Source organism: Strix aluco, chromosome Z, assembly GCF_031877795.1.
Source record: "Strix aluco isolate bStrAlu1 chromosome Z, bStrAlu1.hap1, whole genome shotgun sequence".
NCBI classification, from domain to species: Eukaryota; Metazoa; Chordata; class Aves; order Strigiformes; family Strigidae; genus Strix; species Strix aluco.
Window position 1 is genome coordinate 41,739,789 of NC_133971.1, and position 143,175 is coordinate 41,882,963.

Below are 143,175 nucleotides of genomic sequence, written 5' to 3' on the forward strand. Positions count from 1 at the left end.
ACAAGGGGGTTTATTTTCTGCCAAATTACCCTTTAATGTGACAGCTGTCAATGTTGGGGACACTCCAGGCATGGAGACGTCACCACAGACACCCTGGGGACATCCTGGTCCCCTCCCAGTTGTGGGCCATCAAAGTGGGGTGCACCCCGGGGATGGTGATGTCCCCAAGAGCCAGCTTGGGGTCTCCTGTGTCCCCTCAAAGTCATGGGGTGTCAACGTGGGGGACACCCTGAGGATGGGAGCATCACTAAGAGCCACCTTGGGGTCCCTCAAGGTCATGGGGCATCAACGTGGGGGACACCTCATGGATGGGAATGTCCCCAAGAGCCCTCTTGGTGTCCCCATGTCCCCTCCCATGCCCAGGGTGACAATTTGGGGACCTCCAGGAGACCCTGAGTGGTGTGTGGGGGGTGTCCCCATGGCCCCTCCGGCTTGCCCCTGTGTCCCCCATCCTGGTCGATGCCGTGGATGTACAAGTGGAGGCTGTTGGTGACTTTCCTCGTCAACCTGGTGTGGTCCCCTTCCTGGGGGGTGGGGGGGACACACGGGTGAAAACAGGCTCCCCAATCTGAGGGAAGTGGTTGTGGGGGGCATTGGGAAGCCCCCCCTTCCCGGGTGTCCTCGAGAGTTTGGGGGTGCAGGGATAGGGGTGTGGCATCGGTGGGACCCCCCCAAAAATCCTGCAGGGGGTGGTGGGGACAGCAGGACACAGTGTGTGGGGTAACTGGGGGGTGTGGGGGGGTGACAGTGCTGGGACCCCCCAGAGCTCCTGCAGGGGACAGTAGGGATGTGGAGGAGGGGTTTGGGGGTCCCAACGGGGGAACTGGGGATGCACAAGGGGGTTGACATCCCTGGGACCTCCCCCAGACCCCTGGAGGAGACAGTAGGAATGGGGGGGTTGGTTCCAAATGGGAAACTGAGGGTCTTGGGAGAGTTAAGGGGGGTCCTCCCAATTTTGGGGGGTCCTGGGGAGGTTTTGGTGGTCCCAGAGGGGCTTAGGGGTCCCAGGTTGGGGGGACCCCCTGATTTTGGGGCACCTCAGGGGGTTTTGGGGGTCCTAGGGGGAGCTTGAGGGCGTCCCCACTATTTTGGGGGCCTCAAGGGGTTTCTGGGGCTGCCTGTGCCTGCCCTAACACTTCCCTGCAGGGGCTGGATGGGCTGATCACCTTGGTCACCTCTCAGCATCTTCTGCTCTTGGCTACCATGACCATCATCTGATGGGCACTCCATGGGCTTGTGTTGCAAACAGATGGACGTTTTGTGGTTTGGAAGTGCTTTGTTTAAAGTTCATAATGCAATAGCACTTCTGTTCAGCCTTTATTGAGAAGACAGCCTGTGAGGCCCTCTGTTGTATCAAAATAGGCTTTCTAAACAGGCCTTGACATAAGGCTGCAGTACCAGCAAACGGTGACTCGCCATGTCTGAAGGGTGATCAGGTGCCTCCTCTAAATTGTTTTTCAGGGAGTACCATGGCATGGGGGAATCTTAGTTGGAAATTCTCCTTTGGAGAGGTCTGTGCATCCTTCCCTGGGGTGCCTAGTGAAGGAATGGTTGGAGCTCCTCAACTGAGATGTTTCCTTTTTACCATGTGGGTCTTGGATTCTGGCTGTGAAAGCCCTTTCTCCTTGTATGGTGACAAGGGAGAAGGAGTGGCAATCTTCTCCACAGGTACAAAGGGGTCCTTCACAGAGCTGCCAGCCAGGACATATGGCCTTAACGTGCTTGTGACACATTCATGTCTATTGTGCATCTCAGCTGCTTTATTTTCATCTGTTCAAGGTTTCAGTGTAGATCTGGACCACGTGAAGCACCTGCTCTGCTGCGAGACCAAGGTGTTTGAAGTGCGCTTCGACCCACAGAGCGCCAACCTGCCACTGGAAGAGGTGGACGTGCTCCTGCCCATCAAGGTACCTACGGCGTGCTTCCTCACCCCGCTGTGCCCGTGCACCTCTCGGGGCAGGTGGAGAGTCGGTGACAGCAACAGATGTCACTGGGGCTCTCAGCTGGACACTCGGTCCTTCCCTAGGTAGCAGGAGGCCCCACGTTCCATGTCCACCTCCATGCCAGCGTGGCTGTGCCATCCCTCTGTGTCTCCAGGGACAGACTGGAGTTCTCCACTCTCCAGTGTGGGCAGTGCCAGGAAGAAACTGTCCAGCTCCACAGTCAGCTCCAGGTCCCCTGTAACTGGGTCATCACTATAAATGAGCCTGTTAAGAAGGTAAAGCACAGACAATGTGTAACACGTAACTTCTCGGTTGGGCTTTCTTTGCCTCTCTTGCCCTTTCTGCCCCTGTGGCTGCGTGAGCACTTGGGCCACAGCTCATCTGAGGAAGCTTTGGAGGGTACAGAGCAAGGCTGGCTCACCTGGACCTGTGCATTAGCTGGTGCTTCACTTCTCTGCCACCTTCCCCCGTTCCTCCTCTTCTGAGGATGGTGCCTCCCCATCTGCCTGCCCTGCCTGTTTTCCCTCCAGTTCTAGGCCACAGGTGGCCTTGGCTGGTTTGGCTGTGGGTGCCCTCAGCACCATGACGGTGTCTCAGAGCACTGGAGGAACCGAGGGTCTGTCCTCGCAGACCAAGGAGACCTCACACAATTGTTTTTTTGTTCTCAGATGGACAGACATTGGCCAGCGAGGATGTGTCGGAAGGTGCCCCAGAAGTTGAAGGCCCAGCCCTGTGTCTTCAAGGCGCTGCCCTCGGCTGGATCCCTCGCTCCAGGACAGCGATGCAACGTGCGAGTCAGGTTGTCACCCACAGAAGAGGTGAGATCAGCAAGTGTCACCCCCAAGAGGTCTGGCAGGGCAGTGTGGTAACGAGAGCCCAGCACAGGGAAGAGGAGACGCGTCTGCCTCCACAGAGAGCTTTCTGCAAGCACCGTACCCACTGTGCCTCAGTTCCCCCTGCAGCACACTCTTCTGAGAGGGGCTTTGAAATCCCCCTGGGGAGCTTGCTCAGCATCAGGGCACGGTGAGGTGCCTGCCTCTCGGCGCATGGGGGGAAATCTGCCTGTTTGCCCTCGTCTCCCCCTTCCATGGGCCTGTTTAAGGCTGCAACGCCCTGGTGCAGAGCAGCTGGTGCGCTTGCAGGGGATAACCCTGGAAGGGCCAATCTAGGCAAGTCCTGCTGCTGGTACCAGCAGACAAAACAGCCACCAGGCACCTTCCTGGGCACGGCAGGACAGTTGTCTGCAGTGGTGTGCTGCCAGCAGTCCCTGTGGCTCTGGCCCAGCCTGCCTGCACGTTCCCAGGCAGTCTGGGAGTCAGGTGAAATGATGGGGCATTCCCAAAAGCAGTTTGCCTGTGGCCACTGTGACTTGGAAACTGGCAGTGGGTAACAGGATGGACACAAGTGCTTCCGTGCCTGGGAACAGTCCCAGGGATGTTTTAATTGCTGTAGAGGTGTAACCATCTTGTGTCTGGCTTTGACCAGAGCCAAACACTGAGCAGAGAAGACGACCCTTATTTCTAGCCAGTGAGAGCTCATCTGCCTCATTCATAGAGCTGATGTTTGCCTGATGCAGCAGTGCCAGGACTGTGTCTGGGCAACATAACCCTGAGGACCTTTCTCATGAGCATCACACTCCCTCGTGACTAGGTGAAAACATCTGACAGTGCATTTTAGATTCGTCTGACACCCAAATATCCAGTTACACTTCACACCAGGATTCATCCCAGTTACTCAGAGCCAGCATGCAGATGCTGTAGCCCCTGCTGGAAGTAAATATCTGTTTTCTATTCCCCTTAGAGGTACTGGTGACACCCCTGCCCTGGGGCAAGAGTTGAATTTGAGGCCCTGTCACCTGGGACTTCATGGAGGAGCTTTCTGTGCTTCTCTCTTTTCAGAAGTCCTATAGAAGTGAGCTGAAGATTAACATTTGCCAGAGCAGCCAGCACCTCCAACTGCAGGTCTTGGGGTGTGGGCTGGAGCCACAGCTGGAGTTCAGCCCCCCAGTGCTTGAGCTGGGACCGTTGCTGCCGTACAGCTGTGGAGCAGAGGGGACAGTGGTGGTGAAGAACCCATGCGAGTTCCCCATCGAGTTTTACTCGCTGGAGTTCGACCAGCAGTACCTTGCTGAGGAGCAGGTGAGAGGGAAGGTCTGGCCCCCATGTGCACGCTCCCGTAGCTTCACAGTGCTCCAGCATTCCCGGGTTCATGCCAGGGAGATGGAGACAGTCCCCAGGGCAAAGTCTGGTGGCATTTCAGGGTTAGCCAGCTCTGCTGGCAGACTGTGGAGGGGCTTGGATAGTCCGTGTTGTTAGAAACACGTCCTGCATATGGCTTCTCTTCCCTACATGCACAGATCCTGCAGACACTTAAAGACTACGATTGCCGCAACACCTTATTGCTGCCTCTGCGTGCCCCGGGTGAGAAGCTGCCCCCTGAGGTGCTGGAGTACTATCAGGACCAGAAGAGGCTGCAGGATGAGCAGACAAAGTCCAAGACTGGGGAACCAGCAGGCCAGGACAACGGTGAGGGTTTGGCATTGGCTGTCCTGAGTGTGGACACAGCGGGGAGTCCAGCCCGCACGCCCCAAGCTCTCCATGGGAAGCCCAGGCTTTTAGCAGCCACCCATTCCCCAGCTTGGTGGAGGAATTCCAGCATGAAGGTCTGTGGCTTGTAACACGCATCCCCTACCAGCCCTGAGTGCAGCCAAAGCAAGCTCATATCTGCCTGCCATGGACCGGGGAAATAATCATGTTGTCCTCTTGTGTCCCCTAACCACAAAAAATAGGATTGGATGAGTTCTTCAGCCAGCAGGACCAGGTCTAATATCACCAGCTATCTTATATTTGTTCCTTCCCAGCACCAAAAGCACAAACTCAAAATCCCCCCGAGGGCAGAGACAGCCTGGACAGACTTCTCCTTGGGAAACTTTCCATCTTTTGCACGTGGCCGTGCAAAGTGGCAAATGTCAAAGAACAGATTGCCTGGCCATGTCCACCCTCTTCTTCCCTCCCTGTGGCCTTCCTCCTCAGCAAACTTTGAAGATGTCCAGTCTCTGTCAGATCAAGGAAGAAAGTCCTCTGCTGGGATCATTCACACTGTCTCATCCCAGAGCTCATTCATTTTCCCCTCCGTGTTTGATGAAAGCCAGTCCAACAAGTGGACTCTAAATCTGAATGCGGAGAAGGAGGAAGGTGTTGAGAAAAGACAGGGGATGGGTAATGTTGCAGACAGGGCAGGGACAAGTGAGAGGCCAGAGAGGTTCTCCCCAGTTTTGCCAAATGAGCACCTTTTCCCCCAGGAGCTGCTGGGATCAGGATGATGCTGTTCCCTTTCCTAGGCAGGGCAGCGCGCTCTCTGTCCTGCGTGACACTGCAAGCGAGATGGCTTTTGGTGACCTCCTAAGGGCAAAGGTGGGAGCTCTTTGCAAATGCTGTTATGGTGAATTCAGAGCCCAGCTACATCTCCTGGTATAATATTCCTAAAGCATCCAGCTTTTGGATAATGGTTTGATCCGCAAATGGAGCCTCTCCCTTGGGACGGTGTAAAATGCCTGGTTCAGCCTGTCCCCCCTTTACTCAGCAGGACCTGGGACCAAACTCCCATGAGGACCATGTTGACAGGGCACGGGAGATTTGGCCCAGTCCTTTTAGGTATTGCCAAATGCTTGCTCTTTCCTCTTTCTGCCACCCCATTTCCTATACTCTGAACAGGCACCTTGACCACCATCTAGGGCAGACCCTGATCTGCACAAGCCTAAAGGAGGGGCATGGTGAGACCTCGGTGTGGTGTTGGTTTCAGCAGAGTCTTCTCTCCCAGGATCTGAGGGGATGGGGAGGATGATCAGGATCATAGGTAGGCAGGAGGCTGACTTTTCTATCTGGTCCTGCACAGCAGAGCATCGGCAGAGCATCACCAGCAGCAAGGCAGCCACGGGAGAACTGGCCGACAGCCCTGTCTATAGGGCCATCGCCCGCCACTTTGGCATCGATATCTCTGCAGAGGGGCGCGCGCGAGGGATCGTCGTCATCATCCATGGGGCACCCCTGACAGGTAGGTGAGCCGCAGCCCGTGTCTGCAAGGAGTGGGGAAGCAGGAGAGACACATCCTGGTGGGCTGTGGTGCTTGGTTGACCAGTTGAAGCGAAGCGAGGTAAGCCACAGCTCTGCTGGTACATGAAATGGTCCCAGGCCTTCACCAGCTGGGGCAAGTGCTGTGGCTCACCCTGTGTCCACACAGCTAGGCTATCGTTCCCCCACACAGGGTGGCCACGTCCCCGTTGCTTCGTGGGAGCACAGTGCCTAGTGCCCATGTTGCCTCATGGGAGCAGTCCCTCGCCCACGCTGACCCCCAGACCGTGCCCAGACGCTGTCTGAGGCAGCGCTGGCCAGCACAGGCTGGTGAACGCTCTGAGTGGTGGTGGGACAGGGCTCGAAACAATGTTCTGGCCCAGGGTTGAGGTCACCACGAGGGACAAAGTGCTCAGCTGGATGTGAGGTGGAGGTGATCCTCCTGGCTCTAGAGGAGAATGCTTCTAGCCATGCTCAACTACCTCCCTCGTGGTCTCCCCTAAAGGGGCACTTGATTTCCGACTGTCCTTGAAACTTTGAAATCCTGTCTGGGGACTTTCTAGAGCCTGTCCTGAAAATGCTTCACATGCAAGTGTCACCGAGCACTCTTCCTCTCTCTCAAGGAAAGACGGCAGCAGCGGTTGCCCTGTCCAAATATTATGGCGCTGCCTGCTTGTCCATCGACACCGTGGTGAGAGAAACCATCTCGGACAGGAGCAGCTCAGCAGGGCTGTGCGCCCGGGAGCTGTGCATCGGGGCTGCCATCGAGCAGAGCTGCAAGGAGGCAGAGGGTGCCGGTAAGGAGAAACGCTGGACCTAGAGCAGCGCTTCAGAAACCCACCATGACCATCCACTTCTGCTTGCTCCAGAGAGGAAGTCTGACAGCCCTTGGGTCTCCTAGGGAACATGGGTGCAGCATGTAGAAATGCAAAGCCATTTCATAAAGCATCTTGTGTTATTAAAAAAAATAATCTCTGTTTTAAGGGCTCAGACAGGAGCACTTTTACTGCCTCTGGGCTTCTCAGCACATACTCCTTTTCCTAGGAGTGGTGAAGCACACCTGTATTTTTCTCAGGGGTTTTTTATATTTCCTCAAAGCTGAATCCAGCTGGCTCCTCGTGGCCATCAGGCAGAACTGCTGCCCACTTTAACAACAAAGAAGCCCTCTGAAGCTGCTCATTAAGCACTAGACAACTGACTTTGAGTGTGGCTTCAGAAACATGAGAGGAAGGGAAGAATAACCTCCCAGAGTTTCAGATGAGACATGCTGCAGATGAGCTCTTTTCTCCAGAGGCTTTCCTATACACACTGTCAGGTCACACAGCTCGTGCATGTGGTGCTGTTCTCCACCTGAGACCAGAGACTTTTAGAAAATCTGGTTGGGCAGTTGGTGCCCCGTGCTCTGCAGGGTGAGGCCAGACCCTGGTTCTGGTGGGGGAAGTTTTGCATTGCTCCGCTTTGAACCTGGTTGGGTTGGGAGCTGGTGGAAGGAAGAAGGGTCTGGGCCTCAGGTGGGGTTATCCCATGTGGAGGATTTAGCTCCAGTGGAGATGGGGGATGCAACTGGGGCAGGGCTGCATGTTACCATCTCCATGTGAGAATGCAGGATGGGTGCAAGGTACACAAATGATGCTCCTGGAGGGTGGAGCCTTGGCTTGATCCATAGGGGAGCTAGTGTGCAGTGTCACCTGAGTGCACATTTGTGAGGAGGGACGCGGAGCTGTGCCTTAAAAACTCTCTGGCTTTAAAATCCAGTATCAGATGGTGTGCTTTACCATGCTAATAAGAGAAGCAGGGCAGGAGCTGCTTCTGGAGATCGGTGCTGCTAGTGCCCAGCAGGCTGGGGAACAATGGCCGTGTCCCTGCCAGGGCGCAGGGCTGTGCCCGTTGGGGTGGAAGGTGCCTGCTTGCTCCCCACTGAGCGTCTGTCCACTCCACAGGTCACAACGCAGATGCGTCCCTCAGCCTGCAGTTCGGCACCAGGGCCAAGCACAGCCTAGACATGAGACGGTCCAGCTCTGTGGACAAACTCAGCCTGCGGTCCGTCAGGTCCTGAGGCCAGGTGAGCGCTGCAGCGGGCAAGAAGAAGACAGATGGCCCCACACCCCAATCCCAGAAACAGCATCTGATGGATCTGACAGACTCCCGGGTGAAGCACGATCTGCACTGGTTAATGCCTGGGACCTTTCTATTGCCTCTGAGAAGTGAAGGGGCCGCTTCCAGTGGAGGCTCTGTGTCACCCAGAGCCTGGTGCGGGGGTCTATAGTGCAGAGAGCCAGCTGGGCAGGCTGGGCGTGGCTCGGGGTGGGAATGAAACCCTGTGCTCTGGCAGAAAAACTCTACAGCATCTTAACAGATTGTTGGCAAAGTGCAGTCCTGGCTAACGTGACTGCAGCAGTGGGCAAAGCTGCCGGGTGCTGCACTGGGGGCTTGCGAGCTTGGGTCTCTGCTGGCCACGGATGCACCCTCCAGCATGGTCCCCTGCAGCTGCTGGCCTGCAGTTTTGTTCTAGTCTCCTGCTAGTGAGAAACCCCAGCTCCAAGCCCAGCAGTTGGAATTGTTTGGGGGTTTCCAAAGTGGTTGATTTTTCTTGTGGTGTTCAACATTGCAGGGCTCATCAAGTTCTCACCTCTCTCCCCTTCCCTGCGTTCCTGCGCAGCGATGGCTGAGCATCAGTGGCAGCACATCAGGAGAGCTGGGCTTTAGGAGCTGCGTGCTGCCCGAGGACCTGCTGGTGGCCATCCTCTCTGAAAGGCTGCAGGTACGTGGGGTGGGGGCAAATGGTACGTTCTTGCTACAGAGAGACAGGCAGCGAGGTACAATTCAGAGAGGAGGAGGGCTGTGCCTGCTCTTGGAGGAGTCCTGGGCTGCATGCAGGGATCCGTGGGTGAAGCTGCAGGTGCCATAAGTTGGCAGAACGTGGGGAAAGATCAGAGCTTGTCTGAGCTGCTGCACTTGGAACTGTGATGGCTGGTGATCTTTGACATCAGGCTTTAGTGACTAGCTGAGAGCCCAATGCGTGCAACAGCTGACTTTCTCTTCCTTTTCGACTTTATCTGCAGCTGAGTGACTGCTACCAGGGAGTGGTGTTTGATGGCCTGGAGACCCCCTTTGCACGCGACACGGCGTCTGCTCTCCTCTGCCTGCTCAAAGCTGTCAGAAATCGGCCTTACATCTATTTTGTGAACCTGTTCCAGGATTATGCTTCTTTGGAAGCCAGGGAGATGGCCGCAAAAGAGCAGGAAGGTGAGACTCTTCGTCTCCGTAACTCTGAAATCTTCTCTCTCAAGCCCTCAGCCTTACCCGTGTGTATCTGGGTTACCAGCAGAACTTGTAAGAGATGTTTTTATTAATCCTTCCACCTTCTGCCTCGGTGTAGCCAGCACTCAGCTCACAGCTGCTTAAAATTCAACAATGCTGAGGCTGACCTCAGTCTCTAACATTAAAGCCTGGGCACAAGTGCAAGCTGTTGTGGCTCAATAACTAATCACTGGCCAGCTGTCCACAGTGCTGGTGCATGTGAGCCAGGCAAGGCATGGGAACTCACTGGCCAGCGATAGTTTGGGGGCTTATCTGAATTCTGAAGCAGGGATGTGAGCTTGCCAGTATCTCCTGGCAGGATGATAGGCTGGGTCAGGACAGAGTTGTGAATCCTGGCAGCTCACCCAGAGCAGCAAGCTCTGCTTGCAGGCACTGATGGTTTCTCCTTGGTCTGTGCTGAAGGACAGGAGTGGGAGGAAGCTGCCAGGAGGGAGAAAGCACGTCTCTGGGAAATGGAAGAAGACGAGTATGATGCCCTCACCGAGGAGGAGAAAATTCAGTTTGATAACAGTATACTGCAAGTCCAGCGTGAGAGGAAGAAAAGGTCTGTAAGCCTTCTATGGGTGCCTCCCCAGGATAGTGTCCCCAAAGGGTTTCCCTGCTCCGGAGACCTTGGTTGTGCTCAGAGGGGTTACCAAGGCCAAAAGCATTAATTACCAGCAGCACAAGGATTGCCAGTTCCACCTCCCTGGTTCCCAGCAGAGGAGGGACCTTCCTCCGGTGACATGAGAACATCTTCTCTCCGTTTTAGTGGTGAGCCCTTCGGCTTTGATACTGGCTGCAGGGAGCTGGGCTCTGTGCTTCCCTTGCCACAGTGCTTACAAGTGTCTCTAAGTTAATTATGTTCATTCTCATCTTCATCGCCCTTCTTCTCCAAACCAGAGGGGTTGTGGTGTGGGTTGGTGTGAGGCGCAGCTGTGCTGGCTTGGTTTGGATCCCAGTCCTGCTGTAGGTGAGGGAGGCCCTTGCACTGCTGAGCTCCCAGGGTTTTCCTTACTGAGTGACACCAGCCACAAAAGCTGGTGTCTCTTAGGCTCACCTTCAGCTGCAGCAGCAGGTGAGCCTGGGAGAAGCTCTGATCCAGCAAAGCAGCCCTGTTCAAGAGGATACACAGGATAAGCTTAAGCCCCTATTAACCTGTGGTGGTTTGACCTTGGCTAAATGCCAGGTTCCCACCAAACCGCTCTATCACTTCCCCCCCTTCCCCTTTTTTCTCAACAGGGCAAAGAGGGGAAAGAAAATAACCAACCCTTGTGGGTAAAACAAAAGCAGTTTTAATATAAGCAAAGCAAAGCAAAGGTCCGCGCGCGGAAACAAAAAAAAAAAAAGAAAAAACCAACAGATTTATTCACTACTTCCCATTAACAGGCGATGTCGGGCCTTCTCAGGAAGCAGGGCTCCAATACGCGTAGTGGTTGCCTCGGAGGACCAAGGGTGACCCACCCCCTTCCTCCTTTCTCCCAGCTTTATGACTGAGCAGACTGAGCAGACGTCATATGGTCTGGAATATCCCTTTGGTCAGTTCGGGTCAGCTGTCCTGGTTGTGTCCCCTCCCAAGATCTTGCCCACCCCGTCCCACTGGGGAGGGGGAGGGGGGGGGGAAATGTTGGAAGGAGCCTTGGTGCTGTGTAAGCACTACTCAGCAGTAGCCACAACACCAGTGTGCTATCAACACCCTGCCAGCTCCCAACATAAAACACAGCACCATGAGGGCTGCTACAGGGGAACCAATCCTGGCTCAGCCAGACCCGGTACATAACCCCTGCCTGAAACTTGGGGAGGGACTTGCTTAAAGGGAGCCTGTGTTTCTGCACTTCTTTCAACCCCAGCTGAAGTTTGTTTCCCTGGGAGGAGATCACTAGGGCTGCTTCAAACTGTGATTTCCAGGACAGGCAGCACAAGTTTCCCATGGTCCCAGCTGGGCTCCAGCAGGAAACCTGGTTGTTTGGAGCCTGTTTTGCAGGAGGGCAGTTACTGCAGCCTTTGCTTTCTGATTGATATGGCTAGTCTTGCTAAGGAGCAGGCTGTGCCCAGGGAGAAGGGCTAGATAAGCCAAGTATTGGTGCAGGGATAAGCAGGTGTTAGTGATTTGTGAGCTGGTTTAGTGATTTGTGAGCTGGATATTGAGAGCTTCAGGCTCCAGTGTGGAGCAATGGTGGATCAGTCTTTGGCAGCATGCTGGAGGTGTCCAGGTGGACCTTATTGGAGAAGTAGTGCAATTTAGACCTTGTGACAGCAAAGCCTAGATTTGGCTGGCCCTGGAGGTCCCCTCCCACTTCCCTCACTTTGGATGTCCCAGCCTCCCCAGGTTGAGGGAAGTCCACAGAGCTGGTCTAACAGTTGTGCCTGGCCTTAGGGTCAGTGAATGAAGTGTGGGACCAGCTAGGATTGCAGCGAGCCCCGATTTCTGGCAGTGACTCTCGGGGATGTTTTCTGTTTGTCTTGCTGAAGGAAGATGGAGTGGCTGGCTTAAGAGCTTGAGGAAAAGCACCGGTGGGAGCTCGAACGCTTGAGGGAGGAAGAATTGCTGAAGAAGTTGTCTAAGTGAGCCAAGAGAAAGCTTGGAAAAGACAAAGAAAATGCTTCAAGGAAGAAAAGCGAGCCTGGAGTCAGGCAGGTGGGTGGTTGTGTTTATAGAGATGAGTGAAAGCCCTGGGGACCCGCCTGCTGAGCCGTACCATTCCTGGCGAAGCCAGCAGCCACCCGCAGTGCTGGGGGTGAGTACCTGGCCATCAGCAACACACAGGGCTGTGCTGGGAAACAGCAGCCAGTGTTTGATCGTGCTGCTGCTTCACCAGGGGTATTTTCGCATGGGTTTGTTGGGTAGAGCTGTTCTTCTAGGGTCATGCTGCCTTCGAGTTGTGGCTTCACGTAACTCCAAGCCCTAGATAGTTTTAGTTCAGCATTTCTCCCCGTTCTGCATGTGACTTACACCTCTGAGCCATGACCCGCCTGGGATGTGGTGTCTTTTGCTACCTGTCTGGCAGGAGATACCACCAGGCCCTTTAGGTATTCATTAGCAGCCAGACTTCACAAAGTGTCAGCCAGACACAGGGATGGATGCTCAGCACACCAGAAACGTGCCCGGAGGACTGCACAGGAGTAAGGAGGTGTCTTAAGTTCCCTGTTTGGGTTGGGGAAGCTGTTCTCTTTCTGAGCTGGTTTGCAGGACTCCTCATCAGTCTGGCACTGGGGAGTTTAGTTTCAGTTGAGCTCAACTGGGTACCAGCTGCGTTCTGAATTGGGATTTGTAGAGCACCTAGCACAGGTCTCAGATGAGGCGTGGGGTGCTATTGCAAAGATCGCCGCTGTCCTACAGCATTTGAGTTGGTGCTTTGAAATGCTCACAGCTTTTTCCTGCTCCTCCTGCCCAGAATACGAACGCATCCACTAGCAACACCAGCGCATCCACCGGCAACCTGTCCAATGTCACCGAGGGGGGAGAGAAGAAGGGATCTGCAAAGGAGCACCCAGACTCTCTTGCAAGTAACAAGGAAGATAAGAAAAAGCAGAGCAAGGCTCCCCTGACAGAGGCCTGCCCAGTGGAGGTTGTGCAACCTGCAGACCCAGAACAGGGGGAAACCAAAACTGAGGCGCAGAGTGACAGCGAGAAGAACTTGGCCCTGAGGTTTAAGATCTACGAGGCATCACAGAAGGATGTCACACACATTTTGTCATCCTGGGACAGGGCTCAGGGTATCCTGCTGTCCCCTCTGAACCAAGAGGTGATGCAGCACCAAGTACAAGGTCAGCACCAGCATTTATCCAGGCGGAGGAGCCGAAAGGACAGAGAGAAGGAGCGTCTAGAAAAACTGAAGGCTCTTGAGGAGTCCAAGTTATCTGGGCTGGAAGGGGAAGGTGCAGAAGGGTCAGCCAGGGGCCAGGACGTCAGGGTGCCCTGCTTGGACATCCAGGTGCTGAGCTCTGCAGATGTGACTAGGGCGATCCTGGAGAGTGGCAAGCTGCCAGCAGCAGAGCAGGTAAAGCCCTTGTGAGGCTCAGATGCTGAGCCTGCCGTGGTCTGGGCCCTGGTGCATTGTGTCCAACCAGGTGACAACAGCACAGAGCCTTGTCCAGGACACTGATGATGTTCCACGATGGCTTCACAGCAGCCACGTGGCTGGGGAAGTTCTTGCCATCCCTCAGATGGGTGGAAAGAGGGAGGGCTCTCTGTTAGAACATCCTCTCTGTTTGGAGAGTTTCCCAGTCTGGAAATCATTAAAAATGGTCCCAGGGCAGGGCAACTCCTGGTCATTGTTTCCTTCAGCCGAGTCACTCAGAGCTGAGATTTCTCTCTAGGTCCCACTTGTAGGTCCTGGCACTGCTCTGGAGCCTGCCCACCCCACTGGGCATAAAAAAGCACTGTACTCCATCCAAATAAAAAAACCCATTGCCAAAAGCTCAGTGCCTTTCAGGAAGTGTGAGGATGAAGGCGACGGGAGTATAAACAGGGTTTTCTCTTATGCTTTAGATCCTGGATGACCTGGGACTGGGTCCCTCGGGGCCTCCCATTCCACCTACTGCTTTTTACTCTGTGATCCGCTACCCGGAGAAGCGGATGGTCCCTGCAGCAGGAGAAGCCCTCTTCACCTTTGTGGTGCCAGAAGGTGCGACTGCAGAAGAAGGAAAGAAGGAAACCAGAAGTTTCTTGGACGTCCCTGTTGTGCCTGCAGTGAAGGTGCCAGGGCAGGGGCCAGGCTGGATGGGGGCATGGGGGGCAGGTGGGATGGAAAAGGATCACTGTGGAAGGGCAGTGAAGACATGATGGGGCCCCGTGTCTGCAGGCATCCCTCCTGTCTGTTTAAAAGATACAGCTCTGCTTGAGACATAGGGCAGTTCTGTGAGATGAGAGAAAAAAAAAAATCAGCTAAAACCTTCAACTTCCCTTGAGGAGAGGGTCCTGGGCAAGGAGGGGTGTTGTAGGAGAAACAAAGTCCCATAAGGAAGACCGAATCCATGGGCAGAGGTGGTTGGTGGTTTATTCTCCCTCCTGTCTGTTAACAAACCTGCAGCTTTCTCTCCAGGATGGGGGTGTCTCAGGGCAGGTCTCACCTCTCTCCCTTGGTGTGAAGGTGTCAGAGGAGCAGGTCACGCCAAGCAGGGGCCGGTCGGGGAAGGAGAAAGCCGCGGGCAGGCGGGAGGCTGTGAGGGAGAAGAGGAGCTCCAGCCGGGGCAGGAGAGGTCTCCAGGCGCCAGGCACGGGAGCACCCACGCGGCCCCCCGAGGCACACCAAAGCGACACAGACACAGTCCCATTCCCGGGGAAATCCGTCAGGTGAGCTGTGAGGGAGGAGGTGATCCCTCTGCTTCACGTCCATCTTGCCAAACGGGGTCCATCATCCCCAGCTCCACAGGGACCCTCTGCCGGTGCCTCCACGGGATGGCGAGTCCATGAGCCTCCTCCTTCTCTTGTTTGCTCTTTAGCAATGTCTGAAGCCTCCTCTTTAATTGCCGGGCTGAGCAGCTGCCGGTGGATAGTGCCTGCCCACGGTGAGGTGGAACTGAAGGTCCAATTCAGCTCCACGGTGCCGGGGCAGTTTGACCAGACGCTGCATTTTGAGGCCCTGGGGACAAAGCGACTGTACCAGGTGCACTGCAGGGGTACCTGCCTGTATCCCACCATCAGCCAGGACCCATGGTAAGGCTGGGGCGTGGGAGCCTCCCACACTGCTCCCACCTGAACTCAGATCCAGGGCTGCCCCTTGTGCCCCAGTGACCTTCTGGCTTGGGCAGAGCATGCGGCCTGAGCCGCCCAGCATCTCTTCTGTGCTTGGAGCTGGGAACCAGTACTGGTACTTATGGGAGACCTCGGCTGGTCCGAGGGATCAGAATGTAAGTTTGATATTGACCTTGAACAGATAACCACGTACCCTTAAGAGGCTTGAAAGTCCCGAGAAGAGCTGAGTAAACAAGATTAAGGAACTGCCAGACTGGAACTCCCTGACCGCAAGGAGAGGAAGGTTATCGAGGTTGTGGCAGAGAAGAGGTCATCCAGTCATGAACTGTTAGTCTGTAATTAAACCAATCATATATGGACACATACTCTTCATAAAGTTATAAAAAGGCTTGTTAGAATAATAAAGTAGCCATTTTTGCACAATTTGGTGTTTGTCGTGTCCGTCTCAACGGGGGGCACTGGGATGGTTACTGGGACGTACTGCAGGGCACTGGGCCATACTGGGATATATTTGGGAATGCTAGCAGTGTTATTGGGATATACTGGGGGGCACTGGGACATACTGGGATATATTGGGGAGCACTAAGAGGGTCATTGGGACATACTGGGGGCATTAGGAGGGATACTGGGACAGAATGTAGGGCACTGGAACATACTGGAGAGCACTAGGAGAGCCACTGGCACATAGTGGGGGGCACTGGGTGTCGCGGTTGATAGTATTGACACGGTGATGGTTTAGCAGGAAATCTGGATTTATTAATAACTAACAGCAATTTATCATTACAAAATAATTCAGAAATGCTGAAAGAAAGAAAAGCGACTTACTCACAGATTCTGAACTGCCCAGATTCACACTCCCTCGCTTCCCGGTGCCTTCATTGATCCATCGATCCCTGCGCATCCACCAACGGACAGACACCCAGAAACAAGGGTCCGTCCCCGCCATGAGCAGAGACCGAGCGGGTGACAGAGCAGCGAGCTCAGAGAACATTTCCCTCCTCTCGAGGTTAGAGCCAATCCTCCCGAGGCCTCGGCATTCCCCCGCGGGCGATCCCTGAGCCTCGAGCGGGGGGACCTCGCCCCGGCCTGCCCTCAGCTCTGGCAGCAGACGACACCTCCAGGGTTTGGTCCCTGCGAGGCTCCAGCTCAGGGGAGGTGCTGGTCACAGGCTGCTGGGATCCAGGGGAGCTCCAAGGGTCTCCCTGGGGGTCGCAGTTTAGAGGGTCCAAGATAATTGACTTTTGTCAGGTCCCTTCTGATGCCGTCCAGCAGCTGCACAAGAACTTGATGGATGTGCAACTCTGTTCTTGTTCCCATCTGGCCCCACCCCAGGCCCAGGTGTGCCAGGCCCTGAGGAGATGAGGGGCTGTTAGAGACGATTCCCAGCAGGGGGGAGGGCAGGAGCCAGGCTCAGTAACGTTCTCAGTCCTTATCTCCAGAGACGGGGCACAGCTGGGGGAGGTGGGGGGAATCACACCCAGCACCAAGCACCCAACCAGGAGGGGCGGGGAGGGGTGAGAATTGCACCCCCACACCACCTTATCCCAGTTGTTGAGACAGGAGACAGCAACAATCAGTCACAAACGAGCTGCCAGAGCGTCACAGGAGTTCATGGCACTGGCACCAAGTCCAAGTGCGCTCTCTGCCAGCCCTGTGCCCTGTCCCTGCGCCAGCCCCCCACTGCAGAGGATTCCCTAGAACCAACGGGATCGAGCAGCTCCCCACCCCTGCCCCTTCCCCGTTCCCAATGAACACCGCCCCAGCACACCCGCTCCTCTGAGCTCCTCACCCAGCGCAGAGCCCAGCCAGTGCCCCAGGAACAGCACTGCGATGTTTCCAGCAGCGTCACCGCCTTCCCTCTGCAGGACGGGCCTTGGGTGAGCCCCGTCTGATGGCATCGAGGGACTCCTGGCATGGGGCTCTGTCTGGCTTTTGGAAGGACAGAGGGCAAGAGGCTGATCCAGGGTAATTCAGGTGGTGTAACACAGAAGGAAAATAGCCCCCTTCGAACCACATTAACACTTCATGTTTAAAGTCACATGGTTTGTTTGGTTTTTAATTATCCTACCCAGGTCTGAACGCTCAGGCCAGCAAAACCCCTCTGCATCCCGCAGCTTGTTCCCTTCAGACAGCACCAGACCACCTTTCACAGGAATAACTGCTTGCCACGGTTCTCGAGAAGCACTTTTGCTTCGAGGCTCACAACATCACCCTAGAGACTCCTTGTAGCTGATAACAAAGGGGTCACCCCGCCCCGCATACCCGGGGGGGCGGGCAGGGCCGGGCAGCGATCCCTGCTCCAACCATCCGCTGCCCTCCCCGCTCTCTCCTGCAGCGGGGCAAGAAAACCCAACCCCAGCGCCGGGAAAGCGCTGCCCAGAGCGGGAGCAGCAGTTCAGTTCCCCCCCGGCCCCGAACTCACAGACACGCCCGCAACGAACTTCGTACTTCTACCCGCCCCCCCGCGGCACCTCCACTCGCAGCGGGCACGGAGGGCACGGACGGGGCGTGCGGCGGCACCGGCACCGGCTGCCCGAGCGACGGCGGGGCGGGAGGGACGTGCCGGGGGTGGAGAACAAACTTCCCCGAGCCCGCTGAGCCCGGCTCCGAGAGCCTCGGCCGGCGCCTCGACGGCCCCAGCCGTCCCGGCGGGCTGTCGCCACCCTCCCCGTGCCAGAGGGGCCGCGGCACCAGGGACTGATCCCGGGACCGGCAGCGCCATAGGGGGCAGGTCCTGGGGCAGGCAGCGAGGCACCGGGGTTCTGTGCTGGGGCTGGCAACACCGTCCAGGTCCGGTCCTGGGGTCGGCAGCGCGGCACCGGAGTTCGGTCCCGGGACAGGCAGCGCCGTCGGGCTTCAATACCGAGACAGGCACCGCCGTCGAGGTCTGGTCCCAGCAGCGTGGCACCGGGGCGGGTCCAGTCCCGGGGCGGGCTGGGAGGCACCAGGGGCTGGTTCCGGGGCGGGGAGCGCACCACCGGTGTTCCGTGCCGGTGTGGGCAGGTCCGTCGGGGTCCAGTGTGTTATCGATTTACCAATAAGTAGAAGAAATTGTGTTTGATTTAATAGAAATATAAAATCATAAGAAATATTTAGTAAAATTTTTATTTGTTGTGGTTTGTATTAGCAACCGATTGCTGCTTTAGAATCACCTGTACAGTCCCATACCAAGGCCGAGGAGATTGGTCATAATCATTTAGTAGAAACGTTTGGAATCTAGGTAACCAAATACAAACTGATCTGTAAGTTGATTTATAATATATATATATAGGACCAGGAGAATACAAGTAGTTGTCAAAGTCTAGGAATAATAGGAACTGAGGGAAACAACCGTAACAGCTTACAAGTACCTGCCAAGGAAACTGTGTCCTTGGGAATTGTGTTTGTGTATGAAACTGTGTCCTTGGGAATTGTATATGAGCAAGTTCTATATAAGATGGGTGATTTTAGTGCTGGGCGCGCGTTGTTGGTGAGAATACTCCCCTGCACGCCCGGCCGTCAATAAAGAAGTGTCTGCTTATCTGCATCAAATTGGTGTTGATAAGTTCTTTATTCCGGATTTTCGGTAACAGGTGTTGGCGACCCAGATGCGACCTCGCTGAGAGAGACCGGAGGAATCGGGGACCTGATCGGTTCCAGCCGGCACCGAGGATTTCTCGGGGATACCCATCAATCCCCGATCCGTAAGGCTCTTCGCGACGTTCCCTGGATTTTGGTAAGACACTTCTTTTTTTTTGTACTAGGAGTGGGTTAGAGTCCCACCCTGCAAAGTGGGTTAGAGTCCCACCCTTGGAAAGTGGGTTAGAGTCCCACACAGTGGGTTAGAGTCCCACTGTATAAGCCTGCCTGTCAGACGCAGCGAAAGCTGCGCAGGGTTGGGCTAGAGGATCCTCGTGTATTGGAAGCCTAGGCGTCTGCCCGTAAGACATAAGCAAAAGCTATTGCAGGGTTGGACAATTGTGGATTGGGAAACAAGAGAACCTATATGTTATAGCGTTCTCAAAGGAAGTGCCTCTGACAAGAAGTTAGAAGTTTTACATGTGTTATATTGTAAAATTGTTTATTTTTTTGTAGAGTACTGTATAAGAATTTAAGAATTGTATAATATTGTGTTATATACCTTTGTATATAGTAACAGTTGTGGAAAGGTGTGAGTGTGAGTGTGTTTGTAAGTGTGAGACGTGCAATTGAGCACGAAGCAAGTGCGGAGTTCGGATCCGCATTTCTGTTACTCCGCGAGGGGTGCAGCCGGAGAAGAACGAAGCGACAGATTTGAGTGATTGATTGTGTATTGTACTGTAAAGTGATTTATTATGGCATCTAAGATGACTCATTCATTTAAAAGTAAAAGTATGGGTAATCTGGCTGCAAATGACAAAGTTACGAAAACTTCTCCGTTAGGATGTTTGTTAGCACATTGGGGAGATTCGCATGATGATTTGCGAAAGAGTCAGATGATTGAATATTGCAGTCAGTGGTGGCCTCTGTATATTTTGGAAGATCAGGAAAAATGGCCTGTGAATGGGACACTGAATTATAACACCATTCTGCAGTTAATGCTGTTCTGTAGAAGGGAAGGGAAATGGAGTGAAGTGCCATATGTTGATTTATTTTTCTATTTAAGACAGAGGAAAGATTGGCAGAAAGAATGTAAGTTGATTAGTAGGGATAATTTAGTAATGGCTATGACTTCTGACGATAAAAAGGTGAAAAAGTGTTGTTCAACATGTGAGTTGGGAAAAGATTGTTTAAAAAAAAGAATTGCTTCTGTTGAAAAGGATGAAGGGCCAGAATTAGATATATCCCCTCCGCGGAGAGAAAGGCATCGGGGGCGAGAATATAGGGAACAGGTAGAGGAACCAGAGAGTAGTGGAATAGAGGATGTGGAGGAAGGGCCGCCTGAGATTGTAATTCATACTCCTGTCTCCCGAAGAACTCGGCAGCAGGTGCAAACAATAGCTCCTCTACGGCAGGGCGTTGGTAATGATGGGCCAGTGTATGTAAAAGTGCCTTTTTCAGTTATGGATTTGATGGCTTGGAAGCAGGCAGCAGGTATATATAGAGAAGATCCTGAAAGAGTAGGCAGAGTGGTAGATACTATAATCAGAACACAGAATCCGGACTGGAGTGATTCACAGGTGATCTTGGGTAATTTACTGGATGATACAGAAAAGCAGATGGTATTAAAGACTGTCAAAGCACAGGTAGAAGTGGCTGTATTGAGTGGGACAACAGGTGGAACAGCAGAGCAGAATTTTCCATCTGGGGACCCGCAGTGGGATCCAAATAATGTAGAGAAAGACTGAATCGATACCAGAAATGGATTTTGTATGGAGTTAAACATGCCATGCCTAAGTCTCTGAATTGGTCTAAATTATATGAGGTGAGACAAGATAAGAATGAATCTTCCTCAGCGTTTCTGGAGAGATTGAAGGAAGCAGCCCGAAAATATACTGACTTAAGAGTAGAAACAGAGGCGGCTCAGATACAATTGGCTTTGATTTTTATGGGACAATCGGCACCAGATATAAGAAAGAAACTCCAGAAACTTGAAGGAGAGGATTCAAGGATTTTGAATAAAATGCTAGAAGCAGCATGGAATGTATATAACAACAGGGAAAAAGAGGAATAGAAGACCAGAGAAAGTAGATTGTTGGCTGTAATGACAGGGACAGCAGGCAGAGGAAGGGGCAGAGGAAGAGGACGAGGAATTGGTGGAAGGGGAGGATTTATGAACTATGGTAATCAAAACTTTAATACCCCCTTAGGAGTGAATCAGTGTGCCTTTTGTAAACAAGAAGGACATTGGAAGAGAGACTGCCCAAGAAACGGGAATTCTCAGCAAGAAATAGCCAAATTGATGGTTTTAGATGACTGAAGGGGACCGGAGGGGAACCCAGCTGAGCCTCTGGTTGTAATTAAGCTGTGAGATAAAGACGTTAAATTTTTAGTGGATACGGGAGCAACATTCTCAGTATTGAATACTTGTAAAGGAAAATTGGAACAAAACCAGCAAACATAATAGGAGCAACAGGGAAGGAGAAAAATAGGCCATTCCTGCAACCCCTGGGTTTAAAATCTGGAAATAAAATAATTACACATGAATTTTTGTAAGTACCAGAATGTCCGATACCCTTGTTAGGAAGGGATTTGTTATCCAAATTAAATGCACCGATTGTTTTTGAAGAAGGAGAACTTTTCTTGAAAATACCTGAATCAAAAACAGGAGAAATCCTGATGATACAGGAAAAAGTGAAAGAGCAGGAAATTCCACCAGAGGTGGATTCTGCAGTGATTCCTACAGTGTGGGAAACAGATATTCCTGGCAAATCAAAATTGGCAGAGCCTGTGAAAATAGATTTAAAAGAAGGTGCAGGGACAGTAAAATTTAAGCAATATCCAATCAAACCAGAAGTCAGACAGGAGCTGAAGAAATTAATTGATAAATTTTTGGAGTACAAAATTTTAGAAGAGTGTGAATCTGAGTATAATACTCCTATTCTACCAGTTAGAAAACCCTCAGGTGAATATAGATTGGTGCAAGACTTGAGAGCAGTAAATCAAATAGTCAAGGACATATATCCTGTGGTGGCAAATCCTTATACATTGTTAACAGCGTTAAAGGAGACTCATCAGTGGTTTACAGTGCTTGATTTAAAAGATGCTTTCTTTTGTATACCTTTGGAAAAGGAAAGCAGAAAATTGTTTGCTTTTGAGTGGGAAAATCCACAAACAGGACGAAAAATGCAGTTGACATGGACAAGACTACCCCAAGGATTTAAAAATAGCCCAACAATTTTTGGAAATCAGCTGGCAAAAGAGCTTGAAATTTGAAAACAGGATAAACCAAGGCCTGGACATTTACTTTTACAATATGTGGATAACACACTGATTGCCACAGAGGAAAGATTTACCTGCATACAGGTAACAACAGACCTTTTAAATTTTCTGGGACTGAATGGGTACAAGGTATCTCGGAAGAAAGCCCAAATAGCCTGCCAGACTGTGATTTATCTGGGCTTTGAAATTTCAAAAGGGCAGCGACAATTAGGAAAAGATCACAAAGAAACTATTTGTAGTATACCTGAGCCAAAAAATATTCATGAACTCAGAGCGTTTTTGGGAATGGCAGGGTGGTGTCACCTTTGGATCATGAACTACGGTCTGATAGCTAAACCATTGTATGAGGCCCAGAGAAACTTTCCTTTCGTATGGGGCCCACAACAGCAAAAGGCTTTTATGGAATTAAAACACGCCTTAATGTCTGCACCTGCTTTAGGACTTCCGGATTTAACCAAAGATTTTCAGTTGTTTGTCCATGAGAGACAACGTGTGGCGTTGGGTGTGCTGACTCAGCGAATAGGAAGCTGGAAACGACCGGTTGGATACTTCTCCAAACAACTGGACACAGTGAGTAAAGGGTGGCCGAACTGCCTTCGAGCAGTGGCTGCAACAGTGATGCTCATATAAGAAGCTCGGAAATTAACTTTGGGAAGAACAATAACAGTCTATGTCCCACACATGGTGATAACTGGTTTAGAACAAAAGGGGGGACATTGGCTGTCTCCGAGCCAAATGATGAAGTACCAGGTAATACTGACTGAACAAGATGATGTGATTCTAAAAACAACTAATCTGGTAAATCCTGCAGTGTTTTTAAGTTCCATACAGGAAGAAGGACAACTGGAACATGACTGCTTGGCTACTATTGAGTATGTTTATTCCAGTCAAGACGATTTGAAGGACGTACCATTGGAACAACCAGACTGGGAACTGTATACAGACGGTAGCAGCTTTATGGAGCAAGGGGTCCGATACACTGGATATGCGGTAACAACAGACACCACAGTTATAGAAGCAAAGGCATTGACGGGTACAACATCAGCTCAGAAAGCAGAACTTATTGCTTTAATTCGAGCCTTAGAACTAAGTGAAAAGAAGAAAGTAAATATTTGGACAGACTCAAAGTATGCTTTTGGGGTAGTACATGTCCATGGAGCTTTGTGGAAAGAAAGAGGATTATTGTCCTCCCAGGGATCAAATATTAAGCATCAAAATGAAATTTTACAATTATTACAAGCAGTTCAAAAACCAGATCAAGTAGCAATCATGCACTGTAAAGCACATCAAATTGGGAACACAAAAGAAATTGTTGGAAATGATTTGGCTGACCAAATGGCAAAGAAAATAGCGAAGGAACGAGCATTCCAAATGGCGTTAATTCCCTCCAAGACAGTAACCCTTCCTAGAGAAAAGCCAAAATATTCGGTGGAAGATGAGAAACTAGGCCAATTTCTGAATGCCAAGAAAAATTTAGCTGGATGGTGGATAACTCCTCATGGACGAGTAGTAGTTCCACCTTCATTAATGAGAGAAATAATGCAAACCAAACATCAAGAATGTCATTGCAGAGCAGAAGCTCTAGTAACATCTTTAAAAAAACAAGTTATATCAGTGAAGATGATGAGCATGGCTAAATTAATAACTGCAAAATGTGAAGTATGTTTGAAAAACAATCCAGTGATCAAGAAAAGAGTTCAAATGGGCAGGTTAAAATCTGGTACGGAACCTGGAGATTATTGGCAAGTAGATTTTTCAGAATTACCTAGACAAAATGGGTATCGATACATCCTGGTGGGGGCTGATACTTTTACAGGATGGCCAGAAGCTTTTCCCTGTCGCACCACACAAGCAAAAGAAGTAGTAAAGTGGTTACTGTGAGAAATAATTCCAAGATTTGGAGTTCCTATTGGAATTACCTCTGACAGAGGTCCACACTTTGTTGCAGAAGTAGTCCAAAATATTAGCAAAATTTTGGGTATCACTTGGGACTTACATACTTCATGGAGGTCACAATCCAGTGGAAAAGTAGAAAGAATGAATCAAACTTTAAAGAGACAAATAAGCAAAATCTGTCAGGAAACTAATGTAAAATGGCCTCAAGCGCTTCCACTGGCATTGTTACGAATTAGAGTACAACCAAAAAGTGGAACCTCAGTCAGTCCTTATGAATTATTGTATGGGAAACCTTATGAACCCCCAGAACCAAATCCAAATATGCATGTGAAAGGGAAACAAGACGTGTATAACTATTTACTTTCCTTAGGAAAAACTTTGACTGCAATTCGGAGCGCAATACTGTGGAACAGACCATTATCCCTTGAAAACCCTGTGCATGACTTTCAACCAGGAGACTATGTCTATGTGAAGACGTGGACTTCCGAACCTCTGCAAGAACGCTGGAAGGGACCTTTCCAGATACTGTTAACCCCCTTTACGGCTATCAAGATTGCAGAATCAGATGCTTGGATACACTATACCCGGGGGAAGAAGGCGCCCGCTCCATGGAAGATTATTAGCCGTGACCCAAAGACTTTAAAACTGACTCTGAAACATGTCTAATTTTTCATATCAGTTTGTGATTATTCTCCTTGGTTAGCTAAGCAGGTGATACTGGTGGGGACTGATTCGTTGGTGAGAAACAAAAGACAACAAGACACAGAACAATTGATCAACATTCCCAAAGAAATGTCTGAGGAAAATTTGATGTTAGGATTGATTAAGGGATTTGCCAACTTGCAGAATGTTACACAGATTACTGCTTGTTTGCCAATACCAAGAGCAGTAGGTGAATCTATTCCTTGGGGAATTTTAACTACGAATTTGACCAACCTGGAACATAAAAACGAATCCACTTACTGTGAGCAAAGGCCAGTGACTCAATGGAATGAACAGGTGAAAGTTATCAGAAAACAATGGAAATCGGTGGGTGTGGTGGTGCAATTCTTACCCCCCCCCCCCCTCTTTGTTGGGCTGCTTGGTGCTAGGTGCGATTCCACCCACATCCCCCGAGCTATACACCAGTCTGTGGAGATAAGGACTGACAATGTTAACGAGCCTGGCTCCTGCCCCTCCCGATTGCTCGAAAATGGTTAAAATGGCCCATCAACTCCTAAGGGCCTGGCACACCTGTGCCTGGGATGTGGTCAAATGGGAACAATAACAGAGTCACACATTAATCAAATTCTTTTGTAACTGCTGGAAGGCACCAGAAGGCATTTGACAAAAGTCAATTATCTTGGACCCTATAAACTGCGACCACCAGGGAGACCCTTTGAGCTCTCCTGGATTGCAGCGGGCCTGTGACCAGCATCTCCCCTGAGCTGGGACGCCTCTCAGGTACCAAACCCTTCAGGTGTCGTCTGCTCCAGATGGAAGGCCAGGGCGAAGTCCCCTGCTCGAGTCTCAATTATCGCCCGTTGAGGAATGCCAAGGCATTGTGAGTATTTGCTCTAAACTCGAGAGGGAAATTTTCTTTGAGCTAGCTTCTCTTTACTCTGTGTGTGTGTGTGGGGGGGGGGGGGGGGGTACGTACCCTTGTTTCTGTGTGTGTATGTCTGTTCTGTGTTCATTCTACTGAATCCAAACCCCTTTGTTTCTGTATGTCTGTTTTGTTATGTGCATGCATGTATATATATAGGTACCGTTAAGTAAGTTAGTGTGAATCTTGTCATTTTAGAATCTGAATAAGTCGCTTTTCTTTCTTTTAGTATTTCTGAATTATTTTATAATAATAAATTGCTGTTAGTTATTAATAAACCTAGATTTCTTACTAAATATTACCGTGTCAATACTTTCATCCGCGACAGTGGGCAGAGAGGCAGATTGTCTAAAACTCTTGAATCATCAGTTTACACCAATGACTCATCTAGGTTTAGGGCTAGAAGCAGGTCCAGAACAGGGATTGTTAGGATGATGTTCATAAGATGAACAGATTAAAAACAATGTGAGCAGAGACATCATGGAATGGCAGTGTAACAAAACTGGTCAAAGTACACGAACACAGGCACAGTGGAATTCTGTATGGTCGATGTCCATATTTTCTCAGTTTCAGTACATGGCTAGAACTCCCTGGTGTTTTACTTGGGACGGTACTTGGATTAAAGGTGTACTCGCAATTCTTCCTTCAGTAGTAGATAAAGGTACTACACGAATAGAAAAGGAACATGTAGTACCATGGTGGAAGTGTGAAAAGGTGTATGACTGCAGCAATGCAGACTCAATAATTCAAAGAATTCCTCCCTTAGCAGCTGCTCTGAAGTTTGGTTGTTACTGTTGAGGTTTTCATAATAACCTCACGTTGACAAGCATATTCACGCCCAGGAGAGGATACTTTTTCAGTTGTAAGAAATCTACTATTCAGAGTCCAGGACATTTGGTTTGGGCATTAAGTGATGGAACCTGGACAACTCACTTGCCAGTAGATGGTAAGGTGAAACAAGTTACTTTAGGCATGCCGACATTGTGTCCAATTTGGAAGAAATCGCCATTCAAAGGACCCTTAGAAGATTTAAGATTAAAACGAACCAAGAGGTCTGAAACAGATGATGACACATGGAATGAACCATCAACAGGAGTGAAAATTGGCTGGGCCTTAGAGTCCCTTTTGAACCCAATAGCTTCATATAGAAACAGAGAATGGCTCTATCAGTTAACAGGACAAGTAGAAAAATTGGCCAAGGTCACAAGGAAAGGATTTAAAGAATTAAACATTCAATTACAGGCAACTTCCCGAATGACACTTCAGAACAGGATGGCATTAGACATGCTTCTGCTAAAGGAGCATGGAGTGTGTGGATATCTAAAGGATAGCCCAGATCATTGCTGCATTCATATTCCTAATGTGACTCAGGATGTAGAACATGATCTAGATCTCTTAGACAAAATCGAAAAAGAAACAGAAACAATTTGAGAAGATATGTCCGAAGATTGGTTGGAAAAGATTTTTAGTGGATTAGGATGGAACCTGAACTCTTGGCTGAAATCCCTAATCAAGACCTTGTTTTTGCTGTTAATTGTCTTTGTGATGATCATCTTAATTTATGCTCGTCTTAAAAGACAGTTTATTAATAGACTTGCAGCACAGCGAAGGATTATGAGAGAAGTACCACATATGCCACCTGGATACAGTCCACCACCGAAGTATGGAGAAACAAATACTAACCTTAAAATGAAAATGAATAAAATGTGAAAGTATTGAAATAATTTTCAACACTTTCAAAGGGGGGAAATGTTATCGATTTACCAATAAGTAGAAGAAATTGTGTTTGATTTAATAGAAATATAAAATCGGAAGAAATATTTAGTAAAATTTTTATTTGTTGTGGTTTGTATTAGCAACCGATTGCTGCTTTAGAATCACCTGTACAGTCCCATACCAAGGCCGAGGAGATTGGTCATAATCATTTAGTAGAAACGTTTGGAATCTAGGTAACCAAATACAAACTGATCTGTAAGTTGATTTATAATATATATATATAGGACCAGGAGAATACAAGTAGTTGTCAAAGTCTAGGAATAATAGGAACCGAGGGAAACAACCGTAACAGCTTACAAGTACCTGCCAAGGAAACTGTGTCCTTGGGAATTGTGTTTGTGTATGAAACTGTGTCCTTGGGAATTGTATATGAGCAAGTTCTATATAAGATGGGTGATTTTGGTGCTGGGCGCGCGTTGTTGGTGAGACTACTCCCCTGCGCGCCCGGCCGTCAATAAAGAAGTGTCTGCTTATCTGCATCAAATTGGTGTTGGTAAGTTCTTTATTCCGGATTTTCGGTAACAGGTGCTGGGGCAGGTAGCGCGGCACCGGGGTCCAGAACGAGGGCAGGCAGACCAGCACCGGGGGCCGGTGCCGGGGCGGGCAGCGAAGCAGTGCGGGCGGTCCCGGGACGGGCAGTGCCGTACCGGGTTTCGGTCCAGCGGCGGGCAGCGAAGCATCGGGGGCGGTGCCGGGGCAGGCAGGGAGGCACCGGACTTCGGTTCCGGGACGGGCAGCGTCGTCGGGTTCCGGTCCCGGGGCAGGCAGCGCAGCACCGAGGGCGGTCCCGGGGCAGGCAGCGAGGCACCGCGGTCCTGTCCAGGGGCGGGCAGCGCGGCACCGGGGCCTGTCCCGGGGTGGGCAACAAGGCACCGGGGGCCGGTGCCGGGGCGGGCAGCGAAGCAGCGGGGGCGGTCCCGGGACGGGCAGCGCCGTACCGGGTTTCGGTCCAGCGGCGGGCAGCGAGGCACCGGGGGCGGTGCCGGGGATGGCAGGGAGGCACCGGAGTTTGATCCCGGGACGGGCAGCGTCGTCGGGTTCCGGTCCCGGGGCGGGCAGCGCGGCACCGGGGGGCGGTCCCAGGGCGGGAGGCGCGGCACCGGGGTTCGGTCCCAGGGCGGGCAGCGAGGTACCGGCGCCGGTCCCGCGGCGGGCGGGGAGATACCGGGGGTCGGTCCCGGGGCGGGCTGGGAGGCACCAGGGTTCGGTCCCGGGGCGCTCAGCGCCCTACCGGGGGCGGTCCCGAGACGGGCAGAGGCATCGGACGCCGGACACCGGGCGGGCAGTGCGGCACCGGGGGCGGTCCCGGGACGGGCAGCGCCGTGGGGATCCGGTCCCGTGGCGGGCAGCGCGCCACCGGGGTTCGGTCCCGGGGAGGGCAACAAGCCACCGGGGGCCTGTCCCGGGGCGGGCAGCGCCGTCGCGGTCCGGTTCCGGGGCGGGCAGTGAGGCACCGGGTTCCGGTCCCGGGGCGGGCAGCGCGATACCGGGGGCCGGTCCCGGGGCGGGCTGCGAGGCACCGGGGGCCGGTTCCGGGGCAGGGAGCGCTCCACGGGGGTTCCGTGCCGGTGCGGGCACGTCCGTCGGAACCGGTCTCGGGGCGGGTAGCGCGACACCGGGGTCCAGAACCGGGGCGGGCAGAGAGGCACCGGGGGCGTTTCGGGGCGGGCAACAAGGCAGCGGGGTTCGGTCCCGGGACGGGCAGCGAGGTACCGGGGGTCGGTCCTGGGGCGGGCTGGGAGGCAGCGGGGGCGGCCCCGGGGCGAACTGGGAGGCACCGGGGTTCGGTCCCGGGACGCTCAGCGCCTTACTGGGGCCGGTCCCGGGGCGGGCAGCGAGGCACCGCGGTCCTGTCCAGGGGCGGGCAGTGCGCCACCGGGGGCGTCCCGGGACGGGCAGCGCCGTACCGGGTTTCGGTCCAGCGGCGGGAAGCGAGGCACCGGAGGCGGTGCCGGGGCGAGCAGGGAGGCACAGGGGGCAGGTGCCGGACGGGCAGCGTCGTCGGGTTCCGGTCCCGGGGCGGGCAGCGCAGTACCGGGGGGCGGTCCCGGGGCGGGAGGCACGGCAGCGGGGGGCGGTCGCAGGGCGGTCTAGGAGATACCGGGGGTCGGTCCTGGGGCGGGCTGGGAGGCACCGGGGCGGTCCCGGGGCGGGCTGGGAGGCACCAGAGTCCGGTCCCGGGGCGCTCAGCGTCCTACCGGGGGCGGTCCCGAGACGGGCAGAGGCACCGGAGGCCGGACACCGGGCGGGCAGTGAGGCAGCGGGGGCGGTGCCGGGGATGGCAGGGAGGCACCGGAGTTTGATCCCGGGACGGGCAGCGTCGTCGGGTTCCGGTCCCGGGGCGGGCAGCGCGGCACCGGGGGGCGGTCCCGGGGCGGGAGGCACGGCAGCGGGGGGCGGTCCCGTGACAGGCAGTGCCGTGCGGATCCGGTCCCGTGGCGGGCAGCGCGCCACCGGGGTTCGGTCCCGGGGAGGGCAACAAGCCACCGTGGGCCTGTCCCAGGGCGGGCAGCGCCGTCGCGGTCCGGTTCCGGGGCGGGCAGTGAGGCACCGGGTTCCGGTCCCGGGGCGGGCAGCGCGATACCAGGGGACGGTCCCGGGGCGGGCTGCGAGGCACCGGGGGCCGGTTCCGGGACGGGAAGCGCTCCACCGGGTTTCCGTGCCGGTGCGGGCACGTCCGTCGGAAACCGGTCTCGGGGCGTGTAGCGCGACACCGGGGTCCAGAACCGGGGCGGGCAGAGAGGCACCGGGGGCGTTTCGGGGCGGGCAACAAGGCAGCGGGGGCGGTGCCGGGGCGAGCAGGGAGGTACCGGGGGCCGGTGCCGGGACCGGCAGCGCCGTACCGGGTTTCGGTCCAGTGGTGGGCAGCGAGGCACCGGGGGGCGGTCCCAGGGCGGGAGGCGCGGAACCGGGGGACGGTCCCGCGGCGGGCTGGGAGATACCGGGGGTCGGTCCTGGGGCGGGCTGGGAGGCACCGGGGGCGGTCCCAGGGCGGGCTGGGAGGCACCGGGGGCCGGGGCCGGGGCGGGCTGGGAGGCACCAGGGTTCGGTCCCGGGGCGCTCAGCGTCCTACCGGGGGCGGTTCCGAGACGGGCAGAGGCTCCGGAGGCCGGACACCGGGCGGGCAGTGCGGCACCGGGGGCGGTCCCGGGGCGGGCAGCGCGGCACCGGGGCTGGTCCCGGGACAGGCAGCGCCGTGGGGATCCGGTCCCGTAGCGGGCAGCGCGCCACCGGGGTTCGGTCCCGGGGTGGGCAACAAGGCACCGAGGGCCGGTGCCGGGGCGGGCAGCGCCGTACCGGGTTTCAGTCCAGCGGCGGGCAGCGAGGCACCGGGGGCGGTGCCGGGGCGAGCAGGGAGGCACCGGGGGCCGGTGCCGGGACGGGCAGCGTCGTCGGGTTCCGGTCCCGGGGCGGGCAGCGCAGTACCGGGGGGCGGTCCCAGGGCGGGAGGCGCGGCACCGGGGGGCGGTCCCGGGGCAGGCTGTTAGGCACCGGGGGCGGTCCCGGAGCGGCCTGGGAGGCACCGGGGGCGGCCCCGGGGCGGGCAGCGCGGTACCGGAGGCCGGACCCGGGGCAGGCAGCGCGGCAACGGGGGCGGTCCCGGAGCGGGCAGCACCGCCCCGCGGTCGGTCCCGGGGCGGGCAGCGCAGTCGGGGTTAGATACCAGGGCGGGCAGCGCGGCACCGGGGGCCGGGCGCCCCCCCGCCCCGCTCCCCCCTTCAGCAGGTCCTTGTCCACCATCTCGGGCCGCAGCTCCTGCAGACGCATTGGCCGGGGCCGCATCCGGAGCCCGAGGCCACGGACCGTGGCGAGCAAGAGGGCGATAGGGGCGGGGAGGAAAAGCAGGAGTCCTCGTCGGGGCGGGCTGCGGGGGAGCGCGGGGAGAGCGCGGTCAGCGCCCGGCCCCCGCCGGCCTCGCCCGGGGGCTCCGCGCCAGCCCGGGCTGCCGGCACCCGCGGGGCTCCCACCGCGGGCAGGTCCGTGTCCTCCCGCCGCAGAGCAGCAGCGGGTCGCGCCTCCACCCCACGGCCCGGCCCTACCGCATCCCCCAGGCGGCCCCGGGACCCCGCGCCAGGTCTCTGCTCCCAGCGCCGGCAGCGAAATGTTTGTGGTTCCCAGCGGGTGGCCCGGCGGCGCGGGGACCTGCCTCGGCGGCCTCACCCCCCGCGCAAAACCCGCCTGCGCGCCGCGGGAGCATTCTCTCCGGGGGGCGGGAAACACAGACGGCAACAACAACAGCAGCGACAAAAAACTGGCGAGACCTCCCCCGTTCGCCTTCCCCGCTTGCCACAGCCTCCCCCCGCCGCCCCCGCCTAAACAAAGACCCGACCTACACTGCGGCCTGAGCAAACCCGGCGGAGGCGGCGGAGCGCGGGGCCCGCGGGAGCGGTTTGTCCGTCCTGCTGCCGGCCAGAGCCCGAGTGCGCCCCCCCGGAACGGGCACCCACCCCCCTACAGCTGCCTCGCCGCTCCCCCCCTGCGCCCCCGGGGTCCCGCCAGAAAACCTTCCTCATTCAGCTGAAAAAGGAACATCAGGGCCCTTCTCCGGTGCCGAAACGGAGCCCGACACCCCCGGGCGGGGCTAATGAACCCCCGCGCCTCGGCCGCGCCGCGGGCAGAGGGTGCTCGGCGCCGGCTGCCCTCAGCTCCCCGCAGACCCGGGACAATCCCCAGCCGGGGGGGCCGCAGGCTGCTGGCGCCTTCCCCCGCCAGCCCAGCCCTCCCCGCAGAGTTCCCGCACCCCAAACGCTGCTGCTGCTCCCGGCACATCGCGGGGGAATAAAGCAACAGCGGGTCCGTCGCAGGGGCCGTAAATGCCCGGGCGCTGCTTCTCTGCGCCTATTTAACTCGCCAGGTGTCTTTAATTAAACTCGCCGCTGTGTTTCCATCTCCCGCCGCCCCCCCTTTGTTTCAGCTCCGCCTGACAAGAGATGCGAGACACGCCGCGGAGTCCCAGGAAAGCAAACTGAGACTGGTCGGTCCGTCCCTAAATACGGTCCGTTTGAGAAAAGGGAATTCTGCTCTCGAGCAGCTGGAGGAAAGGAGAAGCCCCGTGTTCTTCTCCCCCTAAAAGCCATGATCCTTGTTTCAAATCCTCGGAGCCGATTCTGCAGGACCGTCACTGAGCGAGGGGCGGGGCCGAGCCCCGGGAAATCCGTTTGTCCCGCGCTAAACCCGACCTAAGCCCGGACGGCACCTCGCTGGAGTTTAGTCCTGACGCCCCCCACAGCCGCTGCCACGGCGAGGCAAGCAGGGCTTGGGGGGTTTTTCTGGCCGCGACCAGGCACGGCGCGACCGCCAGCCCAGCCGCGGCACGGCCCGGCACGGCGGGCAGAGCGGGGGGGCCGGGGACACCGCCGGACACCCCGGCCCGCCCCACACCCCCGCCGCCGGCCCGGAGGCGGCTTTCAGGCGTCTCCCCGGCGGGCCCGGGGCGGCCCCGCGGGGGGGAGGTCTCGTAGCCCCGGGAGGCGACGGGCAGAGCGCGGGTCTGCGCCCCCGGCGCCACGGGGTCCCGGCCCGGGGTGCCCCCTGGGGTCGGTCTTCGCTCCCCGCCCGCTGCGGGGGGACGCGGGCCCTCACCGCTCGGGTGCGGCAGCTCCCGGAAGACGAACCCCGGGGGGTGCGGAGGGAAGCGCGGCGGGGGGCGGGGGCCAGGGGCCAGGCCTCGGTAGGTGGGGGAAGCTGCGCTGCGACGCGCGGCAGCTGCGCGGAGTTTCTGGCTCGCCGGTCCTTTTTCCGCGCTGTCAGCGAGTCCGTTCGGGGCGTTCGTGCGCGCTTCGCGGAGGGCTGCGGGTTCGGTTTCTATAAAATCGCTCCCTTTCCGCACGCCCGCGCCTTTCCTCTCTGAACGACACAGCAGGATGCGCCGACGAAGTCAGTCCGCGCGTTGTTCTCCGCGGCGATGGCGGCGATGGCGGCAGCAGTAATTCATGGAGCGGCTCTTGGAGAAAAACCGCGTGCGGGAGGTTTCTCCGCGTTTCTTCTTGTTTTCGGAGCCCGGTGACGGGCGGGCGCGGCGGCTGCGCTGGCGGCCAGGGGAAGGCGGCCCCCCCGCCGCGCCCCCTCGCCCTGCGGCGGAGCCTCCGCGGCCGCGGAGCAGCTCTGAGGAAGCGCCCGCGCGGTTGCGAGGGTCTCTGCGGCGGGGGGGGGGGGGTGGAGGGGGTGGTGCCACGCTTTGGGGGTGCGGGGCTTGGCCGGGGTCCCCCCGAGGGCTGCGCGGAGCCGAGGGCCGGTGGCGGGGGTGCTCTGCGAGAGGGGAGAGTTTTGGGGGGAAAGGTGTGTGTTTTGCTGATCAGGGATATCAATTAAACTCAGACACCAGAGTGAAAAGAGCAGGCGTATTTTACTAGAAATAACTAAATAATATAACAGAATAATACAGAAAACCTACAGTAAGAAAAGACAGAATAGTGCACTTAAACAAATAGGAAAATACAGGGTAATGCATCAAATCATTACTACAAGAGAGAGAGAATAGTGATTAAGAAAGATCCATCACCACTTGCATACGTTACCATCATCCAGATCCGCAGTCGCTGGGCAGCCCCGGTTACAGCGAGGGTTTGGAGAACCTGTCCCTGCAAGTGGGAAATCCTACGCGGTGCGTCCACCCGTAGGTGAGGCTTCCAAAGTCGCTGTGAGCGGGCCCAGCCTTATATACCTAAAAATCAGTAAGCCAGAATAGCTGGCACCTTTGTTTTAAGCGCAAATATCTGGTTTTCATCTCACGTTAGGTTCCCCCCAGAGCCTGGCCAGGGCTTAAGGGAGAAGCTAAGGGAGTTTCCCTGCTTATCTAGTTAATTTATGAGCAAGGTCACAAGGCCAGACAACTGTTTCTGTGGCCTTGTTATCTTGCTCACACATAAAGAAATATAAGGATACATTCAACATAGACATGTTTTATGATGTTTAAGCTACATCTTCTATGCATATTTCACTAATGACTACACACGGAGTTAGCAGTTTCAGTTCAGGGCCTGTTGCTCAGGCTTCAGTATTCCCAGCTTTTACATCAGAATAGTTGGTTTGCTATAACTTAGTATAATTCCTATTAGCACAATGGTTATCAGTTATAAAATGTACAGGATTCATCTATAGGTCAGCTCTGGCTTGGGCTTATTGTCCAAGCCTTAGCACTTCAGCGTGTCATTCCCGGAGCGGGCGGGGCGGGCGCGGAACGCGCAGGGGCTCGGCTCTGCGGCTGGGCGCTTCTGTCACCTCCCGCCACAGCCCGGCCTAAACGGCCCCGGTACGCGCCCACGGTATTTCAGCGAGCGCTCCCAGCACCGTGTTTTGGGGAGGGGAAGGCAGGCGGACACGCCGGCTGTGGGGAATTCCCGATTTCTGCGCGCCCCCCGGTCCCGCGGCCGCGTCTCCCGGCGCACGGGAGAGTGCCCCCGCCTCGGACGCCGCTTTACTCCGCGCTGGGCCCTGCGGAACGGCCCCGCGGGGCGGGCGTTCCTCGGCGGGGAGAGGCGGGAGGGAAGGGGAGGCCGGGCCGGGCGGCCCCGGGCTGGTCCTGTCGGGGCCGAGAGCGGAGCGGGGGGGCTCTCCCGGGACCTCCCCCGCGATGGGGGGGGCTGCGCCTGGTTCCGAGCCCTCTCTCTGACAAGAAACACAGGGATGGTGGGGGTGCTACTCAGCGGCACGTAGGAGAGAGCCCTGAAATCCTGGACGGTAAGACACAGCACGAAGAAAATGAGGAGAATTGGGGCTGTTCTAGCGAGAGGCTGTTGGCCCGCAGGGCTCTTAATCCAAGACTGCGCCCTGGTGCCAGTGCGTGCGGCTGGATGTTTCTCTCTGGGGGTTGCTGTAGCGAAACTAGTTCTGCCTTAAAACACGGTCCGCCGAGGAATTAAAAACGGCGTAAAACTGGCGTAGGAAAAAGGGGCACTGAGAGTAGGGCCGCGGTACGCGGGGCCACCCATCCCGGCTGGTCCCGTCGGGCGGCGCGTCCCCAGCACCGGCGGTTCCTGGGCGCGGGCCCCGGCCCGGGGGTGCCCCCCCGACCCCCCCCTTCCGCGCTGACTGCACCTCCGCAGATGCTGCGTTGCTGGCGGCGCGGGCGCGGAGCCCGGTGGGCCCGGTGCTCCGCAGGACCATGACGGCACTGCCCGCCCCAGGACCGGCCCCCGGTGCCCCGCTGCGGGGCAACTGGCAGATGACCAACTGGCAGATAACTGCAGGCACTGGCTGAGGCCTCGAGGCCCAAGAACTTGGGGGGTGGGGGCTGGGACACACACACCCCCCAGCTCCCCAATAAAGGCTCGTATGAAGCTGTTGGCCCTATTGGGGACACTGAGAACATGGTGGGGGTTGATATACACACACACACATGTCATTTCTGCAGTCTGTGGGCCATCCCTCCAAAACGTGTCGAGTTCATTCAGTCCGTAGCTCCGGGCTCTCTCTGCCAGGACCATCTGTCAGGGCAGGAGGGATGAGGCAGAGCCGGCTCCATCGGTGGAGGGGGTGACGTTGGACAGACACAGCAGAGGAGGGCGTGTGTCTCTGCTGCGTTGGGAGCTCAGAGCAGGGGGATCTGCTGTGGTCCACTCTCACTCTGTGAGTTGAAGATGTTGATCTCGAGGAAGTTGCTGGGCACCTATTGCTGAAACTAGTCCTGACTTCACCAGTTTCTTTGTCATTAACCTGGGTGATTCTCAGTATAATGCCATTACTATTATAGGTATTAACCACAGTGAAAATACGAGCTGAGGTTTGGTGCACAAGGACCGTTGCCAGCTGCCACGGAAAGCATTACCTGGAAAGGTAATAACACACTTAAGGCAAAAAACCAAACCCAACCCTCTCGAAGCCCAGAACCATTTTCAGTTTAAGCTTAACATCAGTTGAAAGCTGCCTCCTACCTCGACCCCCCTTACCCTTCCCCCTTCCCCACCAGCACATTGCCCTGGGACCCTTTAACAAGCTGATGGAGAAGGTCTGTGGTCCCGGCTGGTGTCGAAGCACCACGATGCACCCGCGGCCACACGGTCTTGTGTGGCTGAAGCTGCTCTGCAGGGCACAGCAGAGCCTGCCAGTCTCTGCAGCCTTCCCACACCCTCGGAACAGGAGGGAGGGAAAGACCAGCAATGTCTCGGGTGGTCAGAGGGAGTCAGACTCACCACGTCCAGAGCCCACGCGTTACCCAGAGGACTCACTCCAACAGGACAAGCGCAGGGCAGACGAGCGGACGGTCGGGTAACGTGCGCAGCAGGAATACCCAGGCAGGCTGGCCAAATCTTCCGTCACTTCACCCTGCAACTTTGTTTTGGGTGTAGTTCAGAGGTAATCAGATTATGAATGCTCGTTCTGACTGAAACATTTTGGAGAAAGGTTATGGCATTGGCATTACAGTCAGAATTCGAGTACAAAAATCACAGAAAAGTTGTGCCTTGCCAAGTAACTGCCCAAGGAGGCTCTATACAGTTTTTTAACAGCAACACAGTCAGATCTCGAGTCCCAGCTGAACTCTGTGCCAGCTTTTTCAGTACTACTGAGCTCTCTGACAGAGTACACCACCGTACAGAAGTCTAAGTGGGTTTACACCGTAGCCTCATTTAGAACCTAGAAAAATAACGCTTCCTGACTGGAAGCGCTGGCTGAAACACCCAGCGGGCCCGTCTGGAATCCCTGCGGGAGCCCAAGGGACCACCAGCCCCCCCCTGCCCCTGGCCCAGGCAGCGCTCAGCAGCCCCAGGCACACAGAGCCTCTCAGGCCTCGGCAGGGGTGAAAATCACCCCAGTGTTCAGAAGTCTGACTCACAGTCACAAGGCATATGTGGAAAAATACCATCTCGATTGATCTTCAGTTTATCTCCCCTCGATCTGTCAACGTACAATTCCGGATGAACCCAGGAACCAAGGAAAAACACAGAGTCCTCCTTCCCTGGGAGGCGAATCCAAGGGCCTCCTTCCTTCCATCCCTGCAGCTCAGGAGCCGGCCGAGGGCTCTGGCGGGCCAGGCTGGGGCTCCCTTCCCGGGGCAGGACAGGCCTCCCCGCCCCTGGCCCCGGGCCCCTGCAGGACCCCTCCGAGCCCCCCCCCCCCCCGACCCAGCCGCTGCTGCAGAGCAGTTCCGCGCTGGCTGACATCACCCCCCACCCCCGCCCGCCGCCTCCCGCTTTGGCCGGTCGGGGCCGGGTTCCCGGTGCCCTCTCGAGAACCCCCGGGCTGCCCTCAGGCTGCTCTCTCCCAGCAGCTCGCTGACAGCAGATCAGCCGCCTCGGGAAGCGAACCAGCACTTGCTGTGCTGAGGCTGGAAGGGAGGAAAAACCCCCCTCCTGCCCCCTCCATCCCCGCCCTGAGCTACCCCCTTCACTTGGTAACGCCCCCACTGCCCCCTCTGCCCCGCCAGCGGCTGCGAACAGAGCTCGAGAGGAGCTCAGAACAGCTTCCTTGGGCCAGCGAAAAACTGGGGTCACCTTCTCCCTAAACCACATACTTACCTACCACTTGCTTTTTCCTACTGAAAAAGTGCAGTTCTGCAAAATTTCTTTTATAAAAATAATTTAAAAAATCTTTGTCACTAGGAGATGCTTCCAAATGAAACAGAACTAATGCACCCCCATTCCCCACAGCAAAACATGGCACATTTCTGGGAAGACAAGAAAGGAACGCTGTGCTGCTACAGCTGTCCCTCTGCAGGACAAGGCGGCTCAGGGAGGGGGACCTGGGTTCCCAGTCTCTGCTCCCAGCACAGCAGCTTCAGCTCCCTGACCCCAGCTGCTACGGAGCAAGACAGCTCTTCGCACAGCATCCAACAGAGTCCTGCTCGTCTGTTGGGTCTCATGCCGGCTGCGCCTGCAGGAGGGATGCCTGGAAGAGGCAAAAGGCCTAGCTCAGACAAGCCCCCAGCGCCAGGCCCAGCCGCAGCTCCACGGCTCCGGCTGCACCTTCTACCTCCAGCCCTGACCAATGCTGTGTCCTTGTGCCGCGGGGAGCAGCAGGTTCCCAGAGTCCCCTGAGCCGAGCTCAGATGACCAACAATTCAAGTTTCTACTGGTTACACCAGGCAGTGAAGAATTGCTCTGGAGGGTCTAGCTTAAAAACCTGACAGCTAGCACACGAAAAGGGAGCAAACCCTCATTTTTCCTAACTTTAGAGCGTTTCCCAAGTGAGCAGAGCGTAACTTGATGAGGACTGCCGAGGCCTTGACAATCCTCAAACTCTACCATTTCCTGGCAACACGGGGTGGTGCAGCCACAGCAGCTCTGGCTGTTGCCCTCTGCCTGCTCTGGAGAGCGGGAGATGCCAGCACCGGGAGCAGCACTCCGGGCTTTGCTGTTTTGGGGGAAACAGCTCAGGTCAGAGGCTTTCCTCTGTTCTCAAAGTGACACGTGCTTTGCCAAGGGCCGTGTTCCCCACAGGAATGCCACCCCCAACCTCAAGCTGGGAATATGAAAATATTCTCTTGGCAAGTGAACTCAAACAACAGAAGCAATTCCTAAAGGAGTTCTGTGGCTTATGGAACCTGCTACATTTGAATTACAATACCAAGGTCTGTCAACATAAAGCTAAACCAGATGAAGAGGGGGACCTTAATCTGCTAAGCATCGAGAGCAGACTAGATGTGAAACCCAGACAGCCAGCTCTGCAAAGGGAATTTCTTCCAACCCCTTTCCCACCATGCCCGACCTTTAGGCAAGTCAGAGACTAGACCCAGGTGAATGATGTTGTTTGGCCACGGCCAACAGATGTGTCTGACGGGGCCCTCCCAGCTCCTGCTGCACTCACCTCCTGACAGCCAGACAGAACTCGGGCTGTAGAGTCGTGCAAAGCTGTGCCCATCAGCACGGGCACAGCAGCTTTTGATGAGAGCTTTCCTACTCCTCACCTGGTTCTGCAACTCAGTTCATCAGTGACTGCAGCGAGCCTGAGACTCCTCCTGCGAAGAAAACGCAAGGATTTCTTTTTAGTCTCCAGTCTGGTCAGGACCATGATCTGTACTCAACTTCTACTGGGTCTATACTGGGGGGCCGCTGCCACTGGGATTTGCCATCACTCCTCCGTATGGCTAGACCCTCCTCCCACCAAGTAAGACTCTGTTCTCACCTCTCTAGAAGCAGGGATCTTGTGCTGGTCAGAGAGGGAAAATCCTCATGCATCTGGCAGCGACCGACAACATCTCTTCAGTCTCCTCCGTTCATGCTCCACCTGCACACCGGACAGGAGAAAGGGTCACAGAAAGCTGCCACCAAACAAGGAGCGAAAGGACCTCTGGACATCACAGCAAGGAGATTTCTGCTCAGAGACTGTAACTGCACCAGAGAACAGCGAGGGCAAAAAGCACTCAAAGTAGACTGTGGAAGAGAAAGAGCAAGAGGAAACAGTTCCTGACATGAGAGTGACAAGTGTGTGCATATGGGGACACTGGGGCAAGAGGGGTGGTACTGGCGTGAATGTGCATTTGTGAAGGCAATGGGGTGGGAGAAAATACCAAAGTGTGTGTCCACAGGGGAAAGTGGGAGAGGGAAGGAAACAAGCAGAGGACTCCAAAGTGCTGTCTGTGGAATTGTGTTGTGTTCCAGAGGACCATGAGGCTTTGCAGAGGCAGTGAAAGCTGGTTTTACCTGCTCAAGAGTCCTCCTGAGCTCAGCAATGAGTTGCTTCAGCTCCGTCTTCTCAAGTTCCAGCCTTGCAACTGCTTGCTGCAGACGTTCCAGCTGCTGCGACAGGAGTCTCTTCTCCGAGAGCTGTGAGAGCTGCTCCCCTTCTGCAGCAGCCTGCTGGGTACAGAGAGGGGATTACGTGAGCTGGTGCCACATCAGGGTTGGAAGGGCCAGAATCAACAAGTCGGGGAGAGTGACCGGCCCAAGGCATGGACAGTGCTAAGTCCCTTCTCCTCCTGGTCCACAGGCCAAGACAACACACTCTCTTCCTAGGGGCCCTCCTCCAGATCACCTCGGAGAAATCCACACAAATTTGCCTTCATGCTTTTTGGACCACTGCACAAGTACATCCTGAATGCACAAGGAAGCCATTAACCAGATAAGGCAAGGGGACCAATTCAATTCCTTTCAATACACTGGAAAAGCTGTACCTCAGAAGTCTAAATCTCCGAAAGCATCCTCTAAGCACCATCAGTGCAGCTGCTCTTCAGCCATCATGACACAATACTACTAAGTTTAGTACATTACTCTGGTCAGTTGTGCCCTTTCCTTTCCATGCCAAATGCTAACCACAACATGTTGGCTAGGCTGGCCCAGGTAAGAGAGAACCAATTACCCATCCCCAGCTTCTGCACTTGAGGTAATTTTAACAGCAAGCTCCGTAGTTCCTTCAGTAGCTCTGGGCTTGACAGAAAACATTCTAGCAGGTGAATGGTCTCCGGCCGGAGCTATACAGACAGGCAAACCTGCCGGCTGCAAGCATGGTTTCTCTGGCCAAGCAGGTCATCTATTTGTAGGAATATATATTCCCATATCTTTATGGGAAACCCATTCAGAATCCTTCATAGATGATGAAACCGGCCCGTGTCCCTCTCTGAAACCATTCTCTGCAGGATGGCTATTTCCTCCCTCAGAGTCCCACTGGCCTATCTGCCTTTTTGCCCTTCTCTGAACTTCTGGGATGTTCTTCTGGGGAGGAGCCACCAGAACTGCAGCCAGGATTTAAAGTCCAGACTAAGCATGATCTAGGCAGTGGCACAATGATGTTCTCTCTATTAGGGAGAAAGGGAAGAGACAACAACCCTGACATTTGATTTCCCATTTTTGGGGTTGGGGGTTTTTTTGGACCTCTACTGTGTAGTGTTTTCACGGTACCATCCTCCAGAACCGCACTGTGCCCTCTCAAAGGAGTGATGGTCAGATCACAGACTGTCATTCTGTGTTTCAAATCAGGACTAGCTGACCCCTTGCAGGCAGACATATTTATATGGCTCAGCACTTTTGTTTCTCAAATGTCTCTATTTTTTTCCCACTGTCTGCTCTCAGTGGTAACGTTGAACAGCTTTCTATTATTAGCAAACTTTCGTATTCTCACCCCTTTTTTCTGATCCAGATATTTAGAAATCTAAATATGGATTTGGACACAAATAATAGCCCAAACCATGCAATGTATATAGAGACAAGTTTGAAAATTACTTTGACTTAAGCTTCAAGGGGAGAAATCATCAAAATAGAGGAAAATAAACACCCTGAATCTTAACTGAATTTTATATGACTACAGCATCTTTCCCTACTTATTCAGAAGGATGTAACTGGAAAAGTTAAACTAAAAAACAGCCACTGATGTAAACAATATTCTTCTGCTCTTATGGTGGTCTGTGGTCTCTCCACAAAGTCTGTGATACTGGTCATTTTAATGATCTCTCCTGTCTGGACTGTCTTCTCTTACCCAAGGTGATGACCCTGCTAATTCAGTTTACCTGGCCTGGCACGAAAGCAAGTCTGGGAAACAGGAATGCTGAATGGAAGGGGAAAATGAGGGAAGCTTGGTGAGCATTTGCATATTCTCTACCTTCTCAGATCTCAACTGCACTTGTACAAGACCACCTAAAATCAGATCTCCACTGGAAAAAGTTGCTCCTTAAAATTATTAACAGAAGGCCAAAAAATATGTAAGAAATGGCTCTTCATGGCATCTGCCAGCCTCACCAGGACATCCTTTCTTTGCTTCTCAGTGGTCTCGAGTTTCATTTCCAAAGATGCCACCTCTTGATGTAGAGTCACAGTCTCCTCCTTTAGAGCAGCAGCCTCCTCCTGCAAGGCACTTTGTAGAGAGTTCTTCTTGCGTTCTGCCATCTGTGTCTCTGCAGCAGGAAAGGTGAAGGAGAAGATGACAAGCAAAGCAAAACCAAACTGATTTGCATCCTACAGAGAAAACATCATTTTCTTACCCGCCTGTCTGTGTTTTCCAGGCCCTAAGCCCACAAGGTCTTTCAAAGCACACATAAATAAAGGAAACTTCCAGGCAGAGAATAAAAGAAGAATGAGAGTGGCAAGGTTCAGAAGAATATGAAAACGTGCTTGCTCTTCTGTGAGTTGAAAGGGCAGGGCTAAGGGCATGGCAGCACATCACCCACAGTGTGAGAAGCAGGTAGAACTGACATCAGTGAAACACGGGCAGAGACAGGAGGTGAGAGTCAGATCTAGTGTCCTAAAGGAAAAGGAAGAAGCAGCAAAAGTGAAGACTGACTATGACACAGTTCACTGACCAGGAAGACTTAAGAGACTTTACAGAAAAAAACAGATCTGTCAACGTTGTGCTTGAAGATGTGCTTTGGCATTTGTTCAAAAGAACGAAGCTAGGGGAATATGTTGTGCACTGGCAGAAAAAAGAAGAAAGGAAATATTTGGTGGTACTAGGACAACGGCAAGGAAAAAACCACTGAGCATCACACCAGTACCGAGACCTGAAGCAAGGATGACTACAGATAGACAGGACTAAAACTAAACTAATACACTAAACTAATAGACAGGAGCTAAGGATGGAAAGAACTGACTAGTGGGACAAGCGGGATCCATCCCATGGCAGAATTTCAAGTATATAAGCTTTATCATATGTAACATATGTAGTAAAAACTATGAATGTTCCAGAAAAAAGCAATGATCTAAGGCCTGGAAAACTCTATGAAAAATGATCAGCAGTTCCATCTCAGAGAGGGAACATGAAGAAATATTGAACAGGTAAAGGCTCTACATGAGCAGGCAACAGCCTGTGGGGGAGGCAACGAGCAATGCCCACACCTCCCTGTTCCTGTAGTCTGGGACAAGGAAAACATGACAATGAGATAAAAACCCAATTCTGGTGTGGAGAGTGGGAAAGCAATGACAGAGAAAGGAGAAGGAATGTCTGTCCAGCTATAATATAGAGAGGCCAATAGCCCTGGAGGCTCTGGGATGGCCTGGAGATTAGAGGAAAAGGCAACTAGCTACATGTGAAAACCAGTTTATAGATAAACACAACATGAACATGTTACCAAAGGCTACAGAAGTAAAAAATTGTGTTTTGTATGGCTGTGAAGTCCGACGCCTAATCAGTATCGGCAAGAAAACAGGTAAGAAGGATGCAGAAGCACTAGGTACCAGAGAATGAGGAAAAGCAGCAGAAGAAAGGATGCAATAACACAGGAACTCAACACTGAACTAATGCTTTGTGAATCTGCCATCTAAGAGGAAAAGGAAGTTGATAAAGACAAGGCTTTTTGAGGTTGATGCTTTTAAAGACCATACAGAGAAGGATACTGTGAGGCATCACGCTACATCTACTTAGCAGTGACATGGGACCTGAAAGGCACCACCTCTGCACATTATCACCAGTCACACAGCCAGATGCACTGCCAGACACTGGATCTTTCTCTACAAAAATCTTTCCCTGATAGTTCTATCGATAAGTCTCAGGCTTGTTGTTTTTCTCCTCTTCCCATCTCTGGGCACTGCATTTTTCCCCTGCGTGGTATCAGAGATCCCCACTGGTCAGACAAGATGGGGTCAGTGGGTTGGAAAAGGGAAGTTGTACCTTCCTGGCTTTGAGCCAACTGTTTCTGCAGCTCTTGATTGCAGGCACTGAAGTACTCCTTCTCAGCTTGCCTCTTGCTCAGCTCCAGCTCCGAGTCCTGTATCTTCTTCCTTGCATCCTTCTGGAAGAGTTAAGAAGAGAAGCATCACCTCACAGAGCCACTGCTGGCAGGAGACAAAGAGGTACAAACACACAGGCAGAAACAGCCAAGGTGGGAGGGGGCAGCTGGACAGTAATGGTACATGGGATGGGGATTCTCCTTTCCCCCGTGGCAGCAAGCCAACCTGGCACACAAGAACTTACATCCATTCTGGCTTTGGCACTCTGCTTGTCAGTTCAGTGCAGCAGAAGGACGGGATTTCTGGGTGCACTAGACACAAGTTACCAGATCTTGCTGAGTCTGCTCCAGGTGCTGACGCAGATCTTGTAGGGCTGCGGCCACTCTGTCCACTGTGAGCTCTGCAGGGAGGTCCCTGGCCTGGGAAACAGCTGGCATGAGCCTGTTCTGAAGAGAGAAGCCATTCTGTTGCAAGCTTTAACCGAAAGGGTCTCCAACAAACAAGGCCTCTTTATGCACAGGAGGAGGTGGCAGTGCCTTTGACGTCGTCCTAGAGCTCGTGTTACAGCAAGATGTGTGTCCCGGGCTAACATTATTTTGATGACCACTAATGTCCGCACTGTCTCAAGGAAGGACACACGTGCCCTGTGACTTGGGCCCTATTTCATTCTGATGCTGGTCATTTTTCCACATACAAACACGGACTTGTCTCTGCAGGGATGTCAGGCTTTCAAGACTTCCCAAAACTTGAATCAGCCTAAACTGAAAGGACAGGTCTGTCACATCAGGATTACAAAGAACCACTCCCCCTGTACCTGCTCCCCTATACCCGCCTACAGACCTGTGAACCCAGCCCCACACTTGCCTGAACTCCAAAGGACTAAGTCTCTGCTGTCACAGACCGTGTGCTGGAGAACCAAGTGCAGTTTGTCCAGCTGGGATCGGGCTTCGCGGTGGGCACTGTTGGCCTGCTGACACCCCGTGGCCAATGCCTGTGCTCTGCTCTCTGTGCTACAGAGCCTCAAACGCAGGCCAGACACCTCAGCCTCCAGCATGCATAGAGAGTTCCTCGAGCACCCTTCGCCTGCTTGGGACTCCTCCAGATCCCGCAGTAGCTGCTCCTCCCGAGCTGCCAGGCCAGCCTCCTTCTGCAGCGCTGCCTCCTGCAGCGACTGCACCTGTAACACAGACGCACAGCGCTCAGGGACAGCGCTGCTGCTGAGGCACCAGAGATGGACTAGAGGAAGGGGCGAAGGAGGAATTACTTCAAACCAAAAACCACACTGGAAACAGAATGCACGAGGGCAAGGATTCAAACTGAGCAAAAGAAGCTACAAACAGGTACCTGGAGGCTAAGGGGCCTAAAGGAAGTTTCCCCATCCCCAAAGGAACGGTCAAGGTTTTCGTGCCTTCCATCCTCAGAAATGAAGGCTTCTGTGTGTGTGAGGGTGCGAGTGGCTGGCTGGCAGGGTGAGGTGGCAGATGAAGCATTCCTGCATGGAGAGCGGGGCTGCCAGGGACGCTTGGGATTAGAAGCAAAGGGGAGACAATCGGCATCCTTCATGGGGCACCTCCCCAATGCCAGCTGAATGGCCGAGACGGGAGTGCTCCCACAGACTGCCAATAACCAATGTTGTCTCACCAGACTGCTCAGTGCCTGGCAGAGGCAGAAACACCATCTGGGTGTAACAGAGATACTGAGAAGCTCCAAAGGAGTCTTCTGTTTCTCCTCAGACATTTAATGCCATGAACCATGAGAGAACCGGGGAAAACCCAGGCAGAACACAGCAGATCCAGCCTCAGTGTGCAGTCTCTGGGCAGAACACAGAAGGAGTGTACGTTGTTGGGAGGGAAAACAAGCTGAGGCCTACAAGCTGAAGGTGGTATTCTATGTCCCTGGAGAAGAGGATGCTAGTGCACAGGTCACCTGGTTGTTCAGCTCTTGTATTTCTCTTCTGTGGTCTGAATGGAGCTGCCTGGCCTGGTGAAGAGCAGAAAGAAGCTGAGACACCTTGTTGTGCTGGGCAAGGTTGTTTTCTTCCAGGGTTTTGAGTTCCTTCTCTTCCAGAGACACAGCCTGAAAGTCGGAGCATGCAACTCATTACTACAGGGTATATAACATTTAATAAACTCTTAGGACTTCCACCACCAAGGGGAAAATTGATTCGTCTGCTGAGGTTTGTCTGAACAACCAGGCTGCTTGTTTAGTCCTCAGCCAGGTTGGCAACCACACCCAAGCACGTGCCCACTACACTTTTTTCCACAGAAGAAAGGTGAATTATTGGCTAAATACCCTACTTTTTTTGAGATGGGAATGTGAATAGAAACACAACAAAGTCTTGAAATGAAGACATTAGGGCAGAGGAAAATTTTTCTTTTGACTAATGAGACTCCAAGGGAGAGGTTTTGTCAATAATGAAGAGACATTTTCTTCCCCTAACTTGTATGTCCTGGTAGGAACAGCAGCAACTGACAGCCAGGTGATCTTTGCGGAGTTTCCTAAGACTTGCAGCACCCACATTACTTTCAGCTAGAGAAATGAAGGCTGATACCAGAAGCAGTAATGGAGGTTTGGAGAAAATACTCAGATCCTTACATAAGATGCCAGATCCCTCACGGGGCAAGCAAGAGGGCACAGCCTTTTATTTCTCTTCTTCAATGAAGGTGTATGTTGAAGGCTGGCAAGACTTTACCAGGTGAAGTACCCTACCTACCCTTTCTCTTCTTTCTTGCATTCCTTGGAAAGTCAGTAACATCTGTAACTGTTGAGCCTGGCAGGGACCCTGCTCAAGCCCTTCCAGACACCCGTTGGGATTTTTTGAGGAATGAGGAAAGAGATGGCAATAAGAAACATGCTTATTTCTTGGGTGCCTCAGAGGGGAATCTGGCTTAGTTCAAAATCATGGTTTTAACCAAAGGCATCAGGATGGAAGACTGATACAGATCCCAAATGTTTAAAATTTACCAGACCCAAGACAGAGCTGATGGATGTATCTAGCTCATTATACTGCAGCTCGTTCTGCCTCCTTTGGTGTGTTTCAGGTTTGAAACCCCTGAAAGTTTCATTTAACATCATTAACATGCCAACCTAACAAAACAACACCTCATTTTAAGGAAAGGACTACTCCAAAAGCGACTGTCTTCAGAAAAACTGTAACTGAAGGATTAAAAGAAAATGAAACACCACATCAAGAGAATGAAACATATCTGCATGGATAGTTCAGAACTCTGCTTTTTAGGAAATGCTGCCAGAGCCACTTGGATATGTGAAGATCTGAAAGAGGGAATCCATTAAACAGAATAGAGAGTTTCACAGACTTTCATTTACCTGGCTTTTTCATTCTCTAGGACCTTCAAGGAAGCCTGAAATTCTGTGTTGTGACGCTCCACTTCTCCTCATCGACTCCTTTCCCCCTCCAAAGACTGCAAACACACTTGCAGCATCTTGTTCTGATGTTCTACCTTCTCCCGTTGACTCCTCTTCTCCTCCAGGATCTTCTGGAGGTGCACAGCCTCCAGCACCTTCTGCCTTGACAGTTCCTGTGTCTCACTCAGATCTTGCTGAGCTTTGCGGCCAATCACTTGCTGGGACTCTTTGGAGGCTGCTAGTTGAGATGTCAACTCTTCCACCTCAAGTAAAACACAACAAAGCAGTCAAAGACTACAGCTTGCCACTGTCAGCCATATCAGCCATATCATATACTGTGAGGAAAGGGAAAGAACAACTTTAAATTTCACCCTTTCATGAAAGTACCAGATTCACAATGGATACAGCTGGCTTGTTTAAAAATCTAAGTGGGTCACCATGTTCATCTGAAAAAGCACCTTAAAAAACAAGGCTAGCAGTAACAGGCCAGCAGAAATCCATTCTGATGAGTGCTGGCAAACAGGCAAAAAGAGTAGCCCATCTGTCCAGGGCAGCAGCTGGCCAGTCAGTCTCCTTCAGCCCAGCTGAGATGGAGACCACAGTGTGATGGCAGCCAGAGGGACTTACCCCATCACCTGCTGCTCTGCCAGGGGAGAGACCACCTGTTTGATGAGTGGAGTAGCTATTGCTGTTTTCAGTCACTTGGTTTTGTAGATCATCCCTCTGCTGAAGGAGGACATTAATTTCTTCTTTCATGGTTTTGATTTCTTCCTTGTGCCTCTTCTCCACTGCCTTGATCTTACTCTGAGTTTCCTGCAGCTCTGCTTGCAGTTTTTCTGTGATGTTCTGCAAACACAAATGGAGAGCAAGCTACTGGGTCCTGCCATCAGGTTCAGCTTTCTCTTCTTTCTGTCTCAAAAATCACATTCATTCAGCCACTTCTGCTTTTCTACCCAGCTCTGCTTCCACTGTACGCTTCCTTCCTGTTGCTGATCTCTGGAGCTCATCAGGCTCTGTGATTTCAGTGCCTGCAGCAGTCCCTGCCTCCTCAGTCACAGCACTTAGGCTTTATTTCCTTGTTACTGCCCTTCACTCTGTTAGCTGGTTCTCTCGGCCTCTCTCAGCTTACGTCCAGTTGCCAACGGCCTGTTCCTTCAACCCACCCTACTATTCAGACTTACCTGCCCATCCTCGTGCTGCTCCTTCACCTCCTGCCTGAGCTCTCCAGCTGCTGGTTGGCTTCTCTTAGCTCTCCCTGAGTCCAAAGACTGTCTCTAATAAAGCACTCTTCTCACACTCGTTTTCTTGCAGGACCTGCACACAAACAAAGAGAAGACAGGTTTAAACTTCCCACACAGAATTTGTGTGGCAAGGCTCCAACACCGACGGGCTGACGTGTTCTCAAAGTGCTGTGTTGCTGCTTTCCCAGGCCCTTCTCTGCCCACTTGCAGACACAGCTTCCTAAGTGAGACCAGCAGTATGAACATGGTCCAGCCACAGTCCCCCTGTGATTGAACCTCCAACAAACATCTAACAGGAAAACGTGTGGCACTTCTCAAATGTCTCGCCTTGCTGGTGAGGGTATCCCTCATCTTCTGCTGTGTCCTGTTTGTCTTTCAATAGCAACTTTTACACCTACTTAGCAGCAGAGAAAATGCAGGGCTGCCAGAGGGCTGAAGCGAGGCAGCTCCTTCAGAAAACTCATGCATTTCAAGTGGGGTTTGGTGAAAATTACTTCATTTTTAAGGTATTCATTAGACTTTGGTAAAGTACTGACATGGCAGGGACACACTGTCATCTCTGAGCACTACCCTGGCATTTCAATACCTGTAGACACAGTTGGGGGTACTGCAGTCCCCAGGCAGACTCCGTGAAGAGGACTTTGGGTGGGACACAAGGAGGACTCTCACTGTGTGACAGGGTTGCACAGGAGATCTGGGCACAAAATAGCTTACCAGCAAGTGACTTAAAACAGCCCAGAAGACACCCCTGTTTGACTGCTCAGAAATATTTCAGAGGAGTCTTTAAAATTCTTTTTCTTTTGTCAACAATCTTGCCATGTCCCCCTGTCCCCCCAAAAACAAAAACCCCATCCTCATGGGGATTCAGTGCTACAAATTCAGTTTGGTCTTTAATGAAGTTAAGGTTATAAGCATGTATCAGTAAAGATCAGAAGAGGACTGTTAAGAGAACTGTGAAGATACTCTGAGGTAAGTCTTAAAAAACCCAGCACAACAGCAGCACAAAAATCTCAACTGAAAGGTGATGCTTCTGCCTGGCTTCCTCTGACAGGTCTCACTCCTAGTCCCAAAGAGAACCCTGCTTGCCTTTCACCTCACCAAATTCAATGTAGAAAACATGTAGGGCATGCTCCACACAGCCTGACATCCAGACATCTCCCACGGCTCTAGCCTTGCAAAAAAGCTACACAAATTCTCCTTTCACAGTCTTTACCTCTTGCTTGGCATTTTCAACTCTGGTTCATTCCTCCTCTTGTTGAGCTTGCATGGTAGCAACTTTCTGCTTCATATCAAACAGCTTCTTCTCGTGCTCCCCTTCTGTCTCCACCTTCTCTTTTTCCCATTGCTCCAGTATCTTCTGCAGCTCTGAACGATGCCCTTCCCACTCGCTTGCCTGAGGAGTGGAGGAAAAGACTTCAAGGTGAAGTCCCAGCCACGCTCCTCAAAACAAATGTGAAGCTTCATCCCTCCCACAATCCCCCACCTCAACAGTGCACAACAATAGCTTTGTGCTCTCCATAAATCACATCCTGTCAAGGAACTTAAAAGGCGGGTCAGCAGGTAAAGAATCATAGAATCATTTAGGTTGGAAAGACCTTTAAGATCATTGAGTCCAACCATTATGAAAAGGAGATGTTACCTTCCTCTCTCCGATGGCTGCCTGTTTCCTAGCACCTGTCTCCTCAGGATTTCTCTCTCTTCTTAGAGTCTATTTTCAAAGCTCACATCCCTTTCCATCAGTGAAAAGATGTAGATGGACTGCAGGGCGAGAAAGAGACTGGTACCCTGATGCCCCAGTCACAAGACAGGCCACAAACGGCGGTACCTGGAACAAGGGGCCTGTTCCACATGCGTCAAGCCCAGAGGTAACACCTCTGACGATGGTGACAGGACAGAAAGAAAGGGAGAAAGTTCCCGTGACTGCAGTTGGTAGCAATGTGAGGAGTCTACTTCATGGCAGACAGGAGTCTAGTAAGATCCTACCCCTTTCCTGCCAGGCTTTGGGTGGGGAGCACCCAAACTCCAGCTAAACTCGCCTTAGGCCCACACTGAATCTGTGGCTGCTTCTACTGTCCTGGCAGAATCCTGGGGGTCTTCACATGCCTTCAGGTACGAGGTTTAGGGTTAGGGCTAGGGGTTAGGGGTTGGGGATCAGGGTATAGGCATTAGGGGTAGGGGGTAGGGTTAGGAGGTTACGGGCTGGGTGGCTTGGGGGGATCGGGGGCCTTGGGGGGATGGGGGGCTAGGGGTTGGGGATTAGGGTTAGGGTTTGGGGTTAGGGTTAGAGATAGGGGTTATGGGTTGGGGTTAGGAGGTAGGGGGTGGGGGTAAGGGGATAGGGGATAGGTGTGGTGGGTGGGGGTTAGGGGATAGGGGTTGGGGGTTATGGGTTAGGGATTAGGGTTATGGGTTAGGGGTTGGGGTTAGGTGTTTTGGGGGTTAGGGTTAGAGATAGGGGTTATGGGTTGGGGTTAGGGGTTAGGAGGTAAGGGGCTGCGGGTGGGGGTTAAGGGTAAGGGTTAAGGTTTAGGGGGTTAGGGATTAGGGTTAGGGTTTGCAGTTCGGGTTAGGGGTTTTGGGCTTGGGGGTTAGGGGTAGGAGGTAAGGGGCTGAGTGTGGGGTTTAAGGGTAGGGGTTAGGGTTTAGGGGGATTAGGGGTTGGGGTTCGGCATGGTGGGTGGAGGTTAGGGGTTAGGGGTGGGGATTAGGGGTGGGGGTTAGGGTTTACAGGTTAGGGTTAGGTGGTTAGGGGCTGGGGGCAGGGGTTAGTGGTCTGGGTTAGGGGTCAGGGTTAGGGGTAGGGGGGTTAGTGGCTGGGGGTAGGGGGTCAGGGAGTAGGGATTAGGAGTTGGGGGTTAGGCGTTATGGTAAGGGGATAGGGGATAGGGGTTAGTGTTACGGGTTAGGGGTTACAGGTTAGGGGTTAGGATTATCTGCCTGGCCCAGCAAGGTGTGACCTATGACAGATGGTTTCTCCCATTTCACACACTCAGGCTATTAGTCTTCTAAAGCCAGCCCACAAAGCTTGCTTGAAGAATTCAGAAGCACGTTGTTTCCTACCAGGTCTTGCAGGAGCTGGTTTGTTTCCACTTCATGATCAGTTTGCCGCAGTTTGAGGGTATTGTTATACTGCTGTTCTGTCTGCAAGAGCTGTTGTACCATGTTTTCCCGTTCCTGCCTCATTAGAGATCGCTCTGCTTCCAGCTCACACTGAAGGCACTTCACTTCCCCTGCAAACAGGACAAATGACAAGATTCAGAGTCTAAACAATGGTTCTGACTTCACTGACCTTAAGCCATCTGAACTCCAGTGCAGAAGAGATCTGCCTCCATCTCCTTCACTCCTCAGAAGCACTGCGGACACAGAGCTATTTTTATACCATCTTCCCTAGCAGGGGGATCACCAGAAACAGGAGGCTCTCACCTTGTATCACCTCCTTGGCCTGTGTGACTGTGTGAAGTTGGATTTCAAGCTGACTCCTGGTGATCTCCAGCTGAGATAAGTGCCGCTGAGCTTCAAACAGGCTGGATTCCAGTGTCTCCTTCACTGACCTGTGAGTTGTGAATACAGAGAGAAATGAGTTTGTTGCTCCTGATGCCCACTGAGAGTTATGCCCACAAGATCCCTACCCCTCAGTACGGAAAATGGGTTGCAAGGAAACTTGTATACAGAAAGCATATTTCTCCATTTAAAATAGCAATGCAGGCCCCTCCAGGGGAATGCCCAGGCTTTGCTTATGACCTAGCATAACACAGAAAGCCCAGCTGAATTTGATCTCAATGGCCAAATCTGAAATTGCTGTTGGCTGACACACGGGTAGCTGTGCCCAAAGTCTGGGCCAACAAGCAAAAGCCCGGTCTCTGCTCACAGCTCTCAGCTCATCAGCGCTTCCAAGCTGCTCTGCAGGGGAACAGAACAAGAGTATCTCCCTGGATGACTCGTGACTTTTTGAATGCTGTTCACAGTGTAGCTATAGGTAAGTAACTTTCCAGACTCCTTGTATTTAAAAGGGACTCAAGAAATACATAAGATGATATAGTAAGATCTCCCGCTTGGAGCAGCATTCGTAAGAAATCTGAACTAGATTTTATCTGAACAAGGACCACCTGAAAGGAGAGACGGGCAGCCTTCAGTTTCAACTGTTGAAAGTTCAAGAGACAAACTTGCTGCTTTTCTCTAAGTGTTGCTATTTAAGTAGGCAGTAGCCCAAGTGCCTTGTTGCTCTTTAAAATGGAAGCTGTAGTACTGCAGAGCCAAATTCTTACAACCACAGACTTCAACCAACTGCTGTGTATGACATGCAGGGTTCTGGAACCAGGAGCTGAAGTGACCTCCCTGATCTAACACAGCGCCCTGTGTGCCAGGTTCCTACAACACACAGCAGTGCCTCACTAGTACGGGGATGCCATAAAAACCACAGCAGTAGAATTTCACTACTTGGATGGACAATGGAGGGTGTATCTTCAAGAAGGAGAACAAGCACATATTTCTGATTGTGCCAGTCTCTGGCAGTCCACAGTAAATAGGCTCCATTTTAGGATAAATAGAATCAGTCTCTAAAACAGAACAGAAAAGATAGAGTCCAAAACTGTGACAACAAAAGGCTCTTGAGAACAACATCTGGCAAAAACAGTTGCTGAATTTTTATCTATTGTCAAAGTTCTTCATAACTAATTTACCTTTTTTAAAAAAAATGTATCCCTTTTCAAAAAATTTTTAAAAAGGAGCTGAATATTTAATAGTTTAGTAACAGCCCAATAATTGACCAAACATAACTCAGCTGGATCAAATAAGAGAAGCTGGAGCTCAGAAGAAGCAGCAGCTCTCAAGAAACATACTGAGTCAAAATAGGTGTTTATCAGCCATCCTAATGACATACTTTGGAGTAATACAGTGTAAAAGTCAAGAAACATGAGAAACAATGTCTAAAACATCATTTGTACAACTCTGCAAGTTCAGGAGTCTTCTAAAAAACACCTACAAGGAGGACAAACAACTCAATTTTTTTTTTTTCTGAGCAGAACTTGTCACATATGATCTTAGAAAGGCAGAAGGACAGAATCTTGCTCCTTCCCTGTGTAACTTCTCCACGACATCTGTCTCTAAACAGCAGGTGGTAAGGAGTACAGGACGCAGACATCAGTGATGGGCAAGAATCCTCAAAGACGTGAGGATTCAAAAGAGGTTTCCCAGATGCTGGTGTAACCAGCCCTGGGTCCTGCACCACAGGTAACAAGACTTAGCTTCCAACCAGAAGGCCCTCGAGATCTGCAGCACCAGCCTCTGGCTCCACCCTAGATGGCAGTGTCCTACTCACAACGTCTGCATGGAACAGCCATCAACAGTCCAACTACTTGATAAGGAAAGATCTATGTTCAAATGCATAGAACAAGAAACCAAAACCAGAAGAAGCTTCAGTTTCAGTAAACGTCTGCAGGGTTTAATTATTACTCAATTCAGAGCCAAGCTGCCTTGCTTTGGACTTCACACAGGAATGTGCAAGGGGGCATAAACATGAGCCCAAGGCCCAGGAGATGTTTGCTAGTTTTAGCTGTCAGGAAAACAACATTAAAATCATAGTATACTTTTTTCATTTTGCTCCAGATTCTTTCATTTTCTGCCCGTGGAAGGTGAACACATTTGAAAAGCACACAGGATGCAGTAAATCCTCGTGTAATGATTACCACCTTTATAATTACAGCCATTATATAATGTCCTGCCTAGGGTTTCCTCCCCGCCTTTACCTGGCCTCTGCCAGCTACTCTGAAAGGCCTCGTCTGCCCCGCTGCAGGGCTGCCAGTCGCACCTCTAGGGCAGCCTTCTCATGCTCCAGGAACTCCTTCTCTTTGGACACCGTGGCCAGTGCGTGCCCCTGGCGAGAGGACTCCTGGCACAGCTGCTCAGACCGCTGCGAGCTGACTCTTGCTGGCGGTAAACGTGAAAGCAGGACAAAAGACAGAGTCCTTTCTCTGGAGTTCTGTGCAGAGCCAGCCAGTGCCACTTCTGCATCAGCTGGAGGAGAAAGAGCTCCTGTACTGCGGGCTGAAAGTTTAAGAGCATCTGCTCTATACCACGGTAATACCCTGGGCTGCCAAAAGGCACTGGGACTGTTAACTTGAAAGTGATGAGTATGGCCACGCTGGGCTGCCTGGGACCACACAGCCCCTTCACAGCAAACATAAATACACCAGACTACGTGTTTGCATGCAAAAATATGGCATCTTCCAGAACTGCCACCTTGCAAACTGGAACTCTATCAGAATCTATCCCAGTGCTGGAAATTTTCAGAAAAGTTTGAGCAAAAGCAACTTTGCTCGCTGAAGAAAATGAAAATACACATGGTTTCTCCTTCTGAAAAAAAAGATCAAAGTGCATTGGCTGCAATGAGGTGATGCTGGGCAGGGAAACAGCCCTTGGGGTGATTTATGAAAGTCTGGCTGATGCAGCCAAAGAGATGGTAGACTCTATTCATACAGCAGTTCATGTCAACAACACTGTTTGCTTGTTTCACACAAAGAAGTTGTCTAATATACCTTGCTGGTATTCAAACTTGAAGATTAACCATGATTTTTTAGCTTTTTTCTTCAATATAACACCTCTGATGGGTATTTGCCAAACATACCGTGGACTCCAAGACTGACTATCTAACAGAGAACAGACCATCAGAAACAAACAATTCTCTCAAAGTTATCCCATAATATCCAAGGTTGTACATTATGAAACTGACATTTAAATGATGACAAACTCCCTGGTCTCCTTCAGTGACATGATTCTCCCAAGCTCTTTTTCCAGGGTATCAAAATCAGTTAGTCCAGAGTGAAGAGTCTTGTGTGATCACCTATTTCTCATCTTCCTCAAAGCCTGAAGAGGCTCTAACAGCTCACAGAATCAAAGAACCATTTAGGTTGGAAAAGACCTCTAAGATCATCAAGTCCAACTGTTAACCCAACACTGCCAAGCCACCACTAAGCCATGTCCCTAAGCACCACATCAACATGGCTTTTAAGTATCTCCAGGGATGGTGACTCAACTGCTTCCCTGGGCAGCCCGTTCCAAGGCTTGACAACCCTTTCCATGAAGAAATTTTTCCTAATACCCAACCTAAACCTCCCCTGGTGCAACTTGAGTCCTTTTCCTCTCGTCCTATCGTTTGTTACATGGGAAAAAAGACTGACACCCACCTCGCTACAACCCCTCGGGTAGTTGTAGAGAGCGATGAGGTCTCCCCTCAGCCTCCTCTTCTCCAGACTAAACCCCCCCAGTTCCCTCAGCTGCTCCTCATAAGACTTGTGCTCTAAACCCTCCACCAGCTTCGTTGCCCTTCTCTGGACATGCTCCAGCATCTCAAATTCTTTCTTGTAGTGAGGGGCCCAAACTGAACACAGTATTCAAGGTGTGGCCTCACCAGTGCTGAGCACAGGGGGACAATCCCTGCCCTAGTCCTGCTGGCCACACTAGTTCTGACACAAGCCAGGATGCCATTGGCCTTCTTGGCCACCTGGGCACACTGCCAGCTCATAATCAGCCAGCTGCTGACCAACACCCCCAGGTCCTTCTTCCCCAAGCATATGTCCAGCCACAAAGTTGCATGTATGTCTTAAAATACAATTTCAACAATTTCAAGATCTCATTCCCGTTCTTAGCAGTACAAGACAGCAGACATTGACTTGCAGTTTTGTCCCGCTCTCCAGGCTCGAACAAATGGAGTTTTGAAAGTTGCAGACTTCACAACAAAAAGCATAAATAGAAACATGCAACCCCGTGGTTTTTTGACTCAGAAAAAGGGTGGAGAGCTATGCTGTTTGCTTCTTTTGCCACATGGGAGAGTAGTAGCTTCACTCAGATTCATGGGCAAGACAAATCACCTCTCTGCAGCTTATCAAAAGCCAAAAAAGAGGCCACCACAGACAGGTGGATTGAAGTCATCTGTAGCAGCAGAGGACAACTGAGAGAATTGCAGAACAGCTCTGCCAGCCATCAACACATTTCCAAAAGGCAGTAAACAAAGCTTCTGACCTCCAGCACTACTAAGTGTCTCCTTGACAAAACCACCGCAGAATCCAACAGACTGAGCTTCACTGAGCCGAGCAGCCAAAAGCCCACCCGGAAAGCACCAGGTGTTTGGTCTCACCTGACTGAGCTGCTCTTGGGTTTCTGCCTTCTCCTCTGCCAGTATCCTCAGCTCTACCTGCAGCCCCTCCTGTTGCCGCTCCACTTTCTTCAGCAGCTGCTCCAGGTGGGCTTTCTCTGCACTGAGCTCTTCATTTGTTCTTTCACACAAGCTCAGCTTCTCCTGGTCAGAGTTCCTTACTCTCTCCATCTCAGCCACTTTACCCGACAGAACTTCATTCTCTTGCTCCAGCTGCAGTTACAGAAGCACAGAGGAAATGAAATACAGTAAGATTTACCATGGAGAAGGTTTGGCTTCGACAGAAAAAGGAACATTTCCATATTCAGGCAGTCATACGTCTGAAGGCAAGAAGTCTGAAAAGCAGCAGCAGCTGCAGACGAACACTTGCCAAGATCTTTGGCAACCGCTCACCTGCGACACAAGTTTGTTCAGTCGCACTTTATCCAGTGCAAGAGCTTCATTGACACTGCTCTTCTTCGCTGCTGCAACGTGTAGAACAGCTACTTCAGCACCCAGCTTATTCTGAGCCCCTCTCAACTCTGCCACTGACTGCTCTCCCTGAAGAGACAAAAGAACAACATGAAAGCAAAGACAAGAAAATCCCTGACTTGAAGCAGCGACTCCAGATCCCCTTTGGTGTCTCTGACACACCCCCAGTCCAGCACTCCCAATAAGCACGTGGGGACTAACTACACCAAGGAGCCTGTGTGGTCTGATCACCCTTTTTGCAAGAAGAACAACACCGTCACTGTCTTCTACTGACAGAAATGGCACCTGTGCTGGTCTTGCTACCACAACTCCCTCTCCCACGAGTGCTGCCTAGGAATAAGGTGACCATACCTTCTCCAGTGCCATGGTAAGCTCATGTTTCTCTTGCTTCAGCAGATCCCTCTGAAGGTGCGATTCCTCCAGTGTCTCTCTTGCAACTACCAGCTCACTCTCTAATAAAGAATGTTTTTCTTCAAGTGCAGCTAAGTCCTTCAGCCTATGAGAAGGGGAAAGACAAACAAGTTTTTAATGTAAAAACAGTCTCATTTCCAAAACCAAGATTACATACTATTTCCGAGATATGGCAGTTTGAACGATTTGCAACAGCTTTCTATTTACCCCTAAAGAACACTGTAATTTCCTGCCTAGCGCTGCATCAGTCTTTGTCATTGACCCAAGTGAAACATTCATCATTGAGAAAGTAAAACAAGTTTCCACAAATCACAGGTTTCCAAAAAGTTCAGGTGCTCTTAACGGCTTCCTGCCTGTTAGCTCTCTCTCCTCTTTTTGATACATTAGATACCAGACTTTCCAAAGTTCTTCTTTGCATAAGACAGACTTTTAAAGTCCAGAATTAACATTCTCTCCATTATTCTTGCCTGCAGCAACAAAACGATGAAAGAGCCTGCAATCTATTTGGGGAGATCTGTATGAATTTCCAATCCAATAACCATAAGATGACAGGATGATTCAGGCTGGCAGGGACCCCAGGAGGCCTTCAGCTCAAAGGACCTGGGGTCAGCTATGAGATCAGTCCAGGTTGCTCAAGGCTCGATCCACCTGGGGCTTCCAAATTCCCAGGGATGGAATCTGCACAACCTTTCTGAGCAACCTGTTCTGCTGCAGGATTGCCTTCATGGTTCCATTTTTTGTTCTCTTTAAATCCAGCCGGAACCTCTCTTGTTTCACCTTAGGCCTGTCATCAACTACTCCAGTCAGCTTTGGAATGATTTTTTTCAAGGGCCATAAAGAAAGTACAAGGAGGCACCTCTGCTTGTGTCAGCAGGGAGCCAGACCTGCCCACGTGCTCCCTTCACCATTCTGTGCTACACATGCTGAGCAGACAAAATCCATTCTTTTAGGGGGGCCTCCCACCATCCGGCAGCACCCACCCCTGCCCAGAGGAAGCTTTAATGCTCACAGGAGCTCCTGGCCACGACATGCTCTCTCCATCCTCTGCTGCTGCTCCACCCTCTCCCCCTGGGCTGCATCTTCCCTCAGCTGCAGCTCAGTGTTACTCTGACACAGACACGAGGCTTCTTGCTCCATCTCTTCAAGCTGTTGCTGTAGCTCTGCCCTGGTTTTCTCGAGGTTTGCACAGTCACTGCAGAGACAAGGCTCAGTCAGAAGAATGAACAGGCCTGAAGAGTCACGGATCCCATTTCAGTCACTCTAGGCTGGCGCTGTGAGCAGCACAGTAAGGAAGAACTTGCCCTTCCCCTCACAAGGTCACTGGAGAGGGACAGAGGAAGGCAGGCAGGCTTTTGCCTTCGTTCACCGAGAAGCCGTGGCTAGCAAAGGGCCCCCAGAGAACAGAATTCAGAGAAGCAGCACGTCGAGAGGGAGGCGTCTTGTATTCCAACATCGCTCTGAGTCTCCAAGACAGCCTTAGGATTCACAGTAGAGCAGGAAAAGTAGTGACAGGAGGATGCTGAAGTGCCAAACAGGGGCATACACGGGGAGGGCAGGCGAATTCTTTGCCCATAACACCTCTGAACTGCCAGAACTGGAAGCAGATTGCCTCCAGAATGCAGGAGGAGGAGGGAACACTCACCTTCTGAGTGCTTCTACCAGAGACTGCAGGTGCTGCTGGCCGTCGGGCATTCCTGCTCCAGTTGCTCGAGGCTTTGCTGCTGCTTCCTGCACTTCTCTTCCTGCTGCCTGTGCTGGTGCAGCAGGAAACTGATAAGAGTCCTGCCTGGCAGAGAGCTCTTCTTCTAGGGCCTGCAAGGAATGGGCAGGGAAAAGCACAAACAAGCAATAAGGAGCAGGGAAGATGGCTCCTGAGAGCTGTGAGAGAAGCAAGCAGCGAGACAGCTCACCTGAAGGCAAAAGTTGTGATGAGGGGGTGGAGATCAAAGACAGAAAGCAGCAGAACACAGAGCTGGTGAGACTGGTGAGGCGATATAGTACCAAGAGTGGGATGGCTAGAAAGAAACCGGCTAAGTGAATGGAAAGGATTCAAGATAAGCAAGGCATTAGCAGCTGAGCCTGTGGCCAGTGGTGAAGATAAGGAGAAATTCTCACCTGTGCTGCTCCTCTCCTCCTTGCCAGTGCTTCCTGAACCAATACGAAGGCACGCTCTGTATCAACAGAGCTCAGACAAGAGAGGATGTTGTTAGACTCTGCCTGCTGGGAGCTGTCAGTGACCACGCTGTCACATTCATCTAACACCACCTGAAAGCCCATATCAAGCTGTTACTCTCTGCTCATTCTACTTAATTTTCTTTGTCTATTTCTCCTTTTCCCCCACTTCACCCTAGAAAACCATTAAAAACTCAATTTCTTCAGTCAACAAAGAAGTTTTGTCCCTGCGGTCACAAGTGCTCCAGGGATTTCTGAATACAGCTACTACAAACAAGAAGAAACAACTGTGAAGTGGCTGGAGGCTGCCTGAACGCTCAGTTTCTTGAAGCTCTCATGAATGATTTTAGTCTCCTTCAGCTTCTTAGAGCCACGGAGACGAGGAGCACTGTCAACACTGGGTCAACACTGGAAGTAGCAATGAAAGGAAATATTAATGCTACCCAGGGAAGAAGGAAGTTGATGAATACTGGAAAACAGCAATGAAAAAGCTAATGTTTATTCTGAGCAGTAGCACAAGAAGATAAAAATGACTACATAAGGGGAAAGAACTGACTTTGTGAGAAGCTGTGTAAAAGATCTGATGATTAAACCCCCCTCCCTAGAGTGAGGTTTAGGACTAAGCTAAAGTTAGCCCTAAACAGTTAGATCAGTTGCAATTCTGGGGAAATAATAATGGTCAGTGAATGCAGAGTGAAAGGAGCAGAGTTGGCACGTGCATTGATTCAGTCAGTGACCTTTTATAAAAATCTAAAGAACAACAGAGTCATTGCTCAAGAGGTGGGAGAAGCCTCCAGGCAACACTAGAACACAAATTTCAAGTAGCCAACTCAGAAAACACAGACAGTATAAAACACATATATCTATTCCCCGGGCTAATCGTTTGCCTTCCTCAAGCACTTTTAAATCAAATTACAGGGATGTGGTCCCAACTCTGTACTCACTCACCTCTGTTATATCTTTTATCAGCTTTTGGAGGGAAAGATTCTCTTCTTTGACACTTTTAGTCAATGAAGCTTCATATTCTTTCTCTAACAGACTTGCTTCCTGAGAATAGAATAAGCAAAGAGTGGGCAGGGAAGAGCTGCTCCCCTCTGCAGCGCTCCCAGCCTCAGCAGCATCGTCGTGCTGATAAGCCTCAGCCCTAGTGATTCCAGTATATTCCTTCCCACATCTGTTGAATTCCTTCTTTGCTAAAACTAAGAAGAGAAAGACCAACAGCTGATTTTCACAGGCTGCTATGAAGCTGTCAATTCCAAGGAACTTTGATCCCTGGAGATTTAGTCACAGGCAGAATAGCACTGGTGCAACCCCCGGAACTGTCTGCAGCTCCCCGCCACTGTCTGCACCTGGCACCTGGGCTGACTCACACGTGCCTGATGCTCCCACACATCAGCGTCCTCACCACTCTTTCTCTTGAGGAAACCACACCCCTTCATGCTAAAGCTGGAGAACAAACATTGGGCCATCTCCCAAATAAAGGTAAAACATACTAGAATCTCCACAGTGTCGTTAAGTGTTTTCATGGTCTTCTCCTTCTCCTTGTTCTGCTTCTGAGACTGTACGAGCAAGGCTGAGAGCTCCGTCACCCTGAGAAGAGAAGGTCCACGTGCCATTCCAAAAGCACCGCACACCATCACCCACTAAAGAGCTAAGCAGCTCCCAGAAGCACAGCAGAGAAAGTTCAGCCCAGAAAATACAGCAAAGGCAGCGTTCACCTCTACAGGTTAATATGCCTGATGTTGCAAAATGGCCCTTCCTGCCCCAAAGGACTTCTGCACTCAGTCTTGTAAGGAACTGTCAGTACAGAGGGGCTTAGGATGGCCCTGGGCAAATTCCTCCCAACTCCTTTGCACAGCCCTGGGTAGCAAAAGGGCTGTACAAGAGACACAGCTTTCTTTATGCTGGTCTCAACTTCTCACCAAGAACCAGGTAACAGAAAAAACACTGTAATACACTGTGATCTCTTTTCCAGTCTTGTCTTACAAAAGCTTCTGTCGGTCAGACGTGTTTTTCTATCCTGCTGTTGAAGGCCATAGCTTGGCTAGGGACAGAAACAAGGCTGTGCAGAATGGGTGTGTTTTAAACGTGAACACAGCCCATCTACGAATCCAAGAAGCAGCCACAAAAGGTAATGTTGGTAAAAGCAAAGTTTAAAACACATTTACCTGTCCTGAAGCTCCTTCTTCTCCAGATCCCCCTTGACTTGTAAGTGCATCACTTCCCAAGTCTTCTGGCTTGTTTCCTGTTCCGCTTGCTGCTGTGCCTGATCCTTTAGGACAGGTCTGCCCACACTGACGGGCTCCCAGAGCTGCACGCCAGAGTTCAGGCGGGATCAGTTTACAAGTACAGATCCAGAAAGCCTCATCTGCTCTGCCTTCAGCTCGGACAAATCTCTGCAGAAGGATCAAGAAAGAGATCATACTCACACCACCGTCTTTATCAGCTGACTCACTTCTGAAGCACATTAATGGTGCAGCAGTAAAAGCTGGCAGGAAAGATGACATCTTTGCTGGGGACAAACCATTCATCTGACACTGGGATCAGGACACATCTTGGTAGTTAAGCAATGGGTCTATTTGACAGTTTGAGGAGTGAGGCTATTTTCTCCTCAGAGATAAGAAGTATGGAACAGCCAAAAGGCTTCAAGAATGAACTAGTAGGTCAGGGCATACCCTGCACATTAAGGAAAGCTTACAGCCAAGTAAGGTAAATGGCTGACAGTAACTCACAGTTTGAAACCGCATGCAGTTTCAACAGAAGAATGTACTATTATGGCTACACTGGTTTTGTTTGCATAGAAGGCAGCTGTGAGAGAGGAACCTCAGAGAGACCAAGAACAAGAAAACAGTCATCAAAAGAAGGTATCAAACTAAGCAAAATACATTGGATAAATGCAGTAACAGGGTCAAGAAGCTATTCTTCCTCTCAACAATGTTGCTACAGGAATAAATGGATACAAACTGACCAGAATAAATGTAAGCTGGAAATGAGAAGGAAAAAAAAAGATAATATTCATGAATGACCTTTCCGTCAGGAGCAGTGAGAAAAGAAAGCCAGTGAGATTTAAGGCAGATGTTAATCACTCTGTGAAAGGGACCGCTCTACATGCTGCACGCACAGCTTTGGTGAGTCTCTTCCAAGGTGTCCGCATGTGCCCCTGTCTGTGTTAATACGCCCAAACATCAACAGAGTCAGTTCATCTCTTCAGGGCCTCCGCACTGCTTGTAGCCTGAGCCCTGCGGTGTCCTCTGAAAACCAGCTCAAAAAATATTATTCTGAAAATAGCCAAAAGCATGCTTAATGGCACTGCTTCAGACTGCCAAAGGACAAATCCTACCTTTAGCTGCAGCTAAAGTAACATCAAGGCTTAAAAAGCAGCTGTGAAGGGAAGCTACATTTTTTCTGCAAGAGGTCCAGCCTGAACTTCTACTCACCGGTCAGTGGCAGTCTTCATGTCCAGGAAATGATGGTGGAAGGTTACCACCTGGCGCCACAGGCTGAGCAGACGGTTACGTTCACCCCTTAAGTAGCTGTCAGAAAGCTAAACAGGCAAAGACAACAAGAAATGCCAATTCAGCCTCCGCTGTCACTGTACAAGTCTTTCAGATAGGAGAGAGCACAACCATCATCACCAGGTCTCCTTTAATAACAATTCCAACAGGGGCATCAAGGGCTGAAGAGGTACCACAGAGGCATCCTCAGTGGGCCTGCCACCTGACTTCAGAGAAGGGAACATCCACACTTCTCCTGTGGGAGTGGGGATCAGCAAAGCAAACTGACCACGATTCATCATCTCGCCCTGCAGAGGTGTCAAACAGTCTTGGTGGAAGAAGACAAAAACAAGCCCCTCCAAGACCAGTGTCAGATTTGCTTACAACAGGCTACTGGTAAGGGAGGCCTGTCCTCTTCTGCTGTTGGCTACTCTGAGTCTGAAAACACACAGACCTCTCTGCTCTGCACTGCTGCAGACAGCGATTTAGGAACCGTTGAAACAACGACCGTTCATGTGGGACTGCCCTACAGCATCCAGCAACAGCAACCGTTTGCCTTTAAGACCGAGCAGTGTGGTCACAGCAGGGGGGTATCTCCCATCCACACAGTCTGATGACACTCCTCCATCTCACCCCCTGCCTCCTGCCAGTCAGCACCAACACAGCCTCAATGGAGCCACAACTTTCACACAGCAAGTCGCCTGTGCCAGAAATAAAATGCATTCTCATTCCCCTCTGGCATCACGTCTGACATTCCCGCAGCCTTATCCCTACCTCACGTTCACTGTGCCATTCGCTCTCCTTCAATTCCAGCTCCTCCTGGGCCCTCATCCAATCCGCCGTCAGTTTTTCAACATCTTTTTTAAGGGCTGAATTAACCTCACTGGCTTTATCGAGGTGCTCCCGCAGGAGAGTGTTCACGTCTGCCAGATGCTCACACCTTGGAAAGGGAGAAACAGCAATGAGGTCACGGAACAACTGCTGTCCACAGGCAGCACCCCCGTGACTTTCCAACTCCTTCAATGCTGACTGTTGTCAAACTGAGAGGCAGTAAAAGTGCCTTCTAGGATTAACTAAGATCTCTCTGTGATGGCACACTCATTTGCTTCTCCTTGCTCTGAGCCTTCAATTTCCATCTACAGTTTCATTCCCCCTTCCTTTGATGATGCCCACAGCTAATGTCTTGCCTTCCCTTCGTGCTCTCTGATCACTGGGTGCACCACCTTTCTCCATCCTTGTCCTGACCACCTCTCTTCCTCCACTATCCTCAGTTTCTATGTCCTCTTCCCTTGCAATGATTGTACCCACCACTGCCCTCACCTTCTCCTTAAGCCTCTCCCTGTCTGTACAATACACTGGGTAAGACCTGTAGCAAAGACCCCACCTTGCTGACCCAGTAAAGTGCACACCACAAAGACAGCACCATATACATAGGGGAAACAGCTTTATAGGAAACTTTCCACTGAAAATTGAAGAGCCAGGCGCTGCAGCCTTATGACTTTGGGGCCACAGACTGACATCCCACCCAGGAAACATTTCAAGAACAAAATTTAAAGAACTGCTACCCTGTGAACAAGCACAAAACTCAGTTTCTGGATCAAAACGTGAGTCATGTTTCTCCCACCTTAGTTTGCAACATATGTAACACAGCACACACAGTTCATCTCCTGAACAGAGGTAAAAAGAAAAGCAAAGAAAGAAATGTGGCAGAAGATGCCTGTGGTGCAAGTGCTCTACTGGGGACTCTGTTATAAGCACAGGGTGTGCTATTCGCGGAGAATCAAACAGGAAAACTCATGCGCCACAAAATGTTCAGCATGTCAGGGCTTGATTCTCAACCTAAAATGGGGCTCTGCTGAGTAGCTCACCTACTGAATCATAGAATTTAGGCTGGAAAAGGACCTTTGGAGGTCACCCAGAGCAACCCCCTGCTCAAAACAGAGCCATTCAGCACGAAACACTACTACTGCACCACAGAACATTCTGTGGACCTTTCTCCTTTCTAAACAACTTGCCCAACTGCTTCCCTTGGGGAGACCAGGTAGAACCCGACAGGTTTTTCCTCACTTCCATAAGCATCCAGGATACCAAATGTAAGGTAACACTTCTTCCCCTTACCTTTGAAGCAGTGCTTTCTCCAGGCTGTGGTCTTCTGTGGCTTCCCCCCTGCCTGGAAGGGATCCCTTAAGAAGAAAGGAAATGTTTAGTCAAATTCTTGTGTTCCCTTCACTACTGTTAGCATCCACCGCGTTCCCCTCTGTTTCTTTGGCACCTCAGGAGCTCGTGGCTTCCTGACCATGGAGGGGAAGGCAAGGGAAGGATGTTACTCAGTGGGAGTGGCTCCCCTCAGCCTCCCACTGTCACACTCTCACAGCTGGGTATCCTTAGCTCATCACTGTGAGCACTCACTTAGACTTGAAGCCTGGGAATACTCTCCTATCCTTTGTCTCCTAGGTTTACTTTAGCTGTCAAGCAGAAAGAAAAGCAGAGGGCCGGCTCTGTGTGTTGAACGCCACCATTCTTGCCTTCCAAAATGCTGTGTTTCAGCCGACCCTTTTTCAGAGACAGCCATATAATGTAACAGGCAGTACAGCCCTCTCCTGAGACCTAGGACAAATATCACTCTGGCAATAAAGCACTCTTCCACAAAATTGAAATCCTTCTTCAACGGATTTTCTGGACTGGCATTTCTGGGACTACTGGCTGCTCTAAGAATGGCAACGGGACAAAACAGTGACGGGCAAACTTACAGCGCTTCTCTAAATCCCCAGGTAGCGAAACTTTGGTTTCCTCTGTCACTGTTTTCAGGAGCTTTTTGTCTGTGTGCACGAATGCTACGCGCACTATCTGTAGTCAGCAACCTCCACACTCACCCCTCCTGCTCCCAGGTGCTGCTCCAGCTCTTGACACCGAGTCCGGTACTGCAGCACCTGGGTGGATAAAGAGAACAAAGATGAGCAAATGCAGCTTGTAACAGACTCGGCTTCTCTCGCACCAGCTTTTCTCTGAGTCTTCACAGCCCAAGCACAGCACATTCCCCAGTGCTGCCGATACGGCCAACAAGAAGCCGTTATGACACAGGGAAGCTTCACCTTACCTATTATTAAAGAACTTGAGACTGGGTTTCTTTTACACGTAGCGCTCCCTGCTCAGCTCCGGCAGCGATGGCAGCAGAATGAGCAGACGGGCCCAGACAGCCGTGCCCGGCCCACGGCCACTATGGACCCCAAAACAGTATTTCCAGTGGGCTGGAAGTCCAGCGGGCCCTCGAAGTTGGAGAAATGAGTTTTCAAAACTGCTTTTCACTATTTAGCAAGTACAGTTAGTTCCAACCCCAGTCCCGCTCAGCCACAGCAGATTCCTGCTCGCCTGCAGCAGACACGCACGGGCAGCAGAAGCGGGATGACCTGGCAGCAGCGCCGGGCGCACCGTCGGGCTCCGGGCCGGGCCGGGCCGGGCCTGCCCCCACCCTGCGCCCAGCTCGGGCACCCTCCTCCCGCCAGCGCTCCTGGGCCCGGGCGAACCAGGCCCGGGCTGCCCGCCCCTGCCCGGGGCCGCCCCAAGCCGCCCCCGCCGGCTCGGCTCCTGCCTCCGGGCCGGCCCCTGCTCCCGCGGTCGCACGACGGCCTTCGCCAGCCGGGCCCCGCTCCTGCAGCGCGACAGAGCCCTCACGGGAAGCTCGGGGGGGCCCGCGACAGGGCCCAGCGGGCCGGGCCGGGCCGGGCGGCTCCCGGTGCCTCCCCCGAGCTCCGGGCTCGGCGTCCTCCCGCCCGCGGCAGCGCCCGCTGAGGCCGCGCGGTCGCCCCCCCCCTCCGCCGCTGGCCGCCGCTGAGGCCCCGCTCAGCGCGGCCCGGCCCCCCCCGCCCCGGGCCGGTCCCCCCGGGCCGGCGGCCCCGCTCTCCCCTTCACCTTGCAGCTGCCGCCCCAGCCCCGCCGGCCGCTGCTGCGCCTCCTGCGAGCTCTGCCAGGCCCCGGGGCCGCGGCAGGGGGTGGGGTGGAATCCGCAGTCGGGGCGCTCACCGGGACGTCCCGGCCCCCGGTGGCCCCCGGGAAGGGCGGGGGAGGGGAAGAGGGGAGGGGGAAGGGGAAGAGAGGAGGGAAGACCCCAACCCCCCCGCCCCGAGCAGCCGGGGGTGAGGCTGCGACGCGGGCGTGACGCCACCCCCGAGGTCCCCCCCACCCCAGGACCCCCCTACCCACCTTCCCGCCTCACCTGAGCCCGCAGGGCCCGGAGGAGCGGCCTCCGCCTCCGCCGCCGCCGTCATGGTGGCCCTGAGGGGAGCGGGGTCCGCCATTGCGAGTGTAGACATTGCCAGGGTGGGGGCGGGGCCAGCGGGGCGCATGCGCAGGACGCGGAAGGGGTGCGGAGTGACGCCGCGGCCGCCATGGCGAGTGTGGGCCTTGCCAGTGAGGGGGCGGGGACAGCAGGGCGCATGCGCAGAACGCGGAGGAGGGGTGAGGAGCGACGCCGCGGCCGCCATGTCGCGTGAGGGCAGCCCGTTCGGGGACGGGGCCGGCGCGGCGTGGGGGCCGCAGGGCGGGAAGGCGCTTTCCTCAGCTCAGCCGCCTCCGCCGCCGCTATTTTGGAGGCGGCACCGGTCGGGGTGGGCGCCGCTGCCTCCTCTTCCTCCTCCTCTTCCTCCTCCTGGGGTGCTGGGGGGGCTCTAGGGGCTGGAGGGCCTGGGGGGGGGGCTCCTGGGGTCACGTGTGGGTCTGTAGGGCCCCTATAGAGCCCCTATAGATCCTGAGAGTGTCCCCCCGCCCCCTCCCTCCTCCAGCCCAGCCAGCCGCCATGGGGGGACCCCAGGGTACAGCCCCCCCAACCCCCCCCCCGATCCCCTATGGGGCATTATGGGGATCTGTAGGGTCCCTCACCCTCTTTTTTTCCTCTCCAGCGCTATAGGGGGGGCCCCCCCGACTCTGGGGCTGCCCCCCAACACCAGCAGCGAGGTGGGGGCTGTGCCTGCGCCTCCTGCCCGGCCCCAGCGTCCTCTGCGGGGTCTGCGAGTGCCCCCGCCTCGCCCAACGGCCCCCCCAGCCCCCAGGTCAGTTTGGGGGGTCCCTGCCCTTCCTTGGGGGGGTCCCCGAGTTTTGGGGGTGACCTCAAGCCCTGACCCCCCCACACCTTTTTTTTACCATAGAGCTGGCAGTGCCCCCGTTGCACCTTCTGCAACCAGGGGTTGGGGTGCGTCTGTGACATCTGCACTGCTCTGGGGGGGGGTTCCCTGCCCCTCCGAACCCCGCCGCGTCCCCCCAACACCCCCCGACCTTTGGGAGGGGGTGACTGACCCTCCCCCCACCGCCCTCACCCCTTCCCAGGAGGCCGAGGGGTGGCGGCAGGAGCTGCTGCAGGAGGTGGGGCAGCGCATGGTTACCGTGGTCAGGGTGAGCTGGGACGGGGCCTGGGGGGTCTGGAGGTGCCAGGGAGTTCAGGGGGGAGTCTGGGGGTACCACGGGGGTCTGGGGGGCTCTGGGGATCCTCAGGGGATGCTGGGGGGGGTCCTGGGGGTGCTGGGGGTGGTCCTGGAGGGGTCTGGGGGTGATGGCGGAGGTCTGGAGGGGCTCTAGGGATCCTGGGAGTGTTCTGGGGGTGCCAGGAGGGGTCCCGGGGGGGTCTGGGAGTTCTGGGTGGGGTGTGGAGGGGTCTGGATGGTCTGGGGGAGTCTGGGGGTGTGGGGGTGCCAGGACACATTTGAAATTTCTGAATTTTGAAGTTTGGAAACCTCAGAACTTTAGATTTGAATTTTCCAAATTTGAAATGTCTGGGGTTATGGAATGTTGGAATTTTGAATTTGAAAATGACAAATTTTGAAATGTCCGCATCTTGAATTGGACATTTCTGAAATTTGAAATTTCTGACTTTCAAAATTTGGAAATCTCTGAACTTTAGATTTGAATTTTCTGAATTCTAAATCTGAGCTGTCCAGGTTTGGAATGTCGGCAGTTTGAATTTGAAAGTGCTGTATTTTGAGATGCCAGAATGTTGAATTAAAAATGTCTGGAATCTGAAGTTTCCGCACTTCCAAATCTGGACCCCTCCGAGCTGTCCGTTTGTCCTGCCGGTGCTCTGCCCGTGCCGTTCCTGCAGGGCCCATCCCAGGACGGGGTAACGAGCTGGACACCCCCCGCAGCAATTCAGCGAGTGCCGGGAGCTCCTGCCTGGCCAGACACACTGCTGAGGGTGCTGGTGCTGCTCCCTCTCCTCGCGCCGTGGGCTGAGATTTAAATCTCTCCCACACTGAGGTGCCTTTCTCCCGCCGACAGCAAACGGAGAAACCTTTCCCGCCTGTGCAGAGCGTCCTGGGAATAACTTGAGGCGCAGCGGCCGTGCTGCTGAAGGCTGAGCAAATGCCGTTCCCTCTTTATTCCAGAGGCGGGGACAGGGACCGCCCTGGGGCGACTCCTCTGCTCGGGGGGAAAGGCGCGCTCCTAGGAGCAGCCTCGCCAAGACCCCGCTCCTCTTCTCGCACGGAGTGTGGAGCCCTGCACGGGAGTGTGACACCTGAAATAAAGACTCTGGAGACCAAGGTGAGTTTGGAGAGGAGATACTGCTTTATCCCGCACAGGGGAAGAGTCCGCAGGTCAAGCACTCGGCACAAAAGAACTTCAGAGTGTTTATACACCCCAGACTACATGATTACACCTTTACTGCAGTGATTATTGGTTAATTACTTATCACTTGTACCCCTCAGTGGGGAGTGACGTGCTTGCTCTGATTTAAAGTGACAGTGGGGTTTTAATTGTCTGTGCAAGTTCAAAGGGTGAGGGTCTGTATCCAGGCAGGTTCTTAAACCGATTTAAGTAAAACAATTTTAACAAGCTTCCATGTTCCAGGGTGTTTCTCCTCTCCAAGAACGGTAGCTCCTTACTAGAACCTTGCTGACTGTTTGAAGGACAGACTGACCTGTCTGATGTGTCCAATCTGTCCTTGTATTTGATGAGAAACATTTGCATGGACAATAAATGTCCCCTGTGTCCTTGGGTGTGATGAGAAGCCTTTGTGGGGCCTGCAGGGTGCCATGAGAAGCAGTTTTGCGGCCGATGATTCCCAGTAAACAATACATTCTTTCCTAGGGGTGGCAAGCACATAAAATTTAAGCAACTCTGAGTAAGGCCTCTTGCTCAGGGTACCCAATACAGCCTGGTGTGTGCAAACACTGCTTTCCCTCTGGTAACACCTTCTGTCACAAATATTCCCTCTCTCAGAGGTGCCCTTTCTGACAGGAGGGGAAAAGACAGACCAAGGACACTGATGGAGAAAGGGGAATGGGAAAAAACAGACGTCACCAGGAGAGCTTCTGCTGCTGGGGTTGGGAAAGCGCCTGATTCCAGGTGCCTCTTCCTCCTCTCTCTCAGTGTCTGTGCAGAGGCTGTGCTTGGGAACAGCGTCACTGCTGGTGGTGACACCAGCATCACCACAGCCCAATGTATTTCTGGTGGATTTGAGCAGCTCGGAGACGTGCTGTACTTCCATCAACCCTCCTGGACTGCTGGCCAGCTTCCTGACTGGGGACGGACCACCTCTGCTCAGGACTGCACGGCTCAGCTCCAGTTCCTTGGATCTCATGCAGTCTGCGAGTGTTACCTGCTGGCCACCATGTCCTACAGTCAGTCCCTGGCCATGTGTCACCCCATGCTCTGTACAGGCTGATGAGCTGGAAGGTGTTTTCCCCGCTGGCAGCTGGCTCTGGGCTTGGGGCACTGACTGGTTTCACAATCATCACAGACTTCTCAAGCCAGTTGAAGGGTTGTGGCCCAGCCCAGTTGACCACTTCTGTGATGTGATGTCTGTGCTGGACATACCATGAGGCACAAGCAGTCACCTTCTGAATAAGTGGGGATAAACTGGGAAAAAAACCCCACAGATGTCAGAAAACCCCCCAACTTCCCAGGTGACGTGGGACTGGAACGCTGCCAGCCCGCAGGGCACTGCCATCCCTCTCGTGCCCTGAGGAGAAACCTCACCACAGGGGTGGCCAGCAGCCACTGGGCCTTAATGGTGCCGGGTGTGGGCAGAGAGGGACAGGGTCTGCTGTCACCAGTGTCTCCGGGCTGTGGGGACATGGGGACGTCCTGCTCCTGAGGGAAACGTGCGATGGCCCTGCTGAATTAGCAGCCGCCTCACACAGTCAGGCCGCCGGCAGGGCCTTGCCCCACAGGAGTCAGTTCCTGAGGAGACGCCTCAGCTTCCTCTGTTTGCAAAGGGCAGGGCAATGGCAGGAGGGGAGCTGGCTGTCCGTCGGGGTGTCTCAGGTGGGGGGGGGGGCATTGGAAAAGGGATAATTGCCCCCCCCCCGCCCAGCTCAGCCTCCTGGCCAGGGTGGCTCTCGCCATCCTCTCAGGGTCAGGTCCTGCCAAGCATCCAGGGAGAGGCTTGGAGAGCCTTTCAGGACACAGGAGGATCGGAAAAACTCAAAAAAGGGATGAAAAATTAAAGAGCAGGTGCATTTCTGCAAAACCAGCCTGTTTTGGGCGGACAGGGCTGACAGCAGAGGGTGGCACAGGCTCGTCGCGGGCGCCTCACCACAGGGCCTGGCCTGGCACCTGGGTGCTTTGCCCTGACCCAACCTCTTCCTGCTCCTTCCCTCACCATCAGCTGCTCTCGGGGTACAGGGAGATATTTCGGGGGGCAGAGTGAGCCCAAGACCGTGGCAACGAGCCCAGGATCTCTGACAGCTTTCAATTTTGAATGAGAATGAAAACTGAGAGAGAAGAGTCAGTTCCTTTTCCCATCTCAAAGCCGAAGCAGAGAAGAGAAACTTAAGAACTGACAAAAAATAGAGCATTTCGAGGTACCCAGCTGCAGGGAGATCACAGCCCTCCTGCTCAGCGGTGCAGTGTTGGACTAAAAAAGTTTCCAGAAAGGTGCTGGTTCATCCAGGGTGGAAATGCTGTTCCTTCCACCCAGAGTTAAAAACCTGTGGGCTACAAGGTGTGACAAACAGGGTTATTGCAAATCACTTCATCCCGTAACACAGCTGCAAACTTTGAGAGATAGAAACCATCCTGCATCAGAGGGGGAGCCCTCAGTGTCAGCAGGAGGCTGAGCATGCCAGAGAGTCTGTCCATCTGTCCTGGAGTCATGGCCAGTCACACTCCATCTTCTCGTGCTTCATTTATTGGCTTTATCAAAGACTTTGTTTGGAAACACCCTGCTAGAGCAGCAGGAGAGTGACCCCTCCACCCTGGCAAGGGAAGGTGGCTCATTGTCTCCACGCTGCCCTCATCCTGCTCCTCTCCCCAAAAGGAGAGAAAACCCCCCAGAGGATGGGGGAAAAGGGCTGAAATCCAAGTCCTCGGCATCCTCAGCTGTGCTTCGATTGCCATCAGGTCTCAGCTGGTGACGGCAGGAGCCAACCTGGGCCCAACTGAGCCAAATGTATGTGTTTTGGGGGGGAATCTACACGCACCCATGCACACACATAGGGATGCTACAGCGAGTGATTACTACGAGTAGTAGCCTGGCACCGAGATCACGGCTGTTGTGGCACACCCGTGCCGCGCGGGTGGCAGCACGGGGGCAGTTTCTGTTGGGGTCGGTGCTGATGGCTTACGAGGCCACGTGCGTGTGCCGGGGGCCTGGCCCTGCCTGCCCGTTTCGGGGAGCTGGGGCAAGAGGAAGACTTTTGGCAGGGGTGACCTGAAATGACATTTTGCTGCTTTTCTGTTTTTCTTACAGCTTTTGCAGCAGGGCAAGATCTCCGTCCCTGCAGCCGTTCAGATGCACACGCGTGCCTGTGTGTCATTGCAGGTTCACTGAAGCAGCTGCTTCAGTGTGAAACAGGAGCTGTTGTTCCATTTTTTGGGTTGCTTAACCCCCTCCTAACTGTAATAAACACAGTGATCAAGGACACACAAATATTACCCTGGAGAAAGGGGACCAAAAGCTTGAAAAAGGATGAAAGAATCACACTGATTATTCCTTTAAAAAATATGTTTCCTTAGCTGAAGCTGCTAAATTTGACTCAACTTTACACAATGGAAGGTTTTGTGGTTGTTGGTTGGTTGGTTGGTTTGTTTTTTTTTTTACAGTGAATAAAGTGGTTTTTTCCTCATAAAAGCCCCCACCAACTCTCAGGCCGAGTGATGCAGTTTCGATGTGTCACACAGGCAGGGTTAGCGCAGATCCCATTCTCAGGAAGGTCGGTATAAACCCCAAAACATGAGACTCTGGTCTGGAGCGGGGCTACAGGTGCCTGAAACCAGCACCTGGCCGCCCCCACTGTCACAGCACGGGGTTTATTTTTCAGAGGAGGGCTGGGAAGGGACAGGTTTCACGCCGGGTTCATGCTGAGGGGCGTGCAGGGCTTTAGTGTCGACTCCCAGAGGACTAAATCCCCTGCCTGGGGGATGTGGGGCCATCAGGGGTTTAAAGCTGGGAGCTCCCCTGCGGCTGGTCCCCGCCTAAGGGTGGGTAGGACAGGGAAAGGCAGGTGAGCCCAAGCTCCACCACAAAAGATCTCCAGCAGGTTGGGGCACCGTGCCTCAGTTTCCCCACCTGCCCTGTGGAGGTGGTGCTGTTGCCACACAGGTCGTCGGCAAAAAGCCTTTGGAGAGTGACTTCCACCGGGATTCATTACGGGGGGGTGGAGCCGCGGGACACCTGGTTTGCTGATAATTCACCCCATCCTAAGGCAGGTGTTTAAAATAGCTCCTGTGCCTCACTGTGCTGAGAAGGGCCAAAGGGTTTCAGACACCGCCTCGGGGGCAGCTGGATGTTTTCCTTGCAGCAGGACGTGGGGTGAGATGCCACCTCCGAGTCTCCAGCTCTTCGTGTCCCTGCGGCGAGCCCGGCCCCCATGCCCCAGGTGGTTTTTCTCCTCGGTGCTTATCTGCGTTGTTCCAGCCGTGGTAGGGGTTTGACTGTTGCTCATCTCTCATTCCCAGACAGCGACGTGCAAAACACAACCCTCGCTGTTGCTGTGGCTGCAGGCTGCCCTGGCCAGTCGTCTCTGCATCACCAAGCACCTTTGCTGGGGATGGATGGGTACAGGAAGCCACAGGTGTGATGAGTGCTGGCCCTTTGCAAGTCCTCAGCCATCCACGGGACTCTGGTGCTCCTAGAACGGGAGGTCCAACAGTCTGAAATCTCATCCTGCTCCTGCTTCATCATTTTTTTCTGCTTTCCGAAATGTGGGTCCTTGCGGGGAGCAATAAAAAGTTGTGAAATAGAGGTGGGAGTGCGATGCTGGCTCCAAATCGCTTCCTGCTGGAAATCTCCTGCATCTTCATCCTCTCCTATCACAGCTGACAGTCCCAAAGGGCAGCGAACACCTCCCTGTCGAGGAGAAATGAGGGATGAAAAGGCCTTTTCCTTTCCCCCAGCCCCTGTGCCACAATGTGATGATGTGGAGGGGAGCAACGGGCATCGGCTGCCCATCTTCAGGTCTCCCGTCACACCTACCGTGGTCCTGTCCCTGTGGCAGAGGTCTGGGACATGAATCTGGTGACTCTCAGCCCCGTGAAGGCACTACTGCACAGGAAGGCGGGTGCACAGGGGTCAAACACGCACCGATCCTTTCCCAACACCCAAATCTTGGATACACCCCATCACCTTGGCAGGACAAAATGGTACCCGGGCAGCAGGATCTTGCCAGGGGACACGATGGCACCGTTCCCCTCCTGCAGCACAAGCCTGGCAGGGACAAAATCATCAGCAACAGGCGGAAACAAAGTGACTATCAGCACCCCAGCCCCACGCCCGACCTGCTCAGCCTTTCTGCGGCGAGTTTTCTAAGGAACAGCAGTCAGCCAGCGTTTACAGGCAGGGGGGGCCGAGCTCAGCCCGCAGCCGGGGCAGCCGCCAGAGCATTTCGGTGGTGCCAAGGGGGACGGCGGCCACCCGAGGGGCTCAGGCTCCTCGCAGTAGCAGGCAGCGTGGCAGGGAGGTTTGCTTTGTGTAAGAGCAGCTTCCCGGATGGCCCGGGGAAAAAGCGAGCGAGAGAGGAGGTTAAATACAAACCACATCTCAAAACAGGCCTAAACTTTGAAGGCGTGTGGAGCTGCGTTTCCTGCTTGTAGCAGCCCTGAGGAGATGAAAGATGCAGCTAAGTTTAAAAAAAAAAAAGGCAAACCAGACAGAGTTAATGCTTTCTGCTGAAGGCAGAGGCACAGCAGTGACACAGCACACCAGGTCACCCCACGAGGCTGAGATGTGGCTCCAGGACCCCCCATTCCCTCACACAGCAGCCCCCCCGGCTCGGACAGCGGTGCTGGCAAGCCCGGGATGAGCCAGGGAGAGGGACCGCTGCCTGGGCACGGGGAGGGGGGGGGGGGGGTTTAAGCAACGAAGCCCTGGGGCAACGAAAGGAAAAGATGGTCCTGTTGTCTGAGGTCTGCGGGACTTGCAAAGTAACCTGCAGAAGGGGAAACGTACCCCTTCCTTGGGGCAGACGCAGCCCTGCGTGCGCAGCGCAGCAGGTGGGCCATGAGGTCAAGCAGGAACAGGGCTTCAAAATTCAGCACATTAATTTAAAAAAAAAAAATCCCAAGTGGAAACAAAAACCAAAACCAACACCCCCAAAGCCAGAGCACCGCAGAGCTGGGAAGTGGGGTTTGACAGTGTGGAGGGTAAAAGCTCGAGCGAAGCGTTACCGCCGCTGACTGATAGCGACCGACTTCTCGTAATCCCAAGATCAACTTCCCCTCGCTCCGCATTTGCCGCAGCCGAGCTGGAGGTGGGCACAGCCCGCTGGTGGCTTTCTTCACCCCCCAGCACCCGGCACCCAACACCCGCTCCGCGCCAGCAGAGCCGGAGCAACAGGAGCTGCCTGACAGAAATTTAATGTGGCTGACAACACCCGGCCTTTCACAAGGTCGCTTTGATGGTTGTTTCCTCGCTGTCCCCAGCACACGCTCCGCACCAGCCTGTGGGTGAACGGAAACGCAAAGGGCTCCACAGCTCTTCGATCCCTCCCAGACCTGCCAGGAGCTGTCGGCCCTGGAAACACCCCGCCGAGGGATGGGTCCAGCCTTCCTCGTGGGGCTGTCGGCTGGCTGGTCCTGGCTGACGTGGCTCAGCGAGCCTTTGGGGTTAGTCTCAGCTGGAGACAAACGGGCGGTCCCCGCCGTAGCCCTGCAGTAGCCACGCCACGGTGTGGCCACCGGTACCCGCCACGCTCGCAGCATCCTTCATCCCGCCCCGCAGTAAAGGGATGTCTCTGTCACGCCAAGTGGTTTGCTTTTATTTAAAAGCGCACTAAAAAAATACAAAATTTCTGAATTCCCCTGTACAATATGAACTATTAAGAAAAAACCCGCCGGCTAAAACATATAAAGACTTGACAGCGAGGACAGCCCGGAGCAGCTCCCCCCTCCCCAGCCCCAAACAAGACACCTGTGGGGAAAAACAAAACACCTGTCAAGGGTACAACAGCAACCAAAACTCTGTACAGAGAGAGCTGGGAGCAGGCAGCCGCTCCGCACCCCGCCAGACACAAACACTGCGGGTGCGGATGGGCACGGGGCAGACATGGAGGGAAGGCCCGAACAGAAAACCAGTGGGTCAGCAGCTGTGGGAGCAAGGCGTGGGTTGGAAACCCACGCGAGTTATAAATAAATAAATAAGTTATCCTGCCGGGTAGAACTCTTTCTTTAATAAACAAATCCATGAAAATAAATTAAAAACAAAACCGGAAAAAAGAAAAAAAGGTAAAACATTATCACTATTAACAACTGTACATCAAACTTCACCCCTATATAACTGAACACATTTACAGCTCTGTTGGTTTGCATTGTTTGTGCATTCGTGAGGGCACCGGGAAGCAAAGAAACCCAGAAAACCAGGTGAGGTGGAGGCACGGGAGGTGAGGGATCGCCTGCTTGGCGACCAGGTGTCTTCTGACCTGTTTTCTTTTTGAAAGGGGAAAAGGAAGTATATACCCAGGCGAGTCTTGGAAAAGCAGCAGTGTAGGAAAATTCAAGTATTTCCTCCAGCACAGCCCAGATCTCAGCTGAAGGCACTCGAGCACGGTGACAGCGGAGGCAGCCATTCGGCCACTGTTTTTCCCCTGTTGAAGCTTCTCTTGCAATAAGGTCTCTGATCCTCTCGCCATCCGGAATTCAGGTGCTCAGGGAGATGTCTGGGAGCCACCAAAACCAGATGGTTTGCAATAAGGTCTCCTCTCTCCACCAATAACAGAACCAAAAGAAAAAAAAAAAAATTAGTGGCAAGACCAGCAAATGAGACAGGGTCATTCAGATGGAGCCCAGGACAGCTGGGTTGTATGGTGGCCACCAGCACTTGGAAGATCAGGTCTCCAGCCCAGCTTTGGGGCAGGATGTGAGTGTTCCCGATGATCCCTGCTCAGTGCCACGGTGGTGAGGAAGCCTGGTCTTCTTTGCTTCTTATGGCCAGGAGAAGCCTGGAGCTGTTATGTGCCAGGGTCCTGGGCCAACCCGTGCACATGGGGTGTCTGCCATCTCCTAGGGCAGGTGAATGCCTCGCAGTCAGGAGTGGTTGAAAACGTCCTCCAGAGATGGTCTGTCTGAAGGCCGCGAGGACAAACACCACCTGATGAGATGCTGGCACTCTGAGGAGAGAAACCAGACACCGCTGGTCAGTGAAGGCGGCAGCGGCGGGCAGAGCGGGCAGGGACTGGAGAAATGCTAAGGATTGGCTTGGTGACAGCTGTTACCAACAGCGCTGTGTTACGCTGCGGTGTAAATCTGTCAGCATGCGGAAGATGGCTGCCAGCAGGGTGACAGTCGGGAGAGGTTGGGCGACTGCAAACCGCGGTGTCACAGCCTGAAGAATGACTGAAACGGGGGATTCCAGCGTCAGGGCTGGAGTCAGACCTCGCTTTCTCTGCGGTTGGTCTGGCAGCGTTCTGGTGAAGGGCACATCCCGAATCATCTCCAATCTGCTGCTCTGCCATAGGCAATAGATGAGCTGTTTGCTATGAGATGAGAAATTGGCTCATAAAATTTAAAAAAAAAAGTAAATCTAAACTTAGTCATTGTTTGGTTTACAAAATTCCTCCTATGCAGCATGCCATTATCCAAAGGGTTATTACTTAATTGTTACGGTCACTTGGAGTCTTGGGTTTTCAAAGTATTCCAGCTATTTAGCTGATGTGTGATGTACAATGTCTGCACGACAGAGTTCTCTTTATAGGAAAGAAGAAAAAAAATAATTGCACTCAATTTACTTGCTGAAAAATTGTATGTGAGTTTTGAAAACTGCTGATTTCTGCTGCTTTCCATGACTCTGTCTGGTTTCAATATGGATGTTACATTCTAAAGAATTGTTGAATTTGTTGTCAAAACAACTGCTGATATTTTGAAACTCGCACTTTGTTCACTTTGCTTTAACAGACACCTGGTAAATCAAGATGTGGTTCATGGTTTATTTCCATTTGACAGAATTTTTTCCCCCCCTTCAATACTCTAATTTTAAAATTTCATATCACTTTGCAAAGTTTGTTCATTGTTAGGCAGGACTTTGTACAGACTGGGAAATAAAAGGATGTAAGTTAGCTGCCTCCCCGAGGTCAGGCGAGGCCAAAACTTGCTCTGTTACTCTAATGCTGTGAGAACAGAACTGGGCACAAAATATCTCTGTGGAACTTGAATCTCTTGCTTCCTCTTCTGGTGCGTTTAATTACAAAACCATGAAAGCTTATTCTGAAAACTCCATCAAATTAGTTAACCCTCAATATGCGTGCTGTAGGAAAAATGTTTTGCCTTGAAGATAGATTTCCTGTGAGTCATGGTACGTGTAATTTTTGGGCATGGATGGATGGAAAAAATAGCTTTTGTAAATACAAACTATAATATTGGTAGCACAAACATTGAGGGGTATTTTTCTTTTACGTTTTTGCAGGCAAACAACCTCTGCTGGCACGTGTGCTGTCTCTCGTGCAGGGTTTGCAGAACATCTCTAGGAAGACGTACCAGCTGTTACATCAAAGATAAAGATATCTGCTGCAAACCTGATTATTTCAGGTGTATCATACAGGAATATAATTTTATTAGACAACACATTACACTTGCTTATTGCTTTTCACTTAAGCCACAACTAAAATGCACATCCCAGCTCTTTGGTTTAATTTGCCAGGTTTATTTTCAGTGGTTAAACTCTGGCATCTCTTGCAGAGGGACTTGGGAAACCCCAAGTCGATCTGATGTAACTACTAAACTGTGCCTCACTCCCTCCCTGCTTCGCCCTGGTCCTCGGCCCCTTCCCTCACACCCCTCCTGGCTGACCCCTCGCCCACAAGCTCTATGGGCTGCCCCTTCCCCATCCCCCCCAGACCCCCTAGAGCCCCCTTCCTCAGCTGCCACCTCTGCCCTGCTCTATCTCCCCCGCCTGCTCCCATCTCCCTTCTGCTCTGGCCATCTCCACATCGTCCTCCCCTGCAAAATATATGTCCTCCAGGTCCTACTCTCCTTCAGATACAGCATCTGCCACATCTTTCCCTTCAAATCCTCCTTCCTCCATGTCCTCCTCTCCCTCAGACAGAGCACTCGCCACATCTTTCCCTTCAAATTCCCCCTCCTCCATGTTTTCCTCTCCCTCAGACACAGCACTTGCGACATCATCCTCCCCGGAAAAATCTCCCTCCTCCATGTTCTCCTCTCCCTCAGACTTCTCTTCCTTGGAGTCCCCCTCATCACACTCAGAGGGTTCCTCAGCCACCCCCCGTCCCTCTGACTTGCGGAGAAAAGAACTCTACAACTTTGGAGTTGTAAAGCAGGTATGTTTATTCAGCGCTGGGCGCACAGGGGATCGCTCCTCCACAAGCATGCGCGCGCTTCTGTAGTTCTTCCCTTGCTTTTATGGTACAAAGTATTGTATATTCATAAGACGCCTGTACATATTCATAGCCTACCACCGCCTCCCCTCGCTTCTCATGGTAATTAGGTCTCCTCCCCTTGCGCCTGCGCATTGAGTTCCTCAAGCCCTGGGCAGTGGTCCTATAGATGAAGTATCTCCTCTTCCTCGCTGGTGAACTTTTCACCCAGTTGTTCTGTGCAGCCTCAGTTATTCCCTGTTCCCTGGCCAAACTACCAGGCCAATTTGTACCGGAATCCGGGGTAATCTTGCTGCTGACACACACATCTTCAAGGGTAGAGGAAGCTTCTGCCTGGACCAGGAGATAGTAGCCTAGCAACACTATCAGCACCTGGTATGTCTCTGCACATAGGCCTCCTCGTCTCTGTGCGAGTCCTTCTGTCTTGCGCCATCTAACTACAATTGTTTGCATTCCCTGTCTCATTTTCCCCCCTTTTCTTTCTACTTAGTAAATTCTTTTACTACTTGGCTAGTCCATAATTAATCTTTTAATATGTTAGTACCACTCAGTGCTTCCTGGAGGGTTTGATGCACCAGGTGAACGGGGTCCGACACTGTTTTGAAACTCAGACGAAATATGTGAGAAGTCCTGCTGCCCGGGAGGCGAGGCATTCATGGGGGGGCTGTACCTGTAGTGCCATGGGGGGGGGACAGGAGGGGCTGCTGGGGGACCTGCTGCATGCTGAGGGGCTGGCTGAGGAGGGAGCTCTGCAGGTGGTGCAAGGAGAGCTGCTGGTGGAGGGGGAGGCTGATCTGGAAGGAGGGCGGCAGGGAGGCACTGATGCTGGGCAGCATGGGTTTGGAGGTGAGGGTCCGGGAGAGGCTGGGGTGGGGGGTGGCCACGGTAGTTGAACGAGCCCAGGCCAGGGTAGGGTGAGGAAGCATCGGGTCTGCTTGGGGGGGATCATTTTGGAAGGTGGATTGCTCTGGGAACTTTTCGTCTCCCCCTGGTCGGCAGAGCTCTTGGAGACAAGGCTGGCCCGGTACGCTGCCAGGGCTTTCAGGTACTCCTTCTTCGCGGCTTCTGTTTCCCTCTTGTACGCTTGTTTTTGCTCTTCTCCTAAGCTGTCCCACATTGACGCAACAATTTTCGATACGTCTCCAAAGGTAGCATTGGGGTTCTGCCCTTTGATGGTTGCTTGTGTGTCTCTGAAAAACAGGGCGTAGGTTGACACGGGCTTCTGAGGCTCATTGGGATCCTTCTTTTTCTTCTTTTTTTGGCTTTTGGGCTTTTTGCCCAGGTCTGCTGATGGTCTTTTCTCTCCAGTAACCTTATAATGTGACTCTGTCTCCTCTTCCTGAGTAGAACTGGAGGGAGATGATGTAGCAGACTTACTTCCCGGGGGCGATGGGGAACCGTGGGTAACACCGCTCCGCATCCCCATCTGAGAAATCAGCTGTGACTGGCTGAGCGCGCTCATGGGGCCAGCTAACATCTCGGGGCGATTGATCAGGGGCACTTGCCGGTTGGACTCATAGGACGTGGCGTCTGAGTGGACCATCTCCTGGATTGTGGGTAGTTGGCTGGAGAGAAGATGCCTGTCCTGACTCAACATGTTGGAGACCATGATGGCCGGCAGGTCCATGTTCTGGTAGGGGTACGCTGGTATCAGGCTGTTTGGAGGGAGGCTGTGGCACAGGGAGTGATATCCAGTTTCGTGGTCCACCAAGTGCAGGAGGGAAGGGTCGGGGAGATTAGGAGGTGTTATGGGAGGGATCTCATAGTCTTCATTATTCTCATTCTGACTGCTATACGTCCTGGTATGATGTATCCATGATGTCTGTTCTTTAATTTTGATCGCTGTAAATGTCGTGAGCAGTACTTGAAATGGCCCTTCCCACTGTGGTTCCAACGTCTTTTCTGCAAGAGACTTAACATACACATAGTCTCCAGGTTGTATATTATGCACAGGCCCATTGTTTCCCAGTTTTATTGAGCTGCTTACTTAGGGCTATCATGTATGAAGTCATAGTTTCCTCCCCAACTTGCATTGATGTTCCCTTCTGCACCATGTAAGGTCTGCCATATAGTATCTCAAAAGGACTTAATCCTTCCTTGGCTCTCAGTTTGGCTCGTATGCGCAAAAGAGCCAAAGGGAGAGCCTGGGGCCAGGTCAGGTTTGATTCCTGACAAGCTTCACTATTTGTTGTTTAATCAAATGATTCATTTTCTCTACCTGACCACTGGATTGGGGACGGTATGGGGTATGAAGTTGCCAATCTATACCTAGATGGCGACTTATTTGCTGAACTATTTTTGAAATAAAGTGTGGTCCTCTGTCCGAGGATATAGTTGCTGGAACCCCAAAGCATGGAATTATTTTTTGTATTAGTACTTTTGTCACTTCCCAGGCTTTAACTGTCCTAGTGGGGAATGCCTCTGGCCAACCTGAGAAGGTATCCGTTAGTACCAATAAATATCGATACCCCCCCTTTCTTGGAAGTTCTGAGAAATCAATTTGCCACTGTTGTCCTGGTTCATTTCCCTTTCCAATCTGGCCTACTTCTATATTGGGGGTATTCTTAGGATTAGTCTGGAGGCAAAGATCACACTGTTGAGTCACTTGCCTTACTATAGTATACAAATTTCTGGCTCTAATACTTCTGACCAAATATCGGTACAGGGCCTCCGCTCCCCAGTGTCCTTTTCGGTGTTCCTCCCGTACCAGGTGTCTAGATAAATAAGAGGGTATTACTACCTTCCCTTGGGGAGTGACGGCCCAACCCTCCTCATTATATGATCTTTCAAGTCTGTAATAAGTTTTTGATCTTCCTCAGTATAAGCAGGCTTACCTTCTAAAATAGTCTGCCCGTCAGGGACTAGAGCTCCCTCCATTTTTACCTCTCTTTTGGCTGCTTGTTTTGCCTCTCTGTCTGCCAGTTCATTTCCTTTTTCCAAATCTGAATTCACCTTTTGGTGTGCTTTAATATGCATAATTGCCACTTTTCTTGGAAGTTGGACAGCTTCTAGTAGTCTTAGAATCTCTTTTCCATGTTTGATGTATTTTCCTTGCGAGTTTAACAGTCCTCTTTCCTTCCAGATTGCTCCATGAGCGTGGACTATCCCAAAGGCATATTTTGAGTCTGTATAAATGTTCACAGTTTTGCCTTGGGCTAATTCCAGTGCACGGGTTAGAGCAAATATCTCTGCCTTTTGTGCAGATGTACTTACAGGCAGTGGTCCTGATTCCAGTATCTCTTCCGTGGTAGTAACAGCATACCCAGCATACCTTTTGCCACTCAGGACATAGCTACTCCCATCTGTAAACCAGTTTTCTGTATCTTCCATCAGGTTGTCCTTCAAATCTGTGCAGCTTGAGTAGGTTGCTTCAATGGTCTCCAGGCAGTCATGTTGCACTGGCTCTCCTGTGTTTCCGCTAAGGAAAGAATCTGGGTTGACAATGTTAGTTACTACGATATCCACATCGTCCTGTTCCACTAATTCAGCCTGATATTTCGGGAATCTTTGGGGTGAAAGCCAATGTCCCCCTTTAATTTCCAATACTGCCGACACTGTGTGTGATACTAATACAGTCATTTTCTGGCCCAAGGTGAATTTTCGTGCCTCCTGCACATTTAAGATCACTGCTGCAACCGCTCGGAGGCATCCGGGCCAACCTTTGGTGGTTGTATCTAGTTGCTTCGAAAAATAGGTGACTGCCCGACGATACGGGCCTAGATCTTGTGCCAGTATTCCCAATGCAATTCCCTGTTTCTCGTGTGAAAAGAGAAAGAATGGTTTACTTACATCTGGGAGTCCCAAGGCTGGGGCTTACATTAGGGTCTTCTTCAGCGAATCAAAAGCTTGTATGGCCTCTTTGTTCCATTGAAGATTTTTCTGTTCAGTGGCGGTTAGTGCATATAAGGGTTTGACAAGTAGTCCATAGTTATAGATCCACAGCCTGCACCAACCTGTCATTCCCAGGAATGTTCGCAATTCTTTCACTGTTTGTGGCCTTGGAGTCTGGCAAATTGCCTCCTTCCGAGCTTGTCCTAATGTTCTCTTTCCAGCACTGATCTCATATCCCAGATAGATCACTTCACGCCGTACTACTTGAGCCTTCTTTTTAGATACCCGGTAGCCCTGAAGTCCCAGAAAATTTAAAAGGCTTACTGTCCAGGCTGCACAGCCTTCTTCGGTCTTGGTGGCGATTAGGATGTCATCCACATATTGCAGCAGCTTTCCTTCTTCAGGTGGAGCTGGGATTTCCCATAGCTCGAGGTCCTTTGCTAATTGGTTACCAAATATAGTGGGGCTGTTTTTAAATCCTTGTGGCAATACCGTCCAGGTTAGCTGGGTTTTACGCCCACTCTTAGGATTTTCCCGTTCAAATGCAAATATCTTCTGACTGGCTTCGAGGAGAGGGAGGCAAAAGAAAGCATCCTTGAAATCTAAAACAGTAAACCAGATTAGCTCAGGAGTTAATTTCGTTAACAAAGTGTATGGGTTTGCCACCACTGGGTGGAGATCTTCTGTTATTTTACTGACTGCTCTTAGGTCCTGAACTATTCTATATGTCCCGTCAGGTTTCCGGACAGGTAATATGGGAGTATTAAAATTAGATTCACACTCTTTTAACAATCCTATTTGCAAAAACTTTTCTATAACTGGCTGGATCCCTTCCCGATCCTCCTTTTTTAGGGGGTACTGTTTAATTCTTACCGGTTGTTGTCCTTCTTTAAGGTTTACCTCTACGGGGGGAGCATTCTTCGCCCTTCCAGGTGTGTCAGTGGCCCACACTCCAGGATACACTTGATTAATGATTTTCTCGCTAATTTGTCCCTCTGTGGGAACACTGGTTAGAGATAAGCTCATGATTTGAATGAGTTCTTGATTGTTTACCTCCAGAGTAATCTCTCCATTGTTAAAATTGATGATTGCTCCTAATTGTTCTAATAAGTCCCTCCCCAGGGGCGCTTTTGGAGAGTTAGGCATATACAAAAACTTGTGTATGCCTAACTACTTTCCTAATTCATATTTTAAAGGTTTGCAAAAGTACGCCTTTTCACTTTGGCCAGTGGCTTTGTTTTGCTGATTAGGGATATCAATTAAACTCAGACACCAGAGTGAAATAACTAAATAATATAACAGAATAATACAGAAAACCTACAGTAAGAAAAGACAGAATAGTGCACTTAAACAGATAGGAAAATACAGGGTAATGTATCAAATCACTACTACTTGAGAGAGAGAGTAGTGATTAAGAAAGATCCATCACCACTTGCATACGTTACCATCATCCAGATCCGCAGTCGCTGGGCAGCCCCGGTTACAGCGAGGATTTGGAGAACCTTTCCCTGCAAGTGGGAAATCCTACGCGGTGCGTCCACCCGTAGGTGAGGCTTCCAAAGTCGCTGTGAACGGGTCCAGCCTTATATGCTAAAAATCAGCAAGCCAGAATAGCTGGCACCTTTGTTTTAAGCGGAAATATCTGGTTTTCATCTCACATTAGGTTCCCCCCCAGAGCCTGGCCAGGGCTTAAGGGAGAAGCTAAGGGAGTTTCCCTGCTTATCTAGTTAATTTATGAGCAAGGTCACAAGGCCAGACAACTGTTTCTGTGGCCTTGTTATCTTGCTCACACATAAAGAAATATAAGGATACATTCAACATAGACATGTTTTATGATGTTTAAGCTACATCTTCTATGCATATTTCACTAATGACTACACACGGAGTTAGCAGTTTCAGTTCAGGGCCTGTTGCTCAGGCTTCAGTATTCCCACCTTTTACATCAGAATAGTTGGTTTGCTATAACTTAGTATAATACCTATTAGCACAATGGTTATCAGTTATAAAATGTACAGGATTCATCTATAGGTCAACTCTGGCTTGGGCTTATTGTCCAAGCCTTAGTACTTCAGGCTCCTATCACCATAACGTAATCTTCCTTTAAGGGTATTAAGCCCTTGTTCAAGACTGAATATGTTGCTCCAGTGTCCACCAAAAATTCTACTTCTTTTTGTTCTGTCCCTAGCTTTATTGTAACCAGCGGATCCGCTAGGGTAGATTCCCCAGGTCCCCGTCATTGCTCTTCTAAATTAGCTAATGTCTGCCGCTGCATTAGTCACTGCATAAAGTCACTGCATTACCTGGCGTAGGCACTTGCTGGCAACTAAAGTGTCGGGAGAAACACCTGCCTGATGACACGCTGGGCATGTATGTTCCTCACATTCCAGTAATACTGTTCTAATACCTGGGTATAAGCAGAATCATCGAAAGAGGTTTTAGCTAAACCTAATCAGTTATAAAATCCTGTAGATGGTTAATGGGTGAATATGGTCCTGAACTGAGAGCATGAAGCTATAAATGTTCAGCAGTGTAAAAAATTTCTAGTATGCAGGAAACGGCTGCCCAGTTTTGTTATTTCACTATTGTAACATTTGAAGATGCAGAGTAGGCCGTGTCTTGATATTTTGACTAGTCTTTTCTCCACTGTCCAGCACAGTGAGAAGTCCCCAACCTCAAGGTTCATGAATAAGACACATCTCCAGAAACCATTAGCAGGTTCAAGTTCTGACGGTTTTAACCAACTCTCCCGTGGAGAAGAATGTGGATTAAATGCCTAACGAGCCATTTGCTGCAGACCACAGTAAGTCACCAGTGTTGGCTCTATAGTTTTGTATGAGAGAAAGGACTGTGCACAAGCTCAATGCATTTGATAACTAATACTGTAATCAGCTGCAGCATTACGCACTCTTCTCGTACTCATCCTTCCGCATGGAAAGAGGATTTAACTAGATGCATAAAAAGGGAAAAAAGCCTTCTGCCTCTGTTTTTTCCTTTCTACAAGAAGAGTCCTTTCCTATTCGGGGTATACTGAAGTATTAAACAGAGCTGGTAACAAAGGAATGTTATGATCTTTCTGCTGTCAGAAGATCAGGTGTGATGTTTGGAATTAACAAACACGGGAGTAACACTTACATTCGTCACAATAACTGTTTCCACAGAAGGGAATAATAACTGCATGGGACGTGATTTCTTTACAAATTAAACATAACAGCTCCTCCAGAATAGGATTGTCTGAGGAAAAGGAGGAAGAGGAAGGCTCCTCAGGTAAAAAGGGAGGCTTTTCCTTCTTTCCTCTGGCATAAGCTTCCCTGGAGGGGGGATGGGGAAGGAAAAAGAAAAGAAGTTAAAGATGGGTAAAGGAAAACTTTCCCAAGCTTTGGATTTTATCCAATGAAGACAGTAGGTGGCATTCTCACTCCACATTAGCCTTCAAAAATACAGGCATTTAGTTTAAACTACTTTTCTCTAGCCAGAGCACTAGAAAAGGAAGGGGAGAACAATTTTCCTGCTGCAGAGCTCTTCCATTCATTGGATCAACTAAGAAATTAGCTCAGACTAGAGAAATCATTTTCTGACAGCTAGAAACCAGGTGAAATGAATCCCACCTCTCCTTTGCCATAGAGTAAATGTAAATCGCAGGCTCAGGATAAAATCAGTCTCTGCCTAATTATGTTTCATAAATGGAAGAAATTTATGTTACAGCTTCTGCAAAAGGAGATCCATGACGGAAAAACAGAGCTGCTACCGCGTGCATTTTAAAACAGCCACTCTTGTCAGCACACAGCAGGATTTTCTTAGCATACAGCAACAGGAAAACATCCCTCTGCTTCACACATGGGATCTGATAAATGTCAGAGGGGGAGAGAATCTCAGTCCAACAGCTATTTGTTAAATTCTGCAAGAAGCCTTAGCAAGATAAAACAGAAGCAAAAGGAGCTTTCAAAAACAATGACGTCACTGTAAACACGACTGAAATGTTCTGCAGAAATACGGATTCTTAGCATACCACAAGCTTAACCAGCGTTCAGGGGCGTGAACAGCAGCACTGTCCTACTTTAATATTAGAAATCATCACAGGTTTTAAGGTTAAGATACAATGACAGTGCTTCTTCCCCCATAATTACAGATGCTGGCCAGCTTGGTGGCATTGCCACTCAGACACTGACACGTGGCTTCTCTCCTTCACTTTTTGGTCAGACCAACTAATTCCATACTCACGCATTAATGATTGGTATTGCATATCTTCCGGTCTTTGTCAGCATAGCGTCCTTTGTATTGGGATCTTCCACCTCCACCATGAAACTCCTGGGAATTCCTGTGCACTTTTTAAGTCTGGGAACAGACTGAAAATTACTGTCCTGTTAAGAAAAGCAATGCAGACATAGCTCATCTTAAGACCCACACTTAAAATGACATTTCAACCACTATTCTAAGCAGCAAAAGCCTTTAATCCTCTCCTTTTACCTAGCCTAAGGGTTGCTCGACTGAAATACTCTTTTTCCTAATTGAATATAGCCAGGACGCTCCAAAGGCTCGAGCGGTGTTCTGAACTCAGTCGACATTCTTTGGCTCAACTTCAGGGTCCTTAAGGGTGAAATATCCCTCAGCTCACCATCCCCTCAGAGGAGAGGCACAAACCCCCTCTCCTCCAAAGTGCAGTTCAGAGGGAGAGCTTAATGCAGGGCTCTGGGTCGGCCACGGGGGAAACTGATATTCACCACCTACAGGTGAAGGTTGAATTCAGAGCTGATGCACGTACGTTCAGTGAGTAACGTTAAATGGCATGAATACTCAACCGGAGACTTGTGTAATTATAACACGCAAATATTCAATAGATGGGATCAAGAGAAACGTCTTCTTGTTCTACAAAATACTACAAACTGCAAACTCTCATTAAAAAGAGTTAAGACAAGAAAAATTTGCAGTAACATTGAAATATATAAAAATACACATTAAAGTTCATAGAGAAAGATCTATGGACATATATAAGGACTATGACCTCGAAGAAAGAAAATTTCCCATTGAAAATTCCAGCTTTCCCTGGAATTTTGAAGGGCTTTGCACCACTGCCATAGAACCTCTGTATTTCAGCCCAAGAGAATCAATTCCTAATAGGGGTATTCATGTAATTGCTGTGTAACTGCCAAGGTAAAGCAATTAAAAACCAAGTGACACCAGAAGCCCCCCACAATCTTACCCCATTTGTTGGGCAGTTCTTTATATAGTGCCCAGGTTTTCCGCAGCGAAAGCAAGTATAGGATGGTGGAGGTGGACCAAGGGTTTCTTCACGTAACTAAAAGGTTTTTGGGAAAAAAAGAAAATGGTATGTAAGCGTCTCTCTTGTTCCAACAACCATCTCTACAATGTTTCCATAGTCTTCAAAGAACAGGTAGGACTATGCCAACACTTACTTGATTGGATCGTACTGACGGCAAGACTGGATCATCACAGCTCGTATTTTATCTTCCTCGGAAGCGTTGGCTTCAGCCAGACTGCCAGTCTGTTTAACAGGTAATTATTGGACACGCACATTAGAAACACATTTAAGCTCCCCCAGCCAAAGACTCGCCCAACCCTGTAAAAAGCAGCCCAGCAGTAGCTGAGGTTGCACGAAAGCAGCTGCGTCTATGAGCTAGAGTTGTCCCAGAGATGATCTGGGGAGCCCTGACGCCATCACATGGTGTCTCTGTGCCCGTTAACCTGCTTGGAAGGAGCATTCTTGGGCACTCAAAACCTGAGGCTCTGTTTGTACCTTACATAAAGACTTGTGTAACCAATCCAAATGTCTTCCAAGCAGACTGAAGCTCTGCGTAGAAAAAATTACATTATCCAGTATTTTTAAATGGATTCTTGAGCTCCAGAGTATTTGAAGGAGAAAATCTCCGCTGTACATTTAATTGAGAGAGATGTATGCAAGTATCAGTGTTTACATTTTGCAGCATTAAAAGGACATACAACTTCAGAGTCAGGGAAGTTGCTTTTGCTCACCGAAATTCAGCTTCAGACACAGAAGCGTTAAGAGGAATCAAGCTTTTTATAATTCCTCAGCAAGACAAAAGATTCTTTTCAGCAGAAATTGGACCATTGTGTGCTGTAGGCAGCCCAAACTGCATGTCCCCTGCCTACTCACTTCTTCACGTTAAGTGATTTAACTACGGTCAGCACAACCTGCAGGTTTTTTCCTGTTTGCTGTGTCCTTCTAACACACAACTTGTAATAGAATCCTTATGCAGAACTAGACCTTCAAATTATCGAAGCCAGCTGATTTTTTGTAAGTAGCATTTGTTCAAATGTTCTCATCACACACTAGTCCAGATCCCAGCAGGGTCTAAGGGAGGGATGTAAAGGATACAGACCTCCAAGCACCCATCATTCAGAGCAGCCACTCATGGTTTTGATTTTATATGCATTCATTCGCAAAAGCAACCCACTAGTTTCAACAGTTTATTAAATGGTTGTTTTATAGACACAACAGGAACATAATCCAGATCGACATCTATGAAACCCCTTCTGTTACCATTTACAGAAAACTTTACAGATACTTGACCAATTGGTTTAAACCCAGACAGTTTACAAGACACATCCAAACCCCACAAACCATTACTAGGCACAGACCATAATTCAAATACGGAATTTCCTACAAGGTAATAATAAAGCAGAAAACTTTTTAACACATTGCCTCCGTGCCAAGCCCGTCTGCACTGAGGAGGTTGGAGTATAACAGTTTGGAGCTGCTTTACGTATTTTTCTGAAATACGTACATTTTCTCCAAAGCTTAAATGTGTACAGCACTTGGACAGTTTTTCACATTTTAGAGTCAAACTTCACATGAGTTTACAGAACCAAGGACATGTTCAGGGACAGCGCTAATGAAGACCAATTTCTTCTGGTGACTACCTTCCAAAGTAACTGTTGGGATTTTTTCCCCAAATGTACACAATTTAATTCTGCAGTGAGAGAGGGAAGAAGAGAGTAGGAAGAGAATTCTTGAACTCCAGCCTTTATTTTCAGAAGAAAGAACTAGCCCCTCTGCATGAGGCCCTGCCTTCTCTATTCTTTAAGACCAGTAATTTGACAGGCTCACACTACGCCTTTTCACAAAGTGCACCCACTAGTGCTTTGCCAGACAAAGTTACACATTGTTGAGCAAAAAATGCAAGCAGTTCCATAGCAAACCATGGCATTACAACAGCTTCAGAAGGCCACCTCTGCTAATACACTGCACTAACACATTGGTATATTCCTGCAAACAATTAGGCACATTTACACAATTTACAGTCTGCGTTCAAACAAATTAGGTTGCGTTGTCCAGTCTCCATAGACTACAAGTTATGAAACTGTGCAGCATTCAGAGAGTGGCTCTATAACTGCAGTGACTAGAAACTCAACAGTAGCTACGCAATTGTCTGTGTTACACAAACGCTTCTATTTTGGCCAGTGCAACCCCCCCCCGAGATGTCCATAACTTGCAGCCAGTTAAATTCTTCTGTGAAAATTGTGTCAGTCTCCAACACAAAATTAACGAAAGCTCTGAGAAACAGTAAACAGCTCCTGAAGTGCTGCTTCTTTATGTCTTGAAGATGAGCAATAGTGCAACATTACGTTGAGGGACTCCCCTTCTATCCTCCCAAAGTGGGAACTACTCTTTACGAGATACTACGGAAATATACACACATTTTAAAGTTAAAATCAATACTGTAAATTATTAAAAATTAAGTTTTGTTCACATTACAACAGTCATCCAGTTATACATCACCATACAAGATTTAAAAATATGAAGCACGTGTGTTTTTTTGTTGTTGGTGGTGGGGTTTTTTTAAGTCTTTGACAAGAATATACACATACCTTAATGAGCTGGGCCAGAGGAGTGGGTGCAGAAGAGTCCTCGATCTGTTCACAAAATATTAAACACATATTCAAGTTGTACAATCAAAACATAGCAAAAGTTAACCTCTACTGTAGCCTGAAAGTCTGCACTATATCCTCCGAGTGTCACGGAAAGAGACATGTCCAACCTAATGTAATTGTATTGGTTCAAAACAAAGTCCACACCTATGACAGCTTCAGAGGGCCTATGTGGTTCATGAGAAGCAGCTAAACTCGGTGCGCTGGGTTTTAGATATCTGCATTTCCAGACAAACTATGAAACTAAACCGTTTCATCGGATAAAACGGAAAGATCAAATGCAGAACTTAGGAATGCCACTTCAGGTAGCAACAACATTTAAACTCACAGCAATCCGTTAGAGACCTTTAAGTACTCAGAGGAGGCCAAACAATATCACTTCAGTTATACAGCTTTAGGAACAAATACCCAAGTATTTCAGGACACAAAAAGGAATCTTAGCTGCACAGAACTGTCCTGAAAATGTATGGGATACGTTGATTTTGGGATTTGTTGGAACCACCAAGTCAAAAGTAAGAAACAGTACCAAGTGGAACAACAATGGTTTCTCAGTGCGTTTTGATAACATCTTCCAAAACTGTTAGGCAAAGAAAGTATTTAAAAACAAAAGCTAAGTGATACAATGTGAAAATGGCAAAAAATACACTCCAAACAATTTTAATTGCAAGAAACAAAGAGCACACAACAGCCTATACAAACATACTAGCTCTAGACAGACAGATGCAGAACACAGAACCAATTGAATTGTGCAAACCTTGAACCTACCTGATCTAAAACCAATCTTACATTATCTGTACACACAAAGTCATTCAGGAAATATTCTAGCATGTTCAATATGAAACACAATGCATCACTAGGCACAAATACCAATATTCACACTAGAACTGTGCAGATGATGGCATTACTCAGTTTTCACTGTGCTGTGAATCAAATACATGGTCTCTACAACATGTTCTATGTCTTACTGCAGAACAGATTAAGTTAATGTTTGGGAGATTAATGCGTTGTTTAGAATTAAGTGCAATGTGTAGAAAAAAAGTGTGAGATTGTGTTTTTACATACCGCTTTTGGTGTTCCACTTGCTGGCTCGGTTCGAGTTCTAGAGGAAGAAATAAAGGTGCTGAGAACTTAGAACAAAGCACTTGTACCCAACCAAAAGCAGTGAAAACAGATTATAAAACCTAAACATCAAGGCATTATGATCTGATAGTCTAGTGAATGTGGAAATGTATTTGTATACATAAACTATTCTCTCTTGGCACATTCAGTGCAACTTAAAAAAAAAAAAAAAATCCCATTTCTAGTTTGTCAGCAATTACTGTCAGACTTACAGCTCTAGAACACAACAGTGCCAGAGGAAGTCCTCAGATATTTTGACTCTGCTGTGTAAGCATCAAAATGATGAAGTCTGTGCTACAGCTTTGTGCTCTTAAATAACCAACCATCCAAATAGCGACCCTTGGTCTTTCCTCTGTAGCCAGTATGCCAGAAAGACAGATTTGAGGCATAAGAATACCTGCCATATCCCACCCCGCCTCCCCCAAATGCAAGACACAGTCAAACACTGACAGGCTCTTCTGAGAGGGGAACGTGCGTATCTCTCTACTATAGAAGCAATAGAAAGAAGAAAGATACACTCCGAATGCCTCTGTAAACTAATCTCCATTCAAAAAGTTAACACACTGCAACCCCTCACAGACTACAATGCTTTATGGGTACTTACATAACTCGTGTTTTGCTGGTAGTTTTGACTCCTCTAACAGGGACTCTTCTAACAATCACCGAGGAGTTCTTAGGAATCAGGGTGTTATCATCTGTGTATTCTGAAAACAACACCAATACCGAAGAAAACGTTAGTCAGTTCGTAAGAATGTATATTAATATGTAATTACATAGCACTTGAGAGAACCCTTCACAGACATAAAAGCAAAATTTTATACGTAACATGGCACTTCGGTCATCTCAACACACTAACAGAACCTCTCAAGAAGTCTTCAGGTCTGAGAATCAAACACCAGCAGCAAAACCTTTTCCATTCTTTTCAAACAGCTTGGATGCCAGCGGCAAAATGGTCTCAGAGGTCACTAAAGGAGAGTCTGCTCACGCATGAGGTTCTTTCCTGACCTAGTTCAAGTTGCTTTTGCTTCTGTTAGGCTACAAACCCGAGAGACCTTTGGAGAGAAACAAACCACAGCAAAGTCCCACCTGCATAAACCAGAGTCTAAAGTCTGACCAGCTTGCCCTGAAACAAAGCAGGCGCTTGGCTAAAGCATGAAAACTCTGCGCCGCTGCTTTCCGAGCTGTTCACTAAAAACGATTCCCCTGTGCTGCGAGTGCTGGGGACTGACAGAACACAGAAGAGAGCCGCCAGCTCTCTGTTTCTCAGGGCTTCATCCATCGACAGCCACACTGTCAGCTGCTCAGTGCTGTACATGCGAATGCAAACGGAACTGGCAGTGCTAGAATTTGGATCACAGAAACCTGAGGGTTTTTTTGAGCTTGCTTTCTAACATAGGGCAGAACTGGCTCCAACTAAAGTGGTATCTCCTCTCTTAAGCTAATCATCTAGTTTGAATAAGCCAAAGGGACGTGAATTCTTTCAATCCACTTTTTGCGGAGCAGAGAGACTCAAATGAAATTAATTACAAAGACAAGTCTTCTGAAAAGCCTTTTGAAACCAGTGTGTGCCTGAAGGTCTCCATGCTTTGCCTTGGCTCACACCGTGTTCGTCTTTTGAAGAGGAGGAGCTACCTGAGGCACTTTGACTGAGTAAGCCTCAAATGTAAAGATCTCTCCATGAGTGAGCCTCAAATGTAAAGACATCTCCATGAGAATGGTTTATATATTGTACTTACGCAAGCTGGATATGACTAAATGTTTTAAAGCACCATCAGCAGCCATGCCCTGTAATCTGCCTACAGTTTTACCTATTAAAAGCCCTTACCTTTGGAGGCAGAATCAGAACAATGGCCCGAAAGCCAAAGGTGCTGTGAAAGTACTAATGACAAAACCCAAAGCTTTTACAGAAGTCATACCCTGAAACCAACGCCTAGAGCTCTGCTCAAATGGGGAATCTCACCATGACACAGCCACCTGTCATGAAAGGCCTGAGATGGGACTTTTTGATGTCGGAGGAGCTCAAACAGCACTGAGGCTGACAAGCAACGGGGAGATGATGCCAGCGGCAGCTCTGGAAGCCCAAAGCAGCTGTTTCCACCTGCTGAACGGAGTCATGCAGAGTGTTCTTTCTGGTCCAGATCACAAACCACTGGACTGAGATTTCAGAGGCACAGGATAAGTAACAGTGGCTCCACAAAAAGGCAGGAGTTTGCTACGCCTGTGCCCAGCTGAGGGTTGTGGTAGGTCTGCAGAAGATTGCAGGTGGCAGCACCTCTCCTCGAGGGAGGCTGTGTATATGAGGACAGCAACCAGTGCAGTCATTCGCCAATTCTGCAAGCCTGCAGAGGTCAGCTGGAACATGCACAACAGGTGTATGATGCAAAAAGAGGAATGGGTCCTCTTTTTGTATTTTATGACAATTCATTGACCATTAGAAGAGAAGCATTGACATCTGCCTTCTGAACAGACTGTCCTTGCATGCAGATATATTTAGATAGAGAGAGGGATGCTTGTTTTCAATCTGCTTGTGAAGTGCACAGGGAGGAGACCTCCAGCCATCTAATACCAGACTGATAGAAAAATGAATTCCCCTTAAAAGTCAATCAGTTCACATTTAAATGGATCAACTGAAAACTGAAGAGTGACAATAACCTGGTGAAGTAAAGGCTTTATTTGCACAGGACGCTTATCACGGCACATATTTGTATGTGGGACTTGAAGTATCCCACCAGCTGGGTCACTGAGGCAGAGAATTTGTGGAAGAGGGTTTACAAACAGCGGAGTATGCTTCCAAGGTAGTTCTGTGAAGGGACCTGTTGCGGATGAAAGTATTGACAAGGTAATATTTAGTAAGAAATCTAGGTTTATTAATAACTAACAGCAATTTATTATTATAAAATAATTCAGAAATACTAAAAGAAAGAAAAGCAACTTATTCAGATTCTAAAATGACAAGATTCACACTAACTTACTTAACGGTACCTATATATATATATATATATACACATGCATGCACATAACAAAATGGACAAACATACAGAAACAAAGGTGTTTAGATTAAGTAGAATGAACACAGAACGGACATACACACACAGAAACAAGGGTACGTACCCACACACACACACAGTAAAGAGAAGCTAGCTCAAAGAAAATTTCCCTCTCAAGTTTAGAGTAAATACTCACAATGCCTTGGCATTCCTCAACAGGCGATAATTGAGACTCAAGCAGGGGACTTCGCCCTGGCCTTCCATCTGGAGCAGACGACACCTGAAGGGTTTGGTACCTGAGAGGCGTCCCAGCTCAGGGGAGGTGCTGGTCACAGGCCCACTGCGATCCAGGAGAGCTCAAAGGGTCTCCCTGGTGGTCGCCATTTATAGGGTCCAAGATAATTGACTTTTGTCAAATGCCTTCTGGTGCCTTCCAGCAGTTACAAAAGAATTTGATTAATGTGCGACTCTGTTATTGTTCCCATTTGACCACATCCCAGGCACAGGTGTGCCAGGCCCTTAGGAGTTGATGGGCCATTTTAACCATTTTCGAGCAATCGGGAGGGGCAGGAGCCAGGCTCGTTAACATTGTCAGTCCTTATCTCCACAGACTGGTGTATAGCTCGGGGGATGTGGGTGGAATTGCACCTAGCACCAAGCAGCCCAACAAAGAGGGGCGGGGGGGGGGTAAGAATTGCACCACCACAGGACCTGACACCTGTTGGCTTTCATACATTTATTTTTCCTTCACGTCAATTAATTGAGTTCATTTTGGTGATGAAATCTGTGTCAATGATGAAATCTGGTGAAGTCAAACAATGTAGACTTAAAAGTTAACTGTTTTGTTTTTAAATAGGAAAGGACTAAAGCTGGAGCATTATTCCTGAAGTCCCTGGAAATTTCTGTTTGCTCGCTTTGAATTTAACAGCTGCCAGCTTAGTCTAACAGCTCTCAGACTAAACTGGCATCTGCCAGCAGGAGCCTGTTCCCCGCAGGCAGCAACATCCCATGTAGCTGCGGGGCCCTGGCAACTACCAGTGACACTCTGCCTTGCCACGACTCCACATCTGCAGATTGAGCAGCGACATCACGCTCAACAGGGCTACTTTTCACACTTGTCCAAGCAGAGCTCCAACAGAAATGTTCAACAAAGCTGGAGCCAACACCATTGTTGATTCCTACTCCCTTCTAGCACAAAACTTGTTTTACTGCCAGTGATGGCCAGTAAGTGGCTACTGGGCTTTTGCAAGCACTAGACATTGCACATCAACCATGTAGTCTTCTATGCCCAGCTCCGCGTCTAACAACAGATCGGAACGGCTCTGTGAGGTCCCCACACAAGCCACAGCTACTGATGGTGGCCGAATCGCACTGTCCCTTCCCACCCCACTGAATCGCTGGTGCCGCTTGCCCTCCCGGTTCCCCGCACGCCGGCGGGACGGGCCCCAGGCTGACTCACGCCACGTGGGGACAAGCCACAGAGAGCAGAGTGTGGCTCCCGCAGGCTGCGGCTGCCGCCAGCCGGGCAGTGCCTGAGGCCCTGTGCCCACCACCCCCACGCACCTTCTCTGGTCTGGGCGTTGGTTATCTGCAGCTCGCAGTTGGCCACCTTCTGCTTCTGGTGGCCCATGATCTGATGCTTGAGGTTGCCCAGGGAGATGTGGAGGCCGCTGAAGGTGACCGTGTCGTAGTGCAGCAGGGAAGAGAACTTATAATGCACGCATGGCATGACTGATGTTCCACTCACTGGCTCGGTTCGAGTTCTAGAAGAAGAAATGAAGGTGATGAGAACTTAGAACAAAGCACTTGTACCCAACCAAAAGCAGTGAAAACAGATTATAAAACCTAAACATCAAAACATTATGTTCTGATATGTCCATTATGTTCTGACGGCAAGGACTTTGTGAGTCCCAGCTGGGAATGGCCGAACAGGCCCATGTGGGCCTAGGACTCAAAAGATGGTGCAAGTCCATCACAGAGAACGGGATTTTGCCATTTACGTGCCAGTACAGGCATCCAGAAGGTAACTGCTGCCTTTATGACACTCTTCAGCAAAAATGTTTATTTTGTTTGGTGCTTCCAAGCTTACGCCAAGCGAATACGGCCAGTGGGTTCCTCTCTCTCCGAGGGCCATCTATTCAGAAGATGAAAAGCCAGGAAAACAATCCCCTGTCTCCGCAAAAGGAGGCTGGTGCTGTGTGAGGAGCCAGGGCTCTGACACGTGTACATTGACCCTCCTGCTCCGAGGGGCAGCCGCTGCCCACGGCTGGGCCACCCGCCACCCCGCGCTGCGCCTCAGGGACTTCACCTCGAGGAACTGCTCCAGCTTCCACAGTTATTAACCTCAGCTACTACTGCCGTGCTTGTCAGAAACCATGCCGGAACACAACTACTGAACAAAACTGACCCGAGTCAGCAGGCGACATTTTGATGGGGCTTTGGAGCCCAACAATAATTAATTGGTCTCTTCCAAGCCCACCAAACCCTTAAGCACATGCACCATTTTACTCAGGTGATAACCACGGGAGGGAGAGGCCACAGTCTCTCCAAATCACCTCGTATCTTTGCTGAAAAATCTGCAGGACCCCTTCAGCCCTGGCCATCTGACCTCAGTGAGACCACCGCTCACCTTGCCCCACGGACCCACCGCTCACATTCACCTGGGTTTTGTTTCAAAAGCTTCACACTACTTCCTTTACTCTTTGTCTCACCTGACTGTTGAACCTTTGTCTAACCTCACTGTTTGGTTGCTCTGAAACTCACAACCTGCAGCTCTGAAGCCGGACAACAACAAGGGGAAGGCCTGAGGCCAGCGGCCCTGCTCCCAACACACGCCCCGGGATGCGCAGAGGAGCCGGGTTCAAGGTGACAACCTGCGCCTGACGGCTCCCCCCAGCCAAACCCTTCACCCAGAACCACCGCTCTGCCCGCGCCGAGCGCCAGGAAACACCTTCAGGGCTTCCAGCTGTCTGTGGTGCTCAATTCTGCGTCCTTATTCTTACAGAACCGAAAGGCCGGGGGCCGTGAAATGAGCACAGCCACCCAGTTCACCCAGTTCACGTGCAAGGGGTGACCCCGACTGCACCGCAGCCCCCATGTCCCCCCTGCCGCCTCCCCCCTGGACTGCGTGGGAGGGACAGCGACCAGACCGGCCCCCGGACCCCATCCCCCTCCCCGGAGCCTGCCTGAGCCGGCCCTGGGCCCTCCGAAGCCCCCCCTTGAGCCCCTGCTGGCCCCCAGAGCCCATCCAGACAGGCCCTGGGCCCTCCGGAGTCCTCCCGGAGTGATCCCAGGGCCCTCTGGAGCCCCCCTGAGCATCCTGCCTGGAGCCCCCCAAGCCCATCCCCGGGCCCCCCGGAGCTCCCCCCCGGCCCCACTCACCACAGCAGCTGGGTTGCTGGGTCCTGATGCTGCTCGCCGTCTCCTCCTCCTCCCTGATCGCCTCCTCCTCCTCCTCCCTGATCGCCTCCTCCTCCTCCTCATTACACGCCACCTGCTCACTACTCTCCTCCTCCTCCTCAAATGATTGCCGCTGCCCTGTCACTGCTGGTCGCATCCCGGGCGCTACTAGCACACAGCGGGGGCGGGGCTTCGCTCGGCCAATGGCAGCAGTGCTGCCCTGGTTGCTAGGAAACCGGGCAGGGGTGGGGCTTCGCTCAGCCAATAGCAGCAGTGCTGCTGCCCAGGATGCTAGGAGCCGGATGGGGGCGGGGCTTTGCTCGGCCAATGGCGGCAGTGCTGCCTAGCTTGCTTTCTGTCTTTGCTGACTGAAGAATCGCAGTGATGGACAAGGAGCCTGCTGAGGTCCTGACCAGACCGACCCTGACAAAGCCTGGCACTGCCACACAGTGAGAGAGCTGTAAACGTCATTCACAGGAAAAGCTGTGGGGAAAGTCATGAATCATCTCCCATTCTGCAAGTCAAATTCTTGACTGTTTTCTCACTACTGCTGATTTAACTGTAAATTACTTGAAAATAACACTTAAAATTCTTAACTTTTCACACCAGTAATTTCTTCGTGCCGTAAGAGAAGCACTGTGCTGAGAAGGCACTATGAACATACCGCAATATCTACATACATGCATTTTGTCTTCCCTTAGATGAAGTTATTTCATAATTTGAAACCTTAGCAGAAGGATTTTTGCTTTTATCCTGATCAGACATTTAAGTGCCAGCCCCCTGCTACAGCTGCAGCAGAAGTATTCAAGCTGTTTCAGCACCAAATTAAACTTTCACTTTCCACTTGGCCGTTATTTTTTCCTTCCTCTTAATTTTTATATTTAAACAAACAGTTTAAGTTTTTGCTTACTTGGGGAAAACCAGTGCTATCATTCTCCTGTTATGATAAGCTACTGATCTGAAGGGCAGAAGGATGAGACCCCCACGAAGTTATTTAGAAGAGTGGGAAGAATTTGAGAGTCATATGTTGGATGTTCTTTGGCTGTCCAAAACTGAGGAGGGGGAAGAAGACCTACAGGGAGCTCAAGGGAAGCACAAGAGAGCATCTGGGAGCCAGCAGCGTGATGGGGGCATGAGACAGAGCTGCACTGCCGTGTGTCAGGCACAGTGTTTTCAGGAACTGCAGAGGAGAGTTAATGCCACTGACGAGAGCACAGCTCGTCTGACGTGGTAGCCCTGCTGGTCCTTCACGTACCGGAAAGATGAACTGTCCCTGGAAGAACTGGCGAGGAGAGCTGCAGGGATCGCTGGGACATGGGAGATGGACATGCGTGCTGACGTCAGGAGTGCGGGATTTGCTTGGGCCAGAAAAGCAAGTGGGAGAAGAGTGAGGTGACTGCTGTAAATGCAGAAGAGGGAAATAACACTTAGGGAGAACAGTTACTAACGCTGAAGGGTGTGGGCACCTGAAAAAATGTGACTGCCTGACCCTGAGTAACTTTAAGTTGCAAACTGGAAGAAAACTTCTTAATGCTTAGAAGATTTGGGTTCTGCAAGAGCCTTCCAAGGGAAATAAAGAAAGGAGGAAGCAACCAGCCAAGCCCTGACTGCTCACTATGGAGCTCAGTCACCTTTTGGTGGGCCTGGAGATCTCTTCCAGTCTCTCCTTCCTCCAAATTAACTGCCTCTGCGGGCATTGCCTTTCAAGATACATGTTCCCTCTTCACATTTTAATTGCTCTGATGTCTTCTTGTTTGAAACACTGAACTGTTGCTGATCAAGTATTTTGATGGCAAAAAGTGCTATGCTGACAGGATCGTTTCACTTGTGAGTTGTGCTTAGGTACCAACTCAGATAATGTGGTTTCATATAGCAAGAATTACACTTTTTAACCAGTTAACAAGCACGGGAAGGACTTTACCATGTTTGAACTCCTCTCCCGTTACCGCTGGCGTTGATGCAGATCCCTTGTGTGCAGAGTTCTGCTGTGGAGAGCCTGGGGCGAGGATCCCCATTACACGGTACCGGTCTGAGGGGTTCATCTCGGATGTTAAAACAATTGTGCTTAGCGTCAGTTTAGGTTAGAAGAAAGTTTAAAGGCTTCTGAATTCAATGTTTACACACCCTAGGGTCCTATAGTGGTGTATTAAGATAGCTGTCTTTGGGTTGTGTCAACAATACAGGATTTGGCCATTCCCTATACAAGAAAAGCCAGTAACTGTCCATCTAAAACTCTGCCATGTAATTCAGGGTAGGACTGAATGTTGTCAATGTAAATCTTATATGAAGAACTACCTCTAGAAATGTTACTACTTCTTTCTGCAAATTAAAATAAACAATAGCTCTTACCATTTTGGAAAAAAAAAAAAGAAGAACTTGTTCACAGGAGCAGCAGACAAAGCATTTGGATAGAGTAGACATGTGCTGGTTACCAGCATTGCCCAGGAAACCCCACCAAGAAATCCCAGCAGGTTGCAGTAAATGCCATGTCCTAGAGCGGATCACTGGAGTTAGCCTGCAGTCTTTCAATACCCAAGGATACTCCTTCAAATTTGCAGCACCAACTTCACAATCTATAGAATACTCAGTACACTTCAGCCTCAAAGTCAGTTGTTATTGCAGTGCAATGAGGTCAAAACTGTTGGTCCTTAACAGTGATGAGAAAAAGAATCATTATCACACCACTTCCCAAAATACTGCTACTCTGAAATTTGCCTACACTGCTACAGCTACTGCTTCACTCCAACTTCCCTTAAGACAAAATTTCTGCCATTCTTCTAGCACTTGCTCTAGCCACATGCACAAACAATACTTTCTTATTCCTTATGGATCAAGCTTTTATACTTAACTTGGCTTTTTTACCATCTGTAGTCAGGTTCCTGATAAGCAGTAAAGCACCTTGTCTTGTAGGCACTCCCCTCCTCTCCTCACTCTACTCCCATTAAAAAACACACCTACTCTACCCCATGGACAGATCTTGAATCTAAACTAAAAACCAGGTTTTTGTTTGAAAACTGTCATTTAAATGGCTATCCATGGCTGAAGTACTTCTAAAGGTCTTATTTCTTAAGCATGAGGTGCCTCTGAAAAGCTTAAAGATTACAAACAATCACCTTACTCACGTTTTGCCCACAGTTTAATCGCACGGAGCGTGAGCCAGAAGTTCTCCTCACTTGGCACTAAATGTAGCATTTCATCGGTAACTCTAAGAAAAAAGTTGAAGGACAGAAGTTCCTAGTAACAGGTACAGGTCTGTTTTATGCTACGCTGGATCAATAGCTTACAGTTTATCGTTCAAATCTATGAAAACAAGTTTGGATTACTTGCTTTGTAGTATGTTTATAGATTACACATAACATTCAGTATCCCTCCAGGTAACTGGAGCCCTCAACAGCTTTGTCACAGTTTATAGACTATTGCCAACCATTTTTAATAAGGCCTTTCTAGTGGATTCTGAAAGCCAGGTTTCTTTCGACAGCCAGGAACAATTAAACCAGTCACTGTTAAACAGCGAGCAAGTTAGGCTTTGGGTATTTTAAATATCTTTATTTTTTTTTATGAACTACCACACATTCTCCTCTATCAAGTGCTCCACCTATTCACCTGAAGCAGTCTCTGTGGCAAACTGGAACAATGCACACACCCTGATCCAAGAAACATGAAATACAGGTCTATCTAAACACACAGCTCCCTGAAACATCTAAATTCAAGCCCACTCGCCACCTCCTCAGATCTCAAGTACACAGGAGATCAGCTTATGCCCCTTGTACAGAAACTGGAGTTGTGTCATGTGCATTCTAGACAACTTCAGTAACACTTTCTTCTTAAAGATGTGTAAATATGCTCACCATTTAAGCTCAGTATACATCCAGGCTTCTCAGCAGCCAGTCATCTCCGAGATCAAGATTATCAGAAACAGTTTGCACAGATGGTCTTGCAAACACCAGGTCAATCTTAAGAGGGAAAAAAGTGCCAACCGTTAGTTAGAATGCTGCACTGTTTGTGAACAGCACACCAGTGGGGGACAGTTAGTCAAGTCTAGAAAGAGGGGTTAACATTTGCATTTAGAACTATGTGACTATAGATACATCTCCCAAGAGACTTATTTGCCAAAAAAATCAAGAAAATTGCTAGAAGTTCCATATTTTATTTACAAAACCCTTCATTTACAAAACCCCCTTTCTAAGCTAGGGAAAGGAAGGGGTTTTTAAGTTGAAAAAGATTACTCTGAACTTAGAATTTCCATTAAAAGGGAACTTAAAATTAATCATAAAATTAAGACGTAAGTTCAACCACCTCAGCTGTACTTCAGCAAAGGAGAGAGCATTTCCTCTATGCAGTAAGCCCTTTTGATCCTGAAGCATCTGGTTCATAGCACAGTCTGAGGCAAGAAAGTTATTCTGTGAATGTCTGCACCAGACAAAGGCCACAAGAAGGTCACGGAACAAGTGACTTCATGGAGTGGTACCAAGCAGTGACTTGCTTAGGTACTACAGCACGCAGGTCTCCATTCACCGTGTAAGAGGCAGTCAAGATACAGGGATTCCTGCAGCTGACAAACCCAGGCAGGAGTCACATGAGTACCTTCACTTGCCATTTCCCAGATTGTCTCATGAGCACTTCACTTCTGATTTGCAACAAAGCATTTAGTCTGCTGACAGGATTCACACAGTGAACTACCCCATACCCATCCCTCTGTAGAAAGCCAGCTGGTCAGAGCTGGGAGGAGTCAGCAAAGACCCTGTCTCTGCTCCCACTCTGCATGGTCCCTGGGAGATAAGTGCCATTCCAGCAGGCTCCCCCGCTCTAAGCACAGGGCAGAAAGGGGTGTCCCTGATATCCCCCCACCTGCCAGGCTTCCTGGGGGCTTATTTTCCTATCAGCTCCCATTTTACTGCAGCGTCTTCTCCTGGGATCGGCTGTGGTCAGGCCGTTTAATTACAGTTTCCTGAATACACTCTAAGGTACCAATAACCTTGTAAAACAGCATGGTCGCAGCTCCCTGGAGAAGTTCTCCTGTTCCAAAGGAAGAAAAAAAGCAAAACGCTTACCTCAAAGCCATCAAACTCAAACTTGACAACTGGTACAGACGCATCTTCAACTGCCTGTAAAGGAGCGGATGACTGTGTAAGAAAATATTTTTTGCTACTTTCATGTTCTTCCTAAACTGTGATAAACTACAGAATTCACATTGCTAAACTACTTAGTATAACGACCGAGTTGCTTTCAAACTAAAAAAAAAAATTGTTAGTAAGTTACAAGCAGTATGGCACTAATACGGTCTAATACTGGCTTTAAAAAGTTCCTTAACCAGGAGATTCAGAGGTTGATCCTGTGTTGTAATGAACCAGCAGTGCACAACGAGCCATCAGTGTCAGTGCTGGTAAGGCACTTACCTTGGCCGTGAGGAAGAAAAGTAAGAGATTTCTGTTGCTGTCTTACCACTGGTTAACATCCAGAGAAATCTAAAAAGTTCTGTCCACATCTGACAGTGCGCACTAGCCTCCCTTATTTTGATTTTCTACCGTGCCTGAGGGGCTGTCAGATACCTTATGGGACAGTTTTCAGTGCTGCAGACCCCTTGTCAGAACTGTGCCACAGCCCACTGAGAGTCTGTTCTCAGGGGACAGTCATCCCAGCAAAGGCTCATTCGCTGTGCACATGAAGTCTTTCCAAATGTCTGCACGAGGAAGACCAGGCTAAGAGGAACGCTTCTCAGGAGCTCAGTGTCACAGGCGAGGTGCACAATACATCACCCGGGGGTGATTTTACAAAGCAGTCTGCACGTTCACAGCGCAGCCCCTACTCACTTGATGTCAAGCTGACAGCGTGTGTCCCTTCTGCAACGTCTCGGGCTGAGTGGCCAGAGAGGAACAGGACCAAGGGGAGAATGAACTAGAGGTTCTAAAGTGCATCCAGAGGGACACCACGGCAAAGGCGCTGACAGAAGCCTTTCCACATCCCCTTCAACTGCCTTAGCTTTCAGGCTGCCCCTTCCTCTTCCTGCCCCTTACTAGACCTAAGATTAAGGCAAGGCTCCTAGGTGTGATAGACAGTAAACTGTTTGTTCATCAAATTCCATTGAAGATACTGGGAGCTCGTGACATGTTATTCCATAAACTATGTTGGCCTAAGCTTAATCTTAACTATTACACTGTGTAACGACTAACTGACTGTAAGTGCTTATCTAAGTTGAAATGCTGAAGCAAGGACTCCTACTAGGCAAAAGACTGAAAAGAGGGAGAAAGGGAAGAAGGACAAAGGGGAGAAAGACAAAGGGGAGAAGAAGAAGAAAAAAAGGGGGTAGTGTCTATATTCTGTAAGATATAAACAAAGACTTTGTGAGCCACTCTCAGGAAAGTAGGAAATACGAGAAGCTGGTGACGTGAGGAAGACCCGGATGGAGCGACCCCCTAGCTGCAAAGTGCGCAGACGCAGGATACACCTCTCAGAGAGACCCGATAACGGAAGGCGGAGGATATAAAAAAGACGGACCCTCGGGAAGTGGGTGCGCGCCGTTGGTGGAGCAGGGACTCCCCGGCCACCCAGCGCTGTTTTGCTTATTGCCGCTTGCTAAAATAAATAATTGAAATTTAATTTGTCCTAACTTGCATCATTTTGGCAAGATAGTCTATAACAAAATTGGTGCCGTGACTCGGATAGAGGCAATCTGGTGGGAAGCCCCATACGGGGAGGCGCGCCCCGCTGAGTTCAGCGGCCCCGGCTGAGTGCTATCACATCACGCCCTCTACCGACGAACTCCAAAACTCGGCAACAAGCAAAAAAAAAAAAAATACCGGTAACCCCGTAATCTTTGTGCACGAAGCCCCGGACGAAGACGCAGGGTTGCGTGAGTATAGGCCGGTTACCGTTCGGTTGGGGTTGGGTTTCCCGGAGCGTGGTGTGTGAGACGCCCAGCAGGGCGAAGCGAGTGCGGACCCCTCGGTAGTGCAGTTCCCATATCCCGCGAGGGACTGGGTCACGAAAAGGGGGAAGCGAATTGTGTGAGTGTGTGAAGGCGCTCCGGAAGATGGGACAGAAGAAAAGCAAGCCTTCTGATCCCATGGGTGATTTGGGACCCGAGGTGAGGTACCCCCAAATACCACCAGATAGCCCTTTAGGCTTGATGTTAAACCATTGGGAAGATTACCCCTCTAGGCGGGGTAAGGACAAAGCAAAAATGATTTATTATTGTATGGAAGTTTGGGGAGGGAAACAAATCAGAGGCGATCATCTCTATTGGCCTGTTTTTGGGTCCTTTGAAGAATGGGTCTGCCAAGCCCTAAACATTTATGTCAACTCAAGGGAACCCTTTAATTTAGAGGAGAGTGAATATGCACAGGTATGGATAGCATCAGATACCCGAATAAATCTATATCCTCTAAAAGAAAAAGTTAAGAAAAAGAAGGTACGTGATGAGGACGAACCTCCCACCTCTCCTCCTCCTTACATACCTCCACCCCCACCTCCGGCGCCTTCACCTCCTCCGACTGCGCCGGAGGACCCAGAGAATTCAGACTCCCCACCTGAATCCCCGAAAGAACCGAGACGAATAACCCGTAGTCAAACTAGAATGGGGTGGGGTGATAGTGGCTTGTACCCCCTAAGGGAGGTTGCGATGGGAGGACCCCAGCCTGGCATGGGATATGTGACTGTCCCTCTTAATTCAGGGGACGTCAGAGAATTTAAAAAAGAGATGGGGAATCTATTGGAGGATCCCTTAGGTGTGGCGGAGCGGGTGGATCAGTTTTTAGGACCAAACATCTATACCTGGGATGAAATACAAGCCATAATGGCTATACTATTCACTGTTGAAGAAAGGGATATGATCAGGAGAGCAGGAATGAGAATTTGGGATCAACAGCATCAGCAAGGTCCGGCAGCAGATGTAAAATGGCCTCTAAATCGACCTAATTGGAATAATCAAAATGAAATCGATAGAGGTCATATGCAAGACCTGAGGACGATTGTAATCCAGGGTATAAGGGAATCAGTCCCTAGAGGACAAAATATAAACAAAGCCTTTAGTGAACATCAGAAAAAGGATGAAACTCCTACTGAGTGGTTAGAGAGACTGAGGAAAAATCTTCAGCTTTACTCAGGACTAGACCCTAATACCCCAGTGGGACAGGCATTGTTAAAGACACAATTTGTGGCAAAAGCATGGATAGATATTAGAAAGAAGCTAGAAAAAATAGAAGATTGGCAGGATCGGGGGTTGGATGAATTACTGAGAGAAGCACAGAAAGTCTATGTCCGAAGGGAGGACGAGACTCAAAAGAAACATACCAGAATGATGGTAGCTGCGATAAGGGAAGGACAGAGAGTGAACAGTGCTGGGAGAAAACAAGAAGGTCAAAGAACAGGCTATAGATCAAAGGAACCGGAGAGAGAGAGAGAAAAAGGGAGTATTGTCTGCTTTTATTGCGGAAGAAAAGGTCACACAAAGAAGAGCTGCAGAAGGAGAATGATGGATGAGAGAATGTTTAAAGAAGATTAGGGGTGTCAGGGGCTCTATTTGCTGGGGACCCGAGAACGAACTGAGCCCTTGATAAAGTTAAAAGTAGGTCCTCAGCAACAGGAGGTAGAATTTTTAGTAGATTCAGGAGCGGAGAGATCTACTGTTCAATCATTGCCCCAAGGATGTAAGATTTCATCAGAAAAAGTACAAGTAGTTGGGGCGAAAGGAGAACCATTCGGAGTACCGGTAATTAAAGATGTACTCCTTGAAACAGATTCTAAAGTGGGGGTGGGATCCTTATTGTTAGTACCTGAGGCAGATTATAACCTACTGGGGAGAGATCTAATGATTGAATTAGGAATTAGTTTGGAAGTAACAGAACACAAACTTGAAATCAAACTATGCCCCCTACGGGTTGAAGATGAGACTAAAATCAACCCTGAAGTGTGGTACACTCCGGATACGGTGGGAAAACTGAATGTTGAACCTTTTATGGTAACCATCCGGGATCCTGAAGTACCGGTGAGGATTAAGCAATATCCCATACCTCTGGAGGGAAGGCAAGGATTAAAACCAGAAATTCAGAGATTAATAAAGCAGGGATTATTGGAACCCTGCATGTCCCCTTTTAATACTCCCATTTTACCTGTCAAGAAGGCGGATGGGGGGTACAGATTAGTCCATGACCTAAGGGAAATTAACAAAAGGACTGTAACTAGATTCCCTGTAGTAGCTAACCCACACACTCTCTTAAGTCAATTAGGCCCGAACGACCGGTGGTACAGTGTAATAGACTTGAAGGACGCTTTCTGGGCATGTCCCTTAAAAGAGGAGTGTAGAAACTATTTTGCTTTTGAGTGGGAGGACCCAGACACCCACAGGAAAACTCAACTCCGGTGGACAGTCCTACCCCAAGGTTTCACTGAATCCCCAAACCTGTTTGGGCAAGCTTTAGAACAAATTTTGCAGGATTACCAGATAGGAGATACCCTTACCCTAGTCCAGTATGTAGATGATCTTTTAATAGCAGGGGAGGATGAGGAAAGGGTTCGGGAAGAAAGCATCAAGTTGTTAAATTTCCTGAGCTTAAAGGGACTGAAAGTGTCAAAATCCAAATTGCAATTTGTTGAAAAGGAAGTTAAATACCTAGGGCATCGATTAAGTCAAGGAACCAAGAAATTGGATCCAGAAAGGGTGAAAGGGATACTTTCCCTACCAAGTCCAAAAACTAAAAAACAAGTCCGGCAGCTATTAGGGCTATTTGGATATTGTAAGCAGTGGATCGAAGGGTATAGTGGAAAGGTGAAGTTTTTATACACCAAAATAACTAAAAATGGATTATTAAAATGGACTCAGGAAGATGATCAACGGTTAAAAGAACTAAAAACTGAATTGGTAAATGCTCCTGTTCTGAGCTTGCCCGACCTGAAAAGACCATTTTTCTTATTTGTCAACACAGAGGAAGGAACCGCATTTGGAGTATTAGCCCAGGAATGGGCAGGAAAAAAGAAACCAGTAGCATATATCTCAAAATTACTGGACCCCGTAAGTCGGGGATGGCCTACGTGCCTACAAGTTGTGGTGGCAGCTGCTTTGTTAGTTGAGGAAGCGCATAAAATAACTTTTGGTAGTGAATTAAGGGTACTATCACCCCATAATATTAGAGGTGTGTTACAGCAAAAAGCAGAAAAATGGATAACCGATGCTAGACTAGTAAAATATGAGGCAATCCTCATTACGTCCCCCCACCTGACCCTTGAAACAACATCGTTACAAAATCCAGCCCAATTTTTGTATGGAGAACCTAGTCAAGATCTTTTTCATGATTGCCTCCGTAACATCGAGGAGCAGACTAAGATAAGACCAGATTTGGAAGAGGAGGAATTAGGGAAAGGAGAAAAATTATTTGTAGATGGATCCTCTCGAGTGGTAGAAGGGAAAAGAAAATCAGGGTATGCCATAATTGATGGAAAAACTTTTAAGGTGATAGAATCAGGACCCTTGAGTCCCAGCTGGTCAGCACAGGCATGTGAATTATATGCAGTATTAAAGGCTTTACAATTACTAAATGGAAAAGTGGGAACTATATACACCGATTCTAGATATGCCTTCGGAATAGTACATACCTTTGGGAAAATATGGGAAGAAAGAGGTTTAATCAATTCTCGGGGGAAGAGCCTAGTACATCAGGAGTTAATATCACAAATTTTGCAAGCTATACGAGGGCCCAGCGAAATTGCGGTAGTACACGTAAAAGGACACCAGAGGGGGCTAAATCCTTTAGTACGGGGGAATAACCTTGCTGATCAAGAGGCAAAGAGAGCAGCGCTATCAGCACTGGACTTGGATGATCCGATAGAGGACAGAAAGCGGTGTGTTAATTGTGGAGATAATTACCTCCCCTGTTATGGTTGCTGGAAAGAATACGGAGTAGACGGTATAGAATGTGTATGTGAAAGACCAGGGTTTAAGTGGTGCTTTTTCCATGGAAAATCCTATGAACTTTTAAGTTTTACTGTTCAAGAACAAGCAAAATTAAATCAAATGGGGATTAAACAGAAAGCTAATGGAAAATGGGAACTCCCGGACGGCCGAGAAGTTCTCCCAAAACCCATAGCTACCAAGATAATGCAGCAATTCCATAAAAACACTCATTGGGGAACTCAGGCATTAGTGGATCAATTTGCAACTAAATACATGTGCATTGGGATATATGATATAGCCAAACGAGTGATAGGAGAATGTCTCGTTTGTCAAAAAGTAAATAAACATCAAATAAGAAAACGAGTATATGGGGGGCGAGAATTGGCTCATAGACCTTTTGCAAGAATACAAATAGACTTTACTGAATTACCAAAGGTGGGGAGGTATAAATACCTATTAGTAATTATAGATCATTTAACTCAATTCGTAGAAGCCTTTCCCACAGCCCGAGCCACAGCTCACACAGTAACAAGGATATTACTTGAAGAAATTATACCTCGGTATGGAGCAATAGAAGCAATAGACTCAGATAGAGGTCCACACTTTGTATCCAGAGTAGCCAAAGAGACTTTGGCTGCCCTGGGTACACAGTGGCAATACCATACTCCGTGGCACCCGCAGAGCTCAGGGAAAGTTGAACGTATGAACGGAGAAATAAAAAAACAACTTACCAAACTAATGTTAGAAACTAAAATGTCATGGGTAAAGTGTCTCCCTTTAGCCTTGTTAAATATCAGAACTCAGCCCCGAACTGATGTAGGCATTTCTCCCTTTGAAATGCTATATGGGATGCCCTATGATTTAGAAATGCCACCGGATCACCCCCAACTTGAAGAATTAAAGATAAAGTCCTACCTGATACAGCTAATGGCAAGGAGAAAACAACTACAGGCTCAGGGGATGGTAGTACAAAGGCCTCCATTGGATGTGGCCATGCATCAAATCCAACCAGGAGATAAAGTACTAATCAAATCATGGAAAGAATCTTCTTTGACCCCCCGTTGGGAAGGACCCTATGTTGCTCTTATCACTACAGAAACTGCTGTTCGGACTGCTGAGAAGGGGTGGACACACGCAAGCCGAGTAAAGGGACCTATACAGGATCCGGCCTGGAAAGTGACCAGCCCTCCTGGGGATTTACGAGTCACCCTTCGGAAAACCTGAAAGAACTCTCTACACATTGTGAGATAAGAACCTACGAAGGACTCGATGAGTGAGACCCTGATATTTTTGTCCAATTGAAACTTATATTTGTTTTCCTTTTATATGCATAAAGTGTAAAGTGTAATGTATGTAAAGAAGGCTGGGGGATTCATAATGCACATGGAATAAATCTTCAGTCTAGTTGTAATCAGTGTTATTAACGAGAACAGAGATTAACTAATCAGGCCCTAAAACTGGAGATTCTAAAACTTGGTAGAAAATATTTACTAAAGAGAGTGCACTCACTCTAATTGGCCTACTCAATAGCACTCTCAGATCCTAAGGGTGATCTGTAGAAAGCACATCCCCTGGGTCCCCTGTCGTGAACCCGAGGTCAAAGATAAAAACTGGGAGACCTATGTGTCCCGGAGTAGAGGCAAACGTACCCCTGAAGAATACGGCTGCTGCCGAGAAGATGGAACACCCTGCTGCTCTAAGCAACAGAGTAGGCAGAGGAGGCAGAGACGTATCAAAGTGGGGAAAACTTTACTGCCCTACTCTGAAGAAAAAAGGACCTCTGAGGGAGAAGGGCCAGACGAGAGTGTCAGACACCCCGATACAAAAGAGACTAAGAAAAAATATGCAAATCTATAGAATCCCGTCAGCCTTCTATTGGAGCTATTGGATAGTCTGGCTAGGTGTATTAGCTACAATGAATACACTACCAGGATGGGCTAGAACGACTAACCAATCCCACCAACCTTTTGAACATACCCTAACTAATCAAATTATATGGCCTTGGACAGATGCTTATTATGGACATACAGGAAGTATGGATGCAGATTTGTATGGGACAGAGTTAGCAACTGCCATACTAAGCAATAACCTAACACTCCAAACATATAAATGGGACAATTCATCCCATACCTGGACAGCTAAAAAAGGAGATGAGATACAGATAGACTGCAGAGTATTCAATGTAAATGTGATAATAAGTCGGCACCCTTTAATTCAAACCGTCCGTCAGCCCCCTTTTACTCAAATCGTTATCAGAGACAAAACGGAATCTAAAATAGCTCAAACCCGTTGTGAGTCGGAAGCCTGTTGGTATGCATTTACTGCAACCCAACCGGTGTCCATAGTTTGTTTGGGAGGGACCAGGTCAGGAGATCAAGCTATATCTTTCCGATTTCCATTGAATATACAGGAGGAAACTACAACAACCACAACCCACGCTCCCAAAGAGACTACTCAGACTACTCATACTGTTCCAACACAACCAACAGTCGTGCTTAGCCCAAGAATTTTTAAAATTGGACCATATGCAATTAGAAATACAGGTAAACAACAAATGCTGTTTAACCCGGCGTGGTCTCTCAAACAAGTTGAATTGTTAATGCAAAATAATGTTTCAAATATTCAGCCAGCATGTTCACCTTTCCTAAAGACTTCTTACGAAGGATGGACAACCTGGCTGCAAAAACAAACTCCTCACACAAAAAGAACGCAGAGAGACTTAACCGGTGCTTTGGGAACAGGATTGGGAGTTTTAAATAGTATTGATTCGGAGGTGATAATGAACAAATTGGCTACCTCAATTAGTGATTTAACTAATATACAAAGGCCTTTGCGATCCTCCTTATTGGCTTTGGGGGCTAACCAGTGGCTGTTGTCGAATATATTACCAAAAGGGGAAAAGGTAAATATAAAGGATCATGAATTGATTACAGATGCACTCAGTGTGCTCCAAAATAACCTCTCTTTAGCTCTCAGCTGCATCCAGGCTCAAATATGGATGCAGTCGATAGCTGCCTCAATTATAAGAGAAGGTGAAGAAGGTATTCTTCCTACTGAAATTCGAAGAATAATTTGGGACAGTGCTACTAATTTTGAAAAGAAACTCCAGTCCTGGTGGAACCTGGTAAACTTTACCTATGACCCCATCACAAACACAGCTACTACCTTTATACTCACTATTTACAATGCCACCATATACCAAATTTATCCTATCATTGCATTAGGGCTGAATCACAACGGAACCATACTCTATCCTTCTGAGCACAGAGTATGGGCCCGAAAGGTAAACGAAAAATGGCAAACTGTCAATCTAGAGTCCTGCATTGTACGGGAACAACAAGGATTCATTTGTGAAGGCAATGCAGTTGAGGCACAAGATATTTGTTTAGATACCGAACAAAATATTTGTCACTTTGAGGTCCATCCCAATGAAAATCCTAAAACAGTACTTATATATATTGGCGAAGGTTGTGTATGTTTGAGGATGGTTTGTGAATTCTTAACCGTAGACAAGATCATAATAGAGACAAAAAATTATTCAAATCTCTGTGTTTGCAACTTCACAAAGGTAATCGGATGTGACTTTTCCTATTTAGCCCCGGTCACGTCTTACCAACTCCTGCAATCCAATTATACATTAATACATAATCTACAACCTACACCCATTGGAATGAACCTCACTTTGGTTAAGCAGTTACTTCAACACAAAGACTTAGTTAGAATTTTAGAGAAAGTTAGAGAAAACGGACAGAAAACTCTAATAACTGTTCATCACAATGTGGAAGAAATACACCGAGTCTTGGAAAGAGCAAAAAAGAATGCAGAACATAACTGGTGGGACACCCTTTTTGGATGGTCACCTACTGCTACAGGCATCTTGAACAAGTTGTGTCACCCCATTGTGGTTCTCTTGATATTAATCTTAATCAGTTTGACTTTGTCAATAATATTATATGTCATAACTTGGAGAATGATGCAACGGGTAACATATCTGATATCTGTCACCCGTCCAATACTCATTAAAGCCAAAACCAATCAATTAGATGATGACTTTAAATTGAAAAAAACTCTCCTGTTAAGTCAACAAGAATTGCAACGATTTGATGAACAAAATGATAAAAAGAAAAAGGGAGGATTGTGATAGACAGTAAACTGTTTGTTCATCAAATTCCATTGAAGATACTGGGAGCTCGTGACATGTTATTCCATAAACTATGTTGGCCTAAGCTTAATCTTAACTATTACACTGTGTAACGACTAACTGACTGTAAGTGCTTATCTAAGTTGAAATGCTGAAGCAAGGACTCCTACTAGGCAAAAGACTGAAAAGAGGGAGAAAGGGAAGAAGGACAAAGGGGAGAAAGACAAAGGGGAGAAGAAGAAGAAAAAAAGGGGGTAGTGTCTATATTCTGTAAGATATAAACAAAGACTTTGTGAGCCACTCTCAGGAAAGTAGGAAATACGAGAAGCTGGTGACGTGAGGAAGACCCGGATGGAGCGACCCCCTAGCTGCAAAGTGCGCAGACGCAGGATACACCTCTCAGAGAGACCCGATAACGGAAGGCGGAGGATATAAAAAAGACGGACCCTCGGGAAGTGGGTGCGCGCCGTTGGTGGAGCAGGGACTCCCCGGCCACCCAGCGCTGTTTTGCTTATTGCCGCTTGCTAAAATAAATAATTGAAATTTAATTTGTCCTAACTTGCATCATTTTGGCAAGATAGTCTATAACACTAGGGACAAACTTGTTTTCTGATACAGCTGACTCATTCTCAAACCAGAGGCAGGGGAGAAGTGTACCACAAAGATTCTTATGTGATGTACAGTCACTGTGGAAAAGAACCAAAAGCTTGACTTCTCATGCTGCAGGAAACAGTATTTTAGAAAGTACTCAGAAACAACTGCTTTTTAAATTTTGGCTTGTAAGACATCCACTACCAATATGAGTCTTTAACATGAATATTCTTTTTGTAGAAGTTGCACAATTATCAATGAGAGAGCTCAGTCGCTCTTAGATTCTTTATTTCCTCCTGATGTTTTAGTTTTTCAAAGAATCTGATCTTTCTACATGTCTAGGAGCAACAGAAACAGCATCTCTGTCAGCACCTGCAAAGAGACTCCATTTCTTGTTATTGTTGGAAGTCACTTTCAAACATTAGAACTATCACCAGACAATGAAAGTAATGAAAGTTCCACCTTTAGTGTGTGCTCCAAGACAGTAAGATCCAAATGTAAATATTTTGCCACCAACATTCGTTACTGTTGAAGGGGGAAGATTCTGTGGGTAGAAGAGAAAGAAGTTACTTTAGAGTATAAGATACACGTTGATCTATGTGCAGCTTCAGGCAGCATAGAAGTTTTTTAGAAAGACTACAGCCTCCATAAACCATGTCTTCTCACTCCCCTACTGAGTTCTTAGTCTAATAGACTGCTACTGTTTTTCTGAAGTGAGTGCTTGCAACTCAAAAAAAAAAAAAAAAAAGAAAAAATAAAAGAGTAATGTAGAAGTCCTTTCACTAATTTACAGAAATTAAGACCTGTTATTAGTCTTCCCCACAGCAGACACAGATAAATTAACACGATCTAAGAGATATATATAAAGGGCAAGTCTAGTGTAATCATTTCAAACTAGATTGGGGGCTGGAGGCTGTTTGAGGCAAGATTAGTGCCATTGACCATCTATCTCACCCCACAATACCTTGTTTCAGCTTTGTTAACTGCTGCAAGTCAACTGATAGAGCCACTTCACACATCTATTCAGTGCCCCAAACACTTCAAGATCTTGATCTGAAGTATCTTTCATTCCTTATTTCAATGGCAGTTACTACAGTTCTACCCAATACTTAAGAAGAAAAGTTAGAAGTTGAACTTCAACATAAATCCTAGTAGTATGGCCTTTGAAAGAAAAAGGCTTCAGCTGTTTTGATAAGAACATATAAAAAAGTCCTTACCTTGCTCTCACCAAGTTCTGAAATCCATTCATTGACAAAGTTATTCAGTTTACCAAGAAGAACCAGCCTGCACAGAAAACTCATGTTAAGTTTGCCCTAAAAACCCAAGAGGTTAACAAATTTGACAGTCATGTTATACCTGTGATTCAGTTCTCCCCCATCTTTCAATACCCCAGATGGCTTCATTGCTTCAACTATCTTCTGAGTATGGATGCAATCCATCTCCTTAGGAGGAGCCAAGCTAATCAGAGAAGTAATTCCACAGTGCTTTTGAGGCTGGTTCTGCAGCTTAGAATGGCTGTGGGAGAAAACAAAATACTGAAAACTTCACAAAAGAAAAAAAGAAACAAACACCACCTTCCTGGAAAACATCCTTCAGTTTACAGGTTTCCAAATCAATGTCTGTTCTTTTACCCAGCATTAATATAAATGAGAAAAAAATTGTTCTGCTTATGATTTTTAGATAACTTGACCTAACTTAAAAGTCACAACTACTTTTTCAAAAATATTTGTGAATATAAGAAAAGATCTAAGTTGCTACCATCTTAATACAACTTATTTGCATTGCTCTGGACAGTTAGAACTGATCACCAGGAAATGAAAAGGTTTGAAATCCACTAAGGGTGACACTACACACAGCAGAACTTTTGGACACATTTCAGTTTCGTATCAGTTTTGATTTAAGGATATTCCCATCAGCTTCCTGCTAACATTAAATAAGACCATTTAACACTGGTTTCTTTTAGTTAAATGTATTTGCTGTGCTTCTGATTCTGGAAGGGCATTGTAGTTGATTGTAGAGGAAGGAGATATAACAAAGTGATCTGTTAAAGAGCTGATGCAGTAAATTCAGCATTGCCTTGTTTTTGTTTATGGAAGAGTATGAATGGAAATATCAAACAATCTGCACCTAATTTTGCTAGGAGAGCCTCATGCACTTAACACAGTGTTCAGTTTTTAGAGTTCAGAGGCTTAGCTGTACATACATCTGTTTGGTCTAAACCCAAGAGATGTACGTCAGCATATAAAGCAGCACAAGTTAAGCTCTGTATGCAGAGGGTGCTCAAACCTGGCTTAGCCAGCTCACTGCCCAGTTAGGCTGAGCAGGACACCAGGCACCTGGGTTTGGAGCCCCCAGAACTCCAATTACAGCAAGGCATAATTTGTGCCTCCAACCCTCCGCTTGCCCTGCGTGTTTAAGACTTATTTGCAATCAAAAGCAGCACAGGACTGATATGGCAGGACAACATTAAATTAAAGGCAGCATTTGCACAGAACCCTTGCTTTAGAAAGGGAAAAATGGAGAAGAAAACCACAGTTTGCAATACCAGCTGAAATCAGGACAGAGAAAGGAGCGGGACAGGAGGGAAGCACTGTACTGAATGGATCAAGGGTCTCTACAGAAACACCAGTAGCAAAAGGGGGAGATGCATTAAAAGGTCTGTACATCTCATCACGCTTGTCAGAGTCCACATCCAGACCCTAAGGCTAAAGGGATTAATGATGCCATTATTCAAACTGGCTCTTTTTCTGCTTCACAGCCAGCCAGCCTCAAATATTAGATGGGTTAGTCAAAGAATCATAGAATGGTTTGGGTTGGAAGGGACCTTAAAGATCATCCAGTCCCAACGCCCCCTGCCCTGGGCAGGGACACCTTCCACTAGCCCAGGTTGCCCAAAGCCCCGTCCAGCCTGGCCTTGAACCCTTCCAGGGAGGGGGCAGCCACAGCTTCTCTGGGCAACCTGTGCCAGGGCCTCACCACCTGCACAGGGAAGAATTTCCTCCTGATAGCTAATCAAATTCTACCTTCTGTCAGTTTAAACCGTTACCCCTCATCCTATCACTACACCCCTGATAAAGAGTCACTCACAGGAGCCCCTGCCCCGCTACCACACACACCCCCCGATGCAATACAGCTGTGAAGGGTTTTAAAATCCATACAAGCTGTTGATTCTTGGTTTGTTGATCAAAGATCTGCTGGCATAAGAAACATTTCAAAGCAATCTCTTGCTTCAGCTTCGATGAAGAATTATGCTTCAACCATACAAATGAACTAAGAGGAAGGGCAATACAACCCATTTTCTCTGCAAACCTTAGCAAAGCCCAACTCTTGACCCCATCTGCACGTTTTTATAGTGGAACCTGACTCTTCCACCCAAAGAAAGTGACTATAGAAATTAGTGCAGGAGAACCACTGGGATTGCCCCAGGCATCATGAAAACAAGGAGCCTGCAACAGAATTCACGGAGGAGACAGACAGGAACTGCCAGACGGCAGCTAGACTGCTACTGAAAAAACATTATTCCAGACAAAACATGCAGAAGCCCAAAGGTCAGTGTCAACAGTGAGTACGAACCAGCACTGCACAGTCACCAGCTCTGCCCTGAAGGACTCCAGGGCAGTGATAAACAAGCCCACGGAATCAAATGCAGCCTGACCTACAAACTAAAGATTGCTCATCGGTGTCACCGCACGGGCAGAGCAGGTACTGGGGAAGAACATTTGTGTGACCACCCCTCGATTTACTGCTGCAGGGTCAGGATACACCGGCTGGAAGGGGGAAAGGACATGAACTTCACTTTGCTTGGACAGCCCAGCAAAACCGACCCAGCAGTTCAGCCACTTTTAGAAGCCTTTTCAGCATCCATTTCCAACTGTCAACCTTCACTTCTCAGGAAAAAACTGGGGGTTTTGAATGAGACCTGACAAACCTATCCCTCGCACAGTAACCTGATTAGGAACACTCAGAGAAAGCCACATCCCCCCCATTTCAGCTGGATATGCACCCTCATCCCAGTGTGGAGCCTCAGCCAGCAGCAGCCCGCAGCCAGCCAGGCCGCTGGGAGGGGGCCGGGACACCCCAGCGCAGAGCCCTGCTAGCACAGAGCCGCCCCCAGCACCGCCCCAAACCAGGGGCTGCGACCCCCGGGCTGAGCCCCAGAGCCTCTAGCCACTCCCGCTCCCTGCCTGCCCCTGGTAGAGGCCGGGCAGTTCTGGAGAGGAGCTTTCCCGGGCGGGGGACAGGTTCGCCCCTCACGGGGCTGCGCGGGAAAAGCCCCTCGGGCAGACACGCTGCCCCCCGCCCCTCTCCTTCAGGGCGCGGACCCGCAGCTGCCGGCGGCGGCGGCGGCTGGCGGCAGCAGCTGCTGGCGGCGGCGGCGGCGGCGGCTTCCCCCCCCCATCGGGACTGACGGGCCGCGCTCGCCGGACCGGCAGGGCCGGGGCCGGGGCCGGTCGCGGAACGGGCTGAGGCGCGCCCGTGCCGGGCGGGTGTTCCTGCGGCCCGAGCCGGAGGGTGCCGGAGGGAGGGGGCGGGCAGGTGAGGCAGGGACGCCGCGGGGGGGGCTCGTCCGACCCTCAGCGCCTCGCCGAGATGCGTCCGGCCGTTCCCGCCGCCCGCCATCCCGCTCGGCAGCTGCGGGAATCGCTCCTCGGGCGGCCGCTGCCCCGCCGGGGCCTCGGCGCGGGGAGCCCGGCGCTGAGGGAGCCCTTGCAGCGGGGCCCTCCGGGGAGGGGCCGGCGTGTCCCGCCAGAGGTAGCCCCGCCAGCGGCCCTGTTCCTGCTCCAGCCGGGGGATGTTTGAGCTCCCCACAGCTTATTGCCGTCTGGCATTTTGGGCCACAGAGTCCGTCACAAAAGCTACCGAAAGTCTTCCCTGAGGCTACTCTGCACCGCGGCGTTCAGATGGCAGTGCCCCGCTGACAGCCCAGCCTGCAGAAAGGTTCAGGTAAAAAAAAAAAATTTCTGGAGAAGGGACAGTTCTGAAGTGCTATGAGAGCAATAGTTCAATAGTGTTTCTGCTCTTTTGCTCGAGTTTATGTATTCTAGTTTCTGGTATTTTTCTGAAGATACTTGAGAGTGTCTGGAAGGACAGAACTGAGGAGACAGATTGGGTTGGCTACTCTGTCAGTAATGTATTTTCATAGAAAACAAGGTTCTTCTGGTTTTTGCCAGCTATTTACGTAAAATTCTTTCTAAGATGTGACTGTTGCATTCCACCTACATCGTTTCCGCAGTATTATGTGTAGCAGTGATTAAAACCTATTATGTTTCAGAGTGTGTAGAATTTGGGAAGTTTGTTTCAAGGTAATGCTTTCCTCTGCTGTGGGTATTCTATTAACTTTAAAACAGTTCTGTGTAGTGCCTGGGTTATAGAAATGCCCAATAACCAATTAAATATTGTTAGTTGGGGCTCTTTTTTTGGTGTGCATATGTGTTATCCAGATAGCATATTGAAAAAGTGAAATCTGTGTTCTTAGAGTCCTATAGGGTGGTGGGGGGGTGTTTTGGGTTTGTTTGCTTAGCTTTGTAAATTGCTGGTATGTCTAAAGGAATAAATATTCTCTGTAATATAAATGAGGTGATACCTGAGTACTTTTAGTCTGTTAGAGGGTATCACTGTTTTTATGGAGATGTGCTTTATAAATATAAATACACAGGCTGTGTGTTTTCATATGTTATAGTCTGTGCATCTTGTATTTTAATCTTGTCTGTAGACTTAACAGTAGGGTGATGTGTTTTAGAAAACACTTCTGGGAGAGCATGTGTTTGATAAACTTCTAAAATTCAACAGTCTAAATGCTTATTCTTGGCTAAAAGAAGTTGTTTATGTACTTTCTATAGATTTTTGCTGTCCTTGTTTCTTACCCCTTTTCAGCTGCTGCCCCTGTATTCCACAGGGGATATTTGCTTGTAAATGCCTGTCCCTTTTCAGTAGAAGGGGGCAATCTTGTCCTATTTTTCCCCCCTTAGCAACTCTTCTTGTCTATTCAAAGCAGGCTAACGAGCTTTCTGCTCAGTGCACAATTCCTGTGGGTTGTTTAGGCTAATCTTTACATTTAAGTCTTTGCTGTGTCAAGTTTTGGCTGGATAAGTCAGTTCAGGTGTCTGATCATGTAGCTCTGTGGTCAGAAATACTGACCCAAGGGAAGAAGAAAGAACATGTTGTGAGGAGAGAGGAGGAGGAGATGGTTTCTTTCAATATCCCCAAGGTAAATCCTGAACCTTACACAGATCAGATCCTTCTCGCTTACTTAAACTGTGTTTTCATAGGTACTTCTGTGGCAATTAAACCGGTCTAACCCAGGCTGAGGTGATTTTTCTCCTTTCGCTCAGAGTCTGTGCTGAATTGGTGTTGAGCTAGATCTGTTTCCTGACTGTTGGAATATGTGCAGGCCCCTGAACACTGCTGGGGGTGCAGGGGAGAAGCAGAGCCACAGCTGTGGAGTGGAGAGGTGGATGACAGACAGCAGTCTGGATTTAGGCTGGTTTACAGTGTACCCAAGAACTTGCATCCTTTTCCAGTATATTGGTTTAAGAAAGCTTTATAATCTCTCTCTACAGTTTCTCTGCTTTTCTTCTCCTTCTGTGATTCTGTGCAGCTGGGTGTGCGTGTCTGCCTGTCGTAGCTGTACACAGGCACCCGTAACCGCAGAGTTGAATGGGAATTCTAGTGAAGTACTGAGAATCTCTATATTGGTGAGATAGCTTGGGGGTTTTCTGATGGGGAGAATACAACTATCAGCTTTATAGGATCAGCTCTTACCCATAGAGGGATGCACATTAATATTACCACCGGCAAATATTTTCATGATGCCTGTGTCACAGGCTGAACTCTGTATCTCAGGGGTATGGGGAAGATTATATGCTTAGATCCGGGCTTTAACGCCTGTCCCATCTTTCAGCTGACCTTCTGGCACTGTTGGTTGTGTTTGTTTAAGAGATAGTTCTTTTACTAAGTGGGGTGTCTCTGAGGGGCTGATATTTATGAGGGAGTGTGTTGCTGGAGTCATACAACAATGCTAACAATAAGCAATGTGCCTGTGTGAGTGGAAAGTGTGATACTTTATAGTCTGTCGTTTTCTTACCTTGTAGCTTTTTCTCAGATGAATTATGTGTTGCAAGCCATTAAAAAGAAAAACTTCATCCAGAAGGACTTTTATTGTATTTTATTTGGCAAAGTGCTTCATGACTCTTGTTAGAATGTTAGGATATTAAAATGTAATGATTAAAGGAGATGATTAAACTTTAAGCAGATTTTTGAAGGCAGTTCTGAGGAACTTTTTGTATATGCATGAGAAGTTATGTACCAACTACTGTACCTGAACCTTTCTGCATCAACATACAAAATCTGACTGAAAGGTGAAACTGCTACAGAGAAAATATTGGTGTGATATTCAAATAGTATCCCCAGAACAGAGAAAAATTTATCAAAATTATTTTCTTCAAACTTTGGATTTTTCTTACAAATGTGGAGGACCTTATCTGTGTAATGTACCATATTTCACTAGAGATTTTTGCCAGCGATAATTTGTATATATGCATGTAGGCCCTGAAGAATATCAGCTAACAATAACATGAAATTCAATACTGGAAAGCTGCATTTTGTAGCAAATGTTCTCAACATTTACTGATCTATCGCATTATGTGGGCAGGTATATGGTAAGAGATAACAGTGAACAGTAGAAGGTGGGTTTGCTGAAGACAGATTTCAGATGGGTGGATTTAAACAAATAGTGGTTGAAGGGTTTTTTTTTAGTTTTTTGTGGTTTTGTTTTTTTCCTTTATCTTTGAATCTCATCAGTCTACTTAAGCCACATAATTCTACAGAATGTTGGTATTGGTACTCTAACAAGCTACTCAGAAATGTGAATGCATAAACCATTCATATTTTCAGTTGGTCCAGACTGTTGCTGCTGAAGCACTGAGCTTGCCTTGGCAGGTGTGACTCTGGCACTCTGGTGTTGCTCTGTGTCTTTCTCGGCTGGCTTGCTGCTGATGGCTCTTAGCTCCTGGTGCTGCCAGTTGTAGTGGGCTCCTGGCTTCCCTGCAGTCACCTGGTAGGATTTCAACTGGCCACTGTATGCTGAGCCAGCAAAACAGTACCTCTGCTCTGCTGCTTTCCCAGGGAAGTCTGGAATGCTTGTGCCCCTTAATGGGAAATGAGTCACAGCTCATCACCGGGACACCACCACAAAAAGACTAGAGAGAAACTTGCACTGGCTTGTAGGGCACATGCAGTATCATCAGGAGGTGGACAGGTTTCACTTCAAATTGAAGCTAAGGTTAATTATGGCTTTATAATACCATACTAATTATAGGTACCGATAATAATTGTAATTACCAGCTTCTAAAACAGGTCAGTTAATGGGAACTAACTGCAGGCTTGCTGAAGCAGCACTAATCTGGCTGCTCTCAATGAAGTGTGTCTCTGATCAGCTCATTCTCTCTCGTCAGGCTGAAAAATAGACCCAGGATATGAGTGCTTAGTCTACAATCATGTTGATTTTGCTTTAGGTTTGTCTTTAGCTGTTGGAGATTAATGAATCAAAATGCTGTTTGAATTTACAACCAGTTGTAATCACTTGGCAGTGTTATTTCTAGCTGTTCTCTACTTGGCTTACCTGAGCCCATCAGCTGAAGGACTCTGCTATTGTGCCCTGTGGGAGTGGGGTACAGCCTTCAACGTCTAGGAACTAGTGAGATGATAGCAGGGGGTGTTGAAGCCTTTTTTGCTTTTCCACTGTGTAAGCACTGTGCTGTGTATTTGTTGCAACCATGTCCAAATCCACCACTGGCCTTTCCTCTTCCCTCATTTTTGCCCACATCACAATCTTCTCTGACCTTAGAAGAGGAGCCTCCTTTGATTCCACCAGCAGCCATCAGACACAGCGACAGTATGTTGGGGATATTCACTGATGTGGAAGTGCAGACAGGACCTTAGATGCTTGATAGCTGAGCGCAAGCAAAGGGTCTGCTTAGCAAGGTCTGTGTGTGCTGGCGTTTGGATAAGCAGCTGGCGTATGGATCGCAAGTCTCTTCAGTATCTTGGGGTTTCACTCGAAGGGGAAAGCTAAGGTGGTAGTTTGAGTGTCCCTCTGAAGTGTCTGCATCTCCTATAGACAGCCCTGATATTTTTGGTTCTGTAAAGATTTGATTTGAACTCTGGTCCCTCCAGAGGTATTACACACATAACATTCTTTGCCACTGCAGTTTACCATTAAGGTGCTTCCTTTTGGGGAAGAAAGTTGAGTGGAAAGTGCACTTGTTCTAGAGAAACAATCTTAAACTAGAAGAACAGTGATCTCTGCTAGCTAACACCTGAAGAAGGAAAAAACCTTTTGTGGTAGGTGTTGGGTTGCCCAAATTCAATGGGATATGCCTCCTGTAGTTTTTCTGTTTGTGTGTTGGTTTTTTTTGTGGGTTTTTTTTTTTTTTTTAAATTTACAATACTACCTTCATTTTATAGGTAATATTATAGGAAGTGCTGAAGAGGTATAACTTGTTAATGTTTAAAAAGGGTTTTCTCTGACCTGAATGGAAGTTTCTACAGATAAATGTGTTGTATCTTTGTTTATGAATAGCTTTAAATAGAGAGCAGAAACACTTATTCTTCTCTTGATAGAGAAAGAGAATTAACCTGTTTAATCTTTGTGTTGTTCTTTAGTTTATTTTGGGTGGGGGTGGGGAGCCAACTCCTTGGACAGCTGATGTTGTGTAGCACTGGTATTTGTTCTAGTTCCATTATGGCTCAAGCATGGCTGTGAGACTGGTTTTGGGCATTAAAGCCTGATCCTAATACCCCCAATGCACTATCTCTTATCATGCTGAGGAGTCTTTGCCATTAATTCATTCATTTAGTGCAGAGATCGCATCTAGTTCTGATGGCTTGCAGGGAAGCTCTAAAGAGAGGAATGGATACTGATAATTGCTGAAACACCTCAATTCTGTGTGAGAACTTGGAGAAATGTTCATACCCATTAGCTCTGTAGTAAGACCTTGCTGAACTTTTTTCTTGCCTTTTTCCATGATAGCCTGATGTTCAACTTCATGTGGAAACTTAACATTTGTCAAAAAATAGTCAGTTTGAATTGTAAACTTGAGCCCATGGCAGGGAACTCTCAGCTGGCCAGCTTCATCTAGCTGGTCTCCTGTGCTTGAGGAGGCAGAGGCTCAGCCCTTTAGCTGGCAAGGCTCTAGGGAGGTTGTGTAGGTGTGCTTGTTTTTAACCTGTTCTTGATCGGGCCCATTGTTTGGGGGGAAACAAAAAATAACATCAAACAAATAATAAATAATTCTGCTCTAACGTAAAACACAAGTAAATTATATTGAGCCTTTTAATAATTGCTCCTGTGATGGCAGTGTGGCTAGGCAGTGCATCCAGACATGGGTAAGCGTTGTCTGGGTGGAGCTGTGCTCTTGTGGAGACCTGCTGGTCCTGGAGCTGACCAAGGATAAGGCTGTTGGTTCTGCTGCTGTTTGTTCACAGTCACTATTTTCCCATAGTCTGTGTGTTCCCATAGTCCTTACACTGAAATGGGGAGGGAGAAATTGAAAGATGAAGACACTGTCCTGATGTTCTCTGTATGCTTGCTTCCATTCTGGGCTTCCCATCTGATATTTGTGTGTTTGTGCTGTTCTTCCTCGGTAATTATGAAGGGGCAACTCACGGGGCTTACATGAACTGTATTACAGAATGATGAAGGGGATGAGAGCTTTGAAAGTCATAGTGTGGCATAAACACTGGTTTGGCTTTTCCACTGCATGTATACCTCCAAATTTAGAGGAAAAAAAATACTAAAAATTAACTAAAGCCTACCACCATATTCTTCTGAAGCAAAAATGTAATTTAGAGTAGTTGGAGAGGAGCTGAAAAAGAAGAGTACAGTCATACCCAGGTCTCATCTTCTTTTAGAGAGAGCTTTGTGATTTTGGCACCCGTACCCAGCCCGGGGCATTGTTCATGGGGCTTCTTTGTTGTAGTTGATAAAGTAAATCATAAATAATTGTTCTTTTCTGTTTGATTGGTTGCCCAGTCAGGGAATTGGCATGTGCAAGGTAAGCAAGGAAGTAATGCTGACTTTATCATAAACAAGTCTTTTTTTTAAAAAAAACAAATCTAACTGAAAAAGAAGAGAAGATGAAGCATAGGAGAATGACAAGTAATGGGCTGAAAAGTTTGGAAAAGATGAGCAGCGTTACAGAACAAAGTTATTACAATTCTGTAGTTTATGTGTGTATCCTTTAGGACTTCTTGCCTATCAGTGTTTGTACGTGTGGTTATGCAGAGTCAATCGCTTTTGCCTTGATGACTGGCAGGCAAATGTATGGGACAGAATCAACATCCCATACCAATGTGAAAGTGCTTCCAATGATGTTAAAAATGTTCTTACACATCTATGATGTATTCTCTCAGATACAGGTAAAACTTGAGTGAGAGAATAGAAAGCAAGAGAGAGAGAGGAACAAAAATGAACAGTGGGAAAGATGAGCGTGGTGTTCATGCAACTGCTTGTAAATAAGGCAGTTCAGGGGCTGCCTGCAGGAATATACGGCCTGGGATGGGTGTTCCAGGGTGTGGGGAAACACTGACAGGTTTTGAGTGGCTGAATACAGGGTTTATTCTCAGGTACATCAAGTCTACTAAAATACAAAGGATTTCCAGGTGATATAGATGAACTTACTCCATTTTTTTTTAAGTTTTCTTTATGCTGTGAGAAAAGAAGAGAATGGCAATTGTGCAAATAAGCCCCCAGTCTGTGGGAGCTCACAGCTGTATATCTAGCAGACACATTTATGTCTTTATTGTACTTTCACCCACCTGGTTCCTCTTAAATAATGTGTATTTGGTCTTTTTCTATTAATAAATTTCATTTTAGTCTGAAAGATCTTCCTTCTTTTGCTTGCTGTCTGCAGCAATGTAATGAAAGGGAGGTGTTCAGAGGGAAGACTGCTGTGAAGATTTCAGATGTACTGTGTTACTGTTTTCTGAGATGGTTGAAAATTGATGCAGTAGGAAGTTGTTGCCAGAGAAGTTTTCCATCTTTGAAGCGCTCTGTTTTCCCTGAGGAGCTCTTGTTTAATCAGTGATAACTAGATATGGTAACCCCTTTCTGGGATGGCTCAGTCCACTCTTCAAAGAGAAGTTTCTAGGTGGTGTTCTTTGCTATTTTGTGCAGGAATATTTAATTATTTCAGATATTTAGGAAATAATACTACTTTGTGGAACATTGCTTTTAATTATGCTCTCATTTGCCAAACTTGAATATTTTATCCTAGTGTGAAACCAGGGACAAGCGTGACCCCAAAAAGTCATTCTTTAATGCTTAGTGTTACATGATTTGCTGTATCACCTGAGCAAATGACCAGCACTTAAAAGAGATGAAAGAGTTACACAGCTAAAATCATACACATCTTGAGAAATAAAAGAATTCTGGTCACTTCAACATGGCCATGAAAATAGTGTGACATTTTAAGATAGCTGAAAACTGGGTGGGGAAAAAAAAATGTTCAGTTACAACCATTGGGGGGAAGTGGAGGGCAGAATGGTGGTCTTTGTGTGCCTGTGAATTTGCCAGGTAGTCCCCATAAGTGCGAGTATGCTTTTTGTTAAACTGCTGGTTCCTTCCCTTGAGGAATGACCAGCAGGTTCTTAATGTTTCTGGGGACTGTTGTGTAATGTACATGGATAGTGACACTGAATACGCTCTACAGTCTGGAGAAATACAATTGGTTGCAGTGATCCTAGAAAGCAGTGGGTACTGTTAAGCAGAACTTTTTGTTCATGAATCATCTTCTTAACAGCTGAGTTAGGGTTTGGTGATTGGTGTACTGTATCCATGTCACTTCAGTGTGATGCTGCTGAGATGCAGATTCTAGTATAAATTTTGGGCTCCAGAGGCTTATGCAGGGCTTTCTAGTGGGCGTGAGGTCTTTCTCCATGTGCCATGCTGTATCAAGTGGGCTCTGCTGTGACACTCTACCTTCTCTAACCTAACTTCTGTTGCATGTGGTCCTCCTGGCTATGCCATGTCTTTCGAGGTCACCTGCCTGAGGAGCACAGTAAGAGAAGAGCTCAGCTCTGAAGCTCAGGGCTGTGATCTTCTAGCAGCAAAACTACAGTGGTCTTGCTGCTGTGAGAATTGTCCTCGATGTGGCATCCACATGTGTGCAACACTATCTATGAATTGTCTGCTTTTGCTTTAGGGTTTCTTTCAATGCCCACAATTTCTTGAGGCAAAAAACAGGAAGTAAAATTAATTTTCTGAGGCGTAAATAATGCGTTTAGGTGTTTAGATGTTTCTGTGGTATGTGATCTGCAGCCCTAGTTAGTCATGCCTGCAGGAAGAACCTACTGGCCAAATACTTGGTTCCTAACTGTGCTGTGCAAATCTTGTTATCATGTAACGGTCTGAGGTAGAATGTCGCTGCTGAGTGAAGGTCTCTCTGAAAGGCTGGATCTAAAGTGATAACATAGACACAGATCTGGAACTGTTACTCTGCAGCTCAGTGAATTGGTGTTTATTTTTACTCATGTAGAAGTCTTCTGTGTAATTCACTAAGCAAGAGACTAATGTGTAGGCTGCCTTACCTCTTTCCTGGGACTAACTTTATAGATGGATTTTATTTTTTTTTTAAACTATATATGAATTCATTCCATTTCTCCTTTTATGTACCCTGTCAATGAAGCACATAGGAAGATAAAAGTATTAATTGCCTTCAACAACTTAGATGGAGAATAAGTAGGTTTTCATATTGCTAGTTTCATACTGTACTGTAGTGAACAGCCCTTAAGGGCCCCCCCAGGGTGAAGTCCAGAACTTGAAAAAGATTAGAAAATGAATCTCAGCGCTGTTCAGCCTTTACCTCCAGCCGTGCAGCTTTCCAAAAAGCATACAGTAGACTTTCAGTCTAGTGAATATTTCTTGGCTGAACAGATAAAAGGCTTCAGTTTCCTGGCAGAGGACAGAGCACAGAAAATGCTGGTTGCACAGTCACTAGTGGACTCCCTTTAATGCTGGCTAGATGATTGTGAGAACTTTTAAAATAGCGATAGGGAGAATCTAATTTCAGTGAAGCAGAGTTCATTCTTGGTAAAGGGATTTCCTGCACCCAGGTCACTGTAACTGTAGAAACCCCTACCTTTTCTAATCTTTGATGGAAAGGGAGAACAGCTTTTTCTGAGTTCTTGGTAAATCCCAGAGCTGATAGTGAATGCTTAACACATTGAATGCAGGGGGAAAGAGGCTCTTTGGAACTTGCTTCCAGTAAAGCAGCATTCTCTAAATCAGAGTAACATCCTCACTGAGCCGCTTAATAATGAAAACGGTGGTCAGAGGAGTGTGGCGGTGAATGTCCTTGGAGGTGGGAGAAAAAGGCTGAAGCAATGTAAATTAATTTTCTGAATCTTTTGTAAAGTGATTATTATCTTAGGAAATTGTAAACAGAATCAAGTGTACTTCTTTTGCACTGCCAAAAGAAGAAAACAAAACTTTTGGTAATACTAAACAGGAGTGGAAACGATACAGACCAACTGTTATGTAGGCAACTAAAACTGTGCATAATACAACACAGATGAAAGGCTACTTTAGAACTAGAGCTTTACTGTAAAAGGTAAGTGTTGGGTGAAAGTCACTAGGAGAGTGAGCATGCTACTTCAATGTGAACAGGATTTGATATGGAGCCAAGTTCAGACTGAAGTGGTACGTGTTGAACCTCAACTAGTTCTTCAAGTTCTGCTAGAAAACTTGTTGCTGCTCTTTTTGCTTTTCCTTCCCATTTGACAACAGCTAAGATGGAGCAGTAGGAAAGATTTCTTTGAAGGTGCTTTTGGTTTTTGACGTGAGGGGATCTTTGTTTATTTTGGAACACTCACTCCACAGAGGGGTAACACGCAACGTGCTTCCAAATGTTTGTGAAGGAATTTAGGGAGTAAAACACATTTTGCCAATATCCATGTGGGCTAAGTCACATCACACTAAAATAAATGATGAGTGATAAAGCACAAGGTGTTCAGTGTGACCATTCACAAATAGCCTATTCAATGTCGTGCTTTACAAACACTGAGTTTCCCATTCTTCCTGTTGCTAACTTTATAGATCTTGTCACTGAAAACCCATGAACTAGATTCTCAGCTGGTGGAAACCTGTGTGTGTAATCAAACTTGCACAGTTTAGTTGTAGCCACCTCAAGTACCTCTATAGTGCTGTGAAGACTGTAACTTTTTAAGTAGTAAGGCGTCTGCCAGTAGTGAATGCCACTAATGCAATGCATGAAAACTTAGTTTGCAAGCAGTATTGCTCGAGAAGGGTGATTCCTCCCTCCCTGCTTCATGGAAAAGGGGAGAGTGTAAGGTGAATATAGTCTAAAATTTCTCAAGGAGCTGCATGGGTAGTTAGACACACAATGGCTCTTTTATGTAAGACAATTTAGCTTTAATAGGAGGTATGTGGCTAACTACCCATGCAGCTCTTTGAAAATATGGTAGCTGGATTGCGACAAGCCAGAGTGACCATAGTAAGTGCTTTAAACCCAGTAACTCAGTGCTGTCAGAGGAAGCTTATCTGATGGTCCGAAACCTGAAATCAGCCCAAATATTTTTCACTTTCTCATGCAGTACTCTTTCATGAGAGACTTCCCCCCCCCCCCCCCCCCCCCCCCCCAGGAGTATACAGCAGGATTTTATGGTGTTCTTTGAAAGCTGTAAGTTAACTTTGTGTGTGTGTGGCTTCATTTTTTTTTTAAACTTCCTTATTTGGTCAGGTAAGAACTCTTCTAGGTTTGACCTGAGATTTGTCCCTGGGCTGTAATTTTCAGCCATCATCCCATGCTGCTTGCTTAACATTTGTACTTTTTCGGCTGAATAAGATACTCTAATTGTCATAAAACTGCTTTATATTCATTAAATATCAGTGCAATTAAATTCTGTTAGCACCTCTGCCTGTTGGAGGAGAAGGCTACAATTTCAGATTCTGCTTGGTTATTATGTAGGGAGATTTATTCATGAGTATCAAGAAGAGTATACTCATCTCCATTTTCCATGATCCCACGGGTGCAGGGACTTGCCTCTTGGTTGAGCTAGAGAAACAGAATCCAGGCGTGTGGACTAGGATTCAAAACCCAGCATCCTTTAGCCAGTGCTAATTCTCAATTTGAGTGTGAGAGATTGAGCCGGGCATTGCTCTCTGCAGGTGACTCGCCCCTCAGATCTCTCTCAGCTTGTCAGTCATTCAGGCAGTCCCTGAGGTCAGCAGAGAGCAATCCTCTGCTGCCAGCCTGTGCAGCCGCTCTGCTTCCAGGGTTTAAAGGGTGGCTGCAGAGAAGATGGAGACTCCCTTTTTAGAAGGAGCCCCATTGGAAAGACAAGGGCTAATGAGTCCAAGTTACTCCTGGGGACATTCCAGTTGGACACGAGAGGAAAATTTTTCACAACAAAAACACATTAGAAACTCTTGTCCAAGCTTCAGTGGTTTTAATAAACATAAGCACGTGTAAGTCCTGTTACTCTCCCACTGGTAGAACACAGAGAACAAATTGCAAATAACTCAGCAGTTCATTGTCAAGTATGTTATTTCTTGTATAATATAGATATGAAAAAAAATCCTGTGAAGCTTTAAGAGCAGGAATCTATAATATACATTGATTTGCTCCAAAGCCAGAGGACAAACAGATGCTGAAGAACTAAGGCAAAACTGAGATACTGAGAGTGAAGGATTCCTTGAAGAGACTAGTGACAAATCTAACATCCCTGTACTTCATTCTACAAAAACAGTGTCAGTAAAATAACCACAGTAAAAGTCAGCATAGTTGAACATGCATTCATGTATTTCTGTCACCTTAAACTGGTGCATCTGAAATTTCCTCCACTTTCCATTTACTATTCTGTGGTTGTTTCTCAGTAACAGGAACACAGTTAATTCCAGTTAAACCCAAGCACAAATACAGAGGTTCATAATGTTGGCCAAGCTAAAACCAGAGCTGAGCTGAAAAAGCCCTTGACACCATTTATGTGGTTGTCAGTTAAAGACCTTCTAAAACAGGGACTTCCTACCTTAACATGAAAGAACAGACTCCACTGAAAGACTTGCAAGTTATTAACATCTTAAATGGTTAATATTGTTAAATCTAAAATTTAAAAAATAGAAGTGTTTTAGTAAGGCTGGCAGGCTAGGACTGTTTAAAAGGTGAAGAGCGAAGAGGGAGTTCTGAAGAATATATGGGGGAGAAACAAATCCATTGTGCATTTGCCTTCCTGAATAAATACCTTATCCACTTCACTGTATCCATGCTATCTAACATCATAAATCCTGCAACATTCTCAGCAGCCTTATAATTATTTAAGGAAGGATCTGTTCCGTTCATCTCTAACAGCTGCTATTCCCCCAGAAACTAATAGTTTATTCACTAATGAATCCATCCTCACTGGCAATACTATGCTCGGTATTCACCATCACCCTTCATTAAAGAATAGAGCAAAGTTCCTATAAATGCTATGAAAAAGTAGGCAGCCAACTACAAGGGGAAAACAACAAAACCCCAACCTCCTTTGCCTAATTCTGCCCCTCTTCCCAAGTCACATGAAGTACTCAGTTTTTAAGTATCAAAGAACCCACAGAAGTCCTCAGTCTCAGGATGCATTTCCAGAAAAAACTCTTTTAAAAACCTCGAGTTGTTCATCCTTTTCTTTTGCTAACTTTTGATTTTATAACACAGAAAAGCCCCTTGTAGGCTAGAAGCTGTAGTTGTAAGCATCTAGTCCAAACTCAGTGGCCATAAAATAACACCTCTTTGCATCAAATTCACAATACTGTTTTTCCTCCTCCCCTTGACTAGTTTTCCTACAACTCCTTCACCTGTTAGTACTTGTCCTGTACATCTCAGTCATGCACATATTTTCACTCGTTTCTTGATCTTACTTGAGACTTTTTCCTCCTTCCATTTTCAGTCTTTTTCTCCCTATTTAACCAAACACTTCTAGTTTCATAAACTCTTTTAGAACAGCATGTCTCAAATATTATTCTAACACGAGTAGTGGGAACATAACCTGAACGGGTTAATAAACCCCTGGGTGCAAACAGGTGACACACACCAGCTAGACAGGAGTGGGTTGGGGTTGATAATCACAGAGGTCACCATTCGAATGAGCACCTGCAGTGTCCTGTGCAATAAGGGTGCAGAGGGAAGGATGCTCCCATTCTTTGCAGACAGAAAGCTAAATGCAAAAGGCAATTCGCAGTGCTAAGAAAGAGGATGCACCTCCAGCTTCTGTAATAGGTACAGAAGCTCTGCTGCTTTTCTCACATTTCGTGTCTGACAGCTTCCCATCGAGCTGCTCCTGAGGACTTCCCCTGATGCATTTTCACTGTCCCTACCTGGCAGCCCAGGTGTCTATTCATGCTTGGGGACTGTATAAAGCAGAAGTTGCCAAAGGGTCAGGTAGTAAGTACATCATGGGAGTTATCCAGTGGATTTTTTCCCCCAGGATGAGTCTTCCTCGACTGTTTTGCTTCCCACATCTCCCAAGTAACTTCTGTGATTCATGCTTTGTCTCTCTCCACCTGGCCCACACCAAGCACTTTGGTTATCTTGGCTACACTTTGATTAACATGGCTACCTTGCTTTTTTATTGCAGAAATGAGGCTAAATCTTCATCACTTCTCACTCCTCACAGTTTGTGGAAGGTCAGACTGAGACCTCACCCCAAACAATACTGCAGGGTACCTCCACACCCCAGATGGTGCCTTGGAGTGACTGTAACTGCTGCAGCCTTTTACAGTTACCTAGAGTTTTCTCTTTGTCTAATTCACAGCTCACACTGCAAAGAAAACTCCCCTCTGGATAGTGTAGCTGTTCTGCATTTGTAAGTGAAAATCCTGGGGGCAGGTGAGAGGGAGAAATCAGAGAGCAGAAAAGCACCGGAATGGTACAGAAGTGTCACCTTACAGGGAGGGCACCAGTTACCCAATCACTCTCACACTTCTGCAGTTACATTTCATTCAGCTACAAAAAACCTGTGCAAAATAAGCAATGCTTGTGCACTCCCCTCCAAGACAGCAGAGAGGCTGAGCAGGATACTGCCATTTCTTGTGCTTCATTAAGAAGCTTATCTGATAAACTGCTGAGCTGCACCTCAGCAATCCTGACTGCAGGCCCTGCATTTGCCAGGATGCTGTTAATAAATTAATCAGAAGAGTGGCATTTGCACAGGAGTCATAGAGAAGCTAATTTGGCTCCTCCTCATTTTCAATATTGATCATTCCTTGGGAAAGAAGAATAAAACCAAGCATGTTTCTGGAGGCCTGGTTGAGTTTTTAGTGCTGGTAACTTGTAAGACTATGGGGGATTGTTTGTTTTTTTTTTTTTTTTTGGTGGGTTGACCATTAGCATTAGGAGTTATTCAGAGGTAACATTGAGTTCTACTGTATTTACATCCTTTTGCAAGAGGGTAGGATGTGTAATGCCCCTCCTCTAGGAGGAAGAGTTTCTTCTGACACTTGCTTTTAATCATCCTTCCAGGACATGATTGAGCAAGCTGTGATGAGCAGGCTCTCCTGGACAGTACTCCTCTAGTAAGTAATTGAAAGGTGAATTGGAAATATAACTTGTGTTGCTATTAATGTATGCAAAGAATCATTCCTACTTCAGTGTTGTAGTAGGTGTAGTAGCTGACAAATTTCCTAATTTAAGAGCGAGCACTGTCAAGAAGGATTGAGCAGGGAACCTGACAGAAGACAGCTGCTTCATCTGCCAAAAAAATGAATCTAGTTTAATCCATGTTATTTGTTTTACAAGCAGCAAACTTAACGCTGCAAAAGCCCAAGAGGCTAAACTGATCTCTCAGCACTTGCCTACTGGATGTAGAAAATCATCCGTGAACTCTAAATAATTTATCCATTTAAATGTCTTTCTGGGCTGACCACTCTAATATTAAACTTTTTTTAATGGAAAAAAACCTAAAAGAATTTTTCCATGTTACAATATATTTTGCATCTTTTCCTCTCTTTGTACTTGCCTCTAGGAGACAGCCTGTGTTGTTTGGTTGGTGTGCTCAACTCACAGCAGAGCTTGCAGACAGGTGGTCAAACATAATAATAGCAAAAGCCCAAGATATTGAGCATTTCCACAGCAGCCAAGGGGTTAGTTTTTCAGGAGGCCTTCAGGTCCCTTATAAAGAGAACGTTTAAGCAAAGGCCACAGGCAGTTTTATAGGACTGGGATTAGCAATTTAAATGAGGGAAGTTGTCTTGGCAGTTCTCATCCTGAGCCATGGCGCTGACCGATTATGTATCAGATAATTTTTAGGGTAATACTAGGAAGTAATTTCTTCATACATCATACAGTCCGCAGTAAAACCTAGGCTTCTGAGGCACAATACTTTGAGAAAACTGAGGACATGTCGCCTTCTCCTTTGTATTTGCTCCTCTGTTAACCTGCAGCTGGAGTGTGTAATCATGAGAGCGAGGCAGGGTCACGCTGTGACAGGAGGACAGGTCTCCGTTAGGTCCCTGCCTCTCCCGGAGCTGCTGGTGCAGTGTGCTTACCTAGGCCCAGACCAAATTTCAAGCTGTGTTCCTGCAGGGGAAGCCTGATGCAGTTCCACTGCCTGTCTGCCTCGCAGGGCTCAGAAAGAAAAGATGAGACACATTGGGAATAATCATCTGACCTACTAATGCGCCTTACAGGGCTCTAAATTACCTGCCACCACAGGGGGGAAAAAAGGGCTTGGATACTGCTCTGAACAACTCAATAACAGTCTCTGCTCAATGCACGGCATCGATCAAAAGAGCAAACAGAATTTAGGATGCAAGCAGAGCGGTGTTGAAAATGATACTGAAAGCAAACACCGTCATATAAATCAGTGACAGAGCTTCCTCTGAACCGCTCTTGTGCCCTGATCACTTCATCAAAAAAGGAGTGGCAGAGGGTTTACAGACAACAAAAATGAAGAGAGGCTTGGGAAAACATCGATTATGTGGAGAATGAAATGACTGGAACAGTTCAGCTTTGAGAGGTACTATTTAGGGTGCCATGGATAATACATTCACTAAATTGAATTTAGGGAGAGCTGGGAATTTTCTAACTGCTTAGTTCCAGTAGAAAATGTGAATTTGCCAAAACAGAGGTATTTTGTGGGAATATATAATTTAAAAAAATTATTTCAATGGAATCACAGCCAAGGTTTCTGCCTGTCAGGGACTTTCCTCCCATTAGAAACATGCCTTATCTCCACCAAGCAGGCTCTCTGGGATCCCAACTTTCTGTGGGAGATCTGTGTCATGGGCCTCCTCAGGCATAGGGCAAATGATTATTCAGGTTCAAAACTCCAGGGCAAAGCCACTCTAGGGACAAGCAGCTATTTGAAACAAACTTTCCAGCGCTCTGGGAGCTTTGGATCCAATAGCACTGTGTTTGTAGTAGGAAATTTTAAATCCCCTCAAAGCTGAGTCTCTCAGGATTTCATGAATATGGCTTGAGCACATTGTTCATTTAACATACTCCTCTTCATAAAGGAAATGAGTAGGCACACAGAGACCTGAATCCGAGGTGAACCAAAGGGTGCAGGCACTGTGTCTTTCCCAAGAAGCCTTCTGAGACGACCATGAATCTACACCAATAGTCCTCCAAAGGCCAAAGAGCAACTTAATGGTGGACCTCACAGTTTAGGTCTGCTCCTGCGGCTTAGGTGCTGGAGTGGGAGTGCATGATATCAGTAGAATCCAAATAATTCAGGCAGGGAGAAGTAATTCAGTGACAGAAGGCTTGGATGATCTCATTCATGTTTCCCATTAACACTATCCGTAAGCATAGGGTTGGAGAGTGGCTACAGATACTTCGATGGTAGCTTTTGCTGTCTTCATTTGCATTTCTGTACCCAAAATGGTCAGTTGCTGAGCAGCCAGGTTGAGTGTAATAAGGCTGTGCAGGGTGATAGCCACCATCTTGAACTGTTGCTCCTGAAATGCTGTTGTTGAGCAATGACAAAGTCATGGTGCTAGTTCTTGGCAGAAGGCATCATCCACTGTAATCCCCCTGAATACAAAGCTCCTCCTGCATCCATTGCTGGTCATCCCCTGTTCTGAGGACAGTGTTGCCCCATAAGATGGATGCTGCATTCATCTTCTAGACACAATCTCTGATCAACAAGGGGCAGAATAACTGCAGAGACTGTGAGAATATTATTAACCCATCTTCCTGATCTGTGTGGGTTGGGAGCAGGCCATCAGGTTGTCCTCTCAGAGGTAAGCTGCGGCTGGGGGAGTAAGCCTGTCATTCCCTCACCCTTCCTTAGGCCTTTGTGGTGGTCAGCAGTGATTCAGGCAGCAGGCACTGCGATGACATCTGTAAGAGAGCTGGGAATGGATGAGCAGGAGCAGAATTCACACTTCATTGAGGGGGATGGTCATAGGGACAGCGATGTGCAGCCATCATCTGTGTGGGGCAGGCGAAAGGACGCAGCAGCGTATCCTCATGAAGCCCACTGTCCTGATGGCAAAGGTGTGTAGGAAAAAATTCCCCTTGGGAGTGCTTGGGAATGCATCTTTTCCCCAGAGCACTCTAATATGCACAATTATGACTTTCTACCCCTAACCTGGGGAACTCCTTACTTTATCCTTAAATCCCATAAATTTTTGAAATTTCTCAGCTCTCTGGCAACAGCTTGTGGAAAGTAGCCCTCACGGGATTCAGGGGAACACAGCTGTAGTGACATCATAAAATTCCTCAGAATTCCTGAGATAGCACACTGCTCTGATGTCACAAAAATGACGAGGGGACAGGTGGGGCAGAATGGAATGACATGACCTGTACAAAATGAAATATTAAATTATAACCTTTTGAAATGTCAGAATTTTAAACATAATAAAAATACCATTTGTCTGTCTTCGGTGTAGTTGCCTGTTGATAGAAAAAGGGCACATCATTTAAAGGAAAGTCAAGAAGTTGAAACCTGATTTAAAAAAAATACATTTAGTACACCACATACAAAAAAAAAAAAAAAAAGCTGTGGAGCTCACGGTTCCAATTCTATTAGGCAGGAGGAAAATATATTTGGAAAGAAAATAAAAATCACTCACTTCAAGCCACAAGATCACTACTAAACAAAGAAACTTTCCATGAGCACGTACTACTCATTATTTCCCTGCTTTGGAAACACCTTCAGTTTCCCCAAAGCACACTCTTCTGGTCACTCTTGGAAATGGGTTATTGGAATGTCTGGATTGGTAATCTGCTTGAAGAAATCATAGCTTATTGTCCCGTAGAGCTTCAGTCAGCACACGTATCCTATGCATGCAGGGACCACAAATTGCAGGCATTGCAACTTGTAGATTCTAAGAAAATGAGGTACAGGTTATGAATTTACAGTGCAGGGAGGTCACTGAAACAAGCCACGTAACATGGAAAATTTACTTTTAGCAAGAGTAAAATAGTGTACATTTTAAAAAAATATATATATAAAAAATCAGGAACCCTTCTTTTCAGGACATTAACTCTTTGCTACTTGTTTGCCTGGAGTTTACATGGGAATTAAGAGATTGGTTTTCTCTAGAGCAGCTCTGATGAGACTCCCAGTCTGGGAACAGCTCTTCTCAAAGACTGTTTCCTTGAGGAGAAGCTGTGGTGAGGGCTCTCCAGCTCAGGAGGGAACAGAAATGCTTTTGGAGAACATGTAGGATGAGGGAGAAGTAGGGTGATGTCATCACTGTGTTCTAAAGAGACAAAAAATAGCTCTTCAGCGATTTTGAATATAAGTGGTTGTTCCTCTCCCCTGAGTTGGCCATGAGGAAGCATAATGAGCCTACTGCACCCTTTTCTCTTAATTTAAAGCCGTTGCAGAACACTGCAGAGAGGCTTTGGCTCTGGAGAGCTGGAATAAAGCGCTCGCTACCAAAGGGTGGCTCTAGGGAGGTGTTTGAGCCCATTCCTGTGACTGCCCTGACCCCTAGGGACTGCAGAGACAGTTAAATAACTTACAGATTCAATTGTTTTCAAAAATAAAGATATATGTTTCCATAATGTCTTGCGCTACAAGGGAGCTTTTATCAGCAGATATCTTCATTAGGAAGAAATTGTCAAAATCCTTCTATTTTAAGCAATCTCTACAATTCCCAGGGAAGTTTTGCTCAGTTTTTATTTTACACCAACCAATTTTTTTCTCATTTGGGTGTTGACTTGAGATGGATTTTGCTACCTTAATTAATAAATAGCTTCATTAAAGTATCAGTGCTGCTAAGATGCTGGGAGTTAATGTTGTAAATTTAGCCATATCAGTTTGTTCAGGAATGCCAGATCTCTGGCTGGAAGCTTTGCAAACTTCTTAATAAAATACAGGTGGTACCACTGTTAATCTGTTTGCAGTCTGATATGACTCACCTACAGGAGATGTCTGATGACCTTTGAGAAGTACCATCTGGAAAAACATTAGTATATTTTAACAGGTATGAGGTGAAAGCAGCAAACCATTTCTTTCCCTCGGGCCTTTCAGTTCAGCAGCAGACGATGTACGTGCACATGTAATACCAGGGCAAGTTCAGCTCTCCTTCAGTAGCCCTCTGCCTCTGATCTTTGGCTCATTATTTCAGGACTTATTTTCAAGTAGTGTTAGTTTCAACCAGTGTGGGGGATTTCTCGTGCAGTGAGTATGTGAAAAAACAGAAATACAATCTTTAGGGCCCCACTGCATGAAATGTAGAATAGCCACAATTTCCTTTGACTCCTCTTTGGGGCCCTAATGACAGAGACAACCAGACAGAAGAGGATTAAGAAATATAATAGGGGATGCACCCGTGATCTGGAAAACACACATGTGTTTTTAATATTTTTGTGGATCTTAGTGCCGCTAAGGCTGTGAAAAGGAAATCTTAAATAAGGATTTGATGACATAAAGAACTGATCCCTGTCTGTTCCTCTGATTTCAGTCAAGAGTAGTTAACACCTCACGGGAACTGTTAATATCTCATTGACCCATGTATTTATTGTAAAGTGATGAGGTCCTAAAAAGATGGAATTGTATCAAACAGTTACCTGAATGGTGGTTTTAAACTGAGAGAATGTGTTTGCATGTGGGTTTCTTCTCCTCCAAGTCGGTGCATTAGAGTATCCTGACATATATTTGTCTGTAGAAAACACACAGACATTGTTTCTTAATCACAGCTGCAATGGCAGGAAAGACTCTGTGAGCCTGATAGGAGAATTCGGTATGACGTTAGCTGAAGGACCATCGGGTGAATCCCACATCACCTCTGAAATACCAGCTAGTACTCAATACAGACTCCCTCTCTAGTCGTTTAAAGCTCATTTGTAATCTCACAGCGTTCCCAGGGGGCTCACAGGACCTTCCGAATGAGGTGATCCCACCATGGACATCCTTGACTCCAACAAAGGGGATGCTCCTCTGTTTAAAATCTGCCCAAAGGCATCAATTGCTTTTAGAGTGAATGAGTCCATAAGCCAATCTCCTGTCTTATCCCTGCTTGTGAAGAAAGCTCTTACAAGGTGCAAGGCAGTATTCCGTTTTTGTGCTGGGCAGTTGATTTTGCATCAGAGTACACTGCCTAAGGACTAACCATTTTCTGTAAAACGGGCTTAAAAATGAATGTTATTAATACTCTGGTGTTCTGTTAATTCCAGCTTAATTCCATTAATTCAAATTATTAATTCCACAATAATCCTAAAATTTTCAGTTTATACACTACATGTAAGTATTACCATAGTTTCGCATTTGGGTCCCAAGTCTTCTATTTGTGTCAAGCTGATTCGTTTGCTTGGGGCATTTCTGACCATGTGGCTTGGGTACTGCTGAAAAGAAAGGTAGCAAAAATGCTAATGGTTGCTTTTATGACAAAAATGGTGACCAGTAAAGCAAAAGATGTACAATTGTGGTTACATCCAGAACAGATTGCCAGAAAGAAAGATACAAGACTGGGAATCCCACCTGTAGGCATCTTGTCAAATTTATGACATAGCAGGTGCTATCAAGAGGACAGTAGAGTATTTCAAAGATGGGAAAGAGATGAAGGAAAATATCATCCTGAATGAATGGCAGGAAGAGTGAATTCAGTCCTCTGTCCAACATAAATAATGTGAACAAAACTAATATAAATTGCAAAAATTTATGCTACATTTAAATTGATTGCCGAAGTTTGAATAAGACATAAAAGATGCTGTAAAAAGTGGGGATCAGTATATTTGTGCACAGTGGCACATCATTGCATTCATCCCTCCTTGTGGGACAGAGAACTGTCTTTCTGCTATGAAGGTGCTAAGTTAGTGTTCATGGCTGTTCTGTCTGACAGATAGTAAAGGTTTATAAAGCTTCACATTTCTGTCTATGGATACTGCTGCAATCTGTTTGTGAAAATGATGCTGGATCAAATTTACTCTTGCCCATATTCAGGCATAAATAACTGAATTTTCACCTGCAGGGACCGATCGAAAGCAGCACAATACAGACAGGTGCATTTGAGGCATTTTAAGAACCCAGTGTAAGCAGGAGCCCACCTGTAGCTTCACTGAACTTTGGTTCTTGATTGGCAGTGACACTACAGTAGACGACATACGCAGATCTTCGAGGTTCTGGAGAGCTGAAAGAAGACTTTCTTCCAGTTTGTGTCACATAAAGACGAGAAGAATCAGTTTCATCATCCTTCCTTTGACCCCTTTGTTGGTAACTTGGTTTTACTCTGAGGTCTGAAGTGTGAATTTCTAAAAGTGAAAAAACAAACAAAACTGTTGTGCTGTTCTTCAAAAATTGACATACTGGCTGGGAAACAAGATCAAAAAATTGTTCTTTGTGGGTAGCCCAATCGAAATACATTCAGTTATTTTATTTACCACATGATGCTCAGCAATGAGAAGCCAGTGCTAAAGTATATTACCTCCATTTTCAAAGGCTCTGCGATCTGTTCTGGGAATATTCTCACTTGCTACTTTCCTTCCTGAACGCTCTCCTTCTCTTTTTGCATTATTAAATGTTGTAGGAACTGTATTGCCATCACCTGGAAAGGCAAGAGAAAGAAAGGTTTAGCTGCTTGTGGGTAAGCACAGGGAACGGCACTGCCATTCTCTTCCTCCCACCTCTGGGAGCTCGTGATTAGTTTAGTGCAATTTCCTTTAACCTCTCATTTTCTCTGCTTCTTTGTCTTTGGTTAGTTCTTTGGATACTGCCAAGTGTAACTCGAGCACCTGGTGTGTGACTGCTGTGCTCTCTAAGGAAGTACCATAATGCACAGGTTAAAGAAGACCACGGCTCCGAAGTAAGGAACCAGCTACAGCCACCTGCTCGTTCTTTAGCTTCTCACTTTTCATGAATGATATTTATGGATCCTACCCGATCGAATATGTGGCATATTCAAGGTGCGTGTCATCATTGTACCTAAAACCTCAAGAGAACTCACTTGAAGAAATGCTCTGGGGAAACACCTCTGTGCTTTTCTCTGAATGTATCTAATTATAAATACAGATAAATATGACAAGCTATATCCATATATTTCTTACGGATTTTCCTGTCTATAGTCTAAACATATATAAATATTCAACAGAAATAGCTTGTCAAAACTATTTCAATACAAACGTGTTAAAAGCAGAAAGAAGAAGAAAATATTTTTGCCCAGTTCTGTTGAACAGCTTAGGCTTTGTATGTCTGTATGGTTCAAAGTTGAGACAGTTTTTCCATTCCATTTTTTATTAGCACGTCATCCTACTCAAATCTCCATTACATAAGAGTATTATCAAGAATTTATCCCTGAAATTGACACTAATGTGAAAATAATTTTTTTTTTTTTAATTGAAAGTAGTAGGTCATATTTCTGTCCAGAAATTTCTGATGACTGATCTACTGGTGAGTCTGATGTGTTATTATAGTCAGAACATAATGCTTTCTCCTCAAGTGGAATTATACTATTGCTTATTCAGTAAAAGAACTAATACAAATTTCTTTTTTTTTTTTTCAGTCATGCCACTTGCTCAAGAAAGGAGAAACAAAATACAGGAGGTAAATACTTCTTAATTGGTATATGTTGTATATATTATAATTTGTATTTCTTTGTCCTGCATTATGTTGGATAAAGCCTAGCATTCAGAACAAAAAGGGAACTCTTTTGTTACTGTCTCTTAGAAGGCACTTGAGGGGGGTATTTATTTAATCTGAATTTAGTTATAGAAAAGTTTGATGTGTGGCTGCATTTCATATTCTAGACACCCAAGACAGCCAGCAGAGAGCACAGAGCACCTCTGGGAAAGGGACTGGTCTCACCTCTCTTTGGCACTGTCTTAGGATGCAATAAATAGCCCCCTAAGAGTGCCTGCACGGCCTGATGGGGAATTGAAACTACACTCCTACCTTAGGATGGTTAAAACTAGGCTACACAAATCTTGATCTTGAAGAAAAACTAGATGCAAGACCTATGTTGTGTATCTCAGGAAAGTACACATGGGGTTAATAGCCCATTTGTGCCTTTTCCACCTAGATTTGATACAGGTAGTCAAGACATGGGTGACACTATATATATGTGTATATATACAGAGAGAGAGAGAGATGGGGGAAGATTACTGAAGTGTTTTTATGCTCTTTGTAATATGCTGTCTTTTATCGACACTAAATTTAAAAAGTGGGGAGGAGGGGCAAACTGT

At 48.8% G+C, this 143,175-nt stretch overlaps 2 protein-coding genes and 4 pseudogenes across 2 annotated transcripts; 2 read left to right on the plus strand and 4 right to left on the minus strand.

Annotated features, from left to right (window-relative positions):
• LOC141918784 (hydrocephalus-inducing protein homolog) overlaps positions 1-16,762 on the plus strand; it is a 94,892-nt pseudogene extending 78,130 nt beyond the window's left edge.
• Positions 16,763-39,245: 22,483 nt separating this feature from the next.
• Positions 39,246-67,202, minus strand: LOC141918785 (uncharacterized; annotated as a pseudogene).
• A 2-nt stretch (positions 67,203-67,204) lies between these two features.
• On the plus strand, positions 67,205-74,005 carry LOC141918786 (uncharacterized). The gene is made up of 5 exons (XM_074813647.1): positions 67,205-67,545; positions 67,837-67,986; positions 68,261-68,326; positions 69,313-69,469; positions 73,829-74,005. The coding sequence occupies exons 1-5, from the start codon at positions 67,205-67,207 to the stop codon at positions 74,003-74,005; spliced, it is 891 nt and encodes a 296-aa protein (XP_074669748.1).
• Positions 74,006-80,097: 6,092 nt separating this feature from the next.
• On the minus strand, positions 80,098-97,167 carry LOC141918787 (uncharacterized). The gene is given in 9 exon segments (XM_074813648.1): positions 80,098-80,373; positions 80,376-80,570; positions 80,572-80,626; positions 80,628-81,674; positions 82,967-83,200; positions 83,513-84,005; positions 84,222-84,653; positions 86,659-86,757; positions 97,101-97,167. Coding segments are annotated over 9 exon segments (2,763 nt in total). The 3' UTR covers positions 80,098-80,232.
• Positions 97,168-99,886: 2,719 nt separating this feature from the next.
• On the minus strand, positions 99,887-118,411 carry LOC141918788 (poly(A) polymerase gamma-like; annotated as a pseudogene).
• Positions 118,412-136,932: 18,521 nt separating this feature from the next.
• LOC141918789 (uncharacterized protein C12orf50 homolog) overlaps positions 136,933-143,175 on the minus strand; it is a 6,807-nt pseudogene continuing 564 nt past the window's right edge.

What these genes read in the sequence shown, in the direction of transcription:
- LOC141918786 (XM_074813647.1), top strand. Translation starts at nt 67,205, where the DNA reads ATGGTGGCCCTGAGGGGAGCGGGGTCCGCCATTGCGAGTGTAGACATT. An exon ending in TGGAGGCGGCACCGGTCGGG is followed by an intron (nt 67,546 to 67,836) that starts GTGGGCGCCGCT and finishes TTTCCTCTCCAG; the next exon opens with CGCTATAGGGGGGGCCCCCC. An exon ending in ACGGCCCCCCCAGCCCCCAG is followed by an intron (nt 67,987 to 68,260) that starts GTCAGTTTGGGG and finishes ACCCCTTCCCAG; the next exon opens with GAGGCCGAGGGGTGGCGGCA.